This window comes from Hirundo rustica, chromosome 29 (genome assembly GCF_015227805.2).
Source record: "Hirundo rustica isolate bHirRus1 chromosome 29, bHirRus1.pri.v3, whole genome shotgun sequence".
NCBI lineage: Eukaryota > Metazoa > Chordata > Aves > Passeriformes > Hirundinidae > Hirundo > Hirundo rustica.
Window position 1 is genome coordinate 541,784 of NC_053478.1, and position 138,507 is coordinate 680,290.

The window sequence follows — 138,507 nt, forward strand, 5'->3', positions numbered from 1 at the left end:
GGAGGCGACTTGGTGTTGCTGTGGAAAAGGTGATTTTTTTTTTTTTGGCTCCTGGGAAGTTGTGCAGTGGCCAACCATGACTCAGAAAATAGGGTGCCACCTCTTGCCTTCTGCCCACATGTTTTGGAGAGGAGGTCGGAGGGGAAAATTAAAGCGCTGGAAATGCTGGAGGCAGCCTGGCGCAGGCTCGCCGAGCTCCTCCCGAGACAGCTCCACTAGATGTCATTGCAAGCTGGGGATAAGCGCGGCCAGCCGGCACCAGCTCGGCGAGCACAGCCCCGCCGTGGGCTCCTCTGGCGCCTGCGAAGGCTCAGCGTGGCCCCAGCCCCGAGGGTGGATCCACCACAGCAACCCCAGCACGTCCCGGTGTGGACAAAGCAAGGCTGGAGCTTGCGGGTGACAGGAGCCTCCAGCGCAGCCCCTCCTCATCCTTGCGGGATTTTCCCGGTGTCACCCGTGCCCGTGTGGTGCTGCCCAGGCTGGGAAAATCAGGTCCTGCCCCAACCTTGCCCCTAAGACCATCGTGAGAGGTGTTATTTGGGAAGGGGGAGAGAAGGAGAAATTGGGCTCCCCCGGGGCTCGTATTTCATACCAGAGAATCCTACAATGGTTTGGTCGGAAGAAACCTTAAAGATCATCCAGTCCCACCCCCTGCCATGGGCAGGGACGCCTTCCACTATCCTAGGTTCCTCTAAGCCCTGTCCAACCCGGCCTTGGACACTCCCAAGGATGCCACAGCTTCTCTGGGCACCCTGTGCCAGGGCCTCACCACCCTCACAGGGAGGAATTTCCTCCCAGTATCCCACCTGACCCTTCCCTCTGGCAGTGGGAAGCCGTTCCCCCTTGTCCTGTCACTCTTTAGGTACAGGGAGCTGTTATTTCACCTTGACCAGCACCAACATGTCCTGTCCAGCACCCAGGCACCATTCCTGTCCCGCCAGCATTCCCTGCATGGCACAGGGAATCATCAGGCTCGAATCAAGCCCCCTCTCTGACTTCCCCCTCTGCACCTACGCACTCAGCTGTGGCGTGGCATTCTCAGCGCTGCTGGCTGTGCCAGGGGCTGCTGCTGAAGGTGCCACAGGGCCCCTCAGCAAGACAAGCCTCACTCCTATTCCCTCCTCACTGACTGCCACAATTGCCTCCAGGAGCACAAATGAGTTCCCAGATGGGTGGACTTCAGGAAAAATAAAATAAAAGAATGAGTGAGGGTTGAGAAAACTATGTGTATAAGCATGTGCATGAGTATAGGTGTGTGAGAGGGAGAGAAAAATGGCAGCAGGGTACAGGAGAAGCATTCAGCATTTCACATCTCACCAGGCTGGTTTGGTGTAAGTCCTGTAGCCTGTGGCACTCAGCATATGTAGGAAAGTGTAATTTGTGGAGAAAGGTGCCCCACATTAGGGCTGCACTGCTCCAGGGTGGGAAAGGGGCTGCTAGGATCTCCCAGGCTTTGTGAGGGAGAGGTGAGAGAATGAAGGAGCTCTGGGAGGTTCACAGCTGAGAGCTCACTGTCCCTGTTCCACTCCAGCCTGCTCGCAGGAAGCCATCCATACACCTAGAAGGGATTAAAAATGGTTAAACTGGGCTCAGGAAGGTGCTGCTGCAAGTCCTGGTGATGCCACCAGCTCAAGGCTGCCTGGCCTGCTGGAGAAGCTGTTGGGTGCTGGTGCTGCTGTTGGGTGCTGGGTTCTGGGTGTTGGGTTCTGGTCCCTGGGCAGCCCAACTCGAAGGCAGCGCTCCTGCAGAGCCACTGTCCCCACTGTCATGTGCCACGGTGTTGCTAATCCCATTCCGAAAGCCCGCGCCCTGAGCTGTGCCCGCTAATCGCCTTCAGTGCCACGGCTACAGGGCTGCCTTGGCAAACCCCGGGTGTCCCTGCACCCAGCTCCTCTCCACAGGCAGACCTGGACGTGCCCACATCCTCTGCCTGCTCCTGCTCCTGCTCCAGTCCTGAGGATGCTCAGGTGCTTCCTGCCCTGTGCAAAAGGGTCCTGAGTCCTGGCCACCCCCAAAAGACACATTGGATAGAGGCTGGGCTGTACCTCCGGCTACATTCCAACAGTCCGTGGAGGCACCACACTGCCCAGGAGGAGGATTCCCCTGTTTGGCCATCCTGGCTTCAGCACAGCCCTGGTCACTCAGCACAATGCCCTTGCTGACAGCACCGAGGAGGCAGGTGAGCAGCTCCAACCGCCCCTGGCAGAGTCAGGGTTCAGCTCAGCTGTGCCAGGCTCCTCCCCAGGAGCAGCAGCCTCCCTGGCAATGCCGGGGGCTCTGCACCGCAGCTCCTGCTGGGATGGCGCAGGCTGCACTGAAGAATAACGTTGTCGTTCCCTTCCAATGGCAGCAGCTTCCTTGTGGGAGAAGGGAAAAAGCACAAACCAAACTGGGGAGAAAATAAGAGGGGAATGTTTGCCGACTGTCTGCTGCGTGTTGTTGCTGTTTGTTGTGTTTCTGTGGTTGCTTTGGCAACCCCGGGAAGACATGCCAGGCTGTATGGTGGGTACCAGCGCGGTGTGGTGAGGAGCCGGGGCTCTGCTCCGTAGGGACGGACTGCTGGCCCGGTGGGGACGGGAGGCTTCATGCAGGGCATTGATGGGGTCATGTTTGCGGCCCAGCTCAGCTACTGCCCTCCTGGGTGAGCCTGGCTGGGTCCTTGCTGCGCATCCCATGGGCCCTCCAAGAGGGAACTGGCTTGGAGATGAGCGAAGGAAGACTGGCTGAAGGGTCCACAGGGACAGCAGCCAGCCCTGATGTTCCCCAGGAGCCTGGAAGTATCTGGGCTTATCCTCTGTCTTCTTGTCTAGAGGAAAGAGAGTGAAGCAACAGTGCTGTGGAGGGGCAGCTGCTACCATGCAGCGCTCACCAGAGGGGCTGCGAGGGTATCAGGGGCTCTCGGAGCATCTGCATCTGCCAGAGCCATTCCTCTGGCAATGGGGCCGTGGCTCAGTGTGGGCAGGGTCACGCTGCTGTCTCCTGTAGGGCTGGATGGAGCCAGGCTCCCAAGGGGCAGCGTGGGACTGGGGACACCAGGGCAGAGGAGGGGATGGGGCCGAGGGCAGCTCGGGGAGGATGGTGACGCTCCCAGAGCACCTCTCTCACTCCGGCAGCCCCGGGAGCTGCTCGAGCTGACATCCGTCAGAGCAGGAGCCTGCGTGCCCCGCGGCATCCCCAGGGCAGAGCAGACAGGGGTGGGTGAAGGCTGTGCCCCTGGGAGCCAGGAACGTTCTGTGCAGCTCCGGAGATGTGCGTTAACTCTTTGGGGGCTGCAGTGGGAGGACCGAGCTCCTCGGGGCTGTGGGCACCGCCACCCGCCCGGGGTTTGGGTAGGGACTTCTGCAAGATAATGGTTTGAGAGCTCTGCTGCTGCACAACCTACCTGGCACAAAAAGTGACAGTGTGGAAAGGTTTCAGCCTGTCACTAGTCAGAAGTGCCAGTTTAATGATATTGTTTAATTGCCGCATCTCCAAATGGCGATTTTTTTTAACTTAGATGCCTGATGAGGAATCCTGCCCTGAACTGGAAGCTGACTCATTCTCCTTGCAGTCCCCGGGTCATTGTTGGATTGCAAATAAACACACCAAATTCCCACTGCTGGGCTCTGGGAACGTGCTCCTGGCCCTGCACGGAGGGCAGGGACCCAGGAGGGGGCTGGGTGTCTGCCTGCCACCCACTGCATCCTTCCACCCTTGGCGCAGGGGGGCTTTGGTGGCACCTGGAGCTGTCTGGGGTGGGGGGAAACACAACTTTAACACTAATTGGGGGGGGGGGTCTTGAAAATCCCAAAGTGCAGAGATTTGCTGTGCTGTTCCCTCTTTGAAAAGGAGAGAGCAAGAATCAGGCCCCAGCTCTCTGTCATCCCTGCTGTAGCGATCAGGTGAGACCCAATTCCCATTTCTTTGCTTCCAGCACCAGTTGCAGCATCAGCCTGGTCTTGGGAGCAAAGGAAAACCGAAGAGGTTGGAGCTGGGGCTTGAATCCACATCCCAGGGTGGGGGGATGGGGGTAGGGCAGTGCTTTCCACCCCACAAACCTCTCCACCCGAGGCTGAGCAGAAGCTGGAGCCAGCGTGAGTCACCCTGTGCAGCTGCTGCCAAGGCAGGAGCGACCTTGTGCTGCTGAGCCAGCGTGGGCTGAGGCCACGGCCCCGCCGGCACGGGAAAGGGAAGCTTTTGCTCAGGCCGGATGCTCCAGAGGAAAGAATGAGCTCTGGGGCTGAAACCGCTGGCCAAAGAGGAGCAGAGCGATGGACGTGAGGTCAGGGAGGGTCTGGGGTCTGCCCCTTCTCTGCAGGGAGAGCATCAGGGCCTGCTGGAGCGGGGAGCAGCTTTCGGGCACTCCCAGCTATTCCTGGGCTTGGCGAGCAGCATCCGCGAGCCACCCGGGGATGGGACTCACTTCCCATGAAACTGCAGGGAAAAACCAGATAAATCTCCCCTCTGCTCCTGCCACCCCGTCCCCAGCCTCGGGATCCTTCCAGGCTGGCGCTCGTGAATGTGTTCCCCTATGAAGCTTCTTTCGCTTGAATCAGCGGACGTGACTCACGGGGAGGAACGGGAGCGCTGGGGCGAGCTCCGTGTCCGCACGGGGACAGCGGCGCGACCCCCCCTCACTGCCCGCAGCCGACATTCCCCTTGTCGCATGGCTGTCCCCTCCCTGTGCCCAGCCCAGTGGGTGCAGCAGAGGGGGAACTGGTTGAGCCGGTGCACCCCGTCCCGGCAGAGAGGGGAGATTCCTCGGGCAGGGGCGGGGAGCGGGGGGTGACCCTTGGGGGGGGGCCGCGCCTTTGTCACCAGGGCGGCCACCGCACCCTGAGGGGTCTGAGCGCTGGGGACACGCATCGCCCTTCCCGAGGGAACCCCGGGAGCGGAGGAGCAGGCAAAGCCCCCTCCAGGGCGGGTGTGTGCTTTGCGGGGCGGGCGGGAGATGATGGGGACAAGGGCTGCGGGCGGGGGTCGCTCCGGGCGGCACTGGGTTAGGGGAGCAGCCAGCCAGGGGGCCGAATCCTGCCCGGATTTGTTAAAGAGATCAAGCAGCTGAGGGATTAGGGAATCAAGAGATCCGGGCCACCTGCGGGGGAGGGAAGAACCTATGAAGGAGAAGGATATGCTGGCGCTCTGGAGAGAGGTGTGCGAGGCCTGGGCTTTGGAGCGATTAGATAAGTGAATCAGGGCCTCAGAGCGATTAGAGAAAGAAATCAGGTTTTACACCAATTAGGTAAAGTCCCCAAGCGATTAGACACAGAGGTGGCTGCAAGAGGAGGTCTCCCAGCAGTCCCTGGAACTGATAGGGCCGAGCATTGATTAAAGGAGCATCAGAGGCTGAGAGCAATTTGATAAGAAAACAAAACAGTGGATCAATTAGCCTGGGAAAAAGGAGGCAGCTGGGTGATAATGGGAATAGGGAAGTGGGGCCAGTCAAAACCCAACAGCTTTGAGTGTGGTGCTGGTGGAGCTGCAGGGAAGGGGTGGAAAAAGGGGGGCATGGTCCCAGCTGGAGCACCTGGGGCACCGGGGTGAGATTGGGCGGCTGTTTCAGTTTGGCCGTAGCACGAGTTAATTCACACCCGGCCTAAAGATGAGTTTGTTGTTGGCTATGGCTGATGTGAGCCTCACATCAGCAGCTCCTTTGCTGCTCCTCCCACCAAGAGAAGCAGAAAGTTCTGCGTTTCACAGAATCTCAGGATCATGGAACGGTTCAGCTTGGAAGGGGCTTTAGAGTTCATCTGCTTCCAGTGCTCCTGCCATGGGCAGGGACACCTTCCACCATCCCAGGCTGTTCCAAGGCCCAACCAACCTTGAACACTCCCAGGGATGGGGCAGCCACAGCTCCTCTGGACAACCTGAACAAGTGAATTTCAGAAAACTATTTTTTTATTATTTTTCCCGAGCAGGTTTTGCTCTGGGCTCACACTGTCACGCACCTGGAGCAATTTTATCCACTGGGAAGGCAGTTATACCAGGATAACTCAGCCCTGCGCCCTGCCTCAGATGCTCTGGGAGTTTCCAGATACGGGTGCCAGACGAATAAGCAATTAAGTAACTCAACGGAGCCTTGAAATAATTAGACCAAGGAATGCAGCTCCAGCAGATGAGTTTAGTGAAGAAATGGGAGTGTTGGAGAGATGGAGATGAGAAGGGTGATCGGGTCTCGGCACAATTATCTAGAGAAAGTCTGCTCCAGACTGATTAGAGGAAGGGAAAAGAGCTTTCTGGGCAATTAGGTGTGGGAAATCAACTCCGGGCAGGAAGAAAATAGACTATGGAAGAGATTGGGGTGGGAGATGCTGAGTTATCTCTGCCCTAGAGTTCGACAAGGGAGCTTGATAAGGGCTTCCCGAGGCAGAGCCAGAAATGTGGATGAAGAGGATTAAAGAGCAGAGGTGGGTGTGCAGCAGATGCGTGGTGCTGGGAAAGAGAGAGTGAGGAGTGAGGTTCTTCATGGGACTGAGCAGGAGAAACTGAGTCCTGCCCCTGAGGAACAGGAGGACCAAAATCTGGGGATTAGAGCTAACAAAGACTAAAACAGGGGTGCTGGCAGTAGGAATGGCTGTGGGGGGCAGCAGGGAAGGGAGTTGGGCACTATTTCCAACCGAGCATGTGGCAGGATGCTTCCTTAATCTGTGAAATGGGATTAGTCCCTCGTGCCCAGCAAGGCTGAGAACCAGCAGAGTGTTTCTCCGTGAGTGACTTTGACTTCAGGACAGAGGAACCAGAGGGTGGGAGCACGATCAGGGGTGAACCCCTGGGATGTGCTCAGCAGTTCTTGACTGGGGCAGGGGCTGCAGGCAGGGAGGCAAACCGGGGTGACCACAGCAGGGAGCTTTACCCCAGGTTTTGGGGTGCTGAGCTGCCGTGAGAGAGATGACAATGGTCAGCTGCAGCCGAAGGCTGCGCCACGGGTCAGCAGCAGCTGCAGCTGGAGAGTGCTGAATCCTTTGGGAATGGCTGCATTTGCTCTTTAATTAGCCTTGACGGCTGCTGGAGCAGATTTTGCTGGTCCTTTCCTCTCTGAGGCTGTCCCTGGCTTGAAGTCGCAGGGTTTCAGTGAGGTCAGGCTCCTTTTTCCTTCTTTGCCCTTTTCTTTTCTTCCATCTTTGCATTTCCGTGTCGAGAAGGCAGCGGAGGGAGGGAGGGAGCAGCATCACTGAGGCACATGATGCTGACTCTGGTACTGTGGGAAGGGGAAGCTGTGGTTTGGCTGCCAGGTCATAGTTTGGCCTCTGGAGATGACCCTCTTGGAAAGGGAAGCTCGGGCAGGGGCTCAGCAGCCCCCCAGGAAACGGGGCAGCATTGGTGGTGGGTGACTGGAGCGGGAGTGAGGGACCTCACGAGCAGCAACCCCTGGGAAACAACCCCCAGGTTAAACCAAGCACCTGTGGAGGGTTTTCAGGTGTGTTTTTTTTTATTATTATTATTTGTTTTCATTTTTGGCGTAGTGCTTTTCGCCACAGCTCCCAGTGGCTGCTGCTGAGTGACAGGGAACACCCAGGGAAGGTCTCATGGACACTCGTCCCTCCTGGGTGTCACAGCCCTGCTTTTCCCAGCGGGAGGGTGGCTCTGACATATCTCCTTCACCCCTTGGCCTCTGCTGAGCTCGCTGGGCTGAGCCTGGTTTCTGTGGGTTGACAGCGTTATCTGGGACACAAGCAGAGCCAGGCTCCACTTTGGTCCCCGTTCCTTGGCTGGTGTGGATATCCTCAGGAGATAGCACAGCAAATTGTCCCCCTGGGACTCCATCTGCTTCACCTCCCGTCACAGGATGGATTTACAGAGCACTAGAGCCCAACAAAGCCCCAGGGGCATGGGGATCCATCCCTGGAGCCCATGGGTGTGTCCTCCTCCCAATGCTCGCACGCTGCTTTTGTTCCAGCCCTAATGTGGATTTCAGTGTTTTCATGGCTTTTAAATTTTTTTCCCCCCCCCTTCCAATTCTGATGAAAAATGTATTTGGGGAAAACAGAAATATTTAGACATTTCTCTGACAGGCAGCAGAGCTGGAAGAGCTGCGGTACAGCACCGTTCACGTGTGCTGATGAAAGCTCAGCACGGAGAATCAGGCTGGGGGACGCAGCAGACCCACAGGGTGAGGTGTCAGTGCTCACCCCAGAGGTCACTCCTCTTGCCAGCAGCCCAGCACCAAGCTGTCTTCAAAATCTGCATAAGAAAATGGGTTTGAGCTGGTTTTGGGGAGGTTTTTTGATGTGTATATCTATATATCTAAATATAAAAGTCTTGTGTACACAAAATATATGTAGTACATGAAAATACACTATATAGCATATTAAACCTCACTATAGTAGGAGTTTTGTATTAAATAAGTAGTATATGTGTTACAAATACGTAATTTCCATTACACTGTGACTCAGTAAGGGCTGGAAAGGGGGTTGGTGTTTGTGGCCCATACCAGCCCCCCGTTTTCCCATCAGAAGGTGTCTGGGCCAGATGCACCTTGGAAGAGCCAGGGAAAGCCCCATCTGGAGCCACAGGATGCTGTGGGGACCTTGAGCATGTCAGTGAGGAACAGAGCTACTCTCCTCTGGGCACATGGCTCTGGGATGAGCTCAGACCTTTCCAGGAGGCAGAGAAATCCCCAGCCCCGAAATCTGCCTTCCACACCCCATTTTTCTTCTGCTCACACCCTCGGGTTTTGGTGTCAGCTGCATCGTCCCGAGCAGAGGGTGGCCGCCGCACCCTGCGCTGGGGAGGTGACGGTCCCCATCCTGCGCCCCACTCCCTTTGTCCCAGCCCTTCAGGCTTCACCCCATTGCTCTGCCTCATTCCAAGGGGTACAGAGCCTCCTCCCACACCCACTGGGGCTGTGCCTTCCTGGGCTGGCCCCTGACCCACTGCTGGGTCCCCACTGCCCGAGCTCCCTGGATGTGGGTGCCACGTGCCCAGGGCAGCTCTGCAGAACCCGGTGTGTGGGGCTGCTGAGCTGCTCCTGGGGGAGGGAGAGGGACTGCAGGCCATAAACTCAGAATCATGGAATAGTCTGGCTTGGAAGGACCTTAAAGCTCATCTCATTACATCACTCCTGCCACCAGACCTTCACTGTCCCAGCTTGCTCCAAGCCCGGTCCAACCTGGCCTTGGGCACTTCCAGCTGCAGCTGCTCTGGGCAACCTCTGCCAGGGCTTCACCACCCTCATTGTAAAACACTTCTTCCTTATATCAAACCTAAATCAACCTTGTTTAGTTTAAAAATGCTCCCCCTTGTCCCATCCGTCCTTTTACTTGGACTTAGGAAGAGGAGCCCAAGGCCCCTGTGCCCAGGGATCTTGCAAAGTAATTTTCCTGTTTGAATTTTGGGGAGTTTCCCTGCAGAGCTGTTTGGTTGCCCCCTCCCTCCCCTCCCTTTTCTAACTTGTTGCTGGTGTGGGGGGGGGGAAATAAAAGCTCTTAAAGAGTTTTGTGGCTGCAAAAGCTCTGGATTACACACGGCCCCGGAACTGCCAGGGTGGAGACATGCTGGGGTAGGGCTGCAGCAGCGGGACGAAGGGCAGCCCCTGCCTGGTGGAAAGAACAAGGCAGCTGATTTCAAACCACCTGAAAACCGCTCACATCCCTTTGGGAGAGCTGGTGCAGGAGGTGCAGTTTTTGCCCCGCAGCCACGTCGGTTCTGCTTGAGCCTTGGTTTGGGCGGTGGGTGAGGGACCAGAGACCCAGACAGAGCCAGAGGGGACGGGGAAGTTGGAGAAGGGAGGTGCTGGAGCCATAGCATGGGCTCTGTGAGCTGTCCCGCTAGCGGCTCGGGCTTGCACAGAGCACAGCACACCCTCGGGCCGTGCACACACCGAGGCGCGGAGGCACAGCGGCCCTGGGTCGGGCTGGCTGTGACAGGGAAGCGGCGCTGGTTCCCCCCCGCCTCGGGGGTGGTTTTGGGGGCTGGGGAGCAGCGTGGGGCCCTGGGCTGGTGGGAGCACTGGGGCTGGCTGCCCCTTCCCGCAGCCCCCACACATCCCAGCTCCATCGTCAGCCTGACCCCTGATTACACTCCGCAGGCTCTGCATCGCTGCCGTTGCCCCAGCAACGTGTCGTCGCCACAGCAACCGTGACAACCTTCTGCTCATTAATTTAAAAAGGTTCGCAGTGTAACAAATGAAATAGTTATAAGCTTGTCAGGGTGTTAAGGAGCAGGGGCTGACAACTTGCCCCCCTTGCCTGTGCCACCAGAGCAGCCTGGCTCTGCCGCAAGGTCCCCACCCCAGAGCCGGCTCCATCCCACCTTGGAGCGCGGTAATTCCTTCAGGCCGGTCCTTGGAGCGTTCTGGCATCGCTCCGTGACCTCCCCACGAAGGACCAGGGGCCAGGTGCAGGTGTGGGGCTGTGGCAGAGGTGGCTCTGGGGGCTTTGAACAAACCCCTGTTGGGCCATTCCTGCTGTGGTGTGGCTGGTGTCTGGGATGGAGTCAGAGTTTTCCTGCTGTCCTTCCCCAGGGTCAGCACGGGGTCTGTCACGGAGGAGAATTATTTCCATGCAACATGTAGCACTATTAAAATGAGTATCTTTGCTGTTGTGCCTAATACAGCTGAGAGGGGGAGGATGAACAGATCAAATACATGACTACACAAACACATATTCCTGAGGAAACCAGGACAGATCACAGATAGCCTGGATATCCTCAGCTGGGGGAAGTTAATCCCAGCTGGCTGAGCCTGGCAGCTGAGGTAAATCAATGTTTCCCTTGAAGTTCTGGGCCAGGTTGCTGACAGGTACAAAGAGGTATTGGAAAGCTGGAGCTGCTGAAGCCAGGGCAAAGGACACCAGTTGAGGATTTGGCTCTTGCTTCATTATATACCACTTTGCTGAAATCTCAGCGGATTTCAAGTTGACCAAACCCCTTTAATCTCAAATAAAGGCCATTCTCTGGCTTTTTGTAAGTGGAAACACGAAAGGAGCCGGTTTTTTAAAAAAAAAAAATCCTGCCACTGCAATTCTGCTTGGCAAGCTGAGAATAAGGTCATTTTTCAGCGAGAAAAGTGTCCGTTCTGTTAAAAATAAAAACGGTGAGTTCTGGGCCACATTCATTCCTAATGGAAGCAGGTGCTGAGATTGCACTGGTTTCTGTTAGCTGGCACCCAGCATTTCCCAGCTCCAACTCTGTCCCTCGTGCCAGACAAGTGTTGGTTTGGGAACAGGGCTCGTCCCTCGTTTCAGCTCCTGAGCCACTCTCCTCAAAATCACCCGGAGTTCCAAAGCCCAGCCCCACTCCCTCCACCCTGCATCCAGCCCTGCAGCCCAACACTGAGCAGCCTGGAGCTGGTGTCAGAGGATCCCTGTGGCAAAGGGGAGGTGGCAACTGCTGGAGCCCTGCTCTCTGCCCTGTGCTTCAGGAAGGGAAATCCAGTGAGCACCCTGGCTGCTTGTTTCCTTGCCTTCAAGAGATCCTTCAAAACCTTTCTCAATAATTAAACAAGCAAGGCCTAAAAATAGCACCAATATCTATCATATGTGGCAGAATAATTTAAGGGGAGAGCAGGGAAGAAAGTGTCCTCAGTGTCCCAAACTTCCCCCTCCCCAGCCTCAGTGGGCTCGTGATGAGCACAGGGCGGCTGCTGGATGTCAGGAGCCCCAGGCTCTGGTGGCAGGTGCCTGAGATGTCTTCCGAAGCAGCCAGGTTTGGGGGTGTTTCGTTCCCTGGCTCTTTGGCATGGTTCCAAAGCCGTGGTGGGTTTTGGAAGGGCACGGCAGCCTCAGCCGTGGCTGGAAGCATCTCGTCCACCCCGGGCACTGGCAGCGGGCGCCCCAGGTCTACTCCAGAATAAGCTGGTGACACAGCTGGCAACCCAGCACATGGTGCAAGTGCTACCGTGTGTGGCAGCCCAGGAAGAGCAGCTGGAGCCTTAAATCTGCACTCTCCTGAGCTCTTGCTTATCTCCAAAGCTCCCAGCATTGAAGAGGGGCTGTGGTGGAGCAGATAAACCCATCGCTTAAAGGGGCTGCTGGAGCCTTGGCTCGAGGGAAAGGCAGTGAGGAGAGGCCCTGGACTGGGAGAAGTTGGCCCTGGGGGGCGCTGGAATTTGGGACTGCGCCTCATGGTCCTTGGAGGGGGCTCAGAGTGCTCTGACTGATGTGGAGAACCAAAATGAGACTCAGTGTCAGCACCACCATGGCACCACAGCGTGAAATGGGACTGCCACGCTGAAGGTTGGTGATGATCCCTGCTGGCAGCCAGCAGGGGTGACTGGGACGGCAGGCTTGGTCATGGTGCCAGGGCAGGGTTAGCCAGGATGCCACGGCAGGGTTAGCCGGGGTGCCACGGCAGGGTTAGCTGGGGTGCAGTGCTGGGGTTTACCAGGATGCTGCACCAGGGCTCACTGAGATGCTGTGGCAGGATTCACTGGGATGCAGTGAGTGCCAGGCACGCTGTGAGCTTGAAGAAAGCTCTTCTTGCAGCATGGAGAAGCCACGTGGAAAGGGAGCAGGGCTGAACCCTGGGGGACACCTGGGAACAGGAGAAGGGGAGTGGATTAGGAAGGGACAACAGCCCCTGGAGCAGAGAGAGGGGACAAACCAGTGTGCAGCTTCTCGCTCCCCATTCGCGGCATCCCAGGACCTGGCCACTGCTCGCACAGGGTAGCCAGCCCAGCCTCCCAAAACTCCTCACAGAGAAAGGCAAACAGCTCAGCCGTGCGTTGCATAACCAGGAAAAAAAGCGTCCTCGTCCTCGGAGCCGAGTGGCTGCCGGCCAACTTTGGCATTAAAGTGGAGCAGAGGATACCGGGAGGGGAGCGCGGATTAGGCGGGGAAGAGACGGGATCAAGTGAGCAGCAGCGAGGGCAGGCTGGCCGCAGCCTCACCGAGGGTCACGCTCCCCAGGGCCACGGCCAGCAGGGATTTCAGCCTCCGTGCCGGGTGCACGGCACCAGGAGCCCCGGGCACCTCCCGTCCGTGCCAAGGATGGGTCGGACCCACGGCGGGGAGGCTGCCTTGACTCACGGGTGATAAGGAACTCTCCCAGGAGAGGCTTTTTGTGTGCGATGGGCTCAGTTTGTGCAGGTTTAACTGGCTGGGCGATGGGGAGGTGCCGGGCCCTTTCATTAGGGCCAGGTGTGTGTGCAGGAATCGCAGAGAGCAGGAATCACAGAGGAGGAGGGGATGGAGATGCTCCTGTTCGGCACTGAGGTTCTGGCTGCAGAGACACGGATCTTTGCTTTCTCTGAGCTGCTGAGCGTGGAGCTGCTCTGGATCTTGCACTGATTCAGCAAGACGTGAAGGCTTGTAACTTTTGGGAGTTCTTGGAAATTGGGCTGCTCCCAGTCAGCAGCTACTCCTACACACAGAGGAGATACACTTGCTTGAGGAGCTTCTGGAGCTCTACCCGCGGGCTGCTGCAGCCACTGCCTGCACCAGAACAGAGCTGCGGTTTTGTGCTGGGAAGAAAAAGGAGAGATCAAGTTAATTTAAAATTGCAAGGTGCTCCAAAGTGTTCCCGGTCTCTATTAGCTGATAAGCATTGCGCTGGGGTTAAGCCTTTAGGGGGTTAAAATGTGCTAGAAGATGCTTTCCTAGCTGATAAACCCCCAGCAGCAGGAGATGGGGGGTGCTGCTGTGCCCGTTCTGCCCCAGGAACTGCTGCTGCCCCAGCTGGAAACCTCCAACACAGACCAGCAAAGCTGCCGCCAGTTTGGGCTGAGCTAAACCCCAGCTGGGTTTCCTGCCTGCAGAATCACAGAATTATAGGCTTGTTTGGGTTGGAAGAGACCTTAAAGATCATCTGGTTCTGCTCCCTGCCATTGGCAGAGACACCTTCCACTAGCCCTGGTTGCTCCAAGCCCTGTCCATTCTGACCTTGAACACTTCAAGGCATGGGGCAGCCCAGCTTCTCTGGGTAACCTGTGCCAGGGCCTCATCAACCTCCACAAAGAATTTCTTTCTAATATCTCATCCTCTGGCCTCGCTCCAGCAGCTCCATGTCCTTCCTTCCTTCCTTCTGGGGACCCCAGAGCTGGAGGCAGGTGGGGTCTCAGCAGAGCTGAGCAGAGGAGCAGAATCCCCCCTTTAGGTGCTGCCTGTGCTGTGGGGTGACCCCCAGATATGTGGGACAGCGCTGTTTGTATCGGCTGCCAGTTTGTATTGCCAGGACACGCCGAGCTTCTCATTCCCCAACAGCCCCAAGTCCTTCTCCTTCGGACATTTCCCACCGGGGTTTGGCCCTGGTGGTTGCCCCACAGAATGTCAGTCATGGTGAGCAGATCCCACAGTCTGCAGCGGGGGTGAAGGCAGCAGCGTGCTGGGGTTGTTGGGAAACAGTCCCAAAAAGTGGCCAGGCCAAGGCAACACCGGTGCTTTGCAGCAGCAGTGGGGTCCTCCCCAACCCCCTTGAATTTATCTCCAAGCCCGGCAGCCATGGCAGCCCAGGTCAGCACTGATGTGTCTCCCCTTGGCTCGGTGCCCTGAGTGGTGTGTCACGGAGGATGAGGATGAGGATGAGGATGAGGATGAGGATGGTCTGTCCCCCGTGAGTGTGCTGCTGGCCCGGGGATGCTCGTGCAGGGCTGCCCCTGCCTGATGCCCACAAGGGGTGGCCCCCACTTAGGGGGGCTGCTTTCTGCAACTTGAGTTATTTTACTTTTCCCCCCCCTCTCTCGCAGTGTCTCCTGTCTGAGGGCTCACCACGATGGCTCCCACTCACCCATCTGTCTGCCCTTGGAAGCTGAGCGCTCCACAGGCCGGGTGCGAGCTGGCGCTGCCGGAGGCACCGGGCGGGAGCTGGGGATGGTCGGAGGGAGGAGATTCAGTTTGTGCCATGGGGAGCTGAAGGGCAGCGTGTTTGCGCTCGGCTTTGCATCAAAACCAGGGTCAGAGCCAGGAATCTCTGTCCCCCAGGAGCCTCGCGGTGCCAGCGCCCATGGCACGCTGCCCAGGCTTCCCGGCCTTGGGTCCAGGATCAGGGCGAATCCCGTTTTAAGGCAAAAGGTTATGGGCGGGAAGGAAGCAATCACAAAGCAGACACCACAGCCTTCTCCAACCGCACACGGCTCTGACACAATAAATAGAAGGAAAGGGACAAAAATAGCCCCCCGTGCTGCAGCGTGGACGCAGCAAGGCAGCAGGGCTGTGCTTCGGGGTGGGGGCTGTTCTCCTGCCCACCCCGGTGCCCGGAGTCACGGCCAAGGGGACGTCCTGCAGCGCTGCGGCTGCCAGACAATATCCCGGAGCAGAAATGGTGAGTGGGCTTCAGGGGAGGCACCTGAGCCCTCGTAAAAGTCACTGCACCCCGTACCTGAGCCCTTGCAAAACTGGCTGCATCCCACGCCCTGGCAGAGCTCTGGAACTTCCCCTGCGTGCAAACCCTGCTCCCAGCCCCCAGGATGCGGCTGAGCTGCACCGTAATTCGGGCAGAGGCAAAGCCCAGATGTGAAGGCACAAGGACTGGCTGAGGGCCCGGCAGCCGGGAAAAAACCACGCGAGTCTGGCTCTGGCTCTGGCTTTGGGAGCGGGTTTGGGGAGCTTGCACTTGAATGCAAGCTGCCCTTCCTGGCCAACAGAGCTCCCGGTCCCCATTTGGGGTGGGTTTAGAGCACGGCGGGGAGGAGGGAGGAGGCAGGCACGGACCGGGAAGCAAAATACGCTCACGCTCCTGTGCGAGCCTTGTGAGGGCAGAGAAAAAGCCTCCTCTTCCCCCAGCCTGTGCTGATTCCCCCCGGGCTGAGCCAGGAGACACCTCCGGGCGGCACCGGGAGCCGGCGGCCGCCGCTCGGGCGCGGGGCTCAGCGGAGCGGCCCCTCCCCGCACGGCCCCGCTGCTGGGGCGCGCAGCTGGAGCCCTCCCAGGGCCCTGCCGCTTTAACCTGCCTCTCCCACGTGCTGTCTGGTTGTGCTGGAGACGGTGACGCAGGCAGGACGTCAATGGACGCTGTGGGAGAATTTAGACTTGGAGAGGAAGGCGGGGGGCAGGGAGGAAGGGAGCGGGGGCCGGCGGGGCTGCGCGGCCGGGGCAGGAGCGACCCCGCTCCCGGCATCGCGGGCAGCTTCGTCCGTGCCGTGTTCCAATGTTCCCCGCCCCCCCCTCTCCTGGGCATATGCTGGGGCTTCGGCCAGCTGCGAGGGCGAATAATCCTCCTCCAGCGCCCAAGCCCGGGTGGGCGGCGGAGGGGGGGGCGAGGGGCCACGTGAAGGCGGCGATTCCTCGCTGCCCGGGCTGCCCCCCCTTGTCCCCACACGTGTGCCAGCCTTGTCCTGGCGCGGCTCGGGCACGCAGCGGGTTTGCCGCGCTGTGCCCTGGGCACGGCACGCCAGCGCAGGCAGGAGGGCACGGGTGCCCCAGGAACGGGGCTGGCAGAGACCCTGGCGATGGCCGGGGCCGTCCCTCGGCTACAGGCTGGGAGCTGGGAATGAGCCCGCGCACGGCTGTGCCCCTGTGCCCGCCCCGAGATGGGCTGTGCCGCTGCATCGCCCCCAGCCCGGGCAGCGTCCCGCTGATGCGGAGTGGCAGGACCCCCATCCCCTTCCCTCGCTCCCGGCTCCGCGTTCCGGGGGCACCGCCGCTGCCAGGGGACGAGCTGGCAGCAGCACTTCCACTCCGGTGAGGGATGAGATGAGCCGTGAACTTTGATTCCTCCCTGCATCCAACCCCAATGTTTAAGAGCTGAACCGATCTCCCCAAAACTCGCACGGAACTTTGCTCCGACTTGGTTCAGAGGAGGGAACACTGGCACAGAGAGACAAAAAGTCGCGGCAAGGAGGCTGGAGATGCTGCTCTGCAATACAAAACTCTGCTCTTGGCCTCTTGGCTTTGCCCCCAGCTCTCACCCTACTCCCCTCCCTGAGCTCTGTGTCGGAAAGGAACAAATGTCTTTCCCATTTTAGGGTTTTGGGTGCCTTTTTTTTTTTTTTTTTTTTTTAAATAGCCTGAGGGTGTAGGTGGCTGCATATCTCGAAGGACCCAGGAGTCCTGCCTCCTTCCTGCTGGCACAGGGCAAGGGAAAGCAGTTTCCACTGTCAAGAGGCTGCGCACCAGCTGTACAAAGCAGCAGCCTGGTGTGGGAAGGGAGTTACTCAGCATTCAGTTCCCAAGAGACAAAAAAAAAAAAAGAAAAAAAAAAAGGGAAAAAAAAAAAAAGGCAGCTCGAACTGACTTTCCAAAATACTTTGAGGTTTCATAGTAATGTTCTCTTCTTTGTCTCATAAATATCCTGGGTTGGATCCTTCCCTCATTTTCATCCCATAACTCATGGAAAGGCACCAGAGCGCGGCTGCTGCGTGTTATTCTGACTATTTTTATTTTTTATTTCTTTGGATACATGATCTCAGTTGATTGGAAAACAAACCCCAGAGAATCCTTGAGGAGAGACTGCAAACAGCTCTTGGTGAGATGACTAATCCCATCTCTATCTAAACCAACAGCGTGCTAAAAATAGCCTTATTTCTAACAATAAATATAATAAAATAACTAACTGACAACAAACAGCCCCAAAAAGCCAAACACACTGAAAAGTCCACTAGAAATACATATTGGGATGGGGGAAGGAGCCAGCAGGAAACTGTGTCACTGAGTCAGAGGGGTGGCGACGGCCAAGGTGCCCATGCCACCAGTGATGCTCGGTCAGATCCGGCCCCTCTGTTGAGATTATTGCTGCCTCTCACCCTTGTCCCTTTGCTTTCTTTGTCCCACATCGGTGTGAGGAAGGTACGTGGGGCATCAGAGCCGGGGGAAGCTGATCCCAGAGTCACCGTCCCGGCCTCAAGCACCCACTGAGAGCCCTGGAGTGGGACCCCCTAGCCCAGGTCCATCACCCCCGGCTTGCTCCCTGCCCACCATCCTCCCCGGGCCCTGAGCTCACCACACACCTCGGATGATTTGGATAATTTGCCTCCTACTCTCCACACACCAGGAGCCTCCCACACCCAGCGTGTTGCAAAACAACCCCCTCAGCTGAGTCACTGGCATCGGGGAACTTTTCCCTGCCCTCCCGGCCTGGGATGGGGCTCAGGGCAGAGCTGGCCATGACCAACAGCCGTGATGGCAGCACGCTCCAGCCCCATCCCATGTCACCCCAGGCCTTTGGGGAGGAATTTGGGTGTTTTGGGCTTGTACAGTGCCCTGTGTTGTGGAGGCCAGTGCAGGGGGACCACGTGCTGCTGCATTAATGGCTACGGGCATCATCTGGGTGAAAACACAGCGACTCTGTCCCCGTGCCTGGCAGCTCCCCTGTGCTGGTTTTGGGTACCAGTGACACTGGGAGCTCTTATATTCCCAGTGCTCCAGCTGAATGTGACCCAACAGGGCTGGGACACCCCTGTCACTGGCCCTAGCCCCCCTTGAGCTGGGACAATGGCTTTGTATGTGACAGAGCCATCACTCAGTATTCTTACAGGGCACTGCACTTGCACCTGACTTGTGCCAGCTCCATGTCACCAGTATGGAAGGTGGGATGCATTCTGCCAGTCAGGGGAACCCATGAAACATCTGCCATGGAGGCTCTGACCCCTGGCACCAGTCTTTTTCTGCCAGGAGTAGTCCCACACCAGCCTGATTTTTATTTTTTACTGCTTTGTTGGCACATGGGAGCCTGCCCAGGCCTGCCATGCCACAAGGGTGCCTGGGAAAGGAAAGCCTGTGCCCCACGCCGACCCCCAGCCCTGCCATATGGCACCCCTCCAGCATTCCCAGCGGTGGGAGAGCTCATCCAGTGGGATCACCAGCTCCCACCATGGAATCAGTGCACACCTGGGGTGTAGGTGGGTGGTCTGCATCCCCCAGGCCCAAGGGTGCTTGTGCCCACCACGGACACTGCTCTGAGGCTGTAGATAAGCGGCACTGGATGTGGTAGTGAGACAGGAACAGAACCAGTTACCCAAATCCCCTAGAAACCAGATCTCTGCCCAAATTCACAGCCCCAGACTGTCCTGGCACAGAGGTGGGAGTCACTGTTTGACCTGTTGGATTCCTTGCGCGTAGCACAGAGCAATTTATCTGGGTTGCAGCTACTTTAGGAGCTGGGAATGTGGAGCCCCAGCTTGGAGCAGGGTCTGGATGCCCGGTTTTGTTGCCCAGGAGGACAAAGGAGCCCAGTGCCGGTGCCATGTGCTCGGCTGAGGATCTGGCGCTGTGGGAAGGGTCGGGAGCTCCGGGGTTCCAGTGCGGAGAGGACACCAGAGGCAGGAGCAGCCCCTGGGCTGCGCTCGGACACAGCAGGCAGCATCGTGGCCACGAGGGCTCTGCGCTGGACACAGATCTGGGACCTTCCGAGCGCTGGATTCAGCGTCCTGGCAGCAGAACTGGGACCCTCACGGGCAGCTGATGTCACCTGCGTAGCTTTAGGGACACTCGGACCCCGCTGTCACGCTGTCCTGAGCCCGACGGCCCGCGGAAGCTGGGACAGAACCCACCGTGCCCGCATCGCCCCGGCACAGCCGCTCCGGCCGCGGGGCCGGGCCGGACATTCCTGCCCACCCTGGGGAACACGAGTGGGGCCAGGCCAGACGCCGAGGGTGGGAGAGGGGAGGTCCCGGCTCAGCACACGCCGCCGCCGGCTCCCGTTCCCCCTGCCCGGCTCAGCGCACCCTCGGGCCTGGCTCGGCCCCCGGGCCGGCCCCGCTAGGCCCCGGTTCCCCCCGGCTCAGCGCCCCCCGGCCCCGGTCCCACCCCGGCCCCCCCGGCCCCGGGCGCTCCCCCCCGCCGCGGCCATTGGCCGCCCGCGCCGCCGCCGCCGCCCCTGACGCTGGGCCGGGCCCGGCCATGGTCGCTCCCCGCCGGCTCCGCCGCAGCCCCGGCAGCGGCCGGTCCGCGCCCCGCTCAGGTGGGTCCCTCCCGCTCTCGCGCTTCTTGGCTGTCGCCTTCCCCCCCCTCTTCCCTCCTTCTAATTGTTATTTTTAATGATTTTTGATTTCTTTTAATGTTTCGCGATCCTGGCGCTACTTCCGAGAACCACCCCCCCCCCTCCCTTCTCCGGGCGGCCTTAGGAGGGACGCGGAGCTCCGCTCCGCTCCGCCCGGCCGTGCTTGGGCTGGGGGGAGCGGCGGGACCCCCCCGACCCCCGCTCCGCACGGAGCCGCCCCGAGGCGCGGGGATGGGCGGGGGCGGGAGCAGCGGCGGCGGCGGCAGTGGCACATCCTCCCCCCGCGCCCCCCTCCTCCCTCCTCCTCCCCCCTCGGCTTCAAAACAAACCGTCACCAAAATGGTGCAGAGGTGAAGGAGGGAGCGGGAGGAAGGGGAAGAGGTGGCGGCTCGGCCTGGGCGCTGCGGGGACAGGTGAGGGCGGCGCGGGACGCGTGGGGACGCGAGTGCGGGACACGGACACGGGGGGATGCGGGTGCCGGGCGCGGCGCGCCGGGATGGTCCCGCTGGGTGCTGCCGGTGGGGTGGGCGCAGCACTGGGGGTGCCCAGCCCGCTCCGGGGCGGTGGGCAGCGTCCCCGTGAGACCCTCGTGGTGACGGACCGCGAGCCCACCCGCAGCGCTGCGTGGACCCCCGAACGGGACCCGCTGCGGCCTGGCGGGAAGCAGGGAGAAGCGGGGCCCAGTGGATTTCGGGGGCTGGGGGGGTGCCCTCCCTGGCACGACACGGAGACGGGGGGGGGGGGGGACCCGCCGGCGAGGCTCCGGGTGCCGATGGGGGCTGCGGTTTGATTGGCAAGAGCAGATTTTGGGAGAGCCGGCGGTAAAACTAGTCCCGGAGCGTCCATGCCTTGGCCGTGCGCCGGCTCCGGGGCCGACAGCTGGGATTGTTTGTCCGGGGGGGGGCTCAGCGCCCCAGCTCCATCCCGCAGCGGCCGGAGCAGGCAGGGTGTCGTGGTGGGGCCGAACCGAGTCACCGCTGCCGCGGCCTCCCCGCGGTGCCGAGCGCTTCCTTGGCCAGAGGGGCCGGCGATGCTGAGCAGGGATGCGGTGACAGGGCATCCGGCATCTGCGGCTGTTCGGCATCTGTGACGCCGGTTGGCCCGCAGCTTATCCCTTCCCTGCAGCTCCCAAACCCTTTTGGCGTTTTTTTTTTTTTTTTTTTTTTTTTTTAAATTTATTTTCCCTTCTCTCGCCTCACGCACGGGAACGGCACACCGCCAGTGAGGCACACGCGTGTGCCACACACGCAGCTCTTGCCTCAGGTGTAGACCTGTGGAGCCCCGTGGTACCCCCAGATCTGCACGGCCAGCGGCTGGGCTGTCCCCTCCTCTTCACCTTCCACAAGTGTCGGAGCTGCTATGCAGTTTTGGCTGGTGACTCCCCCTTGCTGTGGGCAGGGGTCTGGGCAGCGATAGAGACACCTGTGCTGGTGCAAATTCCCCCGGCACTTCAGCTCAGCAGCTCTACCCCGGGAAGGCCTTATCCTGACCCTCCAAAGCCCCTCCTCCCGCAGTGCGTGGCTGTGTATGGATTTTTGGGCTGGCGTTGCTTCACCAAGGTGGGTGTTCTCAAACTGCTGTCCCAGAACAGCCAGCCTGAAATCCTGCTGCTGACGGGGAAGGGGCCGTGCTGGCCTCGGTGCGACGGGGACGCTCATCAGGCCAGGGGTGCGGGTTTTGGATGTAGGTAAGGGTTATTCTGATATGTGCTTTCCTTCCCTGAGCTGATTCGGTGCTGGTGACTCTGGCCTGGGAGTTCTGAGCTGCCCAGTTCTGAGCTGCTGTTCTTTGGAGCTCCAAAGCGAGCTGCTTGCCCTGCCCTCGGGATCACTGCTATGGGCTCCTGAAGGTCACAGATCTTTGGATGGGCCTCATGGATTCTCCTTTCCACCCCACCACCTTGCCCTTCAGCCCTGCAGTTGTCACGGCTTTGCCAAGCTGAGGCATCTGCACTTGTGCCGGCTCCGAGCAGGTGGCTAATGTCCCTGCAGCAGTGGGGCCGCTGCTCGGGTTTCGCTGGTGCCTCCGCCACAGCAGGGATTTAACGTGCTCGTGTTGAGGGAGCATTAGCTCCTGTGTCAGGTGGCTTGGGGTTTCCACACCTGCCTGGGCTCTCCCGTGGCACAAACCAGCTCGGGGGCTTCTCGTGCTGCGTGGTCACGTCCCTGTGTGTGCTCGGTCCTGCTGGGGGGCATTTGGGACCTTGGGAAGTGCTGGCTTTGTCAGCAGGTGACCTTGGGCACGTCCCTTTGCTTCCCCACGCTTTGGTGTTCTCGGAATGGGGGAGTTGGTGAGTGTGTTTAATCCCCCCTCCTCACTGCTATGGGGCTCTTGGCTCCTCTTGGGAAGTGCAACTGCAGAGCTGGAAAGGGCTGTTGCTATTTTGTGCTGTCCCTGAGCGGGCAGGGCGGAGGCATGGACGGTGCTGGAGTCATCCAGGGTGGATTTTTCCCAGGCTGCCAAGTGAAACAAGTGGGGTCTGAGTCTCATTTAATGCTGCAGCCCTTTACTGTGACTCTGGCAACATAAAGGAGCCTAAATATGGTCATAAACGGCATCCACTTCAAGGTCCCCTTCGTGCTGCCAGGGCAGCCTCACAGCGGCTTTGTGAGAGGGAGAACAAAGCCGAAAGTGTCGGATGAAAAGTACGGGAGCGGGACCCAGCTGCCACGGTGCTGGCATGTGCCTGGAGCTGGTGCCGGCAGCTGCCTGGCAGGGAGGTAGCGATGCTGGTGCAGGCCCTGGCTCACGGAGGAAGGAGGGATGCGAGGGTGGCGGGAGATGCTGCTTGGCACATCCTGAAGGAGTGGAGGGCTTCAGCTAGGTGTGGAGGGCTCAGCTACAAGCAGCTGGCACCCTGGGCGAGTCACTTGAACCTAAAATGTGTCTGTGGTGAGGGGCAAGAAATTGCTTTTCCGTCTTTTTTTCCAAGCCCGAGTGCTTCCCAGGGTCAGGCTGGCATTGGCTGGAGCGTGCTGGGAGGAACCCGCTGTGGGGTTGCATCTGTCTTCTGATGGATTGCAGGGATGTGACCGTTTTGGGAATGAAGGGGGAAGAGGGAGAAGGGTGCGGGTTGCTGACGTTGACTCGGCTCCTCTGGACCACTGCTGCCCCCCTGGGTGCCCGCGGCGGTGGTGCTGAGCTGCCATGTGGAGCTGTGGTGGTGTGAGTGGCCTGGAGGGTGGTGCCTGAGGCTCAGGAAGTGAGCAGGCAGCATCCCGTTAAATCCTGGCAGTACCCAGGAGTGCAGGCGGAGGTGACCCAAGCCACGGTGAGCTGCACGGGTGGTGATGGGGCTGCCGTGTCAATGCTGTGCTGGACTTCCCCATCTGCAGCCAGAGCTAAAAATATCCCCCTGCCTCACCCCGCCGCCGTCCCATCTGTTCGGAGGGTGAACTCCTCAGGCCGGGGGCTCTTTCTTGTTTTTATCGCTATTTTGGCAGTTCCTGGAGGCTGAGCTGTCCCGAGTTCAGAGGTGACTCTATTGTAGATGACAGTCCTGCTCCCGGGAAGGTTCGGCTCTGCTGCTGAGCCCGGCGCAGTGAGCAGAAATCAAGTGAGGAGGAGGAGGGAGGCTGGGGAGGCATGAGAGCGTGTGGCCGTGCTGGTGCCGTGGGGCGAGCGCTGGGCGCCCCTGGCTGTGCCTGCCCTTCCTGTGCCAGCGGGACTGGGGGGTGCATCACCCCCTCACCTCTCCCCAGCGCTGCCTGGGACTTCACCACTCAGCATGAATCTCGGGGGTTTGGTTTTGCTTTTTCCCTTTCCTTTTTTCCTCTAATTAGAGAAGCTTTCAATAAAAAGCTGAGATTTGTTAATCACTTTGTTTGATCAGAGCTCAGGCAGTGCTGAAGACCTCTAGGTTTTTCCCTCTGCCTGTGTGAGCAGCAGTTTGCTTTTGCTTTCAAGATGGATCTCGCCGTCTGCCTGCCAGCAGCTCTGCCTCCCCGGATCTGTCGGTTTGCATTTTGCACTCCACTTTGCTTTGCTCGTGGTTCTTCTTTAATTTTTCCTTTCCCCTCACTCTTGGTGTCTCCCTGCTGGAGCTCCCCGCTTCCTTGCTGCCACCATCTGTGTCACCGGAGGGGCCTGGCCATGGTGCATGTCCTGCTTGTGGTTGAGTGCTGGAACGCTGGAACAGCTGCCAGGGCCTGTTCCCAATACTGCCACGGTGCCCAGTGGGGACTTCAACTACCTTGGTGCCCCTCCAGTGCCCGGCGGAGCGGGCGTGCGGTGCTGCTCCTTTGCTGCCAAAGGCGAAGCCCGAGCAGTGCTGGGCAGTGTCCTGGTGAGGACGGGCTGGGAGGGCGGGATGATGCCTGTGCTGGGATGCTCCAGCCACCGCCCCGGAGCCACCGTGGTGTCCCATCCCGAAGCAGCCGGACCGGGCCGGGCCGGGCCGTGCCGGGGCCACGCGTTCCGCTCTTTGTGCCGAGCAGGACGCGTAGGGTTTCCCAGCTCGCAATTAGTCCTTGGTTTTCCTGAAGGTGGCACGTGGCCCTGCCCGTGGCGTCGCGTGGAGGGGGTCGGCAGCGCCCGTGGCTCGACCCTCCTTGCTGTGAGTGACCCAGAGGTGGGGAGCTGAGCCCCTGCCATCTGTGCTGGCTGTGCCCTGACAGCCCGGCCCTGCTGCCACCATGGCTCAAGGTCAAAGCCGTGCGCGGTGGCTTTGGGCCGCTGCTGGGCAGGAGCCGGCGCGGGGTGGAAGCGCTCCCACCTCCTGTCCTGAGTCAGTGGTGGTTGGGGTTGGAAAGGGGGTAATTAAATGACCTATTTCTGGGCTGGGAGGAAGAGGAGAAGGAGGAGGACTTGTTTCTCTTTCCAGAGCTTCTAACAGCTTCCTGCAAGCGTCCGGCACAAAGCCCAAACCGCTTCCAGGAGGAGGTGCCTGCAGCCCCCCCCAGCTGGGGTGCTTGGGGCATGGGTGGGGAGCTGGGGGCTGTGGGGAAGGGTGACCTCCCACTGCAGCGCTGCTGTTGCATCAGCTTTTTTCCTTTTCTTTTTTTTTTTTGAAGGAGGCAGGACAAATCCATGGCTCCTGAATTGTTTTTTTACCTTTTTTTTTTTCAATCCCCGAAAAGTAGTAGCGAGATTTGGGAAGCAGCAGCTGCCTGTGGGGCCGGGTCCTTGACCCGAGCACACACCCAGGGCTGCCCTTAGGATTCCTAGTGGGATTCCTCCTTCTCCTCTCTCCTCCTGCTTTAGGGGGATTATCAGCATCTCCTGCATGATGGATCCTGGAGCTCACGGCCCCAGGGGTGCTGAGGGCCTGGGGATAGCTGCTCTGGAGGATGTGGTGGAGCTTCAGGTGCAAGGTGTTACTGATGGATATAAGCAGTGGTAATAAGTAGCCCTGCTTGGAAGTTTTCATCTTGTTTTTTAAATGGAAGTGCGGTTTGGAACAAAGTGATTTTCCTCCGTTCTTTTTGAAAGCATCTCTTTTCTTGTTTTGAAGATGAAATTTTTCTTTTTGCTCTTAAAATTTTTCCTTTCCAATTATTGGAAGACTTCAGGGAAAAATTGCTAGGCGCCATATCCAGGAACACATCCCATGTCGTGCAGGTGGGGAAAATATGTGGGGTGAGATTCATCTGGTTTGGTTTTCCTTAAAAAAGAAATCGAGAATTGGAAATGTTAATGGCATCAGTGAGGATTTTCTATCAAAGCAGACAAAATGAGAGGGGCTGAAAAGAATGGAGTTCACTTAAACCTGCTGCATTAAGTGTTTAAAAAAAAAAAAAAAAGTAAGTTAAATAAATTAATTGGATAAAGAACTTCTGTTGAGTAAAAGACTGGCAATGTTTCTGGGTTTCTGTCTGGAATTTTTCAGTTGTAAAACCTGAAATCCTCCCCCATCCCTAGCAGTAACCTTGAGACATGGTGCTAGAGCAGGAGTTTCCACTGGCAGGGAGGAAAAAAATTACAGTAAAGAATGTGGACAAATTATTTGACCAAGCAGCCTTTTTTTTGTTTTGCACGGGCAGTCACCGAGTCTGTCCTGCCCCGCAGCTCCGTGCTGGGAGCAGGAGATAAACTACTGAGATGAGGGGCTGGGGCAGGGAATGGCAGGGCCAGGCTCCAGGCGTGGCTGCTCTTGCTCCATGGTGGCATCGTTGGCGAAGGACCTTCTGCAAGCTTGAGACGGCCAAGAAATGGGCGTTTTCCGTCCATCTTGGGTGTACAGAGGCAGAGAGTGGCTGTGTGGTTGTGTAACCATAGGTGAGGGCTGAGCTGTTGTGCTTTGTCTAAACTTCGTGATAAATGTCCCCGTGGACCCGGTACCCTCAGGTGAGCTGCCAGCCCTGGGAGGAACAGCCCACTCTGTCCAAATGCCAGCGGCTGGGAACGGTGTCCGTCCCTGGGGCGCGGCGTCCTGTGGCACCCGTGACACCTCCTCTGGCTGGGGACCCTGGTGCTGCTCGGCTTGGTGACGGGTGGCAGGTCAGAGCGGCTGAAGACCCCAGAGCTTGTTAAAGCCCCAGTGTTGCTGGAGCCTGGCTCTGCCACAGGCAGCACGCTCCTGCTGGGAACCGTGTGTGGATTTTTGGCCTTTAGAATTCCCCTGCAGGGAGCTCTGGCTTTGGCTCTGTCGGACGCGGCGCTTGGACCAGTTCAGAACTCGCTGGAGTAACCGTGGGGGAAAGGAAGGTGTTTGTGTCACCGAGTCTCTCTGGTGCTGGCACCGCTGGGGAGGTCGTGGAGGTGAGGAGGTGCCTCTAGGCACAGTTATCACAGACTCATGGAATGGTTTAGGTCGGGAGGGACCTTAAAAATCATCTCATTCCAGCCCTCGGGTTTATCCCAGGGGAAAAACCACATGTTCCCTGGAGACATGCCTCTACCCCTAGGAATACCCTGTGGTAGCAGCAAATTTATTATTTCAATAACTGGAACAAGATGTGGAAGGGTTGGATGAAGACAGGATTTACTTGGATGTGGGCTTGGGGCGGTTTTCCATCGAGTGTTCGGGTGAGGAGCAGCACTTGGGATCACAAGGACCGCGTGTGCACGTCAGCTCTCCTCGGAGAGCATGGAGCAGTGTGGGGGCTCCTGGAAGGGCTCGGGGAGTTGGCATGCAGCCAAAACCAGGCCTCATCTCCGGCCCCCTCCCTCGGATGGTGCTTTCCCAAGAGAGCTCCACGTGCCGCTGGACATCTCGCTTTGCACGACCGAGGAGGATTTGACGCCCCATCTCCAGGGCTTTGAGCACAGGGATCAATCACGGATCCATCCTCAACCTTCCCTGACTCGGCATGGCCGTCCTTCCCACGCGCCGGCAACGAGCCGCCGGCAAAACTAGCACCTCTCGGCTCGCTCGATCAAAAATATCCCCGGTCCTGCGTGGATGCCGCTGCCAAGATGGGGAGTGGAGCCGGCGTTCCCTCTTAGCAGAAATCTGTCGCCTTGCTCGGCGGTGGGGAGGGATCTGCGGAGCGCTGAGCCCCGGCGCTTTCGAAAATAGAAGCAGAACAAATGGTTGGAGCAAGATGCTGGTGGTGAAGGCAGCCAAGGCCTCTTCCCGTGGCAGCTGGTGGCTGCTTCTTGCTCCTCCATCAATCCTCTCCCCAGAGCTGGCGTTTCCTTGTGGGGGGTGAGAGGTGAACATCTGGCTCTTGCGGTGGCCTGGGGCGCAGCGATGCTTGAGTGGGTTCGGTGTGATGCCCTGGGGTTTTGGTACCTGAGCTTTGGGTGGGGATGGCAGGGCAGGAGGGGATTCAGTCGGTGTGAGATAAGGAGGAGATGGGGAGTCGGGTGGTGCCGGTTCCCGAAGGGACTTTGTCCCAAAACAATGGAACAGGTGCCGAGTTGAGCTGCGGGCGCTGACCTGGTGTCAGACAGCTGAGCACAGAGCTGCTGTGCCCTCCGCCTGCTCCCATGGGAGGGGTGGGGCTCCCGGTGGGGTGAGCTCCTGGTTGCTCCTGGGGGGTCCCAGAGGTCTCGGGAGCTGCGTTTGGGTGGTGCTGGGGAAAGGCCAAGGGCTGGGTTCCTCACCTCCTGCTTCCCCATGGGCGCTGCTCCTGAGGTGACAAAGCCTCGTGTCAGCCACTGGCACCCAGGAGATGAAAAAGGGGAGCCCAGCTCTCAACACAGATTGAGAGAGTTTGGAAAAGTCCTGTTAGTTGTCCTCTTTCAGCTTCGGGGCCAGATGTGAGTGTGTGCTTTAGCGAGCGGGGTTTCACACCTGCCTTTGTGCTGGAGGGAGCTGCTGCAGCTGGACGAGGCGGAAGTGGGAAGGTTGGGAAGATGCTTTCCTTGTGAGGAGATGTTCTTGCCTTGTCCTTTCCAGTGGAGAGGACCAGCCACGGCGAGCTCAGCATCTGCCTGGGTGACCTTCAGCGCCTTTGGCTGGCGAGAGAGGCTGCTTTGCATGTCCTCTCCCCTGCCAGCAGCACCGAGCATCATCGGGGTCTTTTTGTTATGCAAATGCAGCTTTGGTTTTTGCTTCTCAGAGATAAATACCTTTGAGGCTAAATTTGGAGCTCGGGGCACTTCTGAAAGCGCCCTGATGGCCCGAGGCCTGACAGGTCAGATGCTGAAGGTGGTAGTTTGGGGGTTTGGCTCCTCTTCGGGCACGGAAACAAAACAGTCACGGTATTTTTTCCACTGGGGTTTTAGGAGATTTTTTGCAGTGAGGAACGAGCGTGTTGAGTCCTGCTGGGGGGTCCTTGGCATTTGCTGCCACCTCAGACCTGGAGTTCCCACTTTTGCCGTGATGTGGTGTGGTTTTAGTTAGGCTTTTAAAGCTCAGGAGACCCTTTTGCCCCAGCATCACGCTGCCCTTCAAGGATCCCCGCTGAGCTGTGCCCAGGCACCAGGGCTCCAGTGCAGGACCGAGGCAGTGATGCCTCAGTGCCCCTGACCCTGACCACCTGGGTTTTGTGCTCAGGATCTCTCTCCCACCCCTAGGAGAGGCTGAGGGGTGCGGGCAGCGTGGCCAGAGGATGCCAAGTGCCACGCGCCACGCTGGAGCTTTTTCTCCCCTCCCCACTCGCGCCCTGGCATCCCCCAGGGCAGCGTGGCTTCCTTTGGGACCCCGTGAGTCCCTGGCAGCCCGTCTCTCTTGTGATGGGGTCATGGGCCATTGGTCTGGCTTTGGGCAGAGGTGTTTGTGTATGATCTTATTTTTATTTGTGCGTCTTTCGGAAATTTTTCGTCACAGCAGGTGCCGGTTCAGTGCCCGGCAATGGGGCGGGAAGGGGTGCGAGCGGGGTGGAAACGTGGCTGAAACTGGTTTGGCTTCTGTTCAAACAGTTTTGCTATTTCTGTGCCACAGGAGAGCTTGAGGTCCCTAGGGTCTGGGGGAGCTGAAGCCGTTGGGTTCCTGGCTCATCCCTCGTAGGTCACTTAGCAGCCTGAAAACTCACAGACACCAGCCCAGGGGCTCTCTCGGGCTGAACCAAGGTGGTGTGGCATTAAGAACACCCAGAGGTATCCCATGGCCTTGCAAAAACACGAGCCGTGGTGGGTTTTATTCCAGCTGAGAGCTGGACAAGGACACAGGGTCCTCCCACATCCTGCTCGCAGTGGGATACCTTGGGGACCTGCTGTGGGCAAAGCAGGTGGGAAGGAAAGGTGGTAGGAAATAGAGGTAAAAAAGGGACAGCAGCTCCTTTGGAACTGCTTCTTTGCCAAGTTTTGGCATCAGCTGTGGTGGGCTGGGCTAAAGTCACCCCAAAATAGGGTGTTCCTGCTCAGGGCCGCCTTGGGTTCCACAAGGTTTTCTGGGGGATTTAGGACTGGTCGCTGTGTCCTGGCAGGATGACAGCCTGCATCCCCCAAAGCTCTGTGGGGTCTGGAGTATCCATGCCCAGGGAAGCTGCTGCCCCAGCGATGCCCCAAAGTGGGTACTCTAGCTGAGGGACAGGAGCAGGTCCCCATTCCAGGGAAGGGAGGGCTCCAGGTAAACCTTAGAGCCATTTCCAGGGCCCAAAGGGCTCCAGGAGAGCTGGAGATGACTTTGGACAAGGGCCTCGATGACAGGACAGGTGGGGAACGGCTTCACGCTGCCAGAAAGCAGGGTTAGGTGGGATATTGGGAAGAATTTCCTCCCTCTGAGGGTGGTAAAGCCCTGGATGAGGTTGCCTAGGTTGCCCCATCCTTGGAAGTGCCAAAAGCCAGGCTGTACAGGGCTTGGAGCAACCTGGTCTAGTGGAAGGTGTCCCTGACCATGGCAGGGGGCTGAACAAGACCATCTTTAGGTCCTTTGGTTGGTCCTTTCCAACCCAAACCATTCCATGATTCCATGATCCCCTGCATCCCATCAGCTGTGACACGGCCCTGCTCCTCCAGCCTCTGCTGCCCAAGCCAAGGTGCTGCCTTGCTTCTTTCTTTTTTTTCTTTTTTTTAATTCTTTTTTTTTCCCCCTAAATGCATTACCAGTGCAGCTCATCCATATTTCCACCACCTTCTCCCTCCTGTTCTCGCGCTGAAGTCTATAATGCTGAAATTATAGCATCCCCCTCGTCACCATGGCAACACTCAGGGATGTATTTAAAAAAAAAAAAAAAAAAAAGACCAGAAGCCCTCCAAGGATTATGACTTCAGTGAGGGATCAGGCTGGAGGGGAATCTGGGTCACGGCTGGAGCAGGCTTTTCTTCCAGCCTGTCTTCAGTAATTCCCCTTACAGTGCCCGGGGCCACGTCAGGGCAGGGCAGGGCAGAGCTGCTGCTGGCACCCATGGGTGCCCTCCAGGGGGTCCAGCTGCTCTGGGAGGTGCTGCCTCCCTCTGTTGCCCAAGTACACTCTGGGAGAGAGCATCCTCTGTAAGCTCAATATTCCCACCGAAAACTGAGGTGTTTTAACCAAGCCTTTTTGATTCCTGAACGGGTGGTGCCTGCAGGAGCGCCAGAGCCTCGCTCCCCCTCCACCCCGCTTTGTGCAAGCTTTCTCTCTCATCCCCCAAAATAAACAGAACTTTTTTATATATATATATTTTTTTTTTTTACTCCTCTTCTTTTTATTTTTTTTTTCCTCCCTTTTTCCACACCCCCAGAGCCGCTGTTGCTGGTGGCAGGGAGCCCAGACTCTGTAGGAACTCAGAAATGCTGCGAATCCAAGCCCTGGCTGCCCTCTCAGTTTCGCAATCCTTTGGAAAAGGGGGAGAGAGAGAGAAGGAATAAAATGGGAGGGGATTCTTTTTTTTTTTCCTTTCTTTTTTTTTTTTTTCTTTATTAGAGATTTATAGACTTTCCCACCAGTAGGGACAAGGAGCTGGAGCTGAGCGGCCAATTTCCTACAGTAAGTTTCCAACACTGCTCCTCTCTGGTCTCTGCAAAACCCTCTGCAGCCTCGCCTGTGGTGGGTTGGGTTGGTTAAATTTTTGGAAAACCATGGGAAATGCTGTTGGCGGGGGTTGGCAGGGCGAGGGGCTGCTGAGGCGGGGAGTGGTGGTGCAGCTCAGTGGGCAGGCACCTCTCATGGGCTAGGTGATGCTAAGGGCTGGGAAAAATCAGCTCAGGTGCTGGTTTTGAGCTGTTAAAGCCTTTTCTCTACCTATTTTTCGGTTGCGTGTGAACCCTTTGGCTTCGTGGTGGTGCCGTGACAGCCGCTTATGGTTGCTGGTGCCTCCGGCCAGGCTCGGTGCTGCTGGGGCACGTTCCCTGCTGTCCTCATCCCCCTCAGCCATTTGGCCTCTCGAGGTTTGTGGTCCATTTATTTTTAGGTAATTGCAGTGTCTGGGCGCTGGAGAGGCCAGTTGGTACCACGCACTCAGACAAGGGAGGGGTTTGTTGGCCAGTGTATTTTAAGCAGTTGGTTTCTTACAGGCGAGAGCTTGTCCAGCTCCTTGCACTGGTGTGGAGGGCCCCAGCTGATGCCACGGTGGCTCCTGTCCCCACAGATGCCACTTCACCTGTGCCCGGTGCTGGGCATGGGGCAAGGTGCGAGGGTTCGGCTCCTGGCCCTTCTCTGCACCCTCGTGCAGGATCTGACCCTCTGCCAGTGCTCCTGCTGGAGGAAAAAAATCCTCCCTTAAGCTGTGCCTGGATGAGATCTGAGTGCTGGCAGCTCTGCTCCCAGTATCCAGTGATTAATGGGATTAAATTGGTGCCCCTAGTGAGGTTTTTTTTATTTTGCATCTGGTTTTCTCAAGACTTTTTAAGCGGGGGGAGGCTGGGGCCATGTCGCACTGAGATCTGATTAGATAAGGGAGAGCTGCCTGTGAACAAAATTCCTACCGGATAATTATTTATACCTCCATGTGCGTCACTAATAAACATCTGGACCTGCTCCAAACATCTTCATTTGATTTGTTTTGTAGTCTCTCAACAGGGATGTTTCTCAGCTCCCCACCTCCCTCTCGTCGCGTGGCTCCTGAGGACTTGGCTGAAATGAGGGGTGGGTTGGAGCAGTCGCCCTACTGCTCGTGGGACGAGCCCATCCCCCAGCACCAGCCTTGCCTGACCATTTCCCCCTGGGCATTAGCGCTCTTGGGGCTGCTTTAGCAAATTCCCACTCCTGCATTCCCGTGATGAGGTGACAGTCACGTTGCCCTTTCTCAGGAGGAGAAAATTTGTGGTGGTGGTGGTTGCAGAGAAAAATGTGAGTGGTCAAAACAAGCCAAAAAGCAACCCCAGATGTGTTGCCTTCTATTTTAAACATCCTCGTTTGATTTGGGGGCGAACCAGACTCCTGACCTTTCGGAGCACGTGGGGCTGGCAGTCACGCCAAGCTCTCCCAGGCCAGGGCTGACTTCTTGCTCTGTTTGTGTAGAGCCAAGAAATTACTATTAATAACTTTCCCTGAATGAGAGTTGAGTACCTGCTTCCCTGGGGCTCCTTGGAAGGCTCTGGCTCGGGCGGATAACATCAACAGTCATTATGAACGGGACTGAGAGCATCGGGCACAGCTGGGATGCAGATGGGAAGGGACTGGTATGGGAGGGGAGAGATGAAGGAAGCCTCTGGCTGGCTGTGAAGCGCCTTGGGCAGGGTTTGGAGGCGCACGAGCCATTTTTCGCGTGTTCCCTCCATCCTTTTTACAGCCCCCGGCCCCTCTTTTGCACGAATGCAATGCAAAAACCATGCCGAGTCGCCGGAGCCAGCGGCGAACGCCAGCCCCGTCCGTGTCGGCTGCGATCTCTGTCTCACCTCTGCTGGGATCTCAGGGGGAAGGGCAAAAATAAATAAATAACGAAAAAAGTTTTCAGCGCTGCACCCAGCCTTAATCTCTTTAAACTGTATTTCGCTAATCCTTCATTAGGATCTCATTGCGAGCTTGTTATCCCGTTAGGGCTGAGCCGTGCGTGGCGGCGCCCGCGGAGCCGGCTGGGAAGGGGCTGCGTCGGCCCTGCCGAGGACACGTGCTCCGCTGGGATGTGCTGGGCTCTGCGGGCATGGGTGCCTGTGCTCCGTCCTGCTGCCGCCGTGGGATGGGCGCCGGGGGGACGCTGGGCGCTGGCGGTTTGGTGCCAACTGTGGGGAAGTTGTTTCTGTTGACTTTCCCCTCCGTTCCTTGGCGTTCCCGTCGGGAGTGTTGGAGCTGGGGAGCGTAGAAAGTGCTGGTTTTGGTTTGTACCGAGGCTTTGTCAAGTCTGTGGAGCGTTTCTGGGACCACCTGCAGTGCCGGGGCCGGGTGCCAAGGGCAGGGTTTTGACTGGGGTTGTTATCCGGGAAGCTGGCGGGAGGTGATCCTGAGTCTCGCCGGGAGCGGGACAGACTTGATGTGCGCTGATCCACCTTCCCACTGCCACAGTAGTGTTAGAAAAGGGCATCAGTCAGACCTGGCATGCATTGGCAGATTCCTCCCTTCAGCGAGAGGTGCCCTCCCGCTGGGAGGCAGCGCCGGTGCCCTGCTTGGTGTCCCGGGGGGCACAGCCGTGCCAGCGCTCTGCAGCGCCCAGCACTGGCACCCTCCCCTCCACAGACCGACCTTCTCAGAGTGACTGGCAATGGCAGCAGCTCCGCTGCATCCAGAGGGCTGCTGGACCTGCAAGCCACGTTTCTTGAAGTTCTTGGAGGAGGAGAGTGGCCCCGCACGAGGCTACAGGCGGAGAAGCGGGAAGTCCGCCCTGCCAGATAACGGAGCCGGGCTGAGCCTTGCAGGCTGCCATCGGCGAGAGCAGGAGATGGTCTGCAGAGCCGGTGCAGAAAGCAAAACAAAACCCACACACCCACACGTTCCCACATGCGCAGGCACACACGGCAGCGAGCAGGCACGGAGGGGATCTGCCAGCAGCCGGAGTCGAGACTCGAGTTAATTTGCTGGAAAATGAAACCATTGCGGCAAGCGAGAAGGTTCCTGGCTTTTCTTTTTACTTCCTCAAAGAAAACATGGGTGGGATTTTTACCTTCCTCATGTTTTGTTTTGTATAGAAGCGTGGCTCTGAAGAGGAGGTTGGTGGTTAAAAGGGTTGCTGCCTGTTCTGTGCTTTCCTGCCCAGCCTCCTCCCTGCCGGAAGGTCTCGTGGGCACATGTGTCACCATGTCCTTGTCCACTTCTGCAGCGGGTCGGGGGAGGGAGGTGGCTCCTGTGACATTGCTCAGCAAGTGACAGTGAACTCGGCTCTAAGCCTGCACGTGGCTCTGCCCGAGAGCCTTGGCTGGCGTTTAAGTTAATGCACGTTTAAGTTAATGCACATTTAAGTTAATGCACGTTAATTTGCCTCCAGGTCGGGGAGCATCGCTGCAGGTAGCGCTTTTGGGCAGCGCTGGGGCACGAGGGCACATCGAGGGGCTCGTGGCATCGTTCACCTTTGGGAGCTGGGGTCTCTGCAGGGATCCCGAGCTGCTCAGGTTTTGGATGTTGGACTCACGCTCTGCTTCTTGCCGTGGCCAGGGCGGTGCTGTACTGGTGCTTGACCTGTGCCGGGGCACCGGGGGTCCTGCTCCCCTCGGGGGGGCTTCCCCTCTACACCAGAGCACTTCGGAATTGTGGAGCATTGTGAGATGAGATTTATGCTGTCTTTCATCTTTCCAGAAAATGAGGATAGTGCAATCCAGGAGGACTGGATCCCTGGGTTTTGCAGCCCTTTGGGGTGCTCCCATCAGGAGCTTGGCTGTAGCTCTGCTGCCCCATTCCCCTGGCTGGGAAGGTAGAGTTTTTCCAAATGCCTCTCTCCCCTTTTCCTGTGCCTATAATTAGCCCTGGCTCCCCGCCACCATATACTGTACGATCCTGGAAAGAGGTCATGGCTTTGCTGAAATTCTTGGGAACAGAGCTGCCTTTGCAGCTGGGAAAGCAGCACAATTTCCAAGCAGATAAGAAATAGGGCAAATGCGACTCTGTTCCCTGCTGTAATTTATGGGCTCTGGGGATGGCATCCAATGGCCTCCTCCCTCCTCTGGCTCTCCACGTGCTTGGGAGAGTCTGGATTGGTGAAGAGGCTCCAGCTGGTTCCCAGCTCTGGTGTGGTGTCCGGTGGTGGTGGGTGAGGAGGGTCCCGTCTTCTCCTGGGCTGCTGGGTCTGGTTTTCCCCTTCTGCTGGATCCTGTCGACGTCCTGCCCAGGACTGGAGAAGGAAACAAACCCATTTTTGGGTGTGCATGGTCCTTTTCACTTCTGAAACTTCTCATTTTTATGAACTTCCCCAGAATGGAATGTCCTTTGCAGCAGGAAAAGGATCATCTTGATGACCTTAAAGGTCTTTTCCAATTGAAATGATTCTATAATTCTGTGATTACATGATCTCTGGGCAGGTGAGGAACAGGACTTGGATTTTCTCCCAAGGAGGGCAAAGCCCATAGAAGCAGAAGGGTCTGCAGGGGCTAGGGAGGGTTTTCCCACCTCCAAACCCTCCTGTGCAAATTGGTGAAAAACTCAAAGTGAAAAGAGTATTTTGAAAAGAGAAAACTCCCCTCTTCAGAAAAGAGAGACAGAAACACAGAAAAATCCCCTGTTCGGAAGTTTCCCAAAGTTTTGCTATTGTTTCTCTGCCCCTCTACAGTCATTCTGAGAAAAAAAACAGGATAAATCCACCCAAAAAAGACAGGATTGGAGAGCAAGGACTTGAATTTCCATCCCAGCTGGGAGTCCACACGTGCTGTATCCCCCTGGCAGCATCCTGCTGCTGATCCGATTGTCCCTTTCCAAAGGAGAGATTAGGTAAAAAAATCACAAGATTAAAAAGCAAAACACTTTCCATTTGTTGTAATTGGCTTCTGGGCCAGTGAGCCCTTCCCTTGAAAGGAAAGGGAAGGAAAGGAAAGGACAGGAAGGAAAGGAAAGGAGGAAGAAGGAAAGGAAAGGAAAGGAAAGGAAAGGAAAGGAAAGGAAAGGAAGGAAAGGAAAGGAAAGGAAAGGAAAGGAAAGAAAGAAAGGCCTCTTCTTACCTTCACTTCCCTTTTCCTTCAATTCCTTCCCTGTCCCTTCCCTTCCCTCCCTTCCCTTCCCTTCCCCCTTACCTTCCCTTCCCTTCCCCTTCCCTTCCCTTCCCTTCCCTTCCCCTTTGAATTTTGCTTTAGGGACAGAAGGCTTTTGAGGGGAGGAAGCACCGAGGATGCTGAGGTCCCTACGCTTCTGCCGGGTCCCCTTTGACAACACTACGAGTTTTTCTAGGGATTCCAAGACTTGATAAACCCCCCCTTTTATTTTATTTTAATTTCCTTTATTTATTTTGCATTTGCTGTTGCCAGTATGTCCAAACTGGGATTTGGAGCGTTTTCCAAGGGTCACTGCTGTGGTTCTGTTGGAGGGAGGTGATGCTTGCACCGGCCACGGAGGTTTCGTCGCCCCACGGGGACTGAGCTGTTTGGGGAGTGCAGGACAGTCTCCTATGGATTCATGCCGTTCGGTTGACTGATGAACCAAATGATGCAGAAATCGTATTTTTTCCTCTGTAGGTAAAAACCCGCTTTGGCTCCCCCCTTGCCATGGTGCACGTGGGGGGTGGTGTAGGAGTTGCTGATGACGGCACCGAATGTGCGAGTGTTCCTCTGCACCTCGCCGGGGAGAAATATTTCAATCTTTTGTTGTTGTTTTTTTTTTGTTTCTGGTGGGTTTTTTTTTTTTAAATGGTGGATCTGAAGTTTGGGGAGTAGGCACGCTCCCCACAGAGATTTGCCGAGGAGGCAAAGGGAATTGGGGCTCGAGCTGGGAGATTTGGATAACCCCAAGGATGATTTTGTCTCTGGCTCGGGGTTTTCCCCTGCTGTGTTTTCAGAGGCAGCTGGGTGGCAAAGCCTTGCTCCATCAGTATGTGACACCTGCTTTTCTGGATGCAACCCTGCCTTTGCAGCCAGTCAAGAGCCATGCTCAGCCATGGGCCTCCGAGTTTGTGTGAGGGCTCAGGGTTTGCACACTGCCTGTGGGGTGAACACCCTTTTTGCTTTCCAAGGCTGAGCAGCCCTGACTCTGGCTCAGATCTGTCTGTGCCAGGTGATTTTCCAGCTGCTTGCAGGGGTTTGTCTGACGGTGCTGCTGTCGATGGCTGGCGCTGCTGGGCTGGCTGTTGAAGGGTGCTGGAGGCAGCAGCCCTGGCCATGGCTGGCTCCACTCTGGACACACTGGAGGGGCTGTAGCACAACCCAGAATTCAGTGTGAGTCTCCCAGGTGCTGGTATTTGACCATGGAGCCCCTCTCCCCCCACACAAAGGAGCTCTCTTTTCTTGTTTGTGAGTTGCCCTTATAAGCAGGTTTTAAAAAAGCTCTCAGCTTCCAGCAAGGGCCGCAGGGCTGAGCCAGGATCTGTCCCCGTTCTCTGGAGTGGGGGACAGCAGCAAGGGGCAGGGGGAGGTTAGTCTGATCCCCCTTCCTCACATGTGCCCACCTCCTCCTTCTGCCTTTGCAGTCATGTTGGAAGGGATTTTGGGGGATCATCTGGCAGCCTACGCTGGGAAACCCCTCAGCCAGCCCAGCATGTCACCCAGCTGTAGCTGAGAGGTGTCCTAGGACCTGCTACCATCTGTCAGGGCGGGGAGATGGATGGGGGTGATGATATTTGTTTGGTTTCCATGGGGAGAGGCCAGGCCGAGTGACCGGTGGTAGCCTGAGCCGCCTGCTGAGGCTGCGGCACCGAGCAAGGTCCCCATGGTTGGCGGTTCCAGACTCAGGTGATGGCAGAGCAAGGCCACGAGGGGCCTGGGCTTTGCTCTTAGCGATGGTGATTGTGTCCTGTGCTCTCTCCCACCTGGCTCGGCACATGCTGCTCAGCCACACCTCACCCTTTGGCCCTGGAGTTTGGACCTGTCTGGCAGAGCCCGAGCTGGGGCTGAGCTGGCCTCGATGCCAGCAGGGGTGGAGACACCCAGAGTGGCTGGCTCTGGGAGGGAGAGGTGCTGTGTCTGCCTGGGGCAACTCCCACGGGGCCCTTGGAGACCTGTCCAATGCAGGATCCTTCCCGAAGCGGGAGGTGAGAGGAGCTGGCAGCTGCTTGCCAGGGCTCCGTGTGCTTTGCCCATGCTGGGCGTACGCCTGGTAGCTCCTGGTGCTTTCCATGAGCCGCTCACACGGATCCACGTCCGTGCTGCAGACTTGTGAGCCCTGCCTGCAGTGAGGCCATTGGTGGTGCTGATGTGTGTACAGGTGTGCTGGGATGAGATTGTGGGTGGGGACCCTTCCAACATCACCCACCTGCTCCCTGTGCCCATTGCCCATGCCAGGGCTCCCACACCTGCTGCCCTCCGGGGATGGTGGTGGCTCTTGTGTGTTGAAGAGCCACGCTCTGCGTTGATTTTCCTCCGGCTCTGATTGGGGAACTCATGGGCAGTTGTGTTGGTCAGGGAGCGTCAGGGACGAATTGCTGGTGTATGTCAGCGTGCGTGCTGGTGGGATTTCCGTTCCCCCATGCCTCATGTGGGGTTTGTGTGGATGGGACACGTGGATGGCTGGTGCATGGATGGCTGCAGAGTGGTGGCAGAGGATCGGTCCCCCCATGTGACAGAAGGGAGAGCATGGCCTGAGAGACAGGTGGGAGTTGGATCCCTGGCCTTTGAGTAGAGGCAGCAGCAGACAGGAGGGGTTCTTGAGGCATCAGAAAGGCTTGCGGGGAGTCTGGGGGCCAAAACAGATGATGGTGCCATCTCTGCTTTACCTCTGCCTTGGAAATGCCAGCAGGAGCTGGAACTGCAGATCTGGAGCAGCTGCTGTGAAGTCTCCTGCACCCCTGGAGCAGCACTTCCACATGGTGCTCCAGAGAGTACGGGGGGTGTGAGCAGGGTGGGGGCACCCGCAGCCCCTCTCGGGGGCACCTCTGGGATGAGTTTGGGTTGCACATGCACTGTCCCAGGATGCCATGAAGTTGGATAAAATTAGTTCAGGAAAGTGAGCAGTGGCCACTCCAGTTGGATGTGGAGGATTGTACCCAAACCTGGACCTGGACCCAGACCTGACACCCAGCACAGAGCCACTTGCTGTCCCCATCAAGGACGGTTCCAGTGCCCTCGGCCCCCAGGGCTGGTGCCAGCAGGTGGCAATGTGGCCTGAAGTATTGTCCCTGTCACCGGGGTGAGGGCAAGCACTCGGGTCTCGTACGGGGTACCGACTTCTTGGTATCCCTGTGCTCTCATGGGAGTCCCCGTGATGTCCTTGGGGCTTCTGGGGTCAGTTTTGGGTTCTTCCTTGTGCTGCTGTGTCAGCAGGTTGGGACAAACAGGGAGGTGAGTGGCCTGCTCAGGTGGAAGAAATTGGGGTTTGGGGGATGCTTGTGTGTCCAGCTCTGCTGTTCGCGTCCCCTCTCCGTGCCTCAGTTTCCCTGCACTAGGAGATGCAGGTGGTGCTGCTGGTGCTGGGACCGCTCCATGCAGGCAGTCATGGTCCTGCTGACCAGCACTTGCCCAATGGACTGGAATTACACCGTCCTGCAGCAGTGTCAGCCCCTGAACAGGCTCCTGGAGTGGGGACGTGCCAGCTGGAGCTTGCCCAGGTGTGGGTACCTGCATGCCCAGGGCTGTTTCTGCTCCCACCAGATGTGCCGGTTGCAAGGAGATGGGTGGCCCAGCTGCGCAAAGAAGGCAGAAGCAAGATGGGCACTGCGAGCCAGAGGACAGCAGCGCCCTGCCTGCCTCTCGTACGCTTCCCTGAATCCCCCCAGCACCCCCTGGTCACTGGTGTGGTGGTGCGTGGCTTTGCTCCGAAAGCCCTGCTGGTCCCCAGCCCTCCTGCACCTCCAGCCGCCCCCACGTCCATACAGCTGGAGGTTTCAGTTCTGCATCTCTGCTGCCCAAGGGGAACTCAGCCAGCGAGAGTGAAACTTGGCGGCTCCAACGGTTGCACTTGTGCCGCCCCCCCCCCGACACCCCCTCATGTCCCCTAGGTCCTGGCAGGGCCAGCAGCCGCTGTTGCAACACTTGCAGCGACAGCTGTGCCGCTCGGCTGCTCTGACCTTCCCTGGAGCATGGCTCAGCGAGCACGGAGAGCGGCTTCCAGCTCCCCTGCCCAAATCCAGGGGCCGGATTTGGTCCCTCGTGAGGCAACACCTCTGCAAGGTGGAGCAGGGCTGTGAACCCCCACAATCCCTACCCTGCCTTGATCTGGGGTGCCTTCACCCCGTCCCTGTGTAGGGTTTGGAGGAGCTGCAGCGGTGGTGGTGGCTCTCTGCGTGTTGCCCATCGCCCTTGGCACGGCCGGCTCGTGCCATCGTTCTTGGCCGTTGCCCGCCGCTGCACTGTCACGCTGGGCAGCCGAACTTCCCATGCCACTGGAGGTGGATTTCCTCCTCCTGGCCCCCACCTGTCCCCCTTTCCACGGCCCCTGGTGCTGCGCTGCTGTGACCCTGGCACCGCTGGATGGTTGTGAGCTGCGGTTCCTCAATGTGTTTAACTGTCTGCTGCTCCTGCTTGGAGTGAGATCTCTCCCAGTTTGTTCCTTCCCACCTCTTGGTGTCAAGCCAGAGGAAACCCAACTGGAAAAGGCTCACCAGGTCGAATTAAACCCTGGGGATATTCCCAGTGGCTGGTGCAAACTGAAGGCTGGGCCATGGCTGAGATGCTTTAGTTTGTGGGCTGGGAAAATGGAGAAGAATGGAGAATAATGGAGAAAAATGGAGAAAGTACTTTTTTTTTTTTTTTTTTTTGTCTGCTACTTGCTGTTGTGGGGAATCCCTGAAACCGACATGGCACAGCTCTGGGAAATGGGGTCTGGGCTCTCCCCGGTTTGGGGCCGGAGTCCATGAGCACCTGGCAGAAGAGCGGCGGGCTGGGTTGGCAGCCTGAGGTGGGGAAGTTCGGGTTTGGCATCCAAATGTTTTCAGCCCCAAGCCCGTTGCTAGAGGAAACATGAAAAAAGAGGAAGGAGAGATTGCGGTCAGGGCTCTTCCCCTCCGCAATCTGCGCCTCCCTCTTGGCCCCTCCAGCTCCGAACCTCCTTATTCTGCCCATCCATCTCCTCCTGACTTTCCAGCTGTGTGCTTGGAAATCCCCATGGCAGTGGCCATGGATTATTTATTTGGGGGTATTATATGTATATATGATGTAGGCAGAGGTTGTATATATTTGGGGTTTATATACATGGGAATGAATGTATATTTGGGGGTTTGTCTATACATATGGGAATATATATATATATATTTGGTGGGTTACATATATGGGAATAAGTGTATTTTGAGAGGGCTATGTGTATGGAAATATGTATATTTTGGGGAGTTAGATATGTGGGAATATGTATGTGTTTGAGGGTGTAAGCAAGGACCGGCTGTGGCACAGGGGCTGCTAAGCATCAGCTAAGCAGATATCCAGGGAAGTCACCAAAAGCCATTCCTGCACATCCTCCAGGATGCTTACAGGCTGGTTGGAGCAGCCCCCAGCATCTGCTGCCTTTGCATGGCAGGTTGTGCCTGTCTAACTGCATCAGTTAAAAATGGGGGTCCCAGGAGGTTCCCCTCATTCTCCAGCCCTCAGGAATTTTGGTTTGTTACTTGTGAAACCAAAGCTTTGGTTTTCAAATAAGAGCAGTGTTAGTACCTGCTCAGAACTTCTGCCCCAAAGCTGGACATAAAGATCGTCTTGTCTTTCTCCCTTTCTCTCCCCTTCTTTTTTCACTCAGAAAGGGGAATTCACTTGCCTTTGCCACCTCCATTCCTCCCCTATGTGTTTTCTTCCCCTCAGCTTATAAAATAACAGAACATTTTGAAAACATGATACTTTTCCTCTTCCCTGGGCAGCATTTCTCTCTTTATAACGAGAAGGCTTCGAAGGTGTGGTGAGAGCTGGGAACTGCTCAGGAGCCCTGGGGGCGGCCAGTGGCATGACCCAGGTCCTGCCCCTCATGGGGACCTGCTCTTACTGTGCAGGTCACCTTTTGAAATACTCCAGAGTTTCTGGGAGCAGTGCCAGGATGTTCACTTGGTGGGGCAAAGGACGTGCATGGACAGACAAGCTGGCAGTGCCAGTGAGTGGGGGCTTTGCTCCTGTGTACCAGCTCGAAATGTTGCAAAATGGGGGCTTGGGGGTTCGCTGGGGTTTGCTGGTATTTGGTGTACCACCAAATCCAAAGGGCAGCAGCTTCTGCAGCCTGGGCAGGGCGTGAAGCAGCCCTGGAGCTGTTGGGCTGGAGAGGGTCAGGGCCTCAAGACTGTCACCCCATAGCGCTGTTCATCCCTGTCTCAGATGACACTGGGCTGTAACCCTGCAATGTCAGAACTGCCTGCAGGCTGAACACCCCAAGCCCAATCCTGCTCCCCCTGGAGTTCCTCACTTTGGCCCAGGGCAGCTCATGTGCCAGACTGTGCTGGCAAAGGCACTGCTGTTAGTTGTCACGATCTGGGGACGGTGGCACGGCCGAGGGCTGTGTGGGGTTAGGTACTGTCCAGAAGTCATCGTCCTGACGGCCTGGTGGGCTGTGGGAGCCAGAGAAGTGCCATGGGCAGTTCTGTCAGTGCAAGAGTCAGGGAGTGGTGACTGTGTGGCTGTACCGAGTGTCCCATGGCGCCGTGGGCATCCTGGAGCCTGTGGAAATGGACATTCCTGGCTTGTCTAGTGGCGTCTCCCACTGAGAGGAAACAGCTCTGTGTACAGACATACGAGGTCTCGCCTGGTCACACGTTCCCCATTGCATCCTACCGGGCTGCAGAGCTGACCCCAAGCCCCCCAAAGCAGAGCCAGCCTGGGCACAGACCTCAGCCACATCCTCCACTCAGCCCAGCCTGTGGTCCCGGGTCCCCACGTGGCTCTGCCACCAGCCCTGCGAGGCACTGCAGTGCTGAGACCAGTGAGAGCTGCTCGGACAGCAAGAGGAGGTTCAGGAGCCCGCTGAGAGATCCTTTGCATTAAACACCATTTCCCTTGTCCTGGCTGGGAGCAGGGCACTCTTGTTCTCCTGGTGGTGCTTCTTCTGTGGATGTCCCTGTCCCCAGGTGGTCAGTCATTCTGTAGGACATTCTTTGATTCGGGGAAATAAAGGAGTGGTCCTGGGGGAGTGACAGGTTGGTCTGGGGGTAGTGGGTGCAAGTGTTGCAGTAGCTGGAGCCCCCCATCCTTGTCCCTGCTGCTCCCCCGTTGTGGAAGACAGACTCATCTGTCTGTCCTGATGCGGGAATCCCTGTGACTGGTCCGTTCACAGGACGCAGCACAAGTGCTGTGAGGTTTGAGGCTGGAAAGCCGCTTGCACCTCGGCTGGTTAGGGGTGTCCCCTCCGCTTGGCTCCTCGGGAGCGAGAGGAAGGTGCAGCCCCGGCCGGAGCCACGCGCTCCTCGCTCCTGCTTTGTTCAGGCTGAATTTTGTAATGTCAGGAAATGAGCTGGCTGTGGGAGGGGAGGCAGTCGGGGGAGGAAGGCTGGTTTTGTGGTTGGAGCGGAGGATGAGGACGCCGGAAAGCCGAGCACAATTCCTCGCTCTGTTGCAGGTGCTGGGGGTGAGGCTGCAGCTTGGGAGCTCGTGATGCGTTTGAAGAGCGGGTGCTGGCCTCTGTGCCTCAGTTTCCCTTTTGTTCAGCACCGTTCCTCTCGTGGTAGTGTGCTGTGGTGATGGGGTCTGTACAAGTGCCAGATGGTTGCGACCGCCAGTAGATGACCAGCACAAGACCGGCTGAAGCCAATGGGCTTTGCCCCATGGGTCTCCTCCCATCTCCCAATGGTGAGTGGGATGAGTTTAGGAGCTGCCTCTCCTTCGGAGCCATGGCAGTTTCTCCTCGGGCCAAGCACGTGTGCTGCGTGCATTCCTTGGGAGAGTGTCCGAGCAAGCGGGTCAGTGCTTTTTCTTGTGGGATGTGCGTGAGAATCTTCCCAGAAAACACAAAGTTACCTAAACTCTGAACAACTCTCCGCCGGCCGTGCTGTTGGCCTGGGCCACATCCCTCATTAATTTTAACTTGGTTTATGATTTGTTTCATTCCTGAACTCTTTTTCTTTCTCTCTGGGTCTCACTGGGATGCTTTCCACATTGCATAGCCCCAGGGCTCCTTGTTCCCTGGATCCCTGCAGGTGCCTGGCCAGGTCCCACCTGGTCTGCACGGCCCTTGCAGTGATGCTGAGGATCAGAGCAGTGCAGGGGGGGCCCTGCAGCCCCCATCCCATCAGCCACGTCTGCAGAGGATACTGGGCTCCCCTCACTGTTCCCTCCATCTGGCTGTGCTTGGATGGGACATGTGGGGAGTCCTGTCCTTGCCTCTGTCCCCTCAGACTGATGGCAGCTTGCTTTGTCTTTGCAGTTGGATTGAGGAGCGGTGGCTGCAGCTCATCCCTGGCAGGAGCAGGACATGCAGGAGGCTGCGTAGCAGGTATGGGGGAAATACCAAACTCTGGGTTCCTGCTTTCCCTTTGGGTTTGCTTGGCCACATGTGTCTCCCCTGCTGCAGATTGGGAGCAAGCAGAGGGTCCTACAGAGGATGCAGCTGGATGCAGCTCAAGGGTCTCAGGCTCCCACAGTGGTGCCAACCAGACCCTACAGCCCTGCTCCAGGGACAGGAGGAACAGTGAGGCCTGGTGCTGGAAGGGCACAGGGAACACCCTGCTCCACTGTGCACCGCTCAGCTGCTCTGCACACGGGGGTCCTGGCAGCAGAGCCCCCAGAGCAGGGCAGGGAGGTGGCACCCAACAGCGGGTGCCACTGCTGTTCTCCAGTGCCCATCTTCCCCTTCACTTCTCCATCTGGCACAGCTCTGATGCCTCCCAGCCGTAGCCACAGCACTGATTTGGGGCTTTTTGGGTGTTTTGCAACTCAGCCCCATGTATCCGTGCCAAGGAGGGTCTTCCTGCCCTGTTTTTTCCCAGTGTGGGCAAACCTGCTGTTATTTTGTCCCTTGCATTCCTCTGAAATAAGGTGCTGCTGGGAGAGGGCCTCATGTACAGGTTTTCTCCCTTTCCAACCTTCTTGGCCTGTTTACTGCTCTTACAGTAAATGTTTGTGTCTCCTGCGTCTGCAGTGAGGTTGTGGTACAGACACCACCGCGGGCTGGTTTATGAGGGCTCTATGGTTTCATGTAATGCATCTTCTGTACCTGAGAGTGAAATCAATAAGAGGAAAGATTTTTAAAAATAATATGCCCAGCTCCTGAACGGAGGGGGCTCTGTCACGACTGCTTAGTGAGCAGTTTTGTAAGGTTGTGATGGCTTTTAGTGCTGGAGAGGGGGCAGGTAATTTATTTGGAGGCCTGGTGGTGGGAGGTGGGGACAGCATCACTTTGTCCTCTGCAAGGTCAACACCAAGGGCTTCATCTGCTGATAGAAACCAAGAGCAGCTCCCCAGGCTGGGCCAGGGGAGTCTCCGTGGTGCTTGGTGTGTGCCAGCAATTGGCCACGGTGTGCCAGGGGACAGGAGGATCGGAGGGCTCGGCCGGGTCTGTCCCACTGTGGCTGAGCTGAGAGCTCCGGGAGTGTTCTGGGGGCTGGTTTGAGCTCTGACCCACTCATTCTGGGCACAAATGAATACCAGCTAAGGGGCTTGTGTTTCCATGTGGTGAATCATTACTTGGAGCGTTGGGGCGATGGGTCTGTCTGCTGTGGGGTGTGCGTGGAGGGCAGGACCTTCCCTGGCTCCCAGACACCGCGGTCCTGATGCACCGTGCACATTCCATCCCCCAGCCCGGATGCTGGTGGGCGGTGGCAGGATCTTCTCTGTAACTGTGTTCTCCCCCACATCACTCCTTGCTGCTGGAGACACGATGCTCAGCTCCGCCAGCTCCGTCCTGACCAGTGACAACAGCTCCTTGTTTTTCAGTTTCACACAAATTCTTGGGTTTTGGGTTGGCAGTGCCCTCCTGCAAAGCCCTCGTACTGCCACTGGTGCCAGCACAGAGTTTTGAGCAGGGAGGAGCAGTTTAGTGATTTCGGCAACTGCAGAACTGCTCGCTCCAAGGAGCAAGCGGTGCGCTTGGGGAGGAGGATTTTGAAAAGCATCTCTGGGGACTGCTTTAAGACTTGTCCCCTTTGCTCTGCGAGTGACAAGGAGCTGAGCAATTAGAGGAGCAATATCGACCAAGCCTTGGAAGCCTGTGACGGCCGGCACCGGGCGATTTAATCCCAGTGAAACCACGTCCTCCCGTCCTGGACGTGCAGCATCGCTGCCTGCGATCAATAGGCATTTTGTCTGAGGCCAGCCCTATTTGAGGCGAACGAGGCAAACCCTCTTCTGTGACAGAAGACTCTTCTAGGGCCAGTGACCTTAATTGAATATACTCTTTCATGTCCCGAAGATGGTCACATCGCTGCAGCCGTGCTCAGTAAATCACGTGTCTGTCCCTGCGTGCAGGGTCTGTGCCACCCTGCTTCTCTGCCGGTGAGACTTTGCAGCCTGAGGCTGATTTCTAGTTGCTTGGGAAGAGCCCTTGGGTCACCAGGTCTGTTCCTCTGCTGTCTGAGGCCTTGCCTGTGTTCTCTCGAAGGTTCATTGGCAACTGGAGTTTGCAACTTCCAAGCTCCCACTGTGCCTGGCACCTGGCTCTTTGCATCTGGCAAGATCCTCCCGATCTCCAGGGAGAGCTTGTAAAATCCAGCCAGTGGGTGCACTGAAACCAAGTCCCCACTCTTGACCCTTTTGGATATGGAATACTGAGTTTGGTAAAGCAGTGGGTTCCTCCTGCGTTTGCCGCAGCTGAAATGTGGCTGAGTTGCTGGAGGTCACCTTTCCAGTCCCCTTGGAGCCGGGTGGCCTTCTCTGGTCACGGCTCTGCCCCGCGCTTTGGGTTCTGAGCTCATCCGCTATTTTGCCACTGGCGGGGGGAAAAAAAACATGTCTTCAAAGCCCTTTTCCCTTGGGGAAAAGCCAGCTTGGTCAGAAACGTCCGCGCAGAAATGTCATCTGACCCAGCAGCTGGCTCACGCCTCCCCGGGGGTCCTGCGGCCTCCGCTGCCCGTGTCCCAGTCCCGCCGCGGCCCCGGCTTCGGGCAGCTGGAGGAAGCGAGCCCGGCCGCTGGTTTTGGCAAGCTCTGGCCGCTCCCTTCCCCCGGCAGGCTTCACCCCCTCCTCCTGCCTCCGCATCTGCCTGTGCCCTTCAGCTGCCGCCGTGCACCCCGGCGGCCGCGATCGCGCTTTCGGGGCGCTCGGGGCCGGCCGGTGGCCGGGGCAGCGCTGAGGGCGGCCGGGGATGGCGGCTCCGTCCCGCGCTTCCTCCCGGCCGCCAGCGCGCAGCAGCCGTGGAGAAGGACGCAGCCACCCTGTCTCCTGTAAGTACCTCTCACTCTTTCCACTGGAGAGTTAAAATTAGCAACTTCTTTTTTTAAAGCAGGCGTCGCTTTAAACCTCGCCAGCCCAACTGGGTTTCCTTTTATTTCCCCCCCCCCCTCCCTCCCCCGGCTCCTTTTTTCTTGATTTTTTAAATTTTTTTTTTTATTATTTATTTTGTTGTTATTGTTCAACGTGTGCATGCACTTTTCTCCCCTTTTATTTCTTTATTTCTTTCTTATTCCCGCCCCCCCCCGCTCCCTTTTTTTTTTTTTTTTTTTTTTTTCGTTCCTTCCTATTTTAAACACGGGTGACGCTGCAGTGTCGGTGCGGAGTTTGGAGCCAAATAAACAGCCCGGCGCTCCCCCACCCCGATCGCCTTACAGAGCCCGGGGCCGGAGCCCAGCGCCGAATTTAGACCCTTATCTATTGTCAGCCTCCGCAGTCGGCGCTGCTCTGCCGGGGGGGGATTGCCCCGGACCCCCTTGTTGCTCCTGACACAGATCCTCGCCGTGAGTCTGCCGCTTGTTGTTTTTCCCCTCTCCTTTGTTTTCGTGGTAAAGCACAAAAGTGCCCGTAAATCAGGACCCGTTGCTTTTTATTTTTCCAGGGCTGGGTGGGCAGGGAAGGAGAGGGGGGGTCTGAGTGATGTGGGGCTCTCATGCCGGAGAGAGGGGGAGACTGAGGCACAGAGCAGGGCATGGCTCCCTGATGGGGAGTGGGTGAGCTGAGATTTCCTCTTTTTAGAATCAAAACAAACATAGATCAGGAAGGAGAAGGCAGCAGGCACGGGCTCAGATGCAGGATCAGTGCCTGTCCCAGGGGATAAATCCCTTTGGGAAGCTTATGCCCATGGTACCCTGTGGCAGGGCCGATTCCGGGGCCCGATGTGCGGGTGGAGGGTGCCACTGCTGGCACGGTGCTGCGGCCAGAGCTCTGCTCCGCCAGGACGGGATGGGGCCAGCAGCTGGAAGTGGATGTCCCAGCCCGGATCTGCGAAAGCAAACAGGAAGGCGAATGGGGAGCAGCCGCTGTGTTTACTCAGAGGTTATTTATTGTGGTTCCTCAGAGGTTGGTACTGGGGACTTTTAACACCTTCCTGCTTGGTGCTGGATCCTTTTGGCCAGGGCTGGATGCCCGGCAGCGGCTTGCGGCCACACCGGAGGTGAGCCAGGTACCAGGCACTGGATGTCAGGCAGTGTCACACTGGACCTCTCTGTCCAGTTCCTTCTCCTCCCTTGACTGTTTCCTAAATGTCTGTTTTGCTCTAAAGCCCAGCCTGGCCGGGGTGGATGTGGTGGGGATGGATGTGGTGGGGCTGGGAGCAGTGAGCTTGGCTCATCGTAGAAAAATCTTTTTCCATTTGATTTTTTGAGGGTTTTTATGCCGTTGCTGCTTTGGGGTAACAGTTAATAATGCTGATAATCTTCGTATCTGTGTCTGTGAAAATGGAGGTGCAAAGCTCGTACAAAGGGGATCTTTCAGAAGTGCTTTTAGTGTTTCCCTCCCAAGAGCGAGGGAGGGAGAGGTGTTTCCCTTCCCAGGCGTGTGCTGCCCTAGCTGTGATGCTCATGGATCCAGCTGAAGGATAAACTTTGGGTGTGCTTTGGGTTAAACCCGGCCCTTTACCTGTTGCTGGGGGTGGGTGAGGTGGGTTCTCCCCTCTGCTTGACTTGGAGAGACTTGTCACAAGGGGGTCTCCTGTGTTGTGGGAACCACTACGGGGTCCCAAGGTTTCTGCTTTTGGAACTGAGTGGCAGCCCTCAGTACTGCTCTAGGCAACAACAGCTGCCGAGCCCTTTCCTCCTCCTCCTCTTTTGGGGAAACAACCCATTTGAGCAACTCTTTATTGATACATTTTTACATCCCCACCCTTCAGCAAAAATTGTGACCAAAATATTTTCTTTTCTTTCTACAAACTCACGCCTGACTTTTTCTCATCCCACCTTTGCATGGGGAGTATTGACAAAAAATGGTGGTGTTTGACTTTATTCCCCAATATTTTTCCTTTTCCAAGAGGAATTGTGACTGGTGTTTATCTGTGACATTCCTGCACTCACAGTGGCTCTTACCTGCCCTCGGGGTCCGTCTCCTCTGTGTTGCAGGAGCATCCCAGTGGCTTTTCTGCCATCCCTCTGGTAATGTGGCTGGGAACCATGACAAGCCCTTGGCCTGAGCTATGGCCACGTGGGTGCCAGTGATGCTCCAGCACAGGATTTTGGAGTGTTCCAGACCCAGTGCTTCTGGAAATGCTGAATGTTGGCGTTTCCCGCAGTGTCTGGGCATCCCCATCGCTCTCCTGAGCGTCATCACCGTGCTTTGCTGAGATCTCCTTGAGGGGGATGTGGGCATCCCTAGAGCTGGCTGAAATCATCACCCCTCTGCCATGTGGCTTTTGGTGCAGCCATAGAGAAGGGCTCAGCTGCTTGGGGACCTTCCCCTGCCACCTAAATCCCCCTTGCTGGAACACAGAATTTGGCCTTAAAAAAATCCCGTTTTAAGACAGAATGCTGTTCGTGGAGGATGTGTACTGGGATGGGCTCTGGATGAATCGGTCTTAGTGGGAGCCATCCTGCAGGTCTGTAGGTGGCTGCCGTGGTGTCAGCAGACATCATGGCCTCACTGTGGTGGCCCAGCCGGTGCCAGAGAGCAGGAGGACAGGATTTGTGTGCCTGGGACAAGAATGTGCATCCTGTGAGCGAGCAGCAACAGCTGAAAACCAGCTGTCCTGGTGGATTTGAGCTGCCTGATGAGCTGGGGCCGGATTCTCACCCCTGTGGCTCATTGGCATGTGGCTCAGTATGCATGTGGGTACAAGCTGTGGCTGAGCTAGGGAGTGAGGTTGGTCCCGGCTGATGGCAAAGCCTTTGTGGCACAGGGAGCATTCCCTGGTCCCAGCAGCCTTGAGTCATGCTGGGGATGAGGTGGTACGTGTCTCTCCCCAGCCTGGCTTTGGCTGCAGCAGCTCTGGGCACCCTGGCATGCTCCAGTGGTGCCCTGCTCGGCTCTGGATAGCAGAGTGCTGGTGGTGGCTGATGTTATTTATGTGCTAGGTAGGAGACACTGTGTTTTCAAGGCAGCACAGGGGAAGAGGAAGTTAAACCCGTCTTTGCCATGTGGCATCTTGTCCTGGTTCCTTCTGTTTGCTTAGAGTGTGTTGGGTTGGGGTTCAGTGGCAGCCAGACCATGGTCTGTGCCTCCTGGTGGGATTTGGTGGCTCCTCAGCTGTAGATCATGGGGCCAAGGGACAGGTTCTCTTGCTCAGGACCTTGATCTCTGGTTTTGGTGCTTTTACAGTCTGAAATAACTAATGCTAAGTTTGGGCCTTCATTTCCTTTATTAAATGAAATAATGATGTCTGGTGATGAGCTTCCAGCTGTAGTGTGGCAGTGTGCTCTGAGCATGAACCTGTGCTAATGGACCAAAGTGGGTTTTGGGGAACGTGTAAGGATGGGTGGGTATGTCCACCTCTGAGAAAGGCAGATGGCCAGGATGACAATTTTTGTGGCTTTGTTTCCAGGCTGGAAGTGCCATGAGCAGGTTGGAGCTGTGGTGGTGGAGTCTGAGCACTGGGATGGAGACAGGAGCATGATCCTGCCTGGTCCTGTTGGTGTTGGTCAGATTTTTTCCATCAATCTCTCCAAGGGACTCTTCTAGTGAGCTCTGCTATGGTGTCACCCTCACAGTAATTAACATTACCATATGAGTGACAAATTAAGATCTTTTGCTTCTTTTCCTTCAACTGGTCAAGTGGAGCTGGTGACCACCATCACCTTCCCAGCAATGGGAAGCTCCTGACTTCACCAGCTCCTTTGCACCCCACATGAGTGCTGGACCCTGCAGCCCCTGGGGAGCCTGGTGCTTCCTTCCCAGGAGCTCAAGACATGTAAACCCTGATGGAGAGTGTGGCATGGGACGATGCAGGAGCAACATCTGCTTCTACATTGCCTGCTTTGGACCTGGCAGAGGCGATGGTTGCCTTGGCCATGGATGTAGTCAGCAGCTGGTAGATGCAAATCAGATCAGCAGCCCCGTGACTTTGGGCACCACGGCTGTTACTCGCCAGTGCTTGGGGGTGCAAAATCAACAAAGAAACGATTGTGGAAGGACAGTTTGAAAGATCTTGGTGGCTCTTGGGAAAGGGCTGAGCCTTTGGGAGTGGCGCTGCTGAGGTGCACTGGGAGGGATGGTTGTGCTCAAGGGCTCAGTTCTGGGGTGGCACTGGGGACCTCCGGCCTCTCGGCAGCCCTGGCTCCCAGGCTGAGCCTGCACTGAGCTTTGGGTGCTGGAGGGTCTGCAGAGCTGCTCTGGGGTATCCCTTCCTGGGTGGGCGTGGGGCACAGAGCTGCTGAGCACATAAAACATGGGCTGGGGATGGAGATGAGATGGAGAAGGGGCTGGAAGAGCTGGGGCTGTTCAGCCTGAAGAGGGGAAGGCTCCAGGGAGACCTTACAGCCCCTTCCAGTGCCTCCAAGAGAGCTGGAGAGGGGCTTTGGACCTGGATGGGGAGGGACAAGTGCCTGGAATGATAGGACAAGGGGGAATGGCTTCCCACTGCCAGCATGCATGTTTAGATGAGATACTGAGAGGAAATTCTTCCCTCTGGGGGTGGTGAGGCCCTGGCACAAGGTGTCCAGAGAAGCTGTGGCTGCCCAGTCCCTGGCAGTGTTCAAGATCAGGTTGGACAGGGCTTGGTGCAACCTGGGATAGAGGTTGGAATGAGTTTTAAGTTTCCTTCCAACCCAAACCATTCTAGGATTTCATGATTTGTGCCACGGTGCCCTTGGGCAGTGGGGAGTAGGATGTCCCAGGCTGGCTGCAGAGGACAAATCCCCAATGCCCATCCCACTGACACAGGAGGGAAGAGCTGAGTTTCCCCTGGGACAGTTTCACTCTCAGCCACGTCCTGTGGGGCTGCTGTGGATTTCCTTTGCTCTCACTGATGGCTTGGAGCAGCAGTTGGGTCTCATGGAATTTCCCCTGGGTAAAACCCACCAGGAGGAGAGAGTTGTCCCCTCTGCTACTGGAGGAAATCCCGGCCCCTTCATGGAGAGCCCCTAAATTCCCAGCATCACCATGCTGGGAATTTAGGGGATGCTGCTGAGCTGCCCCTGGGAGCTCCATTGGGTCCCAGTGCTGAGATCCTGCCCCCTGTGCTGGAGCTGAGGGCAGTAATTGTCCCCCTTGGGAATGTTGTGTTTTGGGACACGCAGGTCATCAATGGCCTTGGTGACCACAGCAGTGGCAGTGACCCACAGTGAGGGTTTTGGCAGCAGGGTCCTGGCCAGGCTCCACTGGGAGATGGGTGCACCCTCAGGATGGGGGTGCCAAGGAGAACGGAGGTAATGTTGGGATGCTGCTGTACGGTTCATTGAGGGAGAAAAGCCCTCAAAGTGAAACATCGCTGCCATTGGGTGCTGAGGCTTTTCCTGGGCTCAGATCCCCCCACCCCGGAGCAGGAGGCAGCTCCGTGGGGAGCAGAACTGGATGGCCCCAAAATCTGTAGCTATGTCCAACCCCTCCATGCCTCCCCTTTCCTCCCTGTGGCCTCAGCACCAGCGAAAGTCTCTGGTGTGGGGCTGGTTTGGGGTCGAGAACCGCTCCTGCTCCCCACCAGTGTGGGGTCGGCTGTGACAGCCTCCTGACTTGCCGAGTGCAGGATCCGACCCCGAATTCAGCTCCCTCTCCTTCTCGCTCTTTTTTTTTTTTTTAATGAGTCAACCTCTCATCTGTCATATTAAACCTCCTCATTACCAGGTATCTAAATTTTGCTCTGACAATAGTGACAGGGGAAGCTGCGATCTCATTGCCACGGCGCGGGGCTCCGGGGAGCTGGCAGGTGGTTATTTCATGCCCTGCAGGGAGCCGTGGGGGTGGGCAAAGGAGCTGGATAATGGGATCTTGCTTCCCATCATTTAGAAAACCCTACTTAGTGCAGAGGGAAAAATTACCCCCAGTCTCCGACTCTGGAGCTGGTGATAGGTAGAGGACATGGGGGAAGGGGAACAGCTTTGGAGGTCTGGCTGCTCCTCTCTGGGCGTGGAGAGTGGATTGGGAGTAGAGTGGCTGGGGATGGAGGGTAAATGGGGATGAAGGGTGGAAGGAGATGAGAGTGGCTGGGAGCGAGAATAGATGGGGATGGAGGATGTATGGGGATGGAGATGGTGCAGGGCTGCCCTGTGCAAGCAGTTGGTACCAGCCGGGGAAGGGGATGCTGTGCACGTATTGGGGAGCCCTCAGGGCATGCAGGGTTCCCAGACTGGATAGGCACATCTGGGGAAGCTGCTGAGCCACCTGGGAGACCATAGTCAGGCTCAGGGTGGTGGATGACCCCTGCTGCGAGGATACCACCACCAAGGTCACTGCTCAAGGTCAAGAGGCATTTTTGGCAGCTGCATCAGCCTTCGGTTGCTGTTCTCAGGGTGTTCTGAAGGTCACTTTAGCAGGGGACCGTCCAAGCCCTCCCGTCTAACACCAAGCCCTGCAGCGACTTGTCCCTGCCAGTCCTTCCCTGTAGCATCTCCAGGAGAGAGGACCAGCTGCCTGTCTAGGAAGCCACGTGGTGTGAGGGGCTGCAAGTCTCTGCTTGTCCTGGTCCTGCAGGCTTTTCCTTCCTGGAACTGTGTCCTTACCTTGGGTGAGGATTCCCTGGCTGACTTTTGGACAAGCAGCGAGCAGGGCCGTGGCTTTGCCAGTGATTTTGTCTGGAGCTGCTGCCCAGCCTCCTTTCCCCTTCCAGCCTCTGCTGTCTTTGGCCATGCTGGCAGCGCAGAGAAGGTCACCGGCTGTACCTGCTGTCGCCCTGCCTCTGCAGAACATATCCCCAGTCTGGCATGTGCGTGCTCCTGTGGTGCTGGATGTGATGGCATCCCTGGCTACACGTGGTGTGGGATGAATCTGTGATTTGGGATGTAGGGGACCAGGGTTCCTGGTTCAGGTGCTGCCTTCAGTTCTTGTGCTGATGTTGGGACTGTCGTCCTTTCTTGAGGGTGTTGTCTGACTCCACGCTGGCACACAAATTGCAGGGGAAGAGAGGATCAACCTCAGTTTAATAATTTCCCCATAATCCTTTCTTTCACCCACCCGTGCACAGCAAACGCTAGTTCTTCAGCATTGTGTCAGGGCTGTGCTTTTCCTCAGCCTCTGCCAGGCTTGGCACGGCACGAGGTTTTGTTACAGCTCAGCAGAGCTGGTTGCACGGTTGGCATCTGCTTTTCTTCAGAGAGTGCCTGAATCTGGGTCAGGAATATATGTGTCTCTTTGAAATTCCTTGGGGGCCTGACTGAATGCAGCCTCACTGCTGCTCCCCTGAGCTCCCACGGTTTTCACCTGCAGCTGGCGGGACTGATTCCCTCCTGCAGGCAGGAGGAGCTGAGTGCTGGTTTGGCTGCCCATCCCAGGGAAATCAGGGCCCTGACCTGGCTGTCAGGTGTGCAGGAGGGATGGCAGCTCAGCACTGGGTTGGCAAGCGGGATTTGACCCCAGGCAGGGTCAAGCAGCTGCGTTTCTGAGCAGGTTTGCTCTGGAGCCACATTTCGGCCACCTTCCTCTCCCCTCCCCCTGCCTGCATCTGAAGGTTCGACACAGGAACCCAGATAGCATCATCCTGAAACCAGAATAGAAGCTTTGGAGGAGACTTGAGCATGTTTGTGCGGTTTTTATCTCGGTTTGGAGATAAAGAGGTGCTAAACAATGCTAAGCTGGTGAGTTGGAGTCCCTCGAGGTGCGTGCTGTGGGGCTGGGGACTCGCTGGCACTTACCCTTGCTGCCTGCTTGTCCTGCCAAGGACGTTCCTACATGCGTGCTGCATCCCTCCTGGGTGCCACATTCCCCTGCCAGCACTGCCCCCCATCCCGCAGCAAAGCAGGGGTGATGGCCAGCACCATGCCAGTGGCTTTGCCAGAGAGGAAGAGCGACGTTAACATGAGTACTGGCACTGTGTTTTAGGGAAGGGGGCTTTGCAAAAGAGAAGGAAGTCAGTCCTGCTGATCCAGAAACCACACAGAAGGAAACTAAAAGTCCTCGGTGTCAGCATGGAGGATATGATTAAAAAAACAACAATTAACTCACAAAAGGCAGCAAGAGAGGAAACAGGAAGGCAAGAACTGCAGTTAAACAGGCGGGTTCAAGAGGTGACTTGAGCTGAATCCATGTCCTTAAGGCATGGGATCCAGCCCTGGTAATGGGCGGGGAAGCGACTTGGTCTTTGTCAGTGCAGGACTCGGTATCCTCGAGGTGAGGCTCGGAGACCTCGGCTGCAGTTGCTCTTTGTTAGAAATTGCTTTTGGAGCTCTTTGCAGCAGGTGGAGGGTCACAGCTGTGCTAGGGGCTGCCGGGGCACTGCGGCCGCGTCGCCTCTCTTTGCAGCTGCTTCTCGTGGTAAAAGCTGCAGGTTTGTGGCAGGAGCGATGCAGCAGAGCGAGGGGCTGCTCTTGGCACCTCCAAAGCATCATTGCCACCTCAAGAGCTCCCTCCCTCCCTTGGCCCATTTCCCCCACCCAGCATGGGCAGTGAAGGGCTCGTCAGAGGCTTGGTGTGCTGGGTGTGATCCACTTCCCATTGCAGGCCAAGCTCAGGGGCTGGTTTGCAGCATTTCCTCACCTGGGCTCTCCTGTCCTGAGTGGACAGGCAGGATGAGTTGGTGGTGGACAATAAGATGGACATCCAGTTATCAGTACTGGCAGCCCAGAAAGCCAGTGCTGTGCCCAGCTGATCCCATGGCATGGGCAGCATGTGAGGGGGCAGGATCGTGGCCCTCTGCCCCACTCTGGTGAGACGCTCCTGCAGTGCTGCCTCCAGCTCTGGGGTTCCCAGAGCAGGAAGAATACAAATCTGGAGTGAGTCCAGAGGAGACCATGTGGATGCTCTGAGGGCTGGATCCCCTCTGCTCTGGAGACAGGCTGGGAGAGCTGGGGCTGTTTTGCCTGTAGAGGAGTCTGGGGAGACCTTAGAGCTCCTTCCAGTGCGTAAAGGGGCTCCAAGAGAGCTGGGGAGGGACTTTGGACAAGGACCTGGGGTGGTGGAACAAGGCTTCCCACTGCCAGAGGGCAAAGTTAGATGGGATACTGGGAAGAAATTTTTCCCTGTGAGTGAGTGACAGAGAGGTGGGATGAGAGAAGCTTTAAGAATCCATCCAATCCAGACCATTCTAGGGTTTTCTGTAACACCCTGCACCTTGTACCCCACATGCCCCACTGGTTGTGTGCTGAAGCTCCTTTGCAACGATCTTTTTCCAACAGAGAAGCTGCAAGAGTGGGACACGCTATTGCTGTCATTTCTGTATGTGGATAAATCTGACACCCCTCCCAAAATGTCTTAGGGCTTGGGTCAGTGAATTCAGTCGTGTCAGGTGCCCTGTTCCTTGGGGGTGGATAGTGGCAGGGAAAACCCTTCCTTTACTCTCAGCCAGCCTCATGACTTGATGGAGCCTGTTAAGGAAAAACACATCCTGGGGAGCATTCTGCATATCTTGGGTAAAAGATGGGTTTGGTGCCACAGCGAGAGCATTGGGTGCCTGGGGGAGCAGTTGCTGGGATGGGCTGAGATCTGCCATACCTCTCACCTGCACTTCTCCCTTCAAACTGGGACTTTCTGTGCCTCCATAAGACGAGCTGCATCTTCAGAGGGCAGCATTTTTCTTCTCTTCCCAGCCTCCAAATGTCCTTTGAAGCTCCTTTTGCAGATCTCCTTGCAGCCAAGGATGTCCCCATTGCACCGGACCTGTTCTGGGGATGGAGATCAGGAAAACATCCCTTGAACCGGTGCCATGTTGAACCCATCCCAGTTTTGCCATCACTTGTGTCTCTGGCTCTGCTGTGTGTTCCTGCACAGGCACGAGCGGAGCAGGGAAGCACGGTGCCACATGCTGGGAAAAGCAAAGAGCAAAGAGCTCCAAAGGAAAATACATTTTTGGAAAGGATGCATTTATTTGCCTTTATTTATCTTCCTAAAGCTTTCAGATTAATCTTTTTGATCTTCCTTCTGCAGCTGCGTGGCCAGGGTTTGGTTTCTTTCAGCTGACATTGTGCTGAGAGCACACGGCGTTGCGAGGCGGGCGTTAAGGAAGGGCAGCTGAATTCCTTCGCCCTGGAGAGGGGCGGTGTTTCAAGCTAACTTTAGTAAGGAGCGACTAAAAAGGGATGCAATAAAAGTATATTAAAAATAGCAAATGGCTGTAGAAAGTGGATGTGAGACTCTCAGCGTCCCTGCTCGTGCCGAGAGGAGCGTGGGGCTGTTCAGCAGGAATGGAAAAGTGACAAGTTATGGAGCAGTGCAGAGCACCCCACTGTTGTGCAAAGCAAAGGTGAAACCACTTAGAAGTAGGTGAAACAGATCAGAAATTTGTACAGTATATTTAAAAAAAAAAAAGCAGAAAAAAAGACTTGAAAGAGATACCAGCTCCTCTGTGCCCCCAGCTCTTGGAGCTGGGGATTCAGCCCCCCAAATTCCTTGTTTTGTAAAAACATCTCCCAGCTGAGATTCCTCTGCGCTTTTTCTTTCTTCCCCCATTTGCAAAATGCTAACTCTGCTCTCTTGCCTGTCTCTCCAATTTGGAGCAATTTACTGGGAGCCGGGGATGAATTACTCAGCACAGAGTTAACCAGCACCTGCTCGGAGTTAATTGGCATGTGTGCTAATTGCCGTGATAGTCACACTTGTGCGAGCAGAGCGCAGGGAGGGGGAAGCGGGCGCTGGCGGCTGTCTCCATCCCAGAGCTTCTCGCTGCCTCCCCGGGCGATGCCGAATTCCCTGATCCCTGTCGAGATTCCTGGCAGTGGAAGAGGGTCAGGGTGGCTTTTTTCCACTGTGGATTTGTAGGTCCCTTTGCACCCTCCTTGTCGGGGTGTAGTAGCTGGGATGCTTGGCCGTTTCCTTGGAAGATGAGGTGCAGGAAAAAGAAAGAGGCTGCTGTCTGAGAAGGAGGAGATGATGATTTAGTAAGCGGGGTTATTGTATATAAAATAATTTGAGACCCCAAACATTAGAAGATATTTAGGGGCCCAGCTCCTTGTAGCAGTCCTGTGCTCTGGGTGCTTAGTTATATTTGCATTCAGGTGCTTAAATTCCACCTGATCACGGAGGAGGGTCGTGGGTGATCTTGGTGCCTCAGGCTGGGCAGTCAGGGAGCCAAAGCAATTTGGTGGTGAAGGAGAGGGAGCTGTAGGAGCACAGGGATCCTCCTGGGCTGGGACAGAGCTGCAGCAGCAGTGCCAGCAAGAGGGACAGCAGAGATGAGGGCGGCTCTCCAGGTTTCTTGCTCTTCCAGCTGCTGTTCAGAAACTCGAGCCAGTGGTTGGACTTTGTGAAACAGCCACCTGGGCAGGAAACATGAAAATACCTGGGTTTAAAAATATGGTGGGGAAAAAACCCAACCTAAAAAACAAATAAACTCGCCCCAAAACCCCAATTCAATGAAGAGAAAAGGGAGGGGTTTGAAATCCCCTCTGTCAGGTGCATTTGGAGGGCAGCAAACGTGCTGTGCTCTTCTCCATCCGTCCTCTTCACCCCGTCCAGGGGCTGCCCTCCCCATGGGCTGTTTCCCTTCTCATGCAGGGTAGAGTGGTCAAGAGCATCACTGGCAGCTCCTTTTCTCCCCATGATGACGACCAAAAACCTGTCATGTCACCTTTTTCCTGTGGAAAACTTCATCCAGCAGCTTGAACAAACCCCGAGGATACAACAGTGGTCCCCATGCTGCCGAAGTGCTGAGGACGCAGAGTCGGGATTGAGAGCAGCAGGAGGAACCTCGTTTGGTGGTTGAAAAAGGGGATTTGGTTTGAAACACTTGGGGTGTGTTTGTGGCCTGGGGAGAGGAATGTGGTTTGAATCCCACTGCTCACTGGAGCTGAGGATGAGCAGCGCTGGGGTTTTTTCCTCATCCCTACAAACATCCCATCTCCTCGAGCGCTGTGGAGCTTTTGGCTGCCATAGCATCCTGTGAGCAAGTCTCGCAACGAAATCGTGTTAAAATATGTTTCCTTTCACTGAGTTTAAATTTACTGCCCGTTGTTCTCCAGTGTTTATTGTTGCTTCTGGAGAGTTCCTCTCTGGTTTGGACAGTAAATCCGCCGTCTTTCAGAGGGTTTCTCTGTCCAAGAGCTGCAGCACACGGAAAGAATTAGCATCTTGCCCTGGGTCTGGTTGCGGAGCTGTTGCTACTTTGTGCTGCCGCTGGTGGTTTTGAAGATGCTGAAGGTGAATATTTTTCAGCCATTTTAGAGAAATGACAACTCCAAAGGGAAAAGCGGCAAAGCAAACCCGCCCAAAAGTTCCTCCTCTTCCAAAGTTTCTTTGGGTGTGCAAAATCCTCGCCTTGGTTCCGAGCCTTTGGGCTGTGGGTTCTCTCCTCTGTGGGCTCACAGTGAGGGAAATAATGAGCGGACGCTCCAGGTGGATGAAATAAAAATCCTTGTTTTGCTTTTGGCTCTTCCTGTTTCACTGACCTTTGAGGGATACTTGACATGGTGCAAACAGAGCGGTGGTGCTCTGGAATTGGTGATGCTGTGGAACTGGTTGTGCTCTGGAACTGGCCATGCTCTGGGACCTGTCCTTTTGGGGTTACCCGTGGTGGGATGGGGAGCATCAGCCGAAGGAAATGCCTCTGGCTCTGGCTCAGTGTTCCCCGTAGTGACAGTGCTTCTCAGAGCTGGATAGTTGCTTCTGTTTGCTGCTGGGAGGGAAACATGCGCCTATTTTGGTAAATAAGGATTCAAGAATTAAATGCCATCCCTGTATGGTCTGTCCTTGCAAAGAGTCTGACTGGTGGGATTTATGTGTAAAAAAGCCAGGTTTTGCTGCCCTTGGTCTCACTGGTCTTCTTGGCTTCCCCATCCCTCATCCTCCCTGGAGGGCAAATTGTGGATGTCAGAATGGGGAAAAGACTCCCCATTCTCCTCGGGGCTCCTCCAAGTTGCACTGAAACCACAGAACATGATGCATGATGAATAACTTTACCAGGAAAAAAAAAAAAAAAAAAAAAAAAGGCAGAGAAAAAGATTAAGTGACTCACATGACTCAGTGAACCCCAGAAACAAGTGTGGGAGTGAGACCATGAGACCATTAGGGCTTGTTGTTGGAGCATGGTCTGATGAGGAAGCAAAGTATGGGGCCAAGGTCTTGAGCAGGGTCTGGAGGTGCTCTGGCTTGGGAGAGGAGCAGGAGGAGCTTGTTCAGGTTGGCTGTGGCTGCTGCTTTGAATTTGGGATGATGGTTTGGGAGAAAAAGCTTTTTTTTTTTTTTTTTTTTTTTTTTTTTTAATGCTTTTTGTAACACGACCGAGAGGTGGGGACTGCCAAGTTGAGGCAGATAGGAAGCTATTTTGGGACTGGTTTTTCTCTCTGCCTGGTCTTGGCACAGGGCACCTCGCCTTAAATGCAATGTTATCACTGCTGTTATCCAGCTGCTCAGAGAGAGAGCAGGGAGAAAGCCATACCTGTGGAAAATGAACTGGCTGAAATTCCTTCTTTGTCCCCTCACTGCAGTGCAGGACGTGCTGGGAAATGGGGGGAGATGTGCCTGGGGGGCTGTGCCAGGAGGTGCCCTGGTACATCTGGACGCAGCCTCTGGTGCTGGGGGATGCAGATTATTGTGGGGAGGCTGCAGAAGGAGCCTGGCAGACCTGGAGCACTCGTTTCTTTTTGGGGGAGTTTTGGGCACAAGATACTGCCGAGTCAATTGCGTGCCCAAGATCCATGGAAATGTCTGGTGTCAGGCTGTGGCTGAGCCCCGTGGAGGGCCAGGCTGTTTCAGCTGCCTTCACCATCCTCCTTCCCCATAAGAATTAGGTTTCTGTGCCTGGTTGTAAGGTTTCTTTCAAGTAATCACATGAAGACATTTTCAAATTCCAAATTGAAGATTAGTGCAGAAACTGGAGACGGATTTAAATTGCCCAAGCTAATCACCAGCCACTCGACTGCTTATGACTTTATTAAGAGAATAAAAAAGTCTGAGTGTCACGGAGGAATAGTGATTCACGGGCACATTGCTGCCGTCTCCTCCTCCTTACCCAGCATTGCAGTGCCCTGCCCACACGTGTCCTGTGGCACGGGGGGGTCCTGGCCTCCATCCTTGGGCTTCTTTGAGACCAGTTTGGATAAATCCCTCTGCAGCTCTCAGAGCTGGGTGGGAGAAAGAGCCAGAGACCACCTTGGCCTTGGGGGAGGGATCTGCACTAGCAGTAGGAGGATGCTGGTGGGGTGCTGGGTCCTGGATGGGGTTTGGGAACAGAGCATCTCACTGCTGTCTCTCTCACCGTGCAGGTTTCTGAGCAGCTGCTGGCATCTCGGCCCCGCTGGATCTGGCTGCGCACAACGGTACCATGAACTGAGCACGGAGCCACGCAAAACTCTTTTTTTTTTTTTTTGTTTTGGCTTTGTTGGGTTTGTTTTCTGTCCGAGATAAAAAAGCCCCCCACGCTCTTTAATGAAAGCGTTTTAAAGCGGGGTTGCTTCTCCCCTCCCCTGAGCCGAAGTCGTCCCGGGTGCGGTGAGGATTTCCCGAGAAGATGGGGAGAAAAAAGATCCAGATCCAGCGGATCACGGACGAGCGCAATCGGCAGGTCAGTGCTGTCTCTCTCTCTTCTCTCACCTCATCCTTCTCCTCCCACTGGGGGTTTTCAGTGTCGTGTTTCAAAATGACCCATTTCCATCCCATTTTGGGCCACCAGTTCTGTGTTTTTCCCAATCCATAAAGTAAGCATATGGGCGAGATTTGGTGCTGGGGCCGGATCCAGGCGGATCCAGGGCCAGGCAAACGTTGTGCTGCCCTCATCCAGGCGTTGCTCCTCGCCTTCGAGACTCCTTGAGCCGTTTCCATCTAAGTGCTTTTCCAGAAGAAAGTGTCTTCTCCACTTAGTTCCCCCTTTTTTTTTTTTTTTTTTTATTATTTTTGTCCTGCAGAAAATATATTTCAGTTGACATTTTCCATGTGGTTTTTCCAATAAAAAACAGCTACAACGAGTATCCATTTTGCTGAACGCAAACAACTCCAATTATTCCTTTTTTTTTTTCCTCAATTGAAAACTTAAATGACTCCAGGGCTTTTTTCCTTGGGCTGTCTTGAAGCCAAGCCCAAGACACACACACGCATGTGCATGTGTGTAGGAATGCATTCATGTATCTCAGAGGAAAAACAAAAACCAACGAATTTTTCCCAAATTTCCATGTTTCTTAAACTGGAGTGGTGGAGTAGCAGCACTCTGCCAGGCCAGGTTTGCTCTGGGATGACTCTGTCGATGTATTTCCCATAACCACAAGACTTCCAGGCAGGTCACAGCTTTCTGTGCTCCTGGAGTTTGGCTCAGCAGATCCAAACCTCTGCCTTTAGTCCAGCCATTACTGCACCCCAGCATGGGCTGCCGCACTTCTTTCCTGCAACTTTCACTCCTGAAAAAGAGAAAAAGCGGTAAAAAATCATGTGGATGTATTCCTAATCCTTAAGGAGTGGCAAAAAACAGAACTGGATGATCCGCTTTATTGCTCTGCAGCAAAACAATAGGAAATGGCAGCTTTTCCTGATTATAGCTTCACTTGGTGGTGAGGGCCGGGGTGGGCATCAAATAGTTTCTGCTGATGTCCCAGTTGCTCCTGGGGCTGTTTATATCCATCATGAGGGGGAAACAGGGCCTTAGAGGTTATTGAAGGATCTGGAGTGTATTTTATGGGGCAGTGCTGCAGAGGGGAACGAGGGACCTGCGGTGACTGGAGCCCTGCTGGAAGTTCAAAGAAATGGAAAATAATTGGTAATGCTGGAGGGGGATGGCACAGCCTGGCCCTGCTGGATAGACCTTCAGGAAAGGAAAGAGGCACTTCTCTGCAGAGTGATGGGACTGTTTGTGAGGGATGAGCTGCTCTTTGCCACTGGCTGGACATAAAGACCAATGCTGAGGTCTCACGGCACTGGGTGGGATTTGGAAGCAGGAGTTGCTTTGCGTGGCCAGGTATCCTGGCTTTTGCACATCTCTGCTGTCAGGTGGCCCCAAAGCCCAGTTCCCTGGGCTGGGGGATGCTGGTTTTCCCCTGGCAGTAGCTGCATCCCTGGCTGGGCTGGTTCTTCCAAAACCCAGCATGCGAGCGTTGCTCCCTGCTCCGGTGCAGCACATCTTGCTTTGCTTCCCAGAAACCAGCCCGATCAAATCGGGTGTCAGCAAAGCAACAGCTGCTTAATTGGTCACCAGCAGAGCTTTGCAATCAATTTTCACCGCTCCCTCTCTTAGGGAGAAAAAGGACATACCAGGAAGATGGGACATTTCATGAAAAAGGACTGCTCCAGGCAGTGGGATCTGCTCTGTCCACTGTGGTAGGGGCTGTAAAGAGGGTGAGAACCCTCTTGCTCCACTCTCCTGGTCCATGCTGTACGTGTGCAATGCCAGGATCCACTCCCCAGGGTCAGAAGTGTCCCATTTTGTTTTATCTCATAGAATCATGGAGTAGTTTGGGTTGGAAGGGATCTTAAAAGTCCATCTCATACCACCCCCCTGCCGTGGACAGAGACATCTTCCAGTAGACCAGGTTGCTCCAAGCCCCATCCAGCCTGGCCTTGAACACTTCCAGGAACTGGGCAGCCACAGCTTCTCTGTGCAACCTGTTCCAGGGCCTCACCACCCTCGCAGAAAAAAATTTCTTCTAATATCCCATCTAAATCTCCCCTTTTTCAGTTTAAAACCATGCCCCTTGTCCCATTGGTGTCTGCCCATGTAAAAAGTCCCTCTCTGTCTGTTTGATAAGCCCCTTTAAGTGCTGGAAGGCTGCAGTGAGGTCTCCCCTGAGCCACCTCTGGCTCCTCACTCTCCCTTCCCTCCCTCTCGTGCTGTAGCTGCGGATCAGCGATGAGGAGCGTCCGTGCGTGCGTGCCCGCCGTGGCTGCAGCCTGGCGGCTAAGCTGGCTTAAACCCAGCGTCTGGGAGCATCCTCAGCCCACCCCTGCCCCCGTGGCAGCCCTCCCACTCCAGCTGGGGGCAGAGGGCACCATCGGCTCTCCCGTGCAGAGCAGAGCAGCCCGGCGCTGATGCATTATGGACGGGGCTCATTCCAGCTGCGCTGTTGCTGGGATGCAGGGCTGGCACGGTCCTTGGTGTGCCTGGGTGGCTCCAACAGCACCTGTGCCTGCTGGGAGAGGAATGGGAACGGTGCAGGGGTGCCCTGGAGAGTGAGGGGTTCACCAGTGGTGATGCAAGGAGGTGGAGGCAGAGCTGCTTTCAACACCTGCGTTTCCACTCTGCTGCCAAGTTCACCCTGAGCAGTGGCTTGGGGCTGCTGAGGCATCGCGACCCTCAGGGGGAGCTGAGGCTGAGCAGGGGCTGTCCAGAGCCTTTGCTGTGAGGTGAAGCTCTTTCCCTGCATCTCACACTGAGCTTTTGGCATCAGCTGACCTTGCTTGTGTCCCAGGTTTTGCCTTCCATGGGGGCACAGACCTTGAGCCCACATGAAGGCTCCAGCAGGATGTGGAGCTGCTGGAATGGGGCCAGAGGAGGCCATGGAAATACTCTGAGGGCTACAGCACCTCAACTCTGGAGCCAGGCTGGGAGAGCTGGGGGTGTTCAGCCTGGAGAAGAGAAGGCTCCATGGAGATCTACAGGGGCTCCAGGAAAGCTGGAGAGGGACTTTGGACTAGGACCTGGAAAGACAGGACAAGGGGGGAATGGTTTTAAATGGAAAAGAGGGAGATTTAGATTGGATATTAGAAGGAAATTCTTCCGTGTGAGGGTGGAGAGGCCCTGGCACAGGTTACTGGGAGAAACTGTGGCTACTGCATTCCTGGAAGTTTCCAAGGTCAGGTTGGACGGGACTTGAGATAACCTGGTCTCGTGGAAGGTGTCCCTGTCCATGGCAGGGAGTGAGACAAGATGAGCTTTTCGATCCCTTCCAACCCAAACCAGTGTGTGATTCTGTGAATTACAGTAGCAGCCTAAACCAAAGGAGGAGAGCAAGTAAGAGTCACTAATGTCATTAGAGGAATTACTGGAGAGGATTTGCCACAACAGATCAGGCCATCAGTCCTTCAGGGCCAGGCCTCTGACTCTGGCAACTGCCAGTATGGTTTGCATCAGGGGAAAGGCAAAAAATCCCCTGCTAGTGTGGGGCAGTAATTCCTTCCTGACCCCTTTGGTGATCGGCTTATGCCCTGAAGCATGAGATTTGATTACCCTCTTAGACTTACAAGGTTAATTCTTCTAGATGAGGCTCGTGCACAGCGTGAGGGGAAGGTTTGAGGTTTCTGTCTCGGGTCATGAGTGGATGCACAAGGCGGTGTTAGGTGATGATTTTGTGTGATGTGATGGCTAAATGGCAAATCTTTGCTTTTCTGTGCAAGATGCAGGGTTGCCAACAGAGAGGGGTGGTCTTGTGCCCTGTCTGTAGCGGGAATATCCCCTCGCCTCTAGAGGAATCATTTGGTGGTTTGTGTTCTGCTCAGCTCTGCCCAAATCTATTGCTGGTTGATTTGGGGAAGATGACCCCACACTCTTCACTACTCAAAGGCAAAACCCAAACCGTGCTTGTCACTGGTCTTCAAGGCCAAGAGCTGCCCCACTGTTCTGCTCCCACACCTTGGCCTCACCCTATTGCCTCCAATCTCGGTGGCTGTCGTGGTGCCAGGCAAGGTGTTTTGGCAAAGTGTCCCCGGCACCAGTGGCTGCAGAAACAACCACCCTTGGCTGGTCCCTCTGTTCTGGTGGAGAGCTCTTGTTTTCCTCTCGGGGGTTCCTCGAGCCACCCTGGCAAGGACAGCGAGACAGGTGGTGCTGGGGAAGGGGGCACAGAGGCAGGTTGTGGTTTTAGAGCCTGTCCTGCCACAGCTGCAGGAGCAGAACCGCAGCTGGGTCCCACCTGAAGTCACAGTGTGGCCACAGCTGTGCTGTGGCACTGCCAGCTCCTGGCCTTGGGAGCAGCCCTGCACAGCGCCCTGCAGGAGAGGTTTTGGGTGGCTGAGGAGTCTGGGATGCTGCTGGGGAGGGGCAGTTATTGGTGACACGGGAGCTGGCCCTCAAGTAATTTAATTTTCACCAGAGTGTGCCAGGGCTGGGGCGGCACTGGCAACGTGAGTGGCCCGGCCACAGCCCGGCCGTGGCCAAAGCGGGCGCACGTGGCGGCCACAGCAGCACAGGGTGCCAGCCCTACACTTTCCAGGGGCTGAGGCGATTAGAGCTGAATCTCGTTACTGCTTAATCATCTCTGGGAGATGGTGGGGAGGGGCAGCAGCTCCCCTTGCCAAACGTGCCCAGAGCTGCCCCTGCTCTGCCCTCCTGCCACAAGCAGGGACATGGTTCTGTCGAGAGGGGTGCAGGGCCCTGGGGGTGCGTACTGGGTGCTGATGGTGGCATCATGGTGGCACTGCTCCTCACCATCTCTGTGCTCTTGGAAGCTCTGTGTTGAGCTCTTTGGACCATGGCTGTGGTGCCACTGACAGACTGGGCAAAGGCAGCAGCCTCATTCACTCTCCTCCCTCGGCTCTGTGAATTAAAGCTGTTCATTTGCAAAACTGATGCTGTGGTGGAGGCCCAGAGCGGAGTCATGCCCTCCCATGTGGAGAGGGAGCACCCAAGGTTTTCGGCACCCAAGGGCATCTCAGCTCATCTCCAGCCCTTCCCCTGGAGGCTGCTTTGCCCCCAGAGCAATGCTTAGCACAAAGCACTGACCTCCTGCCTCTTATTTTCTTTTTCTGCTTTTTATTTGCTGAGAGGGCATTGGCCAAGCATTGTGCCTTCCCCGTCAGTGTGCAGTGTGTTCTGGGGGGGTGGGGGACCCTCAGCAGCTGTCTGCACTGCAGCCGGGACGGGGAGCCCCAAACCAGCTCCCTCTCCACCAGCTGGGTCCTGTTAGGAGCGCGGTGGTGAGAGCTGAGCGTGGGCTGGGAATCGCAGCCCAGCGTCTGCCCGGCAGCTGGAGCTGGTGTTGGAGCCAGCACCCAGCCCCAGTCCTGGCCCCAGCCCCCAGCCAGCTCTCCAGGATCAGTCCTGCAGGAGCTGCCTCATCAGCTCTGGTTACAGCTCAGGGCAGGGCGGGCTGGGGAGACAGAGATCCCAGTTGGGCAGGCAAGGAGGAAAAACACCCCAGAGAGATTACACAAAGGGACAGCAAGATGGAAGTGGCAGCTGGGCAGGCGCCTGGCACAGGGGGACTCGTGGTGCCCTTGGGGAGGCGTAGCCTACTGAGATAAGTGAGGTCTGGTGAGCAGGAGAGTGGATTTGGGGTGGGGTGGGCACCCCTGGGCAGTTTTGGGGTGCTGAGCCTCAGCTCTGTGGCCCCCAGGACTGGGCACTCACAGCACAGCTGCAGCAAGCGAGGACAAGATCTCCATCGCTTGAATATTCCACTTAAAAACCCGCAGCCCCCGGACAGATGGCAGCTCTGCTGGGGATTTTGCTGAAATTTATTTTCTCTTGATTTGGCAATATGTGATTTCCAATGCTGATAATCATCTTTGTGCTTGTGAAGTGTCTGCCTTTGGAGGATCCCAAAATAGGCAGCAATATGAACTGTTTGGAAGAGGGAGGCGAGCTTGGGGTTGGGTCCAACTGGGGAAACTGAGACAGAATATTCCCCGTGCGTTCCCTTTCCTTTTGCTCTTTCTCCAGTGGTCATTCCGTCTTTCCCTGGGAAGCGTTGGGTCTGTGGCAGCATGGACACAGCTTCTCACCGTGGCTGTCCTTGCTTTCAGGTGACCTTCACCAAGCGCAAGTTCGGCCTGATGAAGAAAGCCTACGAGCTGAGTGTCCTGTGCGACTGCGAGATCGCCCTCATCATCTTCAACCACTCCAACAAGCTGTTCCAGTATGCCAGCACCGACATGGACAAGGTGCTGCTCAAGTACACGGAGTACAACGAGCCCCATGAGAGCCGGACCAACGCAGACATCATCGAGGTGAGGCTGCCCACCCGCTCCTCCCCGGCTTTGCCACTGGGGTAGAGCCAGGGCTGAGCCTGGTACCACGCTGGGTGCAGGAGGCTGGCGCAGGGTGAGGGTGGAGCAAGCAGATCTCCCACACTCAGCGCCGGATGGATTTTGCGTGGTTTTGGTTCAGCCTACAGAAATACTCCATTCTGGGTGGTAGAGCTGAAGCTGTCTCCAGTTGTGTGTTGACCTACTGCCTTGGAACTTGAGGTGCAGGTTTGCTTTGTGGGGCTCTGCTGTGGAATCCAGGCAGACCATGACGAGATGCATTTGGAGGCAGCTCCTGGGACTGCTGCACTGGAGTACCTGGTGCAACTGGTGACATTGTTCTGAAGTGCCTGGTACAGCTGGTGACATTGTCCCAGCCTGGATATTCAGACAGGCGCAGTGGAGTTGTGGGAGGGCACCAGTGGCTGAATGGCAGAGGAATTCAGGTGGGATGGACCTTGTGCCTCTGGTCCAGTGCCTGCTCAAAGCATGGCCAAGCTCATGGGTTGGTGGGTTTGCTCAAAGCTTGTCTGGCTGCATTTTGTGGGTCTCCAGGGATGGCCCAACCACATCCAGCGTGAATCATCCCCAGCGCTGCCACTGGCACCATGCCCAAACTGTGCTCACTTCAAGGCTGCTCTCCTCCAGCCTGCTGGCATCGCAGGAGATGCTCAGATGCCATGTGCTGGTGGTGCCCCCGTGCTGGCCCTCTCCACAGCTTTGTCCTTGTCTCTGGTGCTGGCAGAGCATCGCTGGGCACATTTGACTCACAGGAGAACGCCAGCGGTGCCTTGGTCATCAGCCACGGGCTCTCCCTCAGCAGTAGCTGTGCAGATGGAGCTGTGGGGTCCTCAGCATGGGGGCAGCTGCCATTAAACCTGCACAGACAGGCAAATGAAGGGCTTGGTTTTGTAATTAGTGGCATTATGGACATCAGTTAATGCCCTCAGAGCCACTGGTGGCAGAGTGGAGCAGCGCAGCCTGCACTGCTGGATCAGTTGGGCTTCTACTTCTGCCTTTGGATCCCTTTGGTGCCCCCTGGCCAGTGTGCTCAGGCTTTGATTTCATGAAGAGAAGGAAAAAAACCCAGCCTGCCTCCACCCCCAAAAATCTTGCTTTCTTTTTCTTTTTTTATGCTCTGCAAAATGTGTCTTTTTGAGAGATTGGGACTTGAGGTTTTCACCCCACGGCTGAGCCATGGCCAAGCCTCTCGCAGCATCTGCCGTCCTTTGCTGGCATTTGGGAACTCTTCTGCCACAGCACAGTTTTATAGGAGCCTTCAAAACAGTTCAAAAACGTCCTTTTTGGCCTGTTTGAGTCAGGTAATGCCCCTTCACTGTGCCAATGCCAGCGGTTCCCTGCCGCTCTCGGAGGCACAGCCTCTCCGGGCTGCTCAAACTGCGGCGCGCGCAGCGTCGAACAGATTTGTCTTGGCCTAAAAATACCGTAAACATTTTGGGCAGCGTTCTCTGTTCCCTTATGGTCCAAGATGCAAACACTCCCAAGCCGACAAGTTACACACAGTCCTTGGCACCCAAAGAAACACTGTGTTTGCACCACATGAAAAGCTGGATCTGCATCTAAAGCCAAGGAGAGGAACGTCGGGAGCGGAAGGATATTGGTGGATGGCAAGAAAAAGAGCCCAAACGCGCCGGGCTCGGCATGTCTTGCTGGCAGAGCTGTCATGGAGCAAAACCTGCTGGGGTGCAGGCAGGTTTGGAGGCTGCTCAAGCATCCCTCCTCATCTTTGTCTTGTCTGGGTTGGGGCTGCTCTAAGATTTTTACTGTTTTCTGAATGTGTGTCCCCAGGAGACCATTCCTGCTCTCGGTGAGGTTTCCCCTCATCCAGGTTAGGTTCCAACAGCCCAGCTGTGTCCCCACTGCACACACAAAAGCAATTTATCTCGCACTTCTTGGTGGCTCCCGGTTGAACTTGACTCACAAAAGGTATCTTCTCATTCTGGAAACTTTCCCACATGGAGCATTTAGAGACCATGAAAACGCAGGCTGGCAAATTGCCACCAAATACGATTTTAAGTGGATTTCAAGGGGCTGCTGCATCAACTCATCTTCCCTGTGACGCCTGTGGCCCCTTCCTGCTGAGAGATTCTGCCCTGAGTGGCTCTGGCAGTATCTCAGGAAGGATAAGGAGCAGCCAGGACATGGAGGAATTGAGGCAGAAGCCTCTTGATTTTGTTCTCCTGGTTGAAGGGGAGTGAGCAGTGGCTCCAGAGGGCTAAGCCAAGCACTGCCAGGCTGGGGGCTCTTGGGGCCAAAAGCACTGGTACCACAGCTCAAGGCAGGATGAGTTGCTCTGTCCAAATTACGTTTTAAAACAACATGAGATCTCCCGATTTTTGGTCCTGGGTTGGCGCATCTGAGGGTGGAACTGGTGGCATCCCATCCAGGAAATGTCCTTGGAGGGTTCGTCCCCTGGGTATTTAGTGAGAGGCAGAGCTGCTCCATGCTGAGCATACACAGAACTCCAGAGGGGTTGGTTCCACACCCCAGCTGCCTTTTGGGGTCCATTCCCTGCCAGGACACCCTGTGTTTTTTTAGCTGTGCCAGGGCACGGCAGCGGCTGTCAGGAGTGAGATTCCGCCGTGCTGCTCCTGCGGTTTCTCCGTGCCCGGCAAAGTCCTGGTTATTGCAGGCTTTTAAGTCCGAGAAAATCTCTCTAATGCAGAGAGGGGGGTTTCCTTAATCGGGCGGGGGACAGCTGAGCCCCCAGACAGGCACGCTGGTTGCCACGTGCATGCCCGGCCTGGGATCACGCCGGCTTTGGTCCTCGCTGTCGCTTCTCGTTTCCTCACAGCCTGGCTGACGTGCCAGTTCCTGATAAGGGACTTGGACAGAGCAGAGCTCGCTGGGCACCAGGATGCTCCACAGCCAATTAAAGCCACACAGCCCGTTCTTGCCTTTTCCTTGGCTGAATGTCCTGGAGGGGCTGATTTTCCCCTAATTCTCCTTCCTGGGGTTGTCATTCCCCGGGATGTGTTAAATTGGACATTTTGCAGTGTGCTGGGGAGGTGACAAAATGCAGAGGCAGCTGCCAGTGTCATGTCTTCATCCTCATTCTCATCCTTATCCTCATCCAGACTTCTCCAAAGCCCCGAGTGGTTGAGCCTCCCTTCTCTAAGGGAAGTCAACTGTATCCTGGTTGAGAATCATTTCCTCTCACATGTTCTGCGTTTCCTGCTGCTCTCTTACCCTCTTTGGGTTGGAAATTTGCTCCCATGTGAGCTGGGATCATGGAAGTGAGAATATTTCCTGGCAAAGCAGGATGTGCAGTGGGTCCTGATAGAATAGAGGGACCTGAGTGTGGCAGGGAGAGGGGCAGGTGACGACCGACGCGGGTTTTTGCTGTGGGAAGTTCACACCCTGGTTTTCTCCGAAAATTTTCTGCTGGAGAGGGATTACTTTTAAATCTCTTCCATATGAAAAATCGTTGTGTTCCGCTGTCTGCAGCCCAGTGACAGAAAGGTTTCCTGAAAACCTCTTTGCATCTTCTGTTTTTTCCCTGGCAAAAAGAAAGAGGAGGAATGAGAAGGAAAGTTCTTCTCTAAAAGACCTTGCAGAGATCCCCAAAACCAGGAATCTTTGGGTTTGATTCCCGCTCCAGCAGAATTGTTTTCCTTTTGCATCATCTTGACAAAAAGCTAAAAATGTAGGACACACTTTTTTTTTTTTTTTTTTTTGGTTAAAAGACCCGAAAAGAACCAGCAGCCAACGCCCGTATGGCTGGAAATGGCATTTTGCTGTCCCAAACCTCTCGTTGAGCAGCAGATTGCTGGAAGCCACGCTGCCTTGGCTCGTGTCCTGCTGCGACTCCGGCCCGGTCACTCCCTGCCGGCCGTGCTTCCCGTCCCACTACGCTGCAGATCGGCGCCGTGCTCAGCCTGGAGCTTGTCCCCATCCCCTTCCCTGCAGCTCTAGCAGCCCCTGACGGTGTTACAGGTGACAATCCCAGCTCCAAGGTCACAGTCTCGGTTTGGGGGTCACAGTCCCAGCTCACGCTGCTGCCTGTAGCATCTGGGAAGGAGATTTTTCCCCGTGCACGACTGGCTTGACGCTTCCTGGGGCTGCTGGCGGCTTTGCTGCAGGAACAGGGATGGCGGCACCACAGCTGCTCCTCAGAGCTCAGCTGCTGAGGACCCTCCCCTGCGAGGAGCTGTGGGTCTCCCAGACACTGGAGTTAAGACTGATTCTACAAAGTTGGTGGCTGGGGAGAGCGAGGAGACCGAGGCAGAGCTGGGGCACCAAATGCATTAGGCCCACAGAGAAAGACCTTGGGACAGATGAAGGGGTGATGCTGTGAGCTGTTTCAGGTGAGCAGAGCCACGTCCACCCCATTCCACCGCTTTCCTTGACAGACTTGTTGAGGGAACAATCCCCAGGATGATTTTGTGTGGGCTTAGAAATGGCAAAATGCTGTGACTGGCGGTGGCAGCCCCTCGCTCGTCCCTGTGCTTGGTTCGGGCATCAGTTATGGGCAGAGCTGAGGGCACTGGGAGCTGCCTGAAAACCTCCCTGGTGACAGCACTGCTGCAGCTTTTCGAAAGAAGAATGTTGATGCTTGGCTGAAACCTCTTGAAAAATCCCGTTGTGAGATTCCCCCCTTTGAGGGTCCTGGGGGCGTGGAGGTGGCTCGTTCATCCCCACAACTTCTGAACCTGCCAACAGCTGTTGCTGAAGGAGAGGGGTTTTCAGAGATGTGAGGGATTAACCTTCCCCATTCCTAGGGAGGGATGGGAGGGCAGAGGTGAGAGATTCAGCTCCTGTCCCTGCGAAGGGAATCGTGTCAAGATGGGCACAGCCCCATGTTAGACACCAGAGTCTCTTCAGTGCCTGAATGAAACCCGGCTTCATTGCTTCACTGCTCATGGAACAACTTTTTCCATTTTGCCTCTGAAAGAGAAAAAGGAAAAAACTTTTTTTTTTTTTTTTTTTTTTAGAGAAAAGCTCAACTTTCCGTCTTTCGGCTGAGTCGGTGAAACAAAAGGTTTTGGAAAAAAAAAAATCCACAAAAAGCAGTTTCAAAAAAAAAAAACAAAAAGGCAAAGCTGTTCCTTCCCCACCAGCAGCACCTCTTCCTCTTTTGGGCCATTCTGAGAACAAACAAGGACATGTACCAAAATAGAAAAATAATAAGGAAAAGTCCTCAGGAAGCTGCAGAAAAAGCCCTGGGAATCTCCTGTTCATAGCAGTGACTGATTCCCACTGCTTTTCTCTATAGACAGTCAACACAGGAATTAGGGATACCAGGAATTATTAAGTATTACTAGGTATAAGAATTACTCCTAATCATTATTATTAGATAATTAGTTAATAATTACTAGGTATCAGGAATTACTGGTGTCACTAAACAGGGCATCAGATGCCACCATGGTCAGGAGTGAGTCGGGCACTTCTTTTGTGGAGCTGTATGTGAACGAGGATGTTTCCCCTCTGCAGCTGGATCCAGTAACGAGAGTGAAAATGGCGCTTGGGAAGGCCCAGGAAGGAGAAATTTTAATGGAAAATATTGTGAAAAGCTTCAGCTGGATGGAGAACAGGCCGGGGTGGGTGTGGTGCCCATTGCTTGGCCGTGGCTACCTGGCACAAGCGTCCATCGAGCCCGAGCTGTGGCGCGGAGCAGCGCCCAGCAAATCCCGCCCACAGTGTTCCCAACCCTGCTGGGGACATCCTGGGTTTTATTTGCTCCAGCAGCATTTCCCCCAGAAGCCCTGTGTTTCCTGGGTTTTATTTGCTCCAGCAGCATTTCCCCCAGAAGCCCTGTGCTTCCTGGAGCTCGCAGGTAGCTGAAGAGCCACTCCCAAACACGCTTTGGCCTCAGAACGGAGACGTTTGTTGCTGTTTAGGAAGACAGAGAATTGTCAAGACTTTTTTCTTTTTTCTTTTTTTTTTTTTTTCTCCCTGCTGAATTTGGCATGAAAAGGGATCAAGACTTCCAGGAAATTCTGTAGCTTTGACTTCTAAAAAAAAAAAAAAAAAAAAAAAAGAGAGTTGGCAAGTGCTGGTTCCGTCATAACGCCTAATTGCTTTTGGTATGTTGAAAGTAGAGGGATTCAGAGTGGATCTCAGTTGGCTGCTGGATATGAGTGAGGGACTTTGGGGCCTCACCGGGCTCCTCCTAATGAGGATTGCTTGTCTCACCTCATTACCTCAATGCAGCAGTGCCCGGGACCTTTCCTGTTCCTGAGCCCAGTCTTGGCGTGGGGTTTTCTGCCCGGCGTTGTCACCGTCACCCCCTGTGTCACCCCCAGCAGGGCTCGCAGCTGTCACTGTGCCACATGCACCGTCATGTGACGGTCTTCCTGTGGCACCTTTGCATTTGGCAAACGCCGGTTGTCTGCTTTTGTCAGGGGATTCTGACAAATTGGACAATTCGCCTATAATTTGGGGGTTTATTTTTCCTATCTGGCTGTTTGTAAGCAGGTTTTCCCTGTGTTTTGCAGGACAGCAAAGAACATTACGGTTTTTTTCCCCTTCGTGATGTTGTGCCACCTGAAAGTGACGAAGATGCCTGAGTTCATGCAGGGCCAAATTCAGTCCTGGTGTAAACAGAACCTTTGAAAACAAGGAAGTTTCACTCCGTCGCTCCCCATGCTGTTAATTCCTAAATTAGAGACACCCTGGCGTCAAAACCCAGGGGCTGTCTCGCGACTTTTTAACCCCTTTGAGGTCAGCGACATCTTGGGGTGCTGGTGTTGATCTGTACAGGGGCAAGTCCTGGTCCATCCGGGCCAGGGGATGTTCTTGGGGGGACCTGCCCGTGTTCCCCACCTGCGCTCCCCCATCTCAGACTGTCCCGGTTGTGTTTTCAGACGTTAAGAAAGAAAGGTTTTAACGGCTGTGACAGCCCAGAGCCCGACGGCGACGACTCCATAGACCAGAGCCCCTTGATGGAGGATAAATACCGCAAAGGCAGCGAGGATCTGGATATCCTGTTCAAGCGATACGGTGTAAGTACCCGACCGTGGCTGGAAAACCTTCATTATATGTTCTTTTCTGTTTTGTTTCTCTTGTGTTCGACTTCCCCTCGACCTCGTCCCCCGCTCCCTCCCCGACACCCCCGTGTCCCCCCACACGTAACAGGCGCTGAACAAGAAGCACAGGGAGTGCGAGAGCCCGGAAGGGGATGAAGTGTTTGCGCTGACCCCGCAGACGGAAGAGAAATATAAAAAGATTGATGAGGAGTTTGATAAAATGATGCAGAGTTACCGGCTCGCAGTGAGTAGCTGGTGGCCTGCAGCCCCCTGGTCCCCTCCCCGGTGCCTCCAGGTGATGGGGGGGTGGATTTTGCATGGCTTTGCTTCGGAGCCGTGCCATGCCTTGGGAGCCGATGCCAACAGCCCCTGCAGCCCTGAATGCACCTGGCTCTTGAGGGCCCTTCCTGTTTCCCGTCCTTGAGAAAATGATTCCTACTAGCTCTGGCGTTCCTGACCCTCCTTGGCTCTGGCCAGGCGGTTCAGGAGTGTATTGCTTGTCTCCTCTCCTCTTCTGCAAGTACTGGCCTCCTTTTAGGGCCTCCTTTTTCAGCCTCTTTTCCTCAAAAAACCAGATTTTAGTCTGGGTTTAGATCCCAGTGTTCATGTGAGCTTATGGAGGGTGCTGACCCCTCACATCCTTGCAAAGCTCAGCCTCGTTTGGGCTATTCCACATTAATTCCCCCCAAATCCACCGAGCCCTCAGGACAACTGGTGGCCGTGGCAGAAATCCAGGAAGGTTTTAGCCTGTGATCCCAGAGCTGTCACTGGCACCGGGGTGGCATCAGGACAGTGCTGAAAGGGATTTGTGTCAGGAGACGGGAGGAGGAGGGGGACACGTTTCAAATTAGTTGTTAGTTCAAGGGAGCAGAGACTATTGATGCAGGCAAGGGCTCTTCAGGGGATTAGCCCCGAGTCGCTGCAGCCATAATTAATGCTGCGGGAGCAGGGGGGAGGCTCCTTTTCCAAGGGGTGGATGCAGCACAGAAAAATTACACACACAGCCCTATCCAAGCCCCTCTGTGCTTTGCAAGCCCCCACAAGTTAAAATCCTGGCTTTTCTCGAGAACTGGCCCTTGTGAAATCTCCAGGTTTTATTTTGCTGACTCAGCGCTGCGTTGCTCCACGAGCCTCGCGAAGATCCCAAAATCTGCATTTCCATCCCCTAGATCTCAGGTTGGAGGGGGTGGGGAGGCTGCCCTGAGACCTGGGAAGGCTGAGGAGGTGGAGGAAAGTGGGGTGCAGGTGGTGATGATTTCTGGCAGCTCTGCTGTGCAAGGAGCTCAGCCCCACGAGAGGGATTCAGGGCAGGATTAGCTCTGTCAGGGCACGGATCCACCTCAGCCTCCCTGGTTTCACTAGGGGGTACAGGTTCTCACCCTACCAGGGTGTATGGGGTGAGAGCAGAGCCCCAGCAGGACACACACCCCCCAGCACCTGGCACAAGCCCTGCCACTGGTGGAAATAGGCTCAAAAGCCACCTGAGCTTTGTCCTTTAGTGCAGAATACTCTCATGACCAGGGGCTGCTCAGCATCAAAACGTGTCTGCTGCAAAGGGAGGGCCCCAGGTAGGCACCCCATCATCCGGACCTACCAATCCAAAGGGACAGTCCGTGCCCAGAAGTCGTTTCAGCAGGTGGCATTCAAGTGCTGGGTGTCTCCTCATCAGGGCGTAGCATCTGGCTCCCCCACTAAACCTCCCTGGCAGTACGGGGCCGAGCAGTGCAGGTGGAGCGTGTGCGGTGGAAGAAGACGCTTTTCCGTTTTAACCGCTGGGTTGGTTTTGTGTGTGACCAGAACTAACCCAGCGGGGTGGCCGGGGCAGCTTAACGACAGCCGCGCCTGCTAACGAAAGGCCTTGGCGGGGCTTCTGCCTCTGGTGTTTGCCCTCACTTCTAACGAGAGCAGAAATCCTGGATTATGGCTGATGTGTGCATCTTCTCGCCCAGACTTTGGACCGATGTGCGAACTGCCCCTCGTCGTGCCCTCTCCGGGGCAGGAGGGGCCGGGTGACCTGGGCGTGCCGGGGCAGCGTCAGCCTGACGCTTGTCTGCGGGTGCAGCGGGGTGGAGCTGGATCAAGGCAGACCTCGGCTCTGGGGCCGGTGTATCCGGCTCACGGCTCTGCCACGGTGTTGCTCACGCTGCGGTGTGGAGGAGCTTCAGCTCTTCCTCTCCCTCCCTGGGAATGTTGCGCGCACATGGACGCGTTGGCAGTGATTTATTACACAACGCTGCTCCGGTGTTCGTGCAACGCCCAAGAAACCTTCCTCCTCCTCCTCCTCCTCCTCCAATTCTGCTGCCATGCAGGATGAGCTCCCAGGCTGAGCAGAGGGAGGGCTCCGTGTTCCAGCTCTCCCTGGTGGTGTAGGAATTGCTGAGCCTGTCCCTGTGAGCGGCAGCCCCAGGAGCGGTGCTGCAGCGCAGGCTCAGAGCTGCTGTCCTCGTGGCTTGGCTGCGGCCGCGGGATATCTCTGAAGGACAGGACGCCCTTGGGAGGCAGGTGGGGAGAGTTCCTGGCAGCGAGGCGTGGGTGAGCAGTCCTACTCCTTCCTCCCATCCCCCTCTCTCACCTAAGGAGCAGGACCTATCCAGGAACAGATTTCTGGAGGAGAGTGGGCTGCAAGGCAGTGAGGAGATGCACCAGCTGCAGTGGGGAGACCTCAGCTCCCTCTTCCCTCACTGGTGCAGCCTGTGGGATTCTACCTCTGGCCCCGTGATGGTCCTATTTAGTGCTGGGCTCCTCTCCCTCTCCATCCCAGAGCAAATTAAAGTGGGACTTTAGCAAAGCCCGTGCTAAAGCCTCTAAGCAGGTGCCAGCTCCTGTTAACGAAGAGCAAATCAGTGACATAAGACAAACGGCTGGGATAATCGCAGCAGGTCTGGCTCCCACGGGATGCTGGTGGGTGAAGCTGGTCCTCCACCTGCAGCCAAGGATAGGGCTTTGGCGATGCTCCTGCGTCCCTGGGGTCAGCTCCTCCTTCCCAGCAGCTCCCAGAGGAGACAGGATGGATCCCAGAGTCACCCAGGGGCTCTGTGCAGAACGAGTCTTTCCCAGGTGCTTGGCCATCAGCAGCAGTGCCAGCCCAGAGTGGGGATCCACTGCTGGCTTCCTGCTGGCTGAGAAATGGCCTCATTGAATCCTGCTGGGGGTGAAGGGTAGTGCCAAGCTTGGCTGCTGTCGGTGCTGGTGGGCACAGACCACCAGGCTGGTGCTGGGCTGCTCCCAGCCTCTCCTCCATGCCTGTCCTGAAAACACAGGGGTTAAATAAATACATCCAGAAAACGAGGCCAAAACGGTTGTTTGCAGAGCTCTGGTGTGTCCGACAGGATCGCCCATTGCTCTTCCTGGTGTTCCCTAGCGGGGAACTGAGCTCTGGTGCATCCCCCGCCAAGGTGCCAGTGCTGGTTTGAGCAAAGTGCTGCAGGTCAGCAGTGGAGGTTTGAGGGGACCTGACTGTCTCCCCTTGGTCAGCAGCTGTGCTGTGCTGTGGAACTGGGCTCCGGCTCCCCTTTACCCTCTGCTCTCTGTTCAGTCCACAGTGCCCGCTCCGAACTTCGCCATGCCCGTGACGGTGCCGGTGACCAACCAAAACACGCTGCAGTTCAGCAACCCGGGCAGCTCGCTGGTGACCCAGTCCCTGGTGACCTCCTCGCTGACAGACCCCCGGCTCCTGTCCCCACAGCAGCCAGCATTGCAGAGGAACACAGTGTCCCCAGGGCTGCCGCAGCGGCCCGCCAGTGCAGGTGAGCCACACCGCGCCCCTGTGCACCCTCACCTCATCCTTCCTGCCTGGCTGGGCTTGCAGCGCTGAGCATGGGGCACCCCTGCGGGAGGGGACACCCCTGCTGCTTCCATCCCCTGGCCAGGGGTCCACGTTCCAGCACGTGTGGGTGGCAGGAGCGTCCTGGAAGGGCTGTTGCCCCTCGGTGTATGCTCCTTCCCTCCTGCCAGACATTGATGCCCTCTGTTTGTGCCTTGGCCCCAAACTCAGGGCAACCTCCCCCACCTTACCTAGGTCTCTTTGAGAGCTGGATCCCTGCAGGGCTCTGTTTTGGGTTGGGCAGTGCGAGATGAGTCACCCGGCGCCATTCCCGGGCTCGGGGGTGGCTGCTGGCATCCTGCTCCTCGGTGGCACTCCGGTGACATGGCCGCCTAAAAAGGGCTGTTCTGAGTCGGGCCACGCTGGCTGCAGTTGCCCGTGGGCGATTACTCATGTGGCTCTGCTGACAGATCGGAGGAGCAGTCATTTCCAGCGGGGACTGGCAGCGGGTGACAGAGGCAGGGTGAGGGAGAGGAGTTGTCACCCACGTCCCCTGCAGTGGCAGAGGGGGGACAGGGACAACGTGTGACCACAGCCCAGCTCTCCCATAGTATGATCATAAAAAATAATGGTGTGAGAAAAGCCCCTTTCCTGCTATTTTGGATGTCGCAGATGGTCTGTAAAAGTCGCCCGGGCTGCAAATGGCAGAGCTGGTGCCTGTGACCACTCAGACATCTGGACCCTCAGCCGTGGCCCCTGGGGCTTTGAGAGCTCTGGGGAACTTTGCAAAGGGAATGGATTTGGAGAGAAGGGCTGGGAGGTGCCTCCAGAAGCAGGTGGTGTGGTGGGTCAGGGTGAGCAGGAGGAATGGCCTGGCTGGGATGCAGCAGGAACTGTGGTTCAGAGACAGCTTGTTCGCTCGCTGCTCTCACTGCAGAATCTCCAAAGTGCCTCGGAGTACTCTGGGGCCCCAGACCTGCAGGACAGGGGTCATCCTGCTCTAGGACTGGTCGTAGGGAGCAGCATCTCACTCCAGGCAGGGTGGCAGAGCCCTCCTTGGGCAGAGGCAGCCATCGCTCTGGCTGCAGGGATCTCCTGCCCTCTCGTAGGCCCCTCAGCTGAGAACAGAAGAGGCTTCCTGGTAAAGCAGACCCCTCTGGGGGCTCGCTGTTTCCAGCTCACTCACTGCTCGTTTGAGGGGGATCATTTTGCGGTTGTGAGCACAGAGGTGTTCCAAGTCCGGCCATCTGTGTCTCATTCACTCGCTGCCTGGGACATGGAAGAAATCCTGTTTATAGGAGCCAGGGCCTTGCATGTTAGAAAAACTCTTTTTTTTTTCCCCTACATTTTTTTTTCAGCATTGCACCAGAGCTGGTTGTGTTGTTTCCAAAGCAAATGCACAGCAAGTGCTGGGTGGGTGCCTTGTCGGTGCCTGGTGCTGTTGGCTCGGGGATGGTGTGGGAGAAGGGCAGCCGAGGGGGGGTGTACGGGGCTGGGGGCGGGGTTGGCATCACTCACCCGAGGAGGTGAGCCCTCTTCAGCAGCACAGGCACCAGTGCCTGAGGTGCAAGCCCACAGCAGGGCACACAAAATCCTGGTGGAGTCCCTTCTCTGGGCCTCTGGAGGCACAGGGACCTCTGGCTTTGCGTCCCCGTCCCTTGAGGGGAGGGTGCTGTGGTGTCACATTTGCCACATTTAGTGGGTCACTTCACCCTTTCTCAAGACTCTACAATTTTTGGGACCGCTGCTGTTCCTAACCTTGCTCCCATGTGGGGAGCAACTGTGCTTCCCTGCACGGCAGCACCTCAGCCCTGCCATCCCCTCCAGCTTTCAGGGGCTCGCTGCAAGCCCAAAGCTGAGAGCCACGGGCTGGATAAAGGCTTGTGTCTCAGGTTTCCCCATCTGGGTTGAGAAGGGCTGGGCAGTGGTTAGAGGTGGGGTTTGGCATCGAAAGCCCCTCGTTCACCAGCCCAGGGCTCCGGGTTGACTGCGGTCGCGGCTCCGGAGCCTCCGCGCCAGGCGTGGCCAGGCAGCCCCGGCTGGAGAATAGGTGGCTTTCAGAAATAACTTCATAACAGGGCAGAAAAAAGATCAAGTCTTCTTCCAGGCGAGGCGAAACGTTCTGTTTTTTTGGGAATGAAAAGGTCCAGTTTTCCCCAGCCTGGTGGCGAGCGTGGGGACCATGTTGGGACCACGGGAGTCTGGATCACCGTGGCATCCTGGCAGTGTGGGATGGTTTCCATTCGCTGCGAGCGTTACGGGGGGATTGTGTTTCCCGTCGTACTGCTGGGGCTCTCTCTTCCCCGGCAGCACAGGACCTGTGCCCCCCCAAAGGGGGGCTTGGAATAAAATAGCTGCAGTGTTTTCCAAGCTGCCTCCTTTGGAACAGGTTCCTGTGCACCTGGCTCTTTCCCAAAGGAAACGGATCTGCCTGGATAACATTTCCCAACCTGATCACCAGGAATGCTGTTCATTTTGCCCAGGGCTTTCTCTCCGGGAAGGCAGCCCTGCTTTTTCCCCTCTGCCTTCCTCCGCTGTGCTCCCTGCCTCCCTGCCCCACAAAAGCAGGGATGCTCACCCTGTTTCTGCATTGATGGTGATCCCATCTTGCCGCTTGCTTTGCAGGAGCGATGCTTGGGGGAGACCTGAACAACACGAATGGAGCCTGCCCAAGCCCCGTGGGTAAGTGAGGAACCTTTCAGCCCCGCGCCTCTGGCTCTGTGTGACAGTCTTGCCCTCGGTTTCCCCACGTGCCATAGGGTTTTGCTTTGCTGTTGAGCCCTGCTGGTCCATAGGGAAATGGCTGGGGAAGATTTTGCTGTTCTTGTGGAGCTCCGGGCCAGCGTCTTTGTTGGGGGTGCTGGTTTCAGGACCAAGGAGTCTCCACGTACCCAGGATCTCGAGGAGAGCTGCAGATCAGGGAGGTGACCCCTGAAGACCAGGTTTTGGGGAACTCTGGGTTTAGCTCTTGGTGCTGCAGCTCTGCTGTCCTTGGGTGATGAATTAACACACCATTCCTCCTTGCGCTTGGGCTCTCTAAAGGAACTTTACTGCAAGGAAATAAAGCTCATTAGGGGCCTTTTCCACTGTGAGAGCCTCAGTGCTAATGAGGCTCAGGCCTCATGGCTCAGCTCCTCAGCTGTAAAATGCACTAACAATATCTCCATCCCCACATCTGCCTCTGCTGTCTGCAGGCTGAGGATGTTGAACCACTGCTGGTGTAGGCACAGCCCAAAAACCAGCAACGGCCCTGGGTCCTGCTGGGAAGCAGCTGCTGCTATCGGCACTGGGCTTGGCGGTGGTCCCAGGCTTGGCGGGGTAGATGCCATCCGTCCCAGGGCAAAGGCAGCCTTGCTCCAGGAACCTGACTCCCCCGCCCCTTCTGGGCCGTTTTGCAGTGCGTGTCCAGCCGACACCACGGAGAAGGACTGTGGAATTCCACATTGCCCCAGTTAAAGCCAAACTGGAGCCAGGTCCTGCTGGTTTTTGGGTGGGATTGGTCCAGTTGTGGTTCTGCAGCACGGTGGCCACCTGACCCCATCCCCTGCGCTCTGTCTGCTGCCAGGAATAACCATTTCCCTGTGCTGGGTAGCAGCCGTGCCAGTGCCAGGGGGAATTCTTCACAGAGCAAAACCTGCCAGGGTGGTTTGTGGGGCAGTGTCTCCCCGGGTTCTCACAGCACCCAGCACGGGGCTTTGCTGATCCTTGAGGGCAGAGGGAAGGGGCCATGGTGCCGTGGCCCCCGGGCACCTCTGCGGCCCCCATTCCCTGCAGCCGCCCCCGTGTCAGCTGTCGGGAGCAGCCATGGCGGGTGCAGAGTTTGGCAGGGCCCGTGAATGTCAGCATTGACGTCACCGAAGCATTCCCTGCGTTCCTGCTGCCACTGCAGGAAATGGGTGTGAGGAGCAGGGACAGCCCGGCTGTGGCCGGCCCCGGACCCCTGCTGTCCCCAGACCCCCGCCCTCCCTGGGGCTCCCCTGTGGCTGCAGGAGGGGACTGTGGCTCTGGTTCTGGCACTGCAGTTGCAGTTTTCCAATACCTGGTGCATCTCCTCCTCCTTCTCCTCCTTCTCCTCCTTCTCCTCCCTTGCAGTCTCTGCAGCACTGAGTGATCACCTGCTGCCTCTGAGTCATCAGCTGCGGGTGCCTCTGGCCGGATCCTGCAGCGATGTCGCTGTGTCCCTGCATCCTGCCCACGCTCCGTGGCGTGTGCTATCCTCAGGATGCAGCACCTGGTCCACCCCGCCTGGCCCGTGGCGGGATGCTGAGCCCTGGCTGTCTCTGCTCAAATTCACTCGGTGGTGGTGCAAAGGCAGGCCGGGGTGCTCCTCTTTTAGATTCTTTTTTCTGGTGGGAGCCCTTGGTTGGGAAGTCCTGGTGGGAGCGCAGCCCTTCTCGCTCTGGGGTGGCCAGATCCATGCTGGGTGGACACGGCAAGGACAGCAGCAGTGACAGCCCAAGGCTGTCAGGGGCTTTCCCCGTTTTTCAGGTGGTTTCAGGGTCCTTTGCTCCCCTGCACAGCTCTGAGCCAAGCCGAAGGAAGAGACGGAGTTCTCAGGTTTAGATTTTTCAACGTTGCATACTTCGTTTATTGTTTCTTATCTTAAAATTTTCCCGGAGTCCGACAAGATGTTTGCAGCTGCATGGATTCCTCACGTCTCCCCCTGAGCTGGGTTGTCCTTATTCTTTTATACTAATAACTACATATTTCTTGTTTACTATTTCTTACCAATGTCTATCACTATCACTAAAAAGGTCATCTTTACTCTGACCCAATCCTCACTAACTACTTTGTGCCACGTCAATGCAGCAATGGAGCGAGGGAGGGAGAAGAAGAAGAAGGAGACAACGCCCCAGATTCTCCATCTTGTCCCCATTCACCTCAATGCTAGGAACCCAAAATCACTATTTTCTCACCCTGTGATAAGCTAAACTACTATTTTTCACATTCTTGTGGCCTGTAAACCTTCTCTCAGTGTAGGAAGTTTTTCCCATGGACTGAAATCAAAGCCAGTGTCTCTCTGAGCTCTGGGCTGGGGTCCCAGACCCCGCTGCCCAGGTCCCTGACCCTCCAGGGCAACCAAAGGAATGCCCTGGACTCCAGCATCAGGCCACCCATCTTTGGGGGTGAGTGGCAGCACTGGAACCCAAACCAGCTCCTCTCCAGCCCACGGAGCCACCCCAATCCACAGCCCAGGTCATGCTCAGATAACGTGGTGTGCCTCAAACACTGAGCCACCGTGAGAGCCCCGTGTGCATCCGTGCCGGTGGTGCCTTGGGAAGGAGAACATCAAAGGGTTTAACTTTTTTTTTTTTGGCTTTTCCGTGGCCACCAGCACTGCGGGGAGCCAAGTTCATCTGAGGAATTTCTGCACCTTTGTTGTTAATAAATCTAAAAGCCAGTGGCCTTGTGAGCAGGATTCCAGCAGCTCACGGTGCCCGGAGGTGCCAGGGCCTGATGCACCAGGCACATGCCTTATGCACAGCGGCTCCCGGTGATTTGGGACTGGGAGGACACCTCGCTGTGGACAGGAGGGTTGGTCCTCTCCCTCCATCAGGGACATGGATGCCACAGTTGCCAGCCTGCAACAGCTTGGCCACCATGGGTGTCCCTGATGGCAGCTGCCAGGCACCCTGGGGCCATCTGTGGGATCACAGCTGCGGCTCCCAGGGATCGTGGCCACCCCCTGTGCCTGGTTCAGCCCAGCCCGGCCCTGTCCAGCCCGGGACAGCTCTGGGGAGGCGGCGGCTGGCGCTCGGCCCCCACACGCTGCGGCTGCGGCGTCACTGGCACCAGCCGCCTGCTGAAATGCAGATGCAGCGCAATGGTAGATGTGATTAATAATGCAATCAGCGACCTATTTTCCCGGTCTAACGTGCAATGAATATGAGGGCTGAATCCTGGTGATTGCTGAACGCCTTTCTATCTTTGGGGCCTATTCATGAAAAAAAAACCAACCCTCATCAGAACAGTAATCTGATCCAATTTATTCCTTTCCTGATGTTCATCAAATCTTTTCCTTTTTATTTTTTTTTTCTTCCTTTCCTTTCTTCTTTTTTTTCCCTTCTCTTTGCACATAAAATCCTTAAGTGGGGCAGCAGGAGGAGAAGGAGAGAACCTTAGATCTTCAAAGGGGCAGTGGGGGCAGTGAACTGAGTCCTCACTCTGCCACAGCCCCGTTTCACTGCCCCAGTACCATAAAGAGACCTTAAAAGCGAGTGCACCAGTCGTTACCCATCTTGGCAGGGCTGACCAAGAAAGACCCTGGCTGCGCATCAGGCTCTGGGATTTGCTAGGTGTTACTGCAGGAACAAGGGGGCGTCCCTGCAGGTTGAGGAGCTGCCCTGAGCGCTGTGGGCTCGGGGCTACTGCCTGTCCTGACTTCACCCTGCAGGTTGAACAGGATGCAGGAGGGTTTTGGGGAGCGGTGAGCCTGCCGCGGAGCAGGAGGGTTTTGGGGAGCCTGGGGGGGTGCAGTGCTGCTCTCCCACAAGAAGGAGCACTCATGGAGCCCCACTGCAGCACCGCTCACCGTCCCTATGTTTACCACAGCTGTGCATTCGCCATGGCGATGTATTCATCACCATGCATTCACCATTGCCCCGTGTTCACCACCCTGCGTTTGCCACTGCCACGCATCCCACCGTCGCCATGCCTTCACCTCCTTCCTCTCTGTCCTCCGTTCCCGCAGGAAATGGCTACGTCAGTGCCAGAGCCTCTCCGGGTCTCCTTCCCGTGTCCAACGGCAGCAGCCTGGGCAAGATCATCCCGGCCAAGTCCCCGCCGCCACCCTCGCACGGCACGCAGCTGGCCACCAACAGCCGCAAGCCGGACCTGCGCGTGATCACCTCTCAGAGCGGCAAGGGGCTGATGCATCATCTGGTGAGTGCCCGCGCCTCTGCTGGGACCCAGCGTGGGCTGGCGCCGGCTCCCCTGCCAGCGCACGGGCCGCGGGGGAACTCGGTGCTGTAGCGGCGGGAGCTGGCTGGGGCCGTGCTGGAGGGGAGATCCGAGAAGGAAGGGCTCGGATTCCTGCCTGCAGCATCCCGGATGATGCGAAGCCTGCACCGGGCACTGCTCTAACCTGTCTGTGCCCCGTGAAGGCGAGGGTGCGGTGCCAGCGGGAGCAGTCGCGGCGGGCGTAGGGTGCTTGAGTTAACGGTGCCTCTCGGTTCTCTCCCTGTTCTCCCACGGACAGACCGAGGACCACTTGGCTCTGGTGAGTTCCCCGCTGAGCGTGCATGGCGGTATGGTGGGACATGGGCTGCTTGTCCCTTCGGTCCTGCCCGGGCTTGGCGAGGCATGGGGCACACACAGGGGGTGGACACTGGCTCCCTTGTGTTGGAAGTGTGGCGAGATGTGGTTCACCGGTGTTACATCCAGTCCTGCTGCAGAAAATAAGTCCCAAGAAAAACAGGCTATTAGGAAAACCAGGTTCCCCGTGGAAAAGAAGGAGCTGCCATGAGCTGCAAAGGCGCCTGTTTATCCACCAAGGCCAAAATTGCTGTGTGAGTCCCCCTGGGGAGGTCAGCCAGGGTCCCTTTGGGGACTGTGGAGCTGGGCTGGGCACAGCCACTGCCCTGGACCTGCCCACGGGGCTTTGCTGGAACCACCACAGCTACAGCACAGGGAGACCTGGCCCATTGCCAGCACATGAGATACAGGGAGTAAATCAGGCTCTTCCCATATTAAAGATATTATTTAAAGCCTGCGTAAATCCACTGGCTGGCTAGTGCACTCCCTAAACCTCTCTTGTGCACGGGGCAGTTTTCTGTGTTATTTTTACGGCGTTTTTCCCTCTCCCTGCCAGCAAAGTGAATGCCACCTTGTTTGTGGCAAGGATTCACTCTGCTCCGTTGCTATTCTGGTGCAGGGCAGATGGGAGACATGTCAGTGCAGCAAGGGAAGGGCAAGAGCTGCTGCGGGATGCAGCTCTCCAAAAACACAGGAGAAAGCCAATCCCTCTGGCAGCCTGTACAGAGACACTCTTGGCCAGGGCAAGGATGGGCCAGAGCTTTGGCAGACAGGAATTCTGCTGCTCTTTGTGTCCCCAAACCCTTCATGCTTAGTGGCCCGCTTCCTGCATCTCCGTGCCTCAGTTTCCCCATGTTTGGAGGGAGACCGGTCACTCCCCACCTCCCCATCTGCTCATTCCTGATCCCACTGCCTGGGGCATTCCCTGGCTACACACTGAAGCAGCATTAGGTAAAAAATCCACTGGGGTGGCATTTGCAGTTTTAATTGTTGGTCTGAGTTAGCCTGATGGGTTTTTGCTTGAAGTGAAAAACAAACTCACCCCAACCAAGGTGGCAGCAGGGAGGTGGAGGGTGGTGGAACGTGGGCAGGGTGGCACAGGGACCTTGGCACTGCTGGATCAGGAAGGGGACTGCAGAGTGTTGTCCCTGCAGATCTCTCCTGCCTGGTGCTCATGCCCCCCTGCTCCGCTAACCTTCTCCCCACTTTTGCTCCCTCCATATTGCTCAACCTACACACCAGATCCTCTCTCCAAACGGCAGCTCCCACCTCTTCCCAGGCAGCTGCGAGATGAGTCAGCCACCCCTCTGCTGTGTCCCCACTGCCCTGCCGCCCTCAGCGCTGCTCCTGCAGCTCTGAGCATGCTCTCCACCCTTAGGGGGTTCAGAGAGGCATCCCCCCGTTTCTCTCCACTCTCCTAACGTGCCAAGAGCAGCAGGGTCCGTGCCCTGGATCCATTCCCTGGGAGCATGCTGCATGGTGTGTTAGCAACTGGAGCGTTGTCTGTGGGCATGGGGTGTGAGCAGCACGATGTGGGGGGCAGCTTGCACACCTCCCCCCTGCATGGATTGTGGTGAAAATCGGGGTGCTTCCCTCAGCGCAGCTGGGGCTGACATCCCCACGCTCACCTTGCGGTGTCACGGAGGTTCCTGGGGCTGGCACAGCCTGCCCGGCCCGTGTCCGCCCAGCCCAGCCCTGTGCCCGTGCTCTCCCAGGAGAGCCCTGGAGAGAGGGGCAGAGGGGATGGGGCTGTGGGGGCTGCATCCCACTGGGCTGGCTCGGGGACTCACGTGGGCAGGACAGGACCAGGGCTGTGTCTTGCCTCCTGTGAAAACATCTCTTGCCACGTCCTTAACCCACAGCAGTGGGCATGGCCAAAGGTGGCTGCCAGCAGGATGTGTGCCAGGAAAACCCACTGCTGCAGCCCCCGAGGGCTTTAGCAATTAGAGCCCTGGTAATCGCCTTCCCCGGGCCACAGGAGGGACCTGCAGTGTGTGGGCGCAGGGTGAGCAAATCCTACACAGCCAGGTGCTGTTGCCCTCTGGAGGTGGCCAGGGCAGGGTTTTGGCCTCCAGCCGTGTGCCAGGAGAGTCTCCGTGGCCATGGGGAAGCGTTGCAGAGTCTGTGCCCAGCCCTGCACGGCCCTGGGAGCCCTCAGCTCCACGGGAAGGCTGCTCACTGTGGCCCAGCCAGCCTCGTGCCAGGCGTGGTTTAAGCTGGGCACTGCCCCAGTCTTCACAGGGTGACGTGTGCTGGGGTGCTTCGGATTAGAGTCAAGCTTCTTGAGTCTGATTTAAATCAGATCAGCAGAGACAGCCCAGATTATCTGTCTTGTAAACAGGGCTGAATCTGACCTATAGATCCGCCCACGAAACAGGCTGGAAAATCGTGGGGAGAGGTTGGTGTGCACCATTCCAAGGGCACAATTTTTCCACAGTGGACCTGCTGGTACCTGACTCAACCAAAACCTTGTGAGGGCACCAAACTGGCAGGTTTCCGAGCACTGGACTTGGAGTTCAGCGATGCCAGAGTCCCTTTAAAATCCTGAGGCCAATTCTTAGCTTCCCTTGGGGCAGGGGCTTGTTCTTGGCCACGAGAGCTGCAGGGAGATGTCAGCTCTGTGCTGCCTCAGCCGGTCTTGGTTTGCTTTGGTGCCTTTGTCACTCCTTGGAAGCTCAGCAAGCCTCACGTGCAACCTTTGGAAAGCAGTGAGGAATTGTCTGAGGCATCCTGCTGATATTCCCTCTCCGTGCACACAGGGACATGGCTGGTGCTGGTGGGTGAAGGCCAGCCCTGGGCAGGACGGGGACTCAAGGCTGTGACCTGCAGATGAGTGTCACAAGGTCCAGAGTGTCAGCAGCTGGTGTGGTTTGTGCTTTTTTGCAGTGTGGAATGGCCAGAGCATCGATCCTGCTCGTCCCATGGTCTCCACGCTCAGCCCCGGGGGGTTTGGGAGGGTCATAACCCACAGGCACCACCAAATCCAACCACCTGGGCTTTAACTCCCTCCCTGTTTGCTCCCGCAGCAAAACACGCAGCGGTTGGGTGTCTCTCAAGCAACTCACTCTCTAACCACACCAGTTGTTTCCGTGGCGACTCCAAGTTTGCTGACGCAGGGTCTGCCCTTCTCGGCCATGCCCACAGCCTACAACACAGGTAAGACATGGCCAGGGCAGAGCTCTGGGGTGGGTCAGTCAACACGAGGGGGAGATGTGCTGCTGCAGGCACGCGCCTGGTGCTCCCCGAGCAGCTGCAGTGATGCTCCTGGAACTCGAGCATGAGTCCAAGGGTTCCACAGGATTAAAATCGAGGGGAAACTCGTTTTGTGTAAGTGGTGAGAACTCACTGTCATAGCCAGGAGGGCTGTGGGGGCTGCTGCAGCCCATTGCGCTCTGCAAGTGGATGCTGATTACAGCTGCACCCATCCCCTGGCTCTCAGAGTTCAGGGGATGTCGTAATAGTGACAACGAGCATAGGCCCCCCCCCCCCAAAAGTTTGGGAAGAATGCAAACCAGCCTGCTCAAAGGCACATCTGATTTGGGCTGGTGGATTGAAATCAGCCTGAGGCGACAGTGGCAGTGCACCTGCCCAGGCAGAAGGGTTGTTCATCTATCACCTGTCAGACCTCCACCAAGACTCAGGACTTGCTGGCTGCCTGCGTAACTTGTTCTGGTCGAGAGAAAAGTTTGCAGAAATGTAAAAAGCTGCTTGTCTGGAAGAAGCCAGAAGTGGCGTGTTGGGAACTCCCTCTGCTAATTAGTAGGTGTAGCCCCAAAGATGCCGGTTGTGCGTGATGAGGCTCCTCTCCCTGCGTGACCATGCGGTTTACCAGCCAGGCTGGGCACAGCCAGAGTCCCCAAAATAGGTTTTAATTGAGCCCTGTGCCGTTGTTCAGGGCGGAGGGGCCTGAGTTTCAGCTCTCTGTAGTTATTTTTTTCTCACAGCTGACCATGGGTAGAGCCGTGTTCCTGCCCAAGTCCCGGTGGTGTCTGTGCTGAGGTGTTTGCTGTGGGGGTGAGCGTGGGGGGCACCGCTGTAGGGTGCAAGCTCTGAACCTGGCAGTTCTGCCAGAGCTGCCCTGTTAGTTGGATGGGAAATGTCTTGATTTGTGAAGGGTCTGGAGCACAAAGAGCTGAGGGGTTCAGTCTGGAGAAAAGGAATCTTGGGGGGGCTTCCTCACTCTCCACAATTTCCTGACAGGAGGGGGCAGCCAGGTGGGGATCGGGCTCTGCTCCCAGGTTACATAGGACAGGACAAGAGGAAACGGCCTCAGGTTGTGCCAGGTGAGGTTTAGGTGGAATATTAGGGAGAAATTCTATGTGGAAAAGGTGTTCAGGCTTTGGGAGAGGCTGTCCGGGGCAGTGTTGTCACCATGCCTGGAGGGATTTAACAGACATGAGGCTGTGACACCTGGGGACATGGATTAGCGGTGGCCTTGGCAGTGCTGGGGGAACAGTTGGACTCGGTGGTCTTGGACAGCCTTTCCAACCTAAATAATTCTGTGATTCTGTGATGCTGCAGAGGTGATCATTGTGTGGGTGGTGTAGGGGTGCGGATGCCCTGAGCGGACTCCCAGCCTGCAGCACTGCCACTTGTCCTTCCCAGGACTCACCTGTTAACTGGGTGGATCTTGCCTGGCTTTCAGGCTGGTGCAGTTCTGCTGAGCTGCCCTCTGGCCAGAGTTCTGTGCCCTTTCCTGAGCTGCCGCTGCCCCTGGGTTCAGTCAAACCTGACCATTCCCAGCTCTGTGATCAGGGGCAGCTCCATCTCAAGCCCTGGTGGGGGCTGCAGGGGCAGCCACCAGAGAGTCAGGAGCTCCCAGACCAGAACAGCCAGTGCAGGGGGTGGAGGATGGTGTGGAGCAGGGAATCCGCTGCCAGGATATTGGGTGGGGTGTGCCAGGGATCCGCCAGTGGCGTTGGCAGCAGTTCAGCACCGTCACAGCCACCTCTGTGTGTGCTGCTGGGGTGGGGACAGCCGAAACCACAAGACACCCAAAATTAGAGAGAGAAATGGGGAGGAGAGGGTGCCAGGAGGGTTTGATGGGTCTCTGTGTCAGGCTGACATGGCTGGCCAAGCTTTGACCATCTCCTGAAGGAGCAGCGCTTTCCTCCCTGGCTTTCTCCAGCGGCGGTCACGCCCTTTGTAAAATTCCAGTCTGGTGCGAGGTGCCCCACTGGGATTTTCGGTGTTCCCGAGGTTCTGCATGGGAAAGGCATTGCCCTGCAAGGGGGGCAGGGGGGAGCCAGGGTAGCGGGGCGTGGGGTGCCCGTGGAGGGGGGACACGGTGACAGTGACGTGTCCCCATGGCGGGCGGGGAGCGCCCCCTGCTGCCACCCGGGGCACTGTGTGCGTGGGGCTGTCCCAGGCATGGGTGGGGCTGTCTCAGGTGTGCCCCAGGTAGAGGTGGGGGTACCCCAGGCACAGGTGAGGGTGCCCCAGGCACAGGTCAGATTGCCTCAGATACAGGTGAGGATGCCCCAGGCAGAGGTGGAGATGCCCCAGGTACAGGTGAGGGTACCCCAGGTACAGGTGCGGATGCCCCAGGCACAGGTGAGATTGCCCCAGACACAGGTGAGGGTGCCCGAGGCACAGGTGAAGGTGCCCCAGGCACAGGTGAGATTGCCCCAGGCACAGGGGGTGATGCCCCAGGCACAGGTCAGATTGCCTCAGATACAGGTGAGGATGCCCCAGGCAGAGGTGAGATTGCCCCAGGCACAGGTGGTGATGCACCAGGTACAGGTGAAGGTGCCCCAGGTACAGGTGGGTGTCAGCTGCCGGGGTTCGCTGTCCCAGGAGGGGAGGAGGTGTGTCTGTGCATTGTACACCTGGCTGGAGGTGGCTCTGGGGGTCTCACATGCTCATGGCCCTTCCTGAAGCCATCATGAGGCTGCTCTGGCCACTGCTGTGCCTGGGGACAGGGGCACTGGTGGGTGCCACTGGTGGGTGGGGTCCTGCCAGCAGCTCATGCCTTGAGGGTGGAAGACAACTGGATATAAGGAGGAAATTGTTTATACTGAGGGTGGTGAGGTGCTGGCACAGGTTTCCCAGAGAAGCCGTGGCTGCCCTACTCGTGGAAGTGTCCAGGGCCAGGTTGGACAGGGCTTGGAGCAACCTGGGGTAGTGGAAAGTGTCCCTGCATGTTGGAGTAGATGGCCTTTAAGTGTCCCTCCGGTGCCACTTTGTTGGTGCAGTGTTTGCTCATACGTTGGACTGGATCTCAAAGGTCTTTTCCAACCGAATTGATTCTGTGACTCCTACACAAACCGTTTCACACACGCTGGTTGTCTTCCGGCCAGCGTCCCTGTGCTGCACGAGCCGACATTCCATACACTGTGTATTTGTGTCTCCTGTGGGTCTCCATCCTCTCTCAGTGCCCGGGGCACTGTGGGGGCAGGTTTGACATTGGAATGACTGCAGGGCTCCTTCCTTCCAGATTATCAGCTGACGAGCGCCGAGCTGTCCTCGCTGCCGGCGTTCAGCTCACCTGGAGGGCTGTCCCTTGGCAACATCTCTGCCTGGCAGCAGCAGCAGCAGCAGCAGCAGCAACAGCAGCAGCAGCAGCAACAGCAACAACAGCAGCAACAGCAGCAACAGCAACAACAGCAACAACAGCAGCAGCAACAGCCGCAGCAGCAGCAGCAGCACCTGGTCCCGGTGTCGCTAGGAAACTTAATGTGAGTGACACAAGAGGGAAATGGGGAATTTCCTCTGAGGGTGCCAAACCTGCAGAGCCCCAGCCGTGATTGCTCCCTGGGTTCTCCCAGTATCAAGCCCTGGTGGGCCCACGCTGTGTTCCTGGGGGGCAGGAGCTGTGTGCCCGTGCACAGCTGCAGGAGGGCCCAGCACAGCTGGCTTGTGAAGTTTGGGGAGTCCTGTCCCTGTCGCTGTAGGAGTGACCCAGAGTCCCTGGCTAAGATCAGGGGACGCTCGTCCTGCTGCCTGTCCGCAGTGGGATTGATCCCTGCACTCACCTGGGGGGGTTTAGAATCAGCCAGAGGCAGCGTTAGATGGGATGAGCAGTGCAGGGTAAGGTGCCTGGAATTGTGCCCTGCTGGTGTGGAAGAAGGTGGCTTTTGGTATTGCAAAGAGATTGCTTTTCTCCAGGGCAGAAGATACAAGCACTTGCATCTTAGAGCTGGAGTTTTGATGTAGATCTGCTTTTAATCTGGAATAAAGCATCCACACACAGAATTGCACAGTCCAAATAAAGATTTAAGCCGCTTGTCCGTGATCACATGGAGACGGTGAGACAAAGAGAGGCAGGAGTTGAAGGGGGGGATCAATGACTGCCCCAGCCACTGAGTCAAAGACACTGACATTTCCACCATGGATGGATGGATGGAGAAATGCATGGAGGAGCTGAGGGGGGCATGAATAGAGGACTGGAAGGACAGATGAACAGATGCAGGGGTGGGATAGATGGATGGATGGAGGGGTGGATGCATGGACCAGGTTTTTGTGTCGGAGTGCAGTGTTTCCTCACTGCCTGATGCGTGTTTTCCAGGCAGGGCAGGCAGCAGCTTCCTCAGTAGCTGCCTGGGCCTCCTGTGCTCGTGGGGCCGTAGGATGTGTGGAAAGGCTGGACAAAATTGCGTGTTGCAGTAGAGGTTGAGGAGGTTCCCAATTTTGAGCAAAACCACCTGGCTGAGCCCTGTGCTGGGTCTGTGCTGCCCACAGGGATGCTGGGGCAGAGCCATAGGGACACCCAGGGGTGTCACAGCCCGTCCCACTTCTCACTGAGGGACAGTGGGTGGGATGGGGCTGGATCACAGAGTGCTGGGGGAGGAGGGATGCTGCCCACAGGGTCTGATCCCAGCTCGGTACTGATGTGTTCCAGTGACTTGCAGAGATTATGAATTCTGGAGTCACAGTTCTGATTCTGAAGTCATAATTCTGTTTATGAATCCAGATTAATAATTAATCCAGGTTTATAATCCAGATTTATAATCAAGGCTGTAGTGTGTGCAGGTTCTGAAGTTTGTGCGCTGGAAGGTAAAAGGCCTCCAAAAAGATAATAATGAGAGATTTCCCATTATCTCCTCTTCCACCTTTTTCTCCCCCTCCTGCCCTTCTCTTCCTCCTCCTCTCCCAACCTCTTCCCTCCACCTTCTGGATGCCCAGACAAGGGAGTCACTTGTCCCACACCACCACTTTGACTGTCAACACCAACCCCAACATCAGCATCAAGTCGGAGCCCGTCTCGCCCAACCGGGAGAGGAACACTGCCACCCCGCTCAGCACCTTCCCCCACCAGCCCCGGCACGAGCCCACCGGCCGCTCGCCCGTCGACAGCCTCAGCAGCAACACCAGCTCCTACGAGGGCAGCAGCGAGCGGGACGATCCCGCCCGCCCCGATTTCGGCTCGTCCCTGGGCCTCCTGCGATCCACCAGCGAGCCCGAGGGGGAGAGCCCCTCCGTAAAGCGCATGCGGTTGGATACCTGGGTCACATAACGGGTCCCTGCCGTCCCTGGGGAGCTCCAGCAGGGCCGCGGGGAGGGGCTGGGAGGGGGCGGGAAGGGGGCGAAACGGGTGATGGGGATGGGCTGGGGTTGGGGCGGGGTGGGGGGGGGGGGAAATTATCATAAACTGCCTGAGAAATAGCTTTAGGATTTTGTAGGCATTCATTCTAGCACAGCAGGCGACGCACGCAGTACGCACGGCGCTCCTCGGGCGCGGGCGCGGGGACGGCCGGGTGCGTGGGAACGGGGGGCTGCAGTGGGATTATCCGTGTCCTCGGCGGAAGCGGCAGCCCCTGGCGATGCTCCCCCGCGGGCGGGCGGGCTGGGCACTCGGTGCCCACTGGCTGGCAAGAGCCCGGGAAGCGGGACTGCATCCCTGAGGCAGAGCGCCTGCGGCGGGATGGGCACAGAACACCCCCGAACCGCACTTTCCTGGCCGTTCCGGGGTGTTCCCGGGTCTGCGCTCAGGGAAGGGCAGTTCGGACGTGAGCCGGCTCTCTGGAAGCTTGAAGGGCTTTGGTAGGCACAGATTTTCCTCCAAAAGGGTTTTTTCCTACACTGATTTTCCTAAACCAGCTGAGAAGGGAGGGTGAGGCATCTCAGAGAGCCCAGCTTTTCATATGAAACAGGATGCAGCCGCATCCACGGCCTGCTTGAGCCCCCTGGAGCCTGGAAAGCTGCGTCAGGGGAGTAAGAGGCAGATTTTTAAGGCGTAATCCTGTTTGCATGACGAGTGGATGCAGACAGCATCCTTCCTACCAGAGCAGGGAACCGCAGTGTTTCTGACCAGGGTGATTGGAACACTGGAGTTCCCATTTCCCAGGAACGCCTCACCTCCACCTGGGCACAGCCGGTATGTGCAGAGGGGATGCGTTAGTGCTGGTTTTGAAAGCAAATGGTGGGTTTTAACAAACCACATCCACAAAAGCGTTTTAGAAACGCCTTCACATTGCACGTGGGCCAAAGCTTTGAATCAGGAAAATGGGAAGAAACTGTTCTTTTACTGAAAGATGCAACTGAAGTGATCCTAGGGAGATTTTGCCTGAAGGTTTCTAGGCCTCAAAAGGTGACGGTGAGCTGTGCAGAAAATCTGCTTGAGCCTCGAGTAGTGATTTAGTGGAAGGAAAAAGGAAAAACCGAGGAATATCCTCACGTTGCCACTTGGCTCTGGCAGTTTCCCAGGGATGGGTGTCAGCACCCATAATCCCAAAACGCATCAGCCTGCTCATGGTTGGAGGGTTTGGAGGAGAAGGGACCGTTCCTGGCTGGCACAGCCATTAGGGATGGGCTTTCTCCCTGCAGGCGCTCTCCTCAGGGATGCCGGTCCCCCGTCCCCCTCCCAGCCTGCTGCCCTGTCACCCTCTGCAGGGACACCCCAGCCCCCCTCATCCCTGGGCTCGCGGTCCCAAACTGGCACAAAACCTGCCCGTGTGCCACCTTTGGCAGCTGGAGCCTGGCTGGCCTCGGGGGGCTGCGGAAGAGCTGGGAGCTACCCTGAGACAGAGCAAAAGGACAGGAGCTGAGTCACGGTGGGGTTTATCCACCTCTGCCAGGTGCCAGCAGCCAGCTCGGCCTCGGAATGAGGCGGATGGCATAAAAACCTCCTAGGCTGAGGGTGAACCAGAAGCAAATTGACGGGGTTTTATAAACTTTTCCCAACCAGGCGTTTATCACTAAGTTTCTGATTGGAAAAACAAGACAAAAAAAAAAAAAAAGCTGATGATTGTTGTGAAAAGAATAGGGCGGCCTAAAGGGAGCGGTTGGAGGAGGAGAGGAAATCCTTCCGAAACTGGGTGAAAATTGGGAGCTGTTTGTGTGTGGAGACGTGGTGGAGGGTTCAGAGCTGTGGATGCCCAGCAGTGCCGGCGTTCTGGGTACCCGCTCCTCACCAACATCCCTGCTTGTGGCTCACGGCACGGCGACACGTGCCAGATAAAACCCCCTCCCTCCAGACCTTGAAATACCAAATTTCTGCCGCAGAGGCTTTTCCCAATGATGGGTTGATTCTCTTTCGATGATGAATTTGGAATTCCCTCTCCTGTTCCCGTGCTCTGGAAAGGCCTTGGGTAGGCAAGGGGAGCCCCGTGGTGGCGGAAGGGACCCCTGGCAGGTTTTGTGCAGTCTCCCCCCGTCTCTCCTGCCAACCCCAGCGGGCACCACCGTGTGCCAGGGACGCGCTCGGGTCTCGCCTCCAGAACGCCGGCGCGGCACCGGCGGCAGAAGCGGATCTCCCTCCCTCCCTCCATCTCTGTTAATCCCTTGGGAAGCGGGAGAGAAGCTGCGGACCGTGGTCCTCTTCGCCCACGCTGCCCTGGCGATGCTGGATGTACCGGACGCGCCCCTGAGCTCTTTGCACGGCCTTGCTTTGGAAATTAGGTGGGATAACGACGTCTCATCGCTCTCGTTTTGTACTTTATTTTTTTTGTTGTTGTTGTTGGTTTTTTTGTTTTTTTTTTTTTTTTTTTTTACGTAGCGAAACGAACTCGACCCAACGAACCGGGGTCTGTCCCGCTGGGAGCTGCACGGCAGGAGGGCCCAGCAGAGCAGCTCGCTCCAGAGACCCCGGCGAGGAGGCAGCAGCGCAGACCCCCCGGGCACTCGACGCCGTCGGCGCGCAGCGACCGCGAGGGGGGAACCAACCAACCAAAAAAAAACCAACCCATTTTTGCTCATTAACTTCACGCCCTGACTCCCAAGTTCACACCTCTGCCTGGAAGCCGAGAGCCTGGAGAACACAAAAATCCAAGACACGAACGCTCTGGGTTAGACGTGGGTTCCGATGTCCGCGGCGGGGAAGGCGGCGGCGGCTCGGCGCGCGCCGGAGCGGATCCGCGGGACTCCGCCGTCCCTGGGCTGGTGCCACGGGCAAGTACGGCTCGTGGGGAGGCGGCGTGCCCTGCCTCGGGCACGGCCTCGGCTTCACGTCGCAGTGAAAGGGGTTTGGGGGCTCTTTGTCGGGGTCTTTGTTTTGTTGGGGGCTTGGGGTTATTTTATTATTCTATTTTTTTTTTTTTGGTCCGGGTCATTATCCTTTATTTCCCCCCCCCCCCCCAGACTGTAGTATCTGGTAAACTCCTCCTAATTTTCAAAAGACAACGAGAAGAACGACAATCTAAGAAACCAACACCCTCCTTTGTGCTTCTATAAATATGTTTCTGATCTAATTTTATTTCTTGTGCTCATCTGTACTGTTGACAGTTACAATTGTGTATAATTTTTTTTTTTTTTTTTTTTTTTTTTTTTTTTAAGATTTGGAATTTTTTTGCGTTGTATAGGGTTTAGTTTTAAAATATATATATTTTCCATTTTTTAAAAAGGGGTGTTGCAAAAAAAAAAAAAAAACCTTGCACGATTTAAATGACAATAGTTAAAATGCTGCAGTTTTTAGAGATGTGGAAGCAAAATGGAGCTTATTTATTCTCAAAGGCTATAAAGGTGTAAAATGCATGAAGAAAAAAAAAAATTTACAAAAAAAAAAAAAAAAAAGACAAAAAAAGTGTAACCTGAACAAAGTGTAGCGTTAAAAGATTTTAAAGGATGACAACAAGAAAAAAAAAAGAAAAAAAAAAGAAAAAAAAAACAACAAAAAAACAGCTAATATATTGTGTTTGGGCTAGTTTGCTTTTGTTTTTAATTGTTCCTTTTTTGGAGAATGAAATACATTTGTGTATATTTTCATATAAGAAGTATGCACTGAGATGTTTCCGAACTGATAGATTCCTTTCTAAACGTGTGATTACTTACCAAAGTCTGTTTCTGATCTTTACCTTCTGAACTCTCTGTGGATCCTCCAGCCCGCACCAGACGAGCAGGTAAGGCGGGGTGGGCGCGGCGGCATCGCCCCCTCCCCGTGCCAGGGGTGCCCAGCGCCGGGCAGCTGAGCTGGGGGGGGCTGGCAGATGTTGGGGGGCTGCGACCCCCGGCCCGGGAAGGCTGGTCTTTCCCAGGGCTTAGCAGAGCTGGATTTGGGGGTGTTTGTGCCGGGGTGGCCGAGGTTTGGTGCGGAGAGGAGGAGGAGGAGGATGGGAGGAAGGAAGGAGGTCACGGGGGTGACGCTGCTGCTGGCGGCTGTAGGAGCGAGGATGGGGTGGGAAATCGCCTGTCCTCTCCCTGGAGGAGATTTGGGGATGCAGCGGGACCCTGAGTGATGGACAGAGCCTAAAGTGCTGGGAGGGGCTGCTGGGCTGCGGTGAGGATGGAGGTGGATCGCTGAGGGTGGTGATAGATCACTGGGGTTGGAGGTGGATCGCTGAGGATGGCGATGGATCGCTCAGGGTGGTGATGGATCGCTGGGGATGGATCGCTGGGGGTGGCGATGGATCGCTGGGGATGGCGATGGATCGCTGAGGGTGGTGATGGATCGCTGGGGATGGCGATGGATCGCTGAGGATGGTGATGGATCGCTGAGGGTGGCGATGGATCGCTGAGGGTGGTGATGGATCACTGAGGATGGCGCTGCCCACTCTGGGAGCTGTGGAGGTGATCAGCTGGGATGGTCAGCGAGGGCACAGCGTGATCAATCAGCTGGGATGGTCAGTGAGGGCACAGCGTGATCAATCAGCTGGGATGGTCAGTGAGGGCACAGCGTGATCAATCAGCTGGGATGGTCAGTGAGGGCACAGGGTGATCAATCAGCTGGGATGGTCAGCGAGGGCACAGCGTGATCAATCACCTGGGATGGTCAGCGAGGGCACAGGGTGAGTGATCAGCTGGGATGGTCAGCGAGGGCACAGTGTGATCAATCAGCTGGGATGGGCAGCGAGGGCACAGCGTGAGTGATCAATCAGCTGGGATGGTCAGTGAGGGCACAGCGTGAGTGATCAGCTGGGATGGTCAGCGAGGGCACAGCGTGATCAATCAGCTGGGATGGTCAGTGCGGGCACAGCGTGAGCGATCAGCTGGGATGGTCAGCGAGGGCACAGGGTGACTCCCTAATTGTTCGGGGGGGTGGCAAAGAGCCTGGCTGTGCTGGATGTTGGGGTGAGGGCACTGGTGCTGAGGGCAGTCTGGCAGTGCGTTGTGGTTGTTGAGGGGCACCGAGCCCCCACGGGGGTGTGGGCGTGGCAGGGGGTCTCTCGGGGTCCCTTGGGGAAGGGGTTTGTTGCTGTTGCGTGTTTTGAGGCCGCTGCCAGGGTTGGGGGCTGAGGGCGGTGGAAGCGTTGAATCCAGAGCTGGTGGCAACAGGCCACGTGTGGGCCTGGGGGAGAGCGGGGCAAAGAGGAAGAACATTTCCTTTTCCTTCCTCCTTTTTCACTTCCCTCTTCCTCTCCAGAATAATTTCAGCAAACCAAGGAAAAAGCAAATTTACAAAAAAAAACCCAAACCACACCCCACCTTTTTTCCTTGAAAATTTCACCTCCCACACTTTTGTCTCCCCTTGTGTTGCTTGGCCTGGGGGATTCCCCCCGTCACTTTGGGTGCAAATTGGGATATTTTTGTCACCAGTTCTGGGGAAGAGGCTGTGAACTGCCAGCCCGGAGCTCAGCTGGGGGTGAGGGACACTTGGTGCTTTGGGGGTCCCCTCCACCCTCCTAGGGAGAGCATCCATCAGGTGGGGAAGGAGCATCCTCCAGCCACTCCTTAGCTCTGCCATGCTGGGTGCTGCACCCTGCCTCCCGTCCCTCCAGCTGAGGGCACAATTTGAGGATGTTTCAGGGATTTTCACCACCCAAAGTGGTGAAAATTCATCCCCATCCACCTCTGTGCTGTGGGAGAGTCTCTATGAGTGGGCTTCAGCTGAAGATTTGCTCTGATTTCCCTCTCCCGTGTTCATCCTTTTCATCCTTTTATTTCACCTCTCCGCTCTCACTTCACTTTTTTTTTTTTAAATTTTTTTAAAATTTTCTTTCCTCCTGTTTCTTTTCCACAAAAAACCCCAGTCAGACCCAAAACCCAAGTATTGAGTTTTCACTACCTCCATCCATCACCCTTCCTTGTCCAATGCAGGAAGCCACGTTCGGGATGTAAGAGGGCCTTTCCTCCTTTATTTTTCCCTTTTCCCCTACCAGTTTTATCTCCCTTCTGTCCCTCTGCCCCTCCTCTCTGGTCTCTCACCTGTAGTATTTTACCTGGCTACTGTAATTGTAAATAGCGAGTTTCAATCTGTTAGCAATGGTAACAGTACAGAAAACTGGTTTGGGTTTTTTTTTGGTTTTTTTTTCTTTTTTTTGGGGTTTTTTTTTTTTTTTTTTTTTTTTTGGTTGTACTGATATGAAATGAGATTATATTTTTGTCAGAGTATATTGTAATAATACTGACTTTGGACATGGCCGAGTTGTACAGCAATTTCTTGTTTAACCCTCTTGCCTCTTCCCGTGCACCCCTTCCCCGGGCTTCCCTGCTCCCCGAGTTTCCGTGTCCCAGCCCCGGATCCTGCCAGGGTCGCGGACAGGAGCAGCCGCTTGGTGCCAGGCAGTGGCTCCATACCAGGGCTGCTTTTCCACAGGGTTCCCAACACGCCGGCGTGTGCCCCGTGGCTCCGGAGAGGTCGGCACCGCCCGGGAGTTCCTTTTAGTGAGCCTCGGGAATGGGGAGGTGCCGGGATGCTCTGGATCTCTGCTACGCCCCGGGCAGGAATCGGGCACCTTGGAGCAGTCAACAGGGTCGTTCCAGCTCCCCTCTTTTCCCTAGCGAGGGAGAACCCCGGTTAATTCCCAGTTTTCTTTCTCCCCGAGCTCCATTCTCTGGAGCGATGCCCGTGTGAAATGTGCTTTACTTAAGCCAGAAGAGGGTGGTGTGGCTCAGGCAGCGCCGGGAGCGTCTCCAGAGGGGCCGGGATGGTTTTCCTGGAACTGAGGTTTCCACGCTGTCCCCAGTGCGATGGTCGCTGGGTGGGGAAGGGCAGCCGCTGTCTCCCCCCAGACCCCGGCATCCGCCGCGGGCAGCGGGGGAACCCAGCGTTGCGCTGGGGCACGGGGAGGGATTTCTTCGATTCACCTGGCATTTCGGAAAGAGATTTTCCTGCTGGTGCCGCTGACACGTAGAGACTGGCCCAGCTTCTCGCTCTCGGAGCGTGAACCCACCTCAGAGCCGCAGGGACATCCTCTCCCCAGGGAAACGCTCTCGAGGGACGGTGCTGGGATGTCCCCGTGTGAAGCAGCGCACCTCGGGCCCCGACTCCCGTCCTCCCCACGGCTCTTTCCAAGCGTTTGCAGGTGAATCAGATGCTGAAGAGGTGGGGAGCGCTGTGGAGCTGCTGCTGCTCCTGCCTCGTGTCCCCCAAGGCCTCCGGGTCGGGTCCTCGCTCTCGCCCGTCCCTTTTTGCTGCCCCGGCTCCCCATAGCTCAGTTAAGCAGGTAGATGTTAGCAAACTCTGGGGTGTCTGCGAAAACTTTTGTTAAAATAGAATAGACCCTTTAAACGATGCACTAAAAGGAAAAAAAAAAAGATAAAAATAAATGCCCCCCCTCCTCCCGTCAGCTTCTCTGTGTGATGGTTCGTTGGATGTCCCCGCTCAGCCCGTCTGCACCGGCACAGGCAGCTCTGCATCCTCCCCCCAGGGTGCTGCACAGGTAGAAACAAAACAGGACGTGCACTTCCCCCCGAGGAGTTTTATTTATTGTTTTGAGAAGCAATTTAAAAGGGAAAGAAAAAAAAAAAAAAAAAAAGGAAAAAAAAAAAAAGGGAAAGAAACTGTATCTATAATATATATATATATTTTTAACCTCTTTTTTTCTTTTTTTTTTCTTTTTTTTTTTTTCCCTGATGCTCCTCCTCCACCCGTGTGTGTGGGTGTGTGTGTGTGTGTGCGAGTCAAGGGGTTCGGCGGCCGTGGGTGGCAGCCGTGGGGCAGCCGTGGGTGGCAGCTCGGGGCAGCCGTGGGGCAGCCGTGGGGCAGCCGTGGGGCAGCCGTGGGGCAGCCGTGGGGCAGCCGTGGGTGGCAGCTCGGGGCAGCCGTGGGGCAGCCGTGGGGCAGCCGTGGGGCACGGGGACCAGGCCGTTCCCTTCCCCGTGCCCAGCTCTCGGGGCGATGCCGTGGGAGCCCAGCAGCAGCGGTGGGAGGGAGGGAGGATTTGTGTCGAGAGCTTGTAATGTTTTAACCGGGGTCTTTGACTAATTCCATCTTTTCCCTGGAGCGTTTGCACCCTCGGGGTCCGGCCTGATGAGAACCTCCCGTGCCCTGGGGACGCCGTCCCCGCTCCCTGTCCCCATCCCCTCCCGTCCTTGCTCCCTTGACAATCAGTGGCTCCTTCCCAGGGACTGCAGCACGTGGTTGAGACGTCTCTTTCGTTTTTTCAATATTCCTTTTTTTTGTGCTGTATGGTGATGCGTTATTGTATATTCCACGATAAGAAAAAGAAAAAAAAATATATTAAAAAAAAAAAATGATGATAATAATAATAACTACCATGAGAAAATTCTTAATGAGTTTTGTTTGGAAACTCTTTCACTATATTTGTTGTAAAGAGGTTTACTATTAAAAAGAAGAAAAAAATACACGTTTCTGATAATTTTCCACGCCTCTGGCTCCTTCTTTCCTGCTCTCTGCGTGGCAGGGCGCAGCAGGGTGTCGCTCCGGGCTGCAGCTCCAGGTGAGCTGGGGATGCTCTGGTGTCTGAGTGCTGCAGGTGACGCTGCTGCCCCCACTCCTGCGTGGGCAGGAGCTCCCGTGGGTGCAACGGCTGTGGGATGTGCCTGGAGCAGCTGCGGGGGTGTAGGAGCAGGGGTGACCCCGCTGCCCTGCTTAGGGCTTCCCGGGGTTCCCCATCTCCCATCCCTGCCCCGTGTCTGTAAAGGATCCAGCCAGGCTGAGGACCAGGACACGCCAGGCTCGGTGGAGAGGCAGAGTGATGCCTGTCCTGGGGTGCTTTGGGCTCTCCTGGGATGCTTTGGGCTCTCCTTGGGATGCTTTGGGCTCTCCTGGGATGCTTTGGGCTCTCCTTGGGTGCTTTGGGCTCTCCTGGGATGCTTTGGGCTCTCCTGGGATGCTTTGGGCTCTCCTGGAACACTTTGGGCTCTCCTGGAACGCTTTGGGCTCTCCTGGGAGGCTTTGGGCTCTCTTGGGATGCTTTGGGCTCTCCTGGAACGCTTTGGGCTCTCCTGGAACGCTTTGGGCTCTCTTGGGATGCTTTGGGCTCTCCTGGGATGCTTTGGGCTCCCCTGGAACACTTTGGGCTCTCCTGGAACACTTTGGGCTCTCCTGGAACGCTTTGGGCTCTCCTGGAACGCTTTGGGCTCTCCTGGGGTGCTTTGGGCCCTCCTGGAACGCTTTGGGCTCTCCTGGAACGCTTTGGGCTCTCCTGGAACGCTTTGGGCTCTCCTGGAATGCTTTGGGCTCTCCTGGAACACTTTGAGCTCTCTTGGGATGCTTTGGGCTCTCCTGGAACGCTTTGGGCTCCCCTGGAACACTTTGGGCTCTCCTGGGGCACTCCTGGCGGAGGTGGTGATTCCCTCTGCCCGGTCTCTGGTGTCTCCCTGCAGTCCTTGGGCTGGGCCGGACACCCCGAGGTACCCAAGGTACCCCAAGACCCCCACGTCCCGCAGGTCCTCGCAGCTTCCCTACAGCTCACACGCTGCTTTTCCCACCCAAAGCTTTTCCTGGTGGGGGCTGCAGCATCCCGTGATGCCCAGTGAGAACCGTGCAGGCCGGACTTTAGACCGGGGCCTCCCTCCAGGTGGAGGTGGATTTGTGGGGGGTTTCCAGTGAGGATGTCGGGTGTGATCTGAGGACGTGTCTTTAGGCTGGGGTCCCTGTTGCACAGCCGGGCTGGGTACCTCTGGGTTCATGATGTGCCCGGGGATGCTGCAAGGCTGGTACCTGCAGGAAGGGCAGCAGGACCCGCGTCCTGGCACCTCACCCCAAGTCCTGGATTCAGTTTTGGGCCCCTTGTAACCAGAGAGACCTTGAGGGGCTGGAGCATGGGAGAGAAGGGAATGGAGCTAGGGAAGGGGCTGGAGCACCAGGAGCACCTGAAAGAGCTGGGGGGGCTCATCCTGGAGAAAAGGAGGCTCAGGGGCATCCTTCTCACTCTCCACAACCCCCTGACAGGATGGGGGAAACCAGGTGAGGGTTGGGCTCTGCTCCCAGGGAGCGAGGGACAGGACCAAAGGAAATGGCTTCGAGTGTGCCAGGGCAGATTTAAGTGGGATGTTAGGAAAATTCATTCATGGAGAGGGTGGTCAGGGGCTGGCACAGACTTCCCAGTTCTGAGGTGGTGTCCCTGTTCCTGAAGGGATTTAACAGACATTTCCATGTGGCACCTGAGGACTTGCATTAGTGGTGGCCTTGGCACTGCTGGGGGAACAGCTGGGCTCCATCACCTCAGAGGCCTCTTCCAGCCTTAAATATCCCACTGTTCTATGATTTCAACAAAACCGGGCCAAGATGTTACCTCCAGGAAAAAAAATCACCTTTTCACCCCAAAACGGATGCAGGGGAGGGGGAGATCCCCTTTCCCCCGGGTTCAGCCCCGGTGCTTTGTTCCCTCGAACGCTCCCAAAGCCGAGTTTTACTCCTGGTCCGGGTTTAGAGGGGGCGCGTTTCGGGTAGCGGCCGCCAGGTGGCGGCAGAGCGCAGCGCGCCTCGGCGCTGATTGACAGCTGTCAATCACCGCGGCCGGGGTGGCTGGAAATGGGGGTTCGGGGCCACCCCGGAGCTGCAGCGAGCGTCCCCGTGGGATGTCCCCATTTGTCATCGTCCCGTGCCCCCCGGGGAGATCCTCAGCCTGGAATGAATTCCTCGGGAATGAGTAAAACCGTCAAAGAGCGGAGATGCTTGGCATGAACTGACGGCGTGCGTTGGCGGGCCGGGAGCACAGCGCTGTGCCGGGCACAGCCACAGCAGCGTGGGCAGCGGCTGAGGGGGCATTCTGGTGAGACACCCCTGCAGAGCTGCCTCCAGCTCGGGGACCCTGCACAGGAAGGACCTGGAGCTGCTGGAGCCAGTCCAGAGGAGGCCATGGAGATGATCCAGGGGCTGCAGCCCCTCTGCTCTGGAGACAGGCTGGGAGAGCTGGGGGTGCTCTGCTTAGAGAAGAGAAGGCTCCAGGGAGATCTCAGAGCCCCTTCCTGGCCCTAAAGGGGCTCTGGGCTTTGGACAAGGGCCTGAAAGGACAGGACAAGGGGGAATGGCTTCCCACTGCCAGAGGACAGGGTTGGATGGGATATCGGGAAGGAATTCTTGACTGTGAGGGTGGTGAGGCCCTGGCACAGGGTGCCCACAGAAGCTGTGGCTGTCCCTGGATCACTGGAAGTGTTCAAGACCAGGTTGGACACTTGTGCTTGGAGCAGCCTGGGATCATGGAAGGTGTCCCTGCCCATGACAAGGGATGGGACAAGGCGAGCTTTATGTTCCCTCAAAACCCAAACCATCCCCTGACTCTTTGCTGACCGAGTCAATGGCAGCAGCATGCAAGATTTCCAACCTGTGTGAATGAGGCAAGGACCTGGACCATCGCTGCCTTCCCTCCTGAGGCTGCATTTGGTGAAACCACAGGGCTGACAGCGCTCCCTGAGTTTAGTTCCCCAGTCATGGGAAAAGATGGTTTGAAGGATGGGATCAAAGCCATCCAACTCTGAGGGGCTTCTCCTTGCAGGGCTTTGTATGGACACGTTCTGTTGGCTGAATTCTGCCAGCCAGCCCCAAAATACCCCACAAAACGTTTCAGCTGAAAGCTCCATTTCAGGCAATCTGCTTTTGCAAGGAGTGGGCTGGGAGCTGCGGGAGCCAGGCCCCTTGGACAAAGCTCTCGCTCTTCCCTGGCCAACTGGAGCTGGGAATGGCAATAGTGGGAGTTTATCAAAAGACACTTTTGGGAATGGTGGATGATTCTGTTTGTCTCACGCTCCCTTTGTGCCGTAGGTGCTCTCTGACTGCACTGGGAAGTGGCTCTGCTCACCAGTGGCAGCCAGGGGAAAAGGGAGGGAAGAAAGAGAAAATCCTTTGCCCTGCTCACTCAGCTGGCAGCCTGGGAAGGACCTGGAGCTTTTCCTCGCCTGTATTTCCAAGTTTCAGTAATGGAGGAGGGTGGAAGCTGAAGTTTGATTCCTCCCTGTGTACATCCCGAAGGGGTGACCCTTGGTTAGAGCCTCTTCCAGCTCCAGGTCTAATCACTCCCTGCAGCCACAAACTGTTCTCTGTGTGCTCAAAGAACAGTAGAAGGATAGAAAGAGTAGGAGAAGAATTGTGAAAGAGCAGCAAAAGAATAAAGCCCAAATTTATATTTTTAAATTTTTCAGATGTGGTCTCAGCTCAGGAGAAGGAACCTGCAGTCAGTAGTTTGAGGGAATGGAGGTCATTGAAATCTCTTTTTGACTGCATTTGGTATGAGCAGGATGCCTGGGAGAGCAAAGTTTCTGTCTGTGGAATCAAATGCTTTGCACTGGTGTGCACTTGCATCCCGAGACGGTCCAAAAGCTCCTGGCTGCTCCAGAGTGTTTATTTTACACCCACCCTACTCACACTTTGAAGTAGATTTAAGCAACAACAACAAAATTATAGGCCCAGTATAAATCTTTAATCAGAACATGTTTCCCCCTGCGAGCCTGCGCTGCTGCGCGCGATCGGAACGCGAATCAAAAGAAAGAGGAGTAAATTATTCATTGGGAATCCGTTCCTGCTTTCCCTGCTTGGGAGACCGGGAGGCAGAGTTCGGGGTGCGTGGCTGCCTCGGGACCGTCAATATTGGCTCCAGGGATGGGCAAACCCCAGCTCCTGGTTTGTCTCTGCCGCCCCTGGGGTGAGCCAGGGCTGGAGGCTCCAGCCTCTCCCGCAGCACCGTTCCTTCCCCCTGCGGGGCTGCACCTCCCCTGGCTGCACGGATTTACCCCTGGGGGGATGAGTCCTCCGAGCCGAGCCGGCACAGCACCAGCTCTTCCCACCTCTGCCTCATCCCGCGCCTGGTGCCCACCTCCGCGGGCAGTTTGCGGAGTGCCCGGCGGACACGGAACCACGGCTGCCCACCGAGCTGCTGCTTGCCGCTGATGGGACACGGAGGTGTTGGGAGGATCGAAACATTTAGGCAGAGTTACCAAAGCAGTTTGGAGAATGGCGTTGTTATTATTATTATTATTATTATTATTATTATTATTATTATTATTATTATTATTTAACCTCACAGTATTCATCCAAAGAATGCCCGTCACTGCTGTGTGTCTGACACAGCGCATTGTTCTCAGCTGTTAGTGGAATCAAACCCCTTTTTCTTGTTTTTTTTTTTTCTTTTTTTAAATTTTATTTCGGAGTCACGCTCCACGGCACAAACTGTAAAAATAAATTTTAAACTGGACAAAACAGACGGGTCGAGCTCTTTCTGCTAACAATCCTCCACCCCATCCTTGAAATCTAAAGTAGTGAAGGATTTTGCAGAAAATAATGGATCATTTTCCCATTTACCCATGATTCAAGGATTAATAACTAATCCCATCAAAGGACATCTGCTTAGATTGTTCCTTGTCAGTGAAAGTAAATAGAGCCTTTTAGTCTTTAGACCTAAACTCCTCTGAGGTTATTATGCAGAGGAACCTCCTACAAGCGGTCGCTTTCTCTGTCGCTCCTGCTGTGACTAACCCTGGAGGGAGAAAGCAAACTTTGCAAGTCCCTGGACATAAAGGTTATTTGCTAGAATGGAGGAGACTTTTATGAGAGGCCGGGTAAGCTGAGACCCTCACCCTCCCCTAAGGCTTGGCTCGGGCAGGGGGCTGCAGCCCCTTTGTGCTGCCTCTCCGGCACATTCCCTGCTCGGGGCGGGAATTCCGGGGCTCTGCTGGCCCCAAAGCTTCTCCCCTGTTCACGTGCTGCTTCACATCAGCTCTTCTGGGGTTAAATGGGAAAAGGAGGGAGTGTTTGGGTCCAAAATCCCCAGGGTTGGCAGGAAAAGTCTGGGAGGGGGGTGGATGGGAGAGGGGTGAATGGGGTTGGGGGTCCAGCAGTTCCCGGGGCTGGCAGAGGAACGGGGACCTTGGGGGAAGAGGGGAGGGGGGACCCAGGGCTTGAGGAAAAAAAGACCTCGGACAGTGAGCCACTTGTAAAACGACGGCCTGTCGGAGCATGACTTGGGTTTTCATCCGTGGGGCTCCCAAAGCTACTTTTTGGGGAGATGGAGACATTCCCAAAGGGGTTCTGACCAGGGCTGACTGAGCCAAAATGTGAGGAAAATGCCCCAGATGAGAGGAGCCCACTCTCTTCTTCTGCCAGCAGCTGCTCTCTGTAAATATCGGTGACTGGCCCTGCCCAGGGCAGAAAGGCCCCAGAGGGGAGATCCCAGCAGGTCACCTGGGGAGAGCCTGGTGCAAGGCACAGCAGATCCTAAATCCCTGCTCTCTCCTTCTGCCATGGTGGAAATAACCACCGGCGCTCGTGCCAGGCCGTTGGAGGGATGCACGTTGTAAGCATTTCAGAACATCTAAAATTAGACTTTGTCTTTTTTTCCCCCCTACCAGAACATGGCTGAGTGTCTCATCCATCAACACCAGCTGTGGATTTTTTTTTTTTTTTTTTTTTTTTTTTTTTTTTTTTTTTTGTTGCTATCGCTTTGGAAAAAGCTTCCTCGGAGATACAGACAAAAAAGAAATGCTGCTCCACCCTCTCCCTGGTGCACGCAAAATATGAGAGTAATTACAAACTGGGGCCGTGGGCCTCAAACCCAGACCCTGCTCTGGGCTATTGAGAGAAATCTTTCAAACTCCCAATGGAAACCAGCCCCATCAACCTTTTGCCATGTGGGGAAGCTGGTCCCGCTGTGCTCAGCCCTCCCAGCCCTCCGGACCCGCAGCCCCGATGCCGCCGTAATCCAGCCCCGGCTCCCAGCTCCGGCGAAGGGAACAATTGCAGGCAGAGCCAGTGGGAGTTCAAAAGGAGCAATACTGAATTAAACGATAGCAATTTCCCTTATTTTCTGCCGCTTAAAGGTGCACGCTGGGAATGTTTAAATATCCTTGTTATCCCCTTCAATACCTAGGGAACATTTTTTTAACGAGCTGGGCTGTAATCAGGCCGTGTTCGTGCCAGGCATCCCTTACAACAGCCGCTCTCCAAAAGAGCTGTCCACATCGAAGCCCTTTGAGGCAGAAGAAAAGGCACCTGCTGGATGGAGAGCTCCAGGCAGCTGAGCCCGGGTAGGTGCTGGGGGGACACTTCACCCCCTTTTACCAGGACAGAACAGAGCTCCCTGCCAGTACAGGAAGAGGGAATTTTGGTATTCGGTTTAGGTTTGGGGGTTGTGGGGTTTTTCTTGGTTTGTTTTTGGTTTTTGTTGTTTTTTTTTTAATGCTGGTTTGGAGGTGAGCTGAAGCTGAGGATAACATCACATCTGAGGCCAAGATGGTCTGATATAAATTAATTTGCCTATTTTCAGGCTTCACCCCCTTCCCCTCTGAAGCCACTGGGTTACATGGATGCCTTTGAAGCTGTTCAGCCTTTGGGTTGAACTATTAAAATATCCCAAATTACTAAATCTTGAGGCAGGGAAGCACTTGCTGGGGAGAGCCAGGAGGAAGCCATGAGGCTTTCGAGCCCTGAGGCAAGAGGGGTTTGTCTCACGGTGGGGTTCTCAGTCAAGGGTGGAGCAAAGGTCACTCACAGCCGGGACAGGGGCTGTGGGCAGGCAGGAGCTGCCTGGACACTGCTGGCACAGCCCCGCAGGCCTGGGGACACCTTCGGAGCTTCTCCGCCGCTGTCCTTCAGCACTCACCCTGCTTCGAAACGCAGCTTTTGTTGGCATTTTCTTTGTCTGGAGGACGCTGGAGCAGTGGCACCGCGTGGCCCAGGCAGCAGCGAAAGTGCCCAGCAAAGGCAGAAAAATGCCATCCGTGGAGAGGAGGTTGGCACCAAGACAAAAGATTTATTTCGAAACCACCCAGCTCCAGACCCTTTCCCCTTCCCCTGAACCTACGAGCCACTGATCTGCTCAGGCAGCTGTCCCCTAGATTTTGAGGTGACTGGGACGGCTGGGAGAATCCCAAACAAAAAAACCTGCACCTGAACCCAGGGCAGCAGCCACACACACTCTCAGAGTCAGGGCTGGTTGTGTGAACACTGTCCACAGCAAAGAACCCACGGCTTGTCTAAAGTCAGGCGTCTGTGCGGACATCTCAGTGCAAATACTCAAAAAAAAAAACCCAAAAATCCTCTCTGACCCGTATGTAACATTTTTTACAGAGCTCATACACCTCCCACATGGAGCCTCTCTGAGCTGGCGGGCGAAAAAAGGAGGGAATCTCCCTTAAAAAACCCAGCAGGGAAGCTGCAGGCTGCTCCACGCCGTGCGGCCTCGGAGGCGCTCGCCGGTGTCCAGCACCCACCAGTGGGAGCAGGGAGCACCCATCGCCTCTCCCCACGTGGGGAAGGGCACTTGGCAGAGGATATTTTGCCCCTCAGCGTGCCCAGGGGCACCGAGAGCATCTCCCTGCCCGTGCCCTTCGTGGAGGGAGCCGGTGTCTGCGCGGAGCTGGAAATCCCGCTGCGCTCCCTTCCCGGTGCTCCACGCGGGACACACGTGCTGGCGCAGGCGGAGAGGGCACGCACGAGGAGGGGGCACCTGGATAAGGGCACGCCGAGATTTAGGCACAGCCCAGGGGCTCCTGATCAGTTTTGGGGGTGCTGCTGCTGAATTTTCTCCCCCACTCCCGCTCTTGATGCGCGGGGCCTCTTCCCGAGTCTCGTTTGGGGTTGGGGCTGGGGGGGACAGAGCTGCACCCGCAGCACCCCGGTGCCTTTGGGGTTCACCGGGATCAACCCCGGGGGGCTGCGCGGGTGGGCGCCTTCCTCCCCTCTCCCCTCGGGCTGCGAACCAGACCCCTCTGGGGGGGATTACGGCTTTGCTTTGGGTTTCCTGGAGGGTTTATTTTCAGTTTTTAATGGGCGCAAGGGCTGCGCGGCTCCGTGCGGGGCAAGGGAAGGGAGATGCGGCTCCTCCGCGGCCCCCGGAGTAGCGCGGGTTCTTTCCCTCCTGCCTCCCCCGGGACGCCCACCGCCCAAAATCCCGAGGGAAAAATTCCTCCTGGTGCATGTGAGACTGACCGCCCCCGCCGTCGCAGCCCGGGATTTGCCTTCCGGCAGAAACCCTCTTCAAAAATAAGTTTAAAATGAGCCTTTTGCTGCACTAACGCCCCTTTTAATGTCCTGTGGCAGCGCCTGGCGCTGGAAAAAGAAATGAGAGGTGAGATGAGAAGTGCACAAAGCTCCTGAGCTGGAGGCAAAGACTGCGTGCTTTCCACTGGAGGAGCCAGCGCTGACGAGAGAATTCCTAAAAAAAAAAAAAAAAAAAAAAAAAAAAGGATAAATTTCTCTGCCGCTTTGCTCCAACCCCTCCTCTTTAAAGTTCAGTATCAGAGAAAAAAATAAAGAGGCGCTTTGAGACCCAAAAAATGAACATCTGTCCCAGCGGAAGGCAAAGGTTCCCACTTTCTACTTTCTTAAATTGCTACTTTGGGATAAGGAGTGGGGGGGAAAAATAATAATCCACTATTTTATTTTTTTTCTTGTTTGTTTTGGATTGTTTTTTTGAATTTTTTTTGATTTTTTTTTTTTTTAGCGTAATCTGGTGGGTGAAGCCACCGTCCTCGCTGGCGGACGGGGAAGTGATGCCAGAGGCTCTCGGGTCTGTAGCGAGGATTTCTGCAGCGAGAACGGCTCACCCCGCTGCTCCTCGGTAGCTGCGGATTTGCCAAGAGACGGGGTGCAGAAAGGGAATTTGAATTTTTTATTTTAATTTATTTCCTTTCCATACAGTGTTTCCTGCGCTTCCAAACTCGCGGGAGGTTTGCAAGAACGTCGGCTGAAATCCCGAAAAAAAAAGCCTTAAACCAAAACCAATAATAATAATAATAATAATAATAATAATAAACAACCCGGGACGGACAGAAGTGGTCGGGGTAACACACGGTTCCTCCGCCCTCGGCCGCGCACGATGTTCGTCGGTTCCGGCCATTCGCAGTAAATAAATTAATTAAAAAAAATATTATAATAATAGTAACAATTAAAAGAAGCAAAATAAATCCTGGCGGCTCGGGAATTTAAGAGGAACGGAGTAGAGGAATGCAGAGAGCAACGACCCGGACGGGGCTGGGAAAAGCGGCTCAGCAGCCGAGGTGGCAACGAAAGTGCAGAAAAAGGCTTTTCCCAAATACGAAATAACAATAAAAATAATAATCTTAAAAGCTGGAAATAAAGGAGGGAGGAGGCAGCCGCAGAATCTCTCTGTTCCAGGGCTGTTGCGCCTGCGAGCGGGAAGAACTCGCGGGGACGCTGTCGTGCCCCGGGGCTGCGCTGCTGCCACCCCCGTCCCTCGCGGAGGTTTTGTTCACTTTGGGTATTTTTATCCATATTTTTGTCAGTTAAACTGAACCACGAAAAACTCTCCTCGCAGGGAATGCACTCCCGATTTTTGAGCTCGTTCTCGTTATTTGGGGGTTTGAAGGACGGGCAAAAGGGAGAAAATGTTATTTATTAAGGGGGGGGTGTTGATAAAATAATCCTGAGTAAGGGAAGAGAATCGGAGCCCAGCTTGAAGCGGGTTTTGTTTTTCAATCCGCCGCGATTACGGTTTGTGGAAGGAGGGAAACAAAGTAAATTCCCAAATCGAGGGGGGAAGCCCAGCTCCGGGGGAAACTTCGGAAGATGCCACCGGCGAGAACGCTCCGCTGCCCGCCCCGAGCGGAAAACCCCGCTCCTTGCGCTACTCCTGCCGTGACCCCCCAGCTTTAATCAGCGTTCAGGAAATGCCAGGGAGACTTTGCCCCTAATCCGTGCTTATTAAGCAAAAAAAAAAAAAAAAAAAAGCCCTGCGACGCTTATAAAATCGCAGGTAACGAGGGGACTCGCGATCGAGCGCGTGTGCCGGGCATCTCCACTGAGTGGTGGGGGTTTTGCTATTAATAAAATGCAAGAAGTCGGTAGTTACCTTTAAAACACTCCCTGGGGCCGGGGCTGGAGCAGTCCGACCCCGGCACCGGCCCTCCGCGTGTCCCCGAATTACCGGGATATTCCCGGGGTGTGCCGAGGGCACCGCGTTTTGGGAGGGGGTCCTCGGCAGGCGGAGGAACCCCTCCGCACAGGCGGGGCCGTGCTGCTCGCCGGGCGTTGATGTCAAAAGGAGGAAAAAAAATAAAAAAAAAATATTTGAATTAAGCAGCAAATTCGGAGCAGCCGCACGGGCCCCGAGCCGCACGCGTCCGCGCCCCCACGAGCACTTCGTGCCCCCGCTGCTCGGCCGCTTTCCTTTAAAACCATCCAAGTACCCTCAAATAACCTTTTATTTTTTTCCCCCCTTGTCCCCGTTCCTCAGCGCGCCTCACCCCAGTTCCCACCCCCAAACGCCGCTGCGGTTCTCTCTCCCCGCGCCTCCGCGGCTGCCGAGAGAGAGAGAGAGGTTGCCATATTTGCATATATGGTAATGAGCTCCTAATTGCCAGGCTTGCTGCGCTTTGCTGATCGATTTCGAGCAATCCAGAGGTTAAGGAAGCTTGGAAACAGCGCGGCTCTCAGCTACCCCCTACCCCCGAAGCCCCCCGCCGCCCCCCCGCGCTCTGGAGCTGGCCCCGCATTTGCATCCCAACTTTTTTTAACTCTCACACGTACACTTTACGTATGGGCTACGTGGAGGCTCCGCGGCCGCTCCTATATATCCTTACGCCGGGCACGGCCCCCGCTCCTCCGGCTGCGGCTCCGGGCTCGGGGCCACCGCCGAGACCCGCGGGCGGCGGAGCCGGGCCGAGCCGAGCCGAACCGGGCCGGGCAGGTGAGGGCAGGGCAGGGCAGGGCAGGTGAGGAGTGGGCAGCACAGCGAGCAGGGGAGTGAGGGCAGGTGGGGCAGGCAGAGCGAGCAGCGCAGGGCAGGGCAGTGCAGGGGGGCAGCGGTCCAGGCTGGCGAGCAGGGCACGGAGGGCAGCGCCCGCTGGCCATGGAGGGCATCCCCGGCCCAGGGCCGTCCCGAGGCGGGTGAAGAAGTCGGGGTAACCCGGGAGAAAGAAGCGAGGCCGGGCCGCGCTCCCCCGGCCGACCATCGCCCACCCACCCCCGCGGAGCCCCCCGCAGCCTCCGCGCAGCCGGACAAACAATGTGAGACTTGGCGGAACAAAAGCGGCCGGGCTTGGGTTGCTGAACACGTCTGAGGCCAGACGAGCCGCGCGATTTATTGGACTCGGTGAGAAAACCATAATAAAAAAAAAAAAAAAAAAAAAAAAAAAAAAAAAAAAAAAAGGGGGGGACGGGGGGTGGAGGGGAGAGAGGACTCTCAAAGCGTCTTTATTACGGGCTGGGGGCCGCAGCGCTGCAGGGCCGGGTGGAAGATGCTCCGGGAGCGGGTCCAGCCCCCGCCTGGGGCTGGGGGTAAGGGTCCAACCAGGGCCGGCTGCGGGCTCGGAGTTTTTCCCAAAGCCCCGGGGGCAGGAGGAGCTTCCTTCCCCTTTCCCCCGTCCCGCGGCATCCCGGCATCCGAGCTAAGAAAGTTTGGAAGCGGCCGAGCCCGTCCCATTCGCCCCCCGCCCCGCCCCGTGCTTTTCTCTCGGTCCGCGGGTGACTCGGACCCACTTTGGGTGAGGAGTTCACTTCTTTCACCTTCTCCCGGCTCGAGAATCCAGATTTGGGGCGCGGAGGGGCCCCTGCAGCCCCCACTGTGCCTCGGACAGGGGATGGGAGCGGGACACGGCCGTTCCCGATTCTGGGCCACGCTCGCCCGTGGATCCCTCCACGCCGGTCCACGGGGCTTTGCGCTTTGCTCGAGGGGATGCTCGCGGTGCGGAGCCTCCCGTGGGGGGAAGGCAGAGGCACCCCCAAATCCTGGCTCCTGCCAGCGGGGGAGTGGCCGGGGATGCTCCGGGGCTGCGGGCGGAAGGGACGCGCGCACGGGTGAGCCGCGAAGGGCAGGGTTCGGGTACCCCCATCCCCGGACAGGATCTGGGGAGGGGTGGGATGCGCAGGGCTGGATCCCCATTATGGAATTAGCAAATGCCAGCAAATGAAAGGCAAGTGAGATGAAACAGACCCAGCGCAAAAGCTCCGCGCATCCTCCCCCGTCCGCGGCAGAACGCGACCGGGTGCGCAGCGAAGGGGCCACGATCCCTCCCCACCTCGCGAACTTCCCCTCGTGCGGCATTTCTTAAATCTGCCTCCCCACCACAACCGTTTAATAACGCCACAACCAATTAATCCCCCTGAAGCCCATGAATTCCTGCCGCGGAGCGGCCCCGCTAAGGCTGCTCCTGGTCAGGCCGCGCAGGGCACCCAAATTAAATGGGTGCAGGGGTTTTGTTAGAAGTTATTGAAGCCAGACGTGATGCTCCGGCCAAAATCCTCCTCTCGGGGACAACGGGCCCCAGTGTTCCTGCCCTGCTACCGATGGAAAATCATGCATGGCTTTTTTCTTTTTTTTTTTTTTTTAAATTTATTTTTTTTTGTTTGTTTGTTTGTTTTTACTGCCCAGGAAGCTTTAATCTTTATTTTAATTTTTATTTTAAAGTTATATTTCAGTTCTTACCGTCCTTTTTTTTGTTATTGTTGTTTTGTTTCGGTCTTAAAAAATCCTCATCTCTGCAGCCTGTTCTTGATTGGGAAAAAGAAGCTGCGCTCAGAGTGCGCGGGGGAAAAATCAACCCGGGCTTATTTTGGGCTATTTTTCGGGTCGTGCGTGGACTCCCGGCTTTACAAAAAACAGCCCACGGTACCCAGCGGGTCAGGTCCTGCCCGCCTCGGCTCCGTTTTTAGCTCCCGGACATTAAGTTTTTGCATATGCACTGGTGTGCGTGGAAGTTTTTATGCTGGAAATCCTCAAATCTGCCGTTATAAGGGAGATCCCGCCATCGCGGCGGCGGCTCCTTCTGCTTCCTTGAGGTTTGCGTTTTTTATTTATTTTTATTTTCAGCCCCCCCCCAGAAAGCAAAGCACGGAGCTGGTTTTTATTTGTTAAGACACTTAAAACACACCCGTGCATTTTCTGCAAATCGCTCGTGCCCTTCCCTAAATCCTCCCAGACAGGACTGGTTCTAACGCGATGCTAAATAAAATTAGAAATAAAAATGCACTGTCATCGGGGTAATCCCAGAGTGAATCCAAATTTGAAAGCAAAATCCCTGTCTTTGCAGCCTTTTTCAGGATAAATAGCGAAATCCATCACGTTTCTTCTTTTGGCAGGTTTAAAGAAATAATTATCATTTCTGGAGGGGACTGAAATAGAAATTTAGGGGGAAAAAATTACGCGAATTTAATAAAGAGGAGAACAAAAAAGAGAGACGGGCGTGCGGACGTGTCCCTAAAATCCCATCGCAGCGAGGGTGGGGAATGGTTAAAGCCGGCCCCGCCGGGACCCCACGGAGCTGCTCCACGGACACCCTGGCGTGGGGGCTGCGTGGGCACCACGGGCGCTGCTGCCTCTTTAACCGAACCCTCTCTGCCTTCCCTTCCAGGAGAGCCCCGGCTCCGGCCGCTACTCCAGCCCCGGCCCCGCTCCGGCCACCAGGAGAAGCCGCTGGCGTGGGGAGCGCGGCTCAGGTGGGTGATGGCAACCACGGAGGGAGAAATCACGGCGAGCGCCCACCCCGGGGTGCGAGCGGCTCCGGGAGGGGTCGGGACGGGCTCTTTTCCTAAAAGAATTTGGAGGCTGTGATTTGGAAATGGGTGCAGCTGGGGTGGTGGGGGGGGGGGGCACCCCTGGGTGTCTCCAATGGGTGCTGCAGCCCTTCCCTTCCTCAGTGAGCACCCACAGAGTCCTCCCGAAATCCGCGCTTTCCCTCTCACCCCTCCTAAATCTGGAAGTGGACGAAGGGAAAGGGAAAAGATGCGACACAGCACGCCCCCGAGCCTTTAGTGCAGGGGGGGTCACAGAGGAGCAGCAGCGAAGGCTCGGGGAGGCGCTGCCGGCAGAACAGCGACGGTCCTGGGGAGCAGAGCCCCCGCCCCACAAAGAGGGGCCAGGATATTTGGGGGCTGTTTCCACACATCCCATCCCCCTTTCCCCGTTCCCAGGTAGGGCTGTAAGTGTTGGGCCTGATGGGAGCCAGACCAGTGCGTTCCCATTTTCCTAGTGGGGGCAACTGGGAGAGAGGGCCCTGACTGGGTGGACTTGCTGCGCTGGTGGTGGCAGCGGGAGAATCCAGCTCCAGAAAGAGACAAACGCCATGGAGCAACTTCCCAGCCCAAACTCACAGACCCAAACCCGGCTGGCTTTCCACTAGGAAGGAAAAAAAAAAAAAAATTAAAAAAAAAAAAAAAATCCAAGGCAAAGAAAACTTTAAGAGAAAATTTAAAATCCCAGCCCCAACCCTCTGTTCTCGTTCAAGGAAAAATCGTGGGGTGCATTTTTTTTTCTTCTTTTCTCTTTTTTTACGGGATCTGTATTATAGCAGGAAATTCAAAGGGTAATTAATGGCGGGGTTAAAACTACGGAAGTCAAACAGCATTTGGTGCCATCCAGGATCTGCACATCACGGTCAGGCCCTGGCATTGAGTGGGGTTCCCCTTCTCCGAGCAAGGGAATCCAGCGAGGCTGAGCCTGGGGGGCAGAGAGCTGGAGACATCGCTGCCGGGGGGAGGATGCTCACGGCTGGTGCAGGAGCCGCTTGGCACCGGCCACGGCTGGTGCAGGAGCCGCTTGGCACTGGCCACGGCTGGTGCAGGAGCCGCTTGGCACTGGCCACGGCTGGTGGCCACGAGCGGCGGCCGCCGGTGCCGAGGGTGGTGGCGATGGCGATGATGAGGGGCGTTGTGCCGAGGCTGGCGAAGCCGAGGGCGGTGATGAAGATGATGATGATGATGATGAGGGTGATGTCGGCGGCGGTGGAGGCGCCGATGGCGGCGGCGCTCGGGCAGGAGAGAGCAGAACGGCGGCGATGGGGCGGGCGGGGGTGACGGGCGGTGCTGGGGGGGGGGGCCGTGGCGGGGATGGGGGTGACGGGAGGGGGCGACTCGCGTGTGCGCGGCCCCTCCCCGGCCCATTGATGAAGCGGGGAGCGCTGCAGAGGGGCGGGAGCCGGGGCGGGTGATGTCAGGCGGGCCGGGGCCAATGAGCGGCGGCTGCCGGGGCCGGGAGTGTGAAAGCATGAATGAAAAGTGCCGCGCGTCGCTCCCCCCGGCGCAGAGGCTGCGGGCAGCGGCTGCGGGCAGCAGGTACGAGCCGAGCCGAGCCGGACCGAACCGCCGGGAGGGCCCCCCGAACCGCCGGGAGGGCCTCGGCCCCCGGCCCCCCGAGCTGCCGGCGCTCCGCTCGGAGGGAGATGCGCGGGCGGGGGCGGAGGAACCGCGGCGTCTCGGCGGAGCGAGGGCTCCGCAGCGCGAAGGGTGAAAGAGGGATGCAGGTGAAAGGAGGGATGGAGCGGAGCAGGTGGGATAACGGGGTGCCGCCGGGAAGGAGAGGGATGCGGGCTCCCTCCCTGAGGAATGGAAGGATGCGGGCTGCCCTGGAGCAGAGGAGCGGTGCGGGGAATGCGCGTTCCCCCCCGGAGGAAGGGAGGGTGGAGGGTCGCAGGTCAGTGTGGAGAAGGAGAACGAGGGCTCCCTCCCGCCCCCCGAGGAAGGAAGGATGGAGGGAAGCAGAGCCCCGAAGCGAGGACGGAGGGATGCGCGTTCCCCGCCGAAGAAGAAAGGACGGAGGGATACGGGGAGAGGGAAGCGAGGGATGCGGTTCGCTGCTGGGGGAAAGCTGCGCTCTCCCCCTGAACGAACGGAGCGATCCAGGTCCCGCTCCCTGCCCGAGATGCGCGGTCCTTGCTCAGGGCCGGGGTCCTGAGCCGCGAGCAGAAGTCGCTCCCTTCCTTCTTTCCTCCCTTCCATCCCTTTCATCATTTCCTCTGTGTTTTCTGTGTTTATTCGTCGCTATTCCCCCAGATCTCGACTGAATCCAAAGCCTCACAAGTTACTATTTATATGAACCGGCAGGTTTTTCTCGCAGTCATTTTGTTTAGAGAGCGTTAAACGCATTCGTGGGTGGGGAAATGTCCTTTTGGTCTTTTTATGCATATTTTAAGAAGTGGGTGCAAATTATATTTGCTTTGATTATTACCGGTTTGAATGCATTAATTTGATAGTTATTAAAAATAATGTGGGCTTAATTCTCGGCACCTGCAGAACGTCATTTGGTTTGCAAATGCAACAAATTGAAACTCGGCAGAAAATAGGCAGCCCTTGCGTGGTTATCCTCTAATTCTGCTCCAAATTGTGATTCCGAGGGGCCTGATCCTGCCTGTCCCGGTGATGCTCAGGACTCTGTGCCCTGGGCTGCAGGAACAGGGCCAGGGCTGTAGCTGTGTGAAGATATTATGGATCTGGCTGCTAATATTTGCATCTCTTTTTATTCGTTTTCCTCCCTCGTTCCTTCCTTAAAAGCCACGTGCCCCCGAGCCCCTGGAGAAGAGGAGGTTGGCTTTTTCCTGCTGATGCTGTAGACTCCAGGGGTTGGTTGTTATCTTTGGTTATCTAGCTGTATGAGTGGTGTCGATTCTTCATAAAGCTAGATAACCGAAAGTAAAAATAACCCCATTACACGCCTGAGGAGGATGTGGAGAAGAAAGGAAATTCATCAAAAGGAAGAGGAGGAAAAGAAAAAAAAAAAAAAAAAAGAAAAGAAAGAAAAAGAAAAAAAAAAAAAAAGAAGAGAAAGGAAATGAGAGGCGGAAAAAATGGGGGAAAAGACAACTTTCAGAGACTGGAATTAAAACCCGAGGTAGGATTTTTTTTTTTTTTTTTTAAATTTTTTCCCCCCTTTTATTTTATTTTTTTTTTTTTAAGAAACTATTTGCCTCCTGTGATTTTAAGTTTACTGGGCAAGGGAAGAAACCGTCTGTGTTGAGAAAGACAAAGATGCTGCCGCTCTCTCCTCGGCCGTTAACTGTAATTGAATTAACAAAGTAAAACTTCCAATCAGATTATGAATTAGTTAAGTCCAGGACCCAGACTACAGATCAAGGATGAACTTCCATTGCATAACCAGTCATAGAGCATCAGAAAATCCATAAATCAATACAGATTACTGTGTTGGATTATCTGTTTAATAAAGCAGCAACAGAGCAATGTTTATTAATGGTTGTTTTGCAAATACGAGTGCTGGATTCCTTTTCCTTTTTTCTACCTTCCCTCCCTCCTCTTCCCTATCTGTTATACGGATACATATATTTTCCTCCCTGACAGCTATAACTTGATATCAGTGTTAGAAAGAAGGATATGGTGATTTGGAGAATGGTTTCTTGCAGTTTTCTTTGTTTTTCTTCCCTTGTGTCTCTATCCAAATGCTTTCTTTCTTCTTTTAACCCTTTGTCTACGAACGTTTCTTTGAATGGACTCAAGATTCTAATTTGGGGATTTGCATATATCATATATATATATATATATATGATATATATATAAACTGGTGTGTGGAAACACACGAGACTAATTAGGGAACTTGATTTTGCTTAATTTATCTTCTTTGCGAATTGGTGCTGGTTCTTATCCCTCTTTAGTGGATTATGCATCCACATTTCCTTGTGGAAACTGGGATTTTTTTTAATCTGCTCTACCGTAGAAGGGAATTTTGAGTCAAAGAGGTGAACTGGGTGCTTCCCACTTGCTTTTAATAATCAGACTGGGTGCCTGAGGTGCCACCTACAAAACACAGCAACCAATTTGAAAAGGTGTCTTGATCTTGCTTAGAAGAACACAAAGATCTCATGGTGGATTAAGATAAAATAATATCAGAACGGTGATTCCAAGGAGGAAAAAAAAAAAAAAAAACAACAAAAAAACCCAACAAACCAAAAAAGACTTTATAATAATAAAGAGCTAATGTGGGTGATGGCACCTGAACTAATTTTGGAAAGGAGCAATTATAGCTTTGTGGCTTTATGAAAACCCTCTTGTGAGAGATGTAGAGATGAGCTGACTTTTGACCTGTGCTGGACCCGCTCGTTTCGCTCACGTGCTCATTGGGATCTTTAAAAAAACCCCAAAGGGCAGGAGGAACTGTCCCCTGCCCTTCGTTCAGGGAAGGGCTGTAGTGCTGGGTGCGACGTGAAAAATTTATCCTGCTGGTATGATTGCTTGAAATGAATAAACAAGGTATTATTCCCTCTCACCCATGGCCCTGCAATTCAGAATAATTTAGTACATGTGCTAACTGGGAGTTCTGCGATGAGCTGCTTGGGGAAAACCTTCTTCCGTCTCCCCGCTGAGGTTCTCCTGGGTGCTGCCATTGTTCCTGGCGCTGTTCCGCAGCCCGTGTTGACAGTGACAGCGATGTAGGGAAGTTTTTGCAAGCTCTTATCGGATTCCCTGTTCTCTGTTGCTGTCCTGCTTCTCCTCCCAGGGGGGAGTGAAGCGCTGCTCTCCTGGCCAGGAGGTTTGTCCCCAGTCGGAGAGGGACATTGCAAGGACAGGGCAACGGGGAACCGGCTCCAAGAGCTTTGGTCCACCCTCCAAGGAAGGGGAGACATCCTCCATGGATGCTCACACCCTGAGCATCTCGCAGGATGAAGCTGGACACCCTTGGCTTTGGTGACGAAGCAGGGACAAAGCTCTCCGGTGGAGCTCTCCTCGTTCCTCCTTCCCTGGCTCTTGCTGGTCCAGCTGGGTTGTTGTCACTCCAGCCGGGCTGGAGGAGCAGGATGTGTCTGTGGGCTGATGTCGGCACCGAGCGGTGGCCCAAAGTCCAGGTGTGAAGGGGTGCGGCGGCTCCCCAGGGGGTCGAGGGGCTCTCACTGCGGGTGAGCACCGGGAAGCTGCCATGTGCCACCCGCCATTGGCCGGTGGCTTTGCTCGAGGAGGGGGGAAAGCGCCTTTTCTCCAATCAGGGGCTGGGAGTGGTGCTTTGTGAGCATCTTTTGGTGCTCCTGGGTGACCAATCCCGGGCTGTGCGGCGCTGCCATAGGCTGATTTGGATGGTGTCACTTCTTGGCTATAACAAAGGCATGAGCAGGAGTGGGGGGATGTAAAGTGGGACAAGGACAAAACTCATCCAAGAATTTAGCAAATCATGTGTGGAGGGCCCGGAGCCAGGGGCAGTAGGTGCCTGTGCTGGTTGGTGATGGAGAGGGTGGGTTTTAAAGCCCACCCAGGCCCAAGCTGGCTCTCTGCAGCGTTTGCACCTCATTCCCAGCTGCAAAATTCTCCCTTTAAAATGCTTGTGACCCCCACCACCACTCAGGGACATGGTGACACCATGGGGCTAAAACCCCTCCGTGTTCATCACTCATCCCTTTGTGCTCCCAGCCTGGAGGGAAGTGGGAACCAGTTCCACCCCACTCATTGCCCCTCAGCCGTTGGATGGGTTCCTTGGGGTTCCTGGTGCCACAAGCTTTGCTGCAGTCCTCGGGGTCTGTGGGTGCTCTCGGAGCTCGTCACTCTTCGGCCGGGTGGAATTTCTTTTTAACTTAAGTTTTTGTTGTGGGGGGTAATGGTCTCCAGTGGCAGGAGTGTCCGTGTGACTGCGAGCTGGGGTCTCTCCAAGGCCTTTGGAATAGTCTTGCAAAGAGCTTATTTTTAATTTTTTCCTCCCTTTCTCCCTGATTTACTCCCGTAGTGCACTAGCAGTAAGCCCTGCGCCTTTGCATGACATTGATCCAAATTGCAGTTTACATGTGGCCATTTAAGCTTTCTTGGACACTATGATTTGACTGGTTAACACTCAGCACTGTCTACTCCGTTCTCCCTTCTGGCCACATAACTGCTGGAGACATTAATAGCAGACACACTCGCATGTTTGGGAGCGAGGTATCAGCTCTCCACATCGTTCTCCTGCTTAGCAGCAGTTTGGAGTCGGAGGAGAAAAAAAAAAAAGGGAGCAAACGCAAAAAAAAATGGAGAAAACGCAATACTAATTTTTCCATGATTCAGCGACGCGTTGAAGAGAACGATCTTATACAAATATAATCGTTGAAAATTATTAATTTCATTCAGTAGGTCCTCATTAGCTCCTGTCTTTAAGGCTTGTGTTGGCGGTGCAGAAATGCAGCAGGGCGGTTTGTCGCTGAGGCCGAAGCCCCTTTTGCACCGCTCTCGTTGTACGAGCGACGCGCTGCGGGTCTGGGGTCTGGCAAAAGGGCAGAAATACTTGTGCTGGTGGGTACTGCCCATGGATATGAACTTTAACTTTGTGGTGGATAAAACATGTATATTTTTTTACATTTCATATTTGAAAATTCTCAGCCCCGAATAATGAAATGTGGCTAAAAAACGTATTTTAAAAAATCCTGTATTTGGTGGTGTTTGAGGGAAACAGACGTTTCCCCGTTGAGGGAATTTTTTGCTAGCCTTTTACAGTTTTAAACTGAAAACAAAAGGAGGCCCTGATGGCTCAAACCCTCCGAGGTCTCCCTAGGACGTGAAGTATCTCTTGTCCTCCCGGCACAGTCCCATGCAGCCTGGGTTGGGCAGGTGTGGAACAGCACTGCGGTGCCACCACAAAGAACTCACACCAACATGATAGAAATTGGCGTGGATCCGTTTCGTTTCGAAATACATAGGTACAATTCCTTCCCACGAGCAATTGCAGCCAGATTTGGAGGGAGAGGGAATGGTTTTTAGAGATGCTTGACTTGGTCCAAACACCAGTCCTCAAAGCTCTGTTCATTTTGCAGTGCGGCGTGGCCCAGCTGGTGGAGCTGGGTTTGGGGGTTCTCTGTGCCAAGGAAAGCTCCAGGGCTCCTGCCACGGGTACCTGCGGGGTCAGAAATGCTGATTGAAGCCTCCAGCTGCCGGGCTGGGGCTGAGAGGGGAGCACATCTTTGTGCTGAGAACAGAGTCTTTCCTCTGCAAACAATCAGGGCTTCAAACCTCTGAGCGTTTTCAAGGGAGCGATTTTTATGTCGGGATTATGATAAACCGGCTGAGTGGGCGCGCTAAGCCGCCATAGGAATCAGATCAGGCCCCGCTTTAATTTCAGCGAGTGGCGGGTGTGTGGGAATGGAGGCTGGGGTGATGCTCGGAATTAACCGTCTGGGCTCTGGGCCCCGCTGGCCCCGTGTCGGGGCACAGACCGGAGAAGGGGCGAGGGCAGGACCACGCTGTCCTTGTCCCCACCGTGGCTTTGCCCATGGGGTCTGGCCACCCACGCACGGCGCTTGGCAAGGTGCTCTGCAGCACCCTGGGGTGGTTTTGGCGTGGCCAGTGCCGAGCTCCGTATGGCAGGAGAGGGGATTTCTGGAATTACCCCGCCCAGGGTGCAAACGCGGCGCTGGGTGCCCAGCAAACGGGGCCGGGCGGCTCTCCCGCACCCTGCCCGGGGGATGCTGGTGGCAGAGCCCCGAGGGGGGGTACAGCTAGAAGGAAAATGATGAGCTCTGTGGTCTTCAGGCTGCTGGGAGGGGACGGGCGCCAGCGGGCAGGTCGCTCAGATGCAGCCGGGGTGATTGGATGTGAAAGCGGAGCCGCGGTTCTCGCCGCCCGCGCTGGCAGCTCCGCTCTCCGCGGCCGAGGGAGGTTTTGCTGGCCCAAACTCGTGTCACAGCGCTGCCAGCGTGAGCTAAATATAGTCCCGGGGCCGCATTCCGGCTTTCCCGGCCGGATTTTCGGGGACAGATATAGAAAGGGAGGCGTGAGCCCCGACACCTCTCCGCTCGCCGCCTCTCGCTGTAGGAGCTGGGTTCGGGGTGGCGGCCGCCGAACGCGGGCAGGATCTGCAGCCGGCAGGGCTGTGACTGCCCTGGGTAGTTCTGCAGGAAAAGAGACGGGAAATTTTGTTTCAGGAGTCCCGTGCCACCTGCGGAGAGGGGTGTCCCGAATCCTGGGATTATGGCTGGAGGGTGTCTGCGTTGTATTGAGGAGGCTGATGAGGAGAGCTTGGACCGACAGTCCTGGCTGAATCCGTCTCTGGTTATCAGTGGTCTCTCACTCACTGTATAACTCCAGGATTTATCCTGCTCCAGCTGAGAGCAGCCTCGGACCTGGCATCTGTAAGGGTACAGCTAAAGCTGTGTAATCCTCACCCAGCATCGACGGCCTTGGCTCGAGCTTTGACTCAGACAGGCCAGGCTAGGTGTAAAAATAATTGTAATTCCACGTTCAGGGGTTTTAATGTTGCTAGAGCAGGGACAAAAGGAGCAGTGCCAGGATGCTGGTGCAGGAGGAGGGAGCATCCATGTTGGGTGCATCCGCTGGTTTTAACTGCTTGGTCTTGTGCGATGCGTTTTTACAGGCAAGTGGAGGGCATGAGGTGGAGCTTGTTGTGGGATAGGGAGAAAATGCAGGCTCTCAGAAGGGGGAGAAAAGTGCTGATTAATAAGCGCTGGGAATGAAAAAGACTGGATACTCATTGGTGATGGACTTGGTCTGGTTTCGAGCTCTGTGTGGCTCCAGGGGGTTGTTGGCTAATCTTGGAGCCTTGCATTGTTTAGGTCAAGGCAGGTAAATCAGGTTTAATTTGACCTTCAGCAAGTTCCTGCCTGCTGGGAGCTCTTATTTTATTCAAAACAAAACAAAAACCAACCCCCTAACCCCTCCCCCTGCAAAATAACCAAACCAAACCAAAACCAACAAAAAAACCCCCCACATACCCACCCCCCAAAAACCCCAAAAAAGACCACAAAAGATTTTCTGGATCAGTGTGTGAGCTCTGGGAAAGGGAAAGGGAGTCCCTCAGATCCTCTTCACCTATTTGGAGGCACAGAATGCTCTTTGGGAAGGAAGAAAGGTTGTCCCTAAGGAAATCTGCTTTATTTTATCTATCTTTCCCCCCTCCATCTTTTAGCAGATTTCTGCTATTTTGGTTGAGTGAAATATTTGGCTTTTTTCAGTATTTCATAAGAGTGGATTGTTTCAGGGATTCCCAGGCTGAACCGGGCAGGAATGTGTCTGAGCCAAATAACCTTCCTCTGGCATCAGCAGACACCAGCTGCTTAGGAGGAAAGTGCTTGAAACCCTACAATTATGGGATAATGTATTCCAAGAGAGTTTCTTGGCTTTCCCTTCCTGAGCTGGAGAGTTTATATTCCCTCCCTGATCCTTGTAAAATGTTGCTGAACTTGGATGTTCTTGTCACCTGCTCCTTGACGGTGCCGAGAAATGGGGACAACCCTGTGGCAGCAATTGGGCTTGGGTCTGGGCAGGAGGGGAAAAAGCCAAATTTTTTTGGCATTTGCTTTGAATTTGTCTCTGTGGCCCTGCTTGTGGCAAAGGAATCGTATTTTTGGAAAGATCCGGAGGGGCACCACAGCCACACGTAGAGTCAATGGAAAAGCGGCGGGGAATAAACGGTATAACTCGGCTTGTTCCAGGGAAGTAGGAACTCGCTCAGGGACATTGATTGATCCTGCAGGGCACTGTCAGTATTCAGAGGACTTTTCTTCCTGCTGGGGCCTGGCCAGAAGGTGCAGCAATTGACCCCTCTGGCTGGGGGGAAGTTGGAGGGCTTGGCATGCTACGCTGGACCGGAGAGGGACCACGGAGGATGGGTGGCCGTGGGCCACTGCCCCGCCCCACAGTTTTGCAGACAAACTCCACTCCCTGGAGATTTTTCTCCCTTCTTCCCCTTTGTTTTGCCTTTGAACAGCAAACCCCACGAACAAACACGCACGAGTATTTTTCTTCTTATTATTCTTCTCCATGAAAAAAAAGATGTCTTCAACATGAAACCCATCCACGTGCGGGAGCATCGGTGGGGCTGGCTGGGTTTCTGCAGGTAGAGCTTTCCCACGGGGCTGTGAACCTCCTTAAGCTCTTTGCTCAAGAAAAATCACTGATTTTTGGAGACGAAATCTGCCTGGCCCCTCTGCCCAGCTCGGCTGAGGCTCTGACAGCATCGGGACAAGCTGGCAGAGATGCAGGAGTGAAAGCAAGCTGCCTCCCTCCTCTGGTGCGAGGGATGGCCATGGAGCAGGTTGCCATGGAGAACCAGGATTATTCTGCGCGTGTGTGTGTACAGGCTTGGGGGGGGAACATCGTAATTTTTTTTCTTTTCTTTCTTTTTTTTTTTTTTTTAAAACCCATTTCTGATGGAGTGTGATGCCATCAGCGGCCGCGCTCACCCAACCTTGGGAGCTGCAACCTCCAACCTCATGCCCATCCCCTCCTCCCCTCCTCCTTCAGCCCTAGCTCCTGCCCCAGCCCCTCCATCGGACTCTTATCTCCAATAATCCCCCCGTAAGAGGGCTTTCTGCTTGTTATGACACCCAGTGAAAGCGTGGGAGAAAGATCCTTTCTTCGCCCTTGTCCTCCACAGCCAGCCACTAGCCTGAATGGGAGGCTTTTTTGTGTCTCTGTGTGCCTGACTAATTGAGCTGAAGGACTTGCGTCTGGAAGGGCTTGAAAGGGACTTTTGTTGCCACTGCAGAGTTTGTGGAAGGCGAATGAGCCCTGCTTTCTTAGGGAACGCGGGTCCTGGGCAAATTTGACTCTCGAGTGCTCACGCCTCCCAGTTCTTTGGGAAAATTAGGAGGAAAAAAAAAAAAAAAAGGTGGTGGGATTGGAGTTTTTTGTGTTTGTGTGTAGAGGCTTTTGGGGGGTGATTTTTTTTTTTTTTAATTTTTTTTTTGGTACTACTGGCAGCCCCAGGCACTGGAGAATTGAGTCTTGCAAGGAAAAAAAAAAAAAAAAAGATCTGGCCCCGGAAGATTGGTGAGCTGGCCGTAAAAAAAGGGCTTGGTGAGAGGAGCTAAAACTGGCTAAAAATAACAGTATCGGAAGCCCTCCAAAAATAACAGTATCGAGAGCCTATGCCTCCTGCATTTTTTAAGGCCTGATAATCAAACCCCAAATCTTCTCTATGATTCCAAATTGTTCCGTGGTCCGAGGATGCTTTCACATCCCACTGCATCCTGAGAGGTGATGAGCGTGAGCTATCACAAGACCGTTTAAGTGACTGCTGAGAAATTCCTCTTTTCCTCTTGGCCTTAACAGGAGTGATGAAAGGTTGGGATTCTCCCTAAAAGTGGTTTAATTGTTGCTTGGTGCCAGGTGGTCCCCAAGTGACTCCTGACAGCGCCAGTGGGCACAAAGGAAGGAATCCTTCTACCTTCTATGCAGCCCCACACCTTCCTTTAAAACACCCAACATCCTGCTTGGTAGGAAAACCAAGGGGCTTTTTCAGAGCAGTTTGGGACTTTAAAGGCTCTTTTCCACTGGGAAGTTCGGTGTGGGGCACCTGGACTCTCATCCCTGTTGGTATCGTCTGCTGCACTTTTGTTCCCATCGCGAGAGCGCGGTGTTTCCACGTGTCTGGGATATTTTCTTGCTGCCTTTGCTAATTTTTCACCATCTGATGCTGGATTCATTCAAAGGCCTTCTCCAGCCTGTCTTTTCCCCATGGTGTGGCCGTGCAAAGCCTACTGCTGGGTGTCTTGCCTGGAAAACACCCTTCTCACAAGGAGGGAACACGGGGTTTGGAAGGAAAACGGGGCTTTTGAGGCAGAAAACTTCTTGGCATCTGGCAAAGACTGGAGAGCCGCTTTTTAAGTGGCTGGTGGGAGAAATGGGGAAGAAAGTAACTGTATGGGGTCACTTTGTTCCTGTTGCTTATTTCTCACGTGCAGCCCCTGCATCTCGTTGAGAAGCCACTTGAAATTATTGTCTATAATATATTTTCAATAAATATATTTCCACTGTCATTTCTCAAACCTCTCTCTCCCCCCTTCACCCCATCTCCCCCCCTCATCTTTCTTCATTCCAGAGATCTCTCAGGTCCCTCCAACAATAAATTGCTGTGGAAGCTGCCAGGGTCCATTCCATCCCCTGTGTGGGTAAACCCTCACAGGGTGTATTATTGATTTCTAATGACAAGGGATTAAAATGTGTTGAAAGTTACATTTTTAATGGGGTGATGTAGAAGCTGCAAATACCTCTTTGCCCACCCTGTGCCCAAAGGCTGCAGTTGGTTGTCTTCAGTTTTCCAGGGCCAAAGAGGTGCATCAAGGATGAGGGAAAATCAGAATGAATGGGTTTGAAACAGATGTAGACACGAGCAGTGAAAATTGATAGAGAGGGGAAGTGAAGATGAGAAGTGAATGAACAGGAGGCCTTCTAAATTAAAAAAAATAATTAAAAAAACTATAAAAAATTTAAAAAATCAATTTGAAGATGGAGCCAAACACCTTTTCGCACGACTCCACTTGGAGTTTTTAAATCCAGCAATTTCTGCACCGCTCTTTACCGACATTGTGCTAAACCCAACCTTGGTTTTGTGTCCTGCAGCCCGAGGCCCGTTCCGCCGCAGTTCTGGGGATGCCCGCGACACCAGGTATTTGTTAATGAATCCTGACTCATTACTGTCCCAGGAAATGACAATTTCTGTGTGTTTGGGTGCTCGTGAGGCAGCATCTGAGGGGTTTGTCCTGTCAGCCCCGTGCCAGGATAACGCAGTTGTGTATTGGTCATTAGTGATGAGCAGCTCGTGGCCATAGCTGGAGCCACCAGAATCCTCCAGCCCTCCTCCTGCACCAAACTTGGCTTTTTTTTCTTTTTCCTTTTTTTTTTTTTTTTTTTTTTAATTTTTTTTTTTAATATACTTTCCAATCACTGATTTTAAAAAATTAAAAAAAAAAAAATCACCCAATTCCAGTTTTGGAATGATGTGAGAACTTGGAAATTGGGAGTTGGGGTCAAAACAAGATGAGGGAACAGAGTAAGGCTCCTGCACTTATCAGCTGGAGGCCAGAAGACATAAAGAAACCCAAATTACTGGTGCCTTTTTAAAAAAAAAAATATTATTTATTGTGGTTTTTGTTGTTGTTTGTTGGTTTGGGTTTTTTATTTTGTTTGGCTTTGGTTGGTTGGGGTTTTTGTTGTTGTTGTTGGGTTTTTTTTGTTTTTTGGGTTTTTTTTTGTGTGTGTGTTTTTTTGTTTGGGTTTTTTTTAGTAAGGAAAGGGATTTGCCAAAGCGCACACCTCAAATATATTTTTCCTTTTGCAGAGGCATTACTATGCTGGAACCAGGGTTTATTTTTTTGTAACTGACCAGCAGTTCTGGGTTTATGCATTTCAGAGCACAGCAAACTGACTCTAAACCAATAATATTTCTTGTCCTTGCACAGATTGTTGCTGCTGTACATAACAGCTTACAGCTCAAATAACAAGAGGTTTGGAGTAGTTCGGGAAAAAAGATTAAATGTAAAAGGAGGTATAGAAAAACACCCCGAAAATTCAGGAGGTTTTGGAACAGATAAGGAATTATTCTTGAGCAAAACACAGCAATAATCCTAAAGTGCTTTATTATTGTGAATCAATACAATATTGCTATAAAATATTTAGAATTCTGCCATGCATCTATTTTTTTACTTTACAGCCCACTGTAATATTCATAATTCCTACAATCCCAACATTCGGTGAGCACGAGGTCACTACCCAGAATTTCCCTGTTTCAGTTCCAGCACTGGGGCCTTCTCATCTTTTGGGCTGGGATCAGGAAGCAGGATTTTTACAAAGGTTTGGAGGAACGGGGCAGTGGTCCCACACTGAAGCCAAGCACGTTTCAAATGCACTCTGAGCATCCCAGGATGCTGGGATGTGGACTGGGGCCCCAGTGCCACCACTGCCACCCTCTGCTCCCCCCTTCCTCTCTCCTCGGAGGACCACGGGCTCACCCAGCGCTGGGGGAAATTGTAATTTAATTTTTTTCCTCAATGAAAACACTGGGGGTGGGAAAAAAAAAAAAAAAAAAAAAAAAAAAAAAAAAGAAAAGAAAAGAAGAATGGAATCTTGGTGCGTTCTTTGACTTTGCTCCCAGCAGAAGAGCAGCCAGGGGCTCCAAGGCCAGCCCGGTGAGCGGGTTTGATGTGAGCAGCCAAACCCTTGTGGCTGCCAGGACCCTTTAGTGCTGCACCACCGGAGGGTTTCACCTTCTGCCAAGAGCGGCCTGCTTCTATTCTTTCCCTTCCCTTCCTTTTCTATCCTTTCCTTTATTTTCTTACCAATTATTTATTTTTTAAAAAAAATTTCAATTTATTTTAAATTTTCCTTTTTCTTTATTTTCCGTTTTATTTCCCTTTTTAATGTTTCATTTTCCTTTCATTTATTTTTTTTTTCCTTCTGCTGTTGTTTTTCTTTTTTCTTCTCCCCCCACCCCTTTGTTTTCTTTTCCCATTTTCATTTCCATTTCTTCCCCCCAATTTCGCGCTTAAGCCTGCTTAGTCTTGTCTCCTGCCGGAACGTTTAACGAAGGGGCAGTCGCTCCCACGCCAGTAGGGTTTTTATTGTTGTTGTTGGTATTTTGCTGACGCTTTGTTCCACCCTCCCCACCTCGGTGCCCATGGAGGGGTGCGGGTCGGGGTGCCCGCGATGGATGGGGAAGCACAAAGCCCCAAGGAAGACACGAGGGCTCTTGTTATCCGCGCCGCGCAGGAAAGAGTTAACCCATTAGAAATTCCGAGCCCTTCTTCCGATAGTTAAACCTGATTTGCATGCATTTGCATAATGAATGTCATTTGCATTCTTGGAGGTTGGCTACTTCTGTGGGAAAAGTCAAAGCGGGATTGCGGGGAGGGTAAAGGGGGGTCGGTGAAGAAAGAAGGGAAGATTTTTTTTTTCCCCCCCGCACCCCCGCGCATCCCTGCCCCTCGCCACCCTCACCCAAATGCTCTTTTTCTTCCCCTTCTTTCCCCCCATTTTTCCCCTCCCCGAGGCCTTCCTGCCTCTCCCTTCCGGAGGACGCACAAAGCCAACCATCGGCGGCTAGGCCGCGGCGAGGCGAGGCGCATCCTCTCCCTCTTCCCCCCCTTCCCCTCCTTTAATTTCTGCCTCTAATTCCATCTTGGCTCCCGTTCCCGTCGCGTTCGGGGGGCTGCGGCCCTGTCCCTCCCCTCCCCGTGGGTGCATGCGTGCTGAGGGGGAAGGCAAAGTGGGAGCCACCATTTTAGGCAGCTGATGTGTAAAATGGCCGATTCCCCTTCCCCTGGCCCAGCCACGCGGGCGGGAGCGTTCCAGCAGCTTCCATCGGATGGGACGGACTCGCTGGAGGCGCTCCGGGCGCCGCGGCCTCGTCACGGGGCCTATGGCCTCGAGGGGCTCATCCCGGCCTCGCCACGGGCGTTTGGGATTTCCCTCTTCCCGCCGTCGCGTCGCAGCCGCGGAACCCCCCAGCCAACCCACACCCCAAAATCAACCTCTTTTCATCTCGTCTCCAGGTTTTGTATGTGGAAATGGCACCAAATTTTTTTTTTTTTACCATTTTTTTTTTAAATTATTGTTCAAAGTACCCTCCGTATCTCCTAGGGACGTTGTGGGCCTTGAGGCTTGGCTGCAGAAATTTTTCCTAGATGCTCTAGATGACGTTTCATTCTTTGTGTACTGTGATAACATTAGTGAAACAGCTGTTTAATTTTTTTTTTTTTTTTACCCCTCCTCCTTCTTTTGGACTAGAAAAATTCAATGGCCTCATTTTTTTCTGTTGCTGAAGCCATTCCATGGCTGTTTAGGAAAGGGGAAAAGAATCAATGCAAAACAAGAGTAACTTCGTTCCGTCCTGTGCGCGATGAGCTGAGGCATGAGAGACTTCGCCTGGTCCAGGTGATCCCTGGGCACAAAGTTATTGTGCTCAGGTTAATCTGAGAGAGGGGAAAAATCTCTTCCCACAGCTGGTGGCGTGGGGAGTGATTAAATTTACTACAGCTGTTGAAATACATTGACGTGTTTTATCTGAAGACCCATTGCAAGAGGTTTGTGGTTTAGGTGAAAATCTTGGTGTTCCGTGAGGCCGCTTTTGTTGTTCTTTTTAATTTCTCCCCATCCCTCTGTTGCCATGAGACCTGGAAACTTAAAAGCCTAAATATGCTAAGTGAGTTTAACCCTGGTGTGACGGGAATTTTGAAAGCAGATTAAAACCAACTCAAAAATTATCCCTAGAAGAAAAATAAATCACACTTTTTTGCTTGCAGGCTGATGCCAAAGCCCCAGACACGCCTGGCTGGGGGCAGTCCCGTGGGGAACGTGGCTGGACTTGGCTCTGGCCTGGTCCCTGGTGGGGTCTGTGAGGTGGGAAAGGTTGGGGAAGGGATGACTGTCGCCGTTGTAGCCCTTTAGCTGGAGCTGTGAAGGGTGCGTGGCCACGTGCTCCACTCTGCCTGCCAAACGTGCTTAGTCAGGAATGGGAAATACTTCCCTAAAACTTGCAAAAATGCACTAAGGCTCTTAGCTCTTGGGCTAAGCTGCAGCTACTTAGTCCATTTCTCACTGCTTTTATTTATAAACTTCAGTCTGTGCTGGGGGATTTTTTTTTTTTATTTCCTTCTTATTTTTTGGGTTCTTTCCCTGGGATGGGCACAGGAATGCGTTAGCAGCCGAGCTGGAAAGAGAAGATGGGTTGGGGCATTTCTGCTCTGCTCCTACCAGTGCCACTCACTGGCTTTGCACCACTGAATTTTCACAAGACCAGATTGTCTCTGATTTCTATAGTGGGAGAGATGATTTATAGGACTAATGGACAGGAGAACGAGTTCTTTCTCTGGCCCTTCCTCGGCTAAGCCACGTCAGTTCTGCACTAGGTATCTAAATCCATGCGTAGCCTGTGAGTACCCATAGCTGGAGGCAGAATTTATACAGATGGGAAGTGCATAAAGTGAATATTAATATATTATTAAAATATAAAACAATACCGTAAGGATACTCCAAAGCATCCAAAGGGTCAGGGCTGCTCAGTTTTGGTATTTTCAAGCAGTGCTGGAGCTTTGCCATTGGTTCCTGCTGCATTGAGGGTGGCAGTCACAGGGTGCATCCTGTCAGACCCAAGACTCTTCCCTCAAAGAGGCTCTTGCTGGTGAAGGGTCTCCCTGTGCTTGGCCACAGAGAAGAGCCCAGGATGGCCACCAGGATAAATCTCTCAGGCCTCAGGGTGCTCTGGGCTTGAGTTTGGCTTTGGGCCTTGGTGGAGCACACTGGCCTGGGCAGGGCTGGAGACCTGGGGAACACAGCTCTACAGAAAACAAACAATAAAGGTGTTTGTTTGAATTAAGATTCAGAGCTTTTGGTCCTGCTTGTAGCTTCTGAGTACTTGGAGTTGGTTTTTCTTCACAGCTGCAGTGAGATGCTGGCTGGCACCGCAGCTGGCAGGGACAGGGAAGGGTGCAATGACAGCTTTAGCCCAGCTCAAATTGCCCCCGAGCAGATCCAGGCTCCTCTTGCTCCCTACAAGGCTGAGGCCGCACAGAGGCATCTCAAGTCTCAAACCAGCCCAGTTTCAAAGATGCTGAGAGTTTTCCAGATGAATTGTCTCTTCCTCATTCCCGTTTCGTGTCAGAAGTGTGGCTGGAATCTCCCTGTCCTGGTGTAATCCAGCTAGGGAACACGGGTCTGACATTTAACGAGTTCCGATCCTCTTTTCTCTCTCTTGCCAGGCTGGACGTGGGTTCACCCTATGTGTGATGCTCGTTTTCTGGCTGAAAAATTGTAGGTCTCTGGCCCTGGTGCGATGAGAGTTCACTGGGAATATCCTGGTAAGTGGATTTTTAAAAATTCTGATTTTTTTTTAAAAAGGCTTTTCCTAAGCTCTTACACTGGGTATGGCACCATCGGGCTGCCGGGGTGGGCTGAGTGTCTCCAGGGCAGTTGTGAGCTCATGGTGACCATGTGGTGGGGAAAAAGAGGAGCCAAAATTTCTGTGGTCACCAGCATCTTCCTTGCTGACCACTGGGCCCAAAGTCTCAAATATCTGGATTTTTTTCTGTGTTTAACATCTTTTTTTGTGGGTTTGTTAACTCATAATGCCCAAGCCCTGGGAGAGGTGTCTGTCTCATCCACAGGAACAAAGGGCTCCTTTGGAGTTCTTTGGGGAGCGGGGGCTGCCTGTTAAATGGAAAGCAGATAGTAAATGTGTCTCTGTTGTGTTTGGTTTTAGCTCAGATTGGCTCATTATTACATAAATCAGGGGTGGGGGTTATAGAAAACCCCACCCTCCAAAAGCCATGAACTGTGAGGAGCTGCCAGCAGGACCTTGTCTTGAGGGACCCTCAGCAGAAGCCCCTCACCATGGCTGATCCACTTCAGCCTCCTCCTCTCCCTGCTCCTGATGGCAGACCCTGGCCTGGAGCGTGATGTGGACCCTGATTTACACCAGCTGACCAGAGCTGCTGACCAGAGCTGCTGACCAGCACCAGGCCTCGGCGTGGGGACGCAGTACCAGCTCAGGGAGCGCCAGGGTGCCGAGGACACCAGGACATCCCCATCGTGCCACCACACATCGCCCTGTGGGCCGCTCACTGGTGAGCCTGGGGATGTGCCACCACCGTGGTGGGTCACGCCGGGGCGTGGGGAAGCTGCACCCCTTGAGGCATGGGGATGGCAGGTAGAGCCCACACCGGTGGGCAGCTGGCCTGGGGTGGAGGTGATGGGCAGGGGGAGAGGTGTTAGGAAGGGACAGTGCGTTTATTATCGAGGCGCAGCTGAAGCGGGTCCTTTGCCAGTGGTCAAGTCTGAATCACAAACTCGGCATTGTTTCCGAGTGTGTTCAGCACATTTCCCTTCTCCCCCTCCCTTTCCCTTTCCTCTCCTCTCGCCCTTGCACAAAGCTGTCATTGTGCAGAGGACTTGGTGATGGCAGCGTTGTTATTTGGTGTAAAAAAAAAGGGAAAAAAAAAAAAAAAGGGAAAAAAAAAAAAAAAGAAAAAAGAAAAAGAAAAGAAAGAAGTGGGAAAAGTGGGAAGGGGGGACCCAACAAGGTGAAGAGGTTTAAATCAGCTTAGCCCAAATGCCAATTAAAAACCAAAGAGGATTAGGCTTGTGATCAGCAGAATAGACAGTCATTGTACCCGGGAGGAGGTTCCCCCTCCCCAGGCCCGACGCAGCGGTGCCGCAGGTTTCGCTGCAGCGCCCTGCAGAACGGAGCAGGGCAGGGGCTGCCCCTGACCCTGGGGCTGGGCTCTGCACCCACCAAAGCACTGGGCAGGGCAGAGGCGGATTCCTGGTGCAAAGGCATTTTTTTGCATTTTTAAGTGTGAGCAAGGACTCTTGTCTCACCTTGAGTTCAGCTGAGCAAGGAGAGGTTTCAAACTCTCTGCCAAGGGGAAGGTCTGCCCTGGAATCAGCTCTTGGGCTGGAGCATTCCTTGGCCGGGGGCTGGGGCAGGGTCCCTGGGGTGAGGTCCTGTCTGGGGGGTCTCAGCAGACACTTGCCAGACCCCCACGTGCATCTCAGGTGCTTGTTCTGCCTGAGAGTTCTCTCCATCTGTAGGACCCTTGGTCAGATCTTTGCTCCAAAGCAGCCGGGGCATCACCTTTGGCCACAGGCCGTGGTGACAAAGTGCCAGGACCATCACACAAGTTTTACTCCAGCCAGTGGATGTCCAGAGAAAACTAGTTCTTCCCTGCTCCATGGCCTGGAGTTGTGATGTCAGTGCTCTCTGCCTGGTTTAGTCCTCTATGCTGCCCAATAACTTGCTGCTTCCATGGTTTGAAATCAAGGCAGCCAGAAGCCGTGGTCCTTGTGGCCTCCTCACCTGTGAGAGGAACAGAGACTGGGTGAGGTGTGTTTGGGTGATTGCTTGGACTCAGAGTCATGTGGCTCACTCAGTTCTCTCCCAGGAACAGGAAGATGCTCTGCACCATCGTGGTACCGGGAATCAGTCTGTGGCTGTGGACGTTTCACTCCTGACTCTACTGACAGAGCAGGGAAGGCAAATCCCCTGCAGCCAGAATGGCTACACTGGTGTGAAAAAGCCAGAGCAGGAGTGTCCTGATGCCACACTGGCTACTTAAAAAGTGTCCTCACTTAGGCAGAAAATGTAAATCTACACTAAATTGAGGCTATTTATGTAAAGGAAAGTTGCCAAGCGTAGGTGGGAGCTGGGCCAAGCAGGGAGAGGTTTAAGGGACATCAGCAACAAACTCAGGTGGAGCTTGAGCCCCTCTGTGTCTGAGTGGGGGTGAGCAGCCTGAGCCCCCCTCTTTTAGCCTGAGACTGCCTGGCAGCTGGGGGTGCAAAGTGACGCCCTGCACACCTGTCCTGCCTCTGTCTCTGCAAGGTGGATCCTTTCTGCTAATGGGGACCATCTCCTGGCTGAGGTCATCTTGGAGCTCGGTGGATCCCATTTCCTGCTTTGCATGGGAGTCCATGGATGGCTGCGGTGCAGCCTGCTCCAGCTCCAACCATCTCCTGGAAGACGCTGAGCTGGGACCTTGCTGGTGTTGGCTCTAGATGCATAATGGCTCCAGCCTTGAGCCAGGGAGAAGAAAAAGAGAGGGAAAGGGCCTTTCCTCTCAAGAGTAGAAGGAGAAACTGTCCTGCTTCTGGACCAGGAGCTGCTTCTCTCTGATCCTGGGCACAGTCAGTGCTGGCTGAAGGACCACAGTCGTGGTGCAACACGCCACTGTGGGGCTGAGGCGGTGGCGCTCAGGGGAGGCAGAAAGCAGAAAAGCTGTGGAGCAAATTAAATGTGCTTTGAGGGGACAGGGAAAGGGTGAAGGGGACGCTCTGGGCTGGGAGGTGCAATGCCTCCACCTCCCTCCTTCGGAAGCCCCCGGTGCCGCCTCTGTCCCCGAGCCTGGGGATGCCCAGCGAGCACCCGGGCTGTGGGAGCGGAGGAGAGGGCAGGATCCGTCGCTTTTTGTTGCTGCCGTGTAATTTATGATATGAGAGAGAGCCATTGTCTGGACCCATCCTGTATTTTTCCGAGGGCTTTGCCTCTCTTCCCAGACCCCCGCTGTGCTGCTGCTACTGTACGGTTGCTATGGGGCTGCTCCCCGTGCCGCGGCTATGCGGGGCAGTGCCGGGGAGGGCGGCCGGACCCATCTGGAGCCCCGAGCCCGCTGCCGCAGCGCAGCCGCCCGCCGGCCCCGCTGACGTGCCGAGGGCCTGGGAATGGGGCTTTCGGCCCATCCAAGTTCACGGCCACCGGAGGCATTCAGCTGCCGGAGGGGCGGGGTGGGGGGCAGCGGGATCTGGGGCGTTTGGCTCCATTCTCCCTTCCCTTTCAGCGCCGGCAATGTCCTCGGTGCATACAGATCCCCCGTCCCTTTCTCCTCCTGACAAGTGCGCACATAAATAAATTACCCCACCGGGCGAGTGTGGAACAATCTGTCCCCTAAATTCTATTCATCGCCAGACAGGACTCATTATTCCCCCGATTAAAGCCGCTGGAGTAGCTTGCAAGGGTTACA

The 138,507-nt window shown here is 55.5% G+C and overlaps 1 protein-coding gene and 2 long non-coding RNA genes across 14 annotated transcripts in view; all 3 read left to right on the plus strand.

Annotated features, from left to right (window-relative positions):
- Positions 1-19,669: 19,669 nt before the first annotated feature.
- MEF2D (myocyte enhancer factor 2D) lies at positions 19,670-94,634 on the plus strand. 11 transcript variants are annotated; one of them, XM_058423751.1, is made up of 12 exons: positions 19,670-19,749; positions 44,303-44,371; positions 61,512-61,810; positions 67,909-68,112; positions 74,958-75,095; positions 75,229-75,363; positions 78,655-78,865; positions 81,508-81,564; positions 85,574-85,764; positions 89,163-89,292; positions 92,573-92,813; positions 94,261-94,634. In XM_058423751.1, the coding sequence occupies exons 3-12, from the start codon at positions 61,757-61,759 to the stop codon at positions 94,589-94,591; spliced, it is 1,692 nt and encodes a 563-aa protein (XP_058279734.1). In that variant the 5' UTR covers positions 19,670-19,749; positions 44,303-44,371; positions 61,512-61,756; the 3' UTR covers positions 94,592-94,634. The 11 variants fall into 11 exon arrangements, with proteins under 11 accessions (XP_058279734.1, XP_039943873.1, XP_058279732.1 ...); XM_040087939.1 differs by lacking the exon at positions 75,229-75,363 and adding an exon at positions 86,081-86,101; XM_058423749.1 differs by lacking the exon at positions 74,958-75,095 and adding an exon at positions 86,081-86,101.
- Positions 94,635-111,856: 17,222 nt separating this feature from the next.
- Positions 111,857-113,176, plus strand: LOC120764322 (uncharacterized). The gene is made up of 3 exons (XR_005704204.2): positions 111,857-111,932; positions 112,071-112,187; positions 112,268-113,176. It is a non-coding gene; the product is annotated as an uncharacterized LOC120764322 (long non-coding RNA).
- A 1,382-nt stretch (positions 113,177-114,558) lies between these two features.
- The window catches only part of LOC120764349 (uncharacterized), a 29,097-nt gene continuing 5,148 nt past the window's right edge, over positions 114,559-138,507 (plus strand). Inside the window, exons 1-5 of one of the 2 annotated variants that reach the window (XR_009208557.1) lie at positions 114,559-114,680; positions 116,938-117,022; positions 129,620-129,665; positions 134,752-134,850; positions 135,252-135,615. This is a non-coding gene — a long non-coding RNA (uncharacterized LOC120764349). Of the gene's footprint in view, positions 114,681-116,937; positions 117,023-120,036; positions 120,189-129,619; positions 129,666-134,751; positions 134,851-135,251; positions 135,616-138,507 lie in introns of those variants that run through there. The other variant, XR_005704208.2, reaches the window with a different exon arrangement.

Bases quoted from the DNA above. Each gene is read 5' to 3' on its own strand.
- MEF2D (XM_058423751.1), top strand. From the start codon at position 61,757: ATGGGGAGAAAAAAGATCCAGATCCAGCGGATCACGGACGAGCGCAAT. The intron at 61,811-67,908 runs GTCAGTGCTGTC...CCTTGCTTTCAG, and splicing joins CGGACGAGCGCAATCGGCAG to GTGACCTTCACCAAGCGCAA. The intron at 81,565-85,573 runs GTAAGTGAGGAA...CCGTTCCCGCAG, and splicing joins AGCCTGCCCAAGCCCCGTGG to GAAATGGCTACGTCAGTGCC.